Source organism: Electrona antarctica (genome assembly GCF_951216825.1).
Source record: "Electrona antarctica genome assembly, chromosome: 8".
Lineage (NCBI taxonomy): Eukaryota > Metazoa > Chordata > Actinopteri > Myctophiformes > Myctophidae > Electrona > Electrona antarctica.
Genome location: NC_136789.1, coordinates 38,924,569 through 39,068,747, shown reverse-complemented (window position 1 = coordinate 39,068,747; position 144,179 = coordinate 38,924,569). Strand labels below are relative to the sequence as shown.

General features: G+C 42.8%; 8 protein-coding genes across 12 annotated transcripts in view; all 8 read left to right on the top strand.

Annotated features, from left to right (window-relative positions):
• Positions 1-10,408, top strand: part of LOC306927857 (homeobox protein cut-like 1) — a 151,565-nt gene extending 141,157 nt beyond the window's left edge. For all 3 annotated transcript variants that reach the window (XM_079507724.1, XM_079507725.1, XM_079507723.1), the window contains 3 exons: positions 2,251-2,439; positions 6,210-6,579; positions 6,977-10,408. In XM_079507724.1, the coding sequence (XP_079363850.1) occupies positions 2,251-2,439; positions 6,210-6,579; positions 6,977-7,646 (1,229 nt within the window). In that variant the 3' untranslated portion in view covers positions 7,647-10,408. The remainder of the gene's footprint in view (positions 1-2,250; positions 2,440-6,209; positions 6,580-6,976) is intronic.
• A 9,444-nt stretch (positions 10,409-19,852) lies between these two features.
• Positions 19,853-28,469, top strand: LOC306927696 (uncharacterized protein). 2 transcript variants are annotated; one of them, XM_079507525.1, is made up of 6 exons: positions 19,853-19,966; positions 21,117-21,237; positions 21,522-21,649; positions 22,063-22,314; positions 23,483-23,629; positions 26,291-28,469. In XM_079507525.1, exons 3-6 carry the CDS (start codon positions 21,598-21,600, stop codon positions 27,139-27,141), a joined length of 1,302 nt encoding a protein of 433 aa, XP_079363651.1. In that variant the 5' UTR covers positions 19,853-19,966; positions 21,117-21,237; positions 21,522-21,597; the 3' UTR covers positions 27,142-28,469. The 2 variants fall into 2 exon arrangements, with proteins under 2 accessions (XP_079363651.1, XP_079363650.1); XM_079507524.1 differs by lacking the exon at positions 21,522-21,649.
• Positions 28,470-31,416: 2,947 nt separating this feature from the next.
• Positions 31,417-38,157, top strand: LOC306927735 (uncharacterized protein). 2 transcript variants are annotated; one of them, XM_079507578.1, is made up of 4 exons: positions 31,417-31,577; positions 33,774-33,848; positions 33,954-34,160; positions 36,933-38,157. In XM_079507578.1, exons 2-4 carry the CDS (start codon positions 33,785-33,787, stop codon positions 37,616-37,618), a joined length of 957 nt encoding a protein of 318 aa, XP_079363704.1. In that variant the 5' UTR covers positions 31,417-31,577; positions 33,774-33,784; the 3' UTR covers positions 37,619-38,157. The 2 variants fall into 2 exon arrangements, with proteins under 2 accessions (XP_079363704.1, XP_079363703.1); XM_079507577.1 differs by having other exon boundaries at positions 31,419-31,577; positions 33,774-34,160.
• A 1,249-nt stretch (positions 38,158-39,406) lies between these two features.
• Positions 39,407-56,885, top strand: LOC306927695 (uncharacterized protein). Its single transcript, XM_079507523.1, has 10 exons — positions 39,407-39,527; positions 42,971-43,374; positions 44,199-44,295; positions 44,463-44,587; positions 44,976-45,142; positions 48,355-48,466; positions 52,201-52,309; positions 52,463-52,590; positions 53,423-53,722; positions 54,634-56,885. The coding sequence occupies exons 2-10, from the start codon at positions 43,182-43,184 to the stop codon at positions 55,539-55,541; spliced, it is 2,139 nt and encodes a 712-aa protein (XP_079363649.1). The 5' UTR covers positions 39,407-39,527; positions 42,971-43,181; the 3' UTR covers positions 55,542-56,885.
• A 13,384-nt stretch (positions 56,886-70,269) lies between these two features.
• LOC306928762 (uncharacterized protein) lies at positions 70,270-79,649 on the top strand (the record flags this gene model as incomplete). The annotated part of the gene is made up of 3 exons (XM_079509034.1): positions 70,270-70,487; positions 73,348-73,461; positions 79,646-79,649. 3 exons carry the CDS (start codon positions 70,270-70,272, stop codon positions 79,647-79,649), a joined length of 336 nt encoding a protein of 111 aa, XP_079365160.1.
• A 52-nt stretch (positions 79,650-79,701) lies between these two features.
• On the top strand, positions 79,702-98,681 carry LOC306928761 (NACHT, LRR and PYD domains-containing protein 1-like; the record flags this gene model as incomplete). The annotated part of the gene is made up of 13 exons (XM_079509033.1): positions 79,702-81,446; positions 81,889-82,065; positions 84,853-84,981; positions 86,039-86,530; positions 87,729-87,768; positions 88,302-88,351; positions 89,928-90,142; positions 90,832-91,076; positions 92,107-92,226; positions 94,342-94,495; positions 95,938-95,970; positions 96,887-97,131; positions 97,978-98,681. 12 exons carry the CDS (start codon positions 79,702-79,704, stop codon positions 97,129-97,131), a joined length of 3,645 nt encoding a protein of 1,214 aa, XP_079365159.1. The 3' UTR covers positions 97,978-98,681.
• A 6,621-nt stretch (positions 98,682-105,302) lies between these two features.
• Positions 105,303-113,317, top strand: LOC306927649 (uncharacterized protein). Its single transcript, XM_079507454.1, has 7 exons — positions 105,303-105,451; positions 108,296-108,419; positions 108,654-108,762; positions 109,175-109,293; positions 109,596-109,877; positions 110,575-110,958; positions 113,044-113,317. Exons 1-7 carry the CDS (start codon positions 105,362-105,364, stop codon positions 113,139-113,141), a joined length of 1,206 nt encoding a protein of 401 aa, XP_079363580.1. The 5' UTR covers positions 105,303-105,361; the 3' UTR covers positions 113,142-113,317.
• Positions 113,318-124,304: 10,987 nt separating this feature from the next.
• Positions 124,305-141,931, top strand: LOC306927907 (uncharacterized protein). Its single transcript, XM_079507793.1, has 7 exons — positions 124,305-124,488; positions 127,063-127,186; positions 135,753-135,861; positions 137,726-137,844; positions 138,254-138,529; positions 139,914-140,273; positions 141,056-141,931. Exons 1-7 carry the CDS (start codon positions 124,366-124,368, stop codon positions 141,496-141,498), a joined length of 1,554 nt encoding a protein of 517 aa, XP_079363919.1. The 5' UTR covers positions 124,305-124,365; the 3' UTR covers positions 141,499-141,931.
• Positions 141,932-144,179: the final 2,248 nt, after the last annotated feature.

The window sequence follows — 144,179 nt, the reverse complement described above, 5'->3', positions numbered from 1 at the left end:
TTCTCTTTGGAGAAGTTATTACCTCTCCCTATCGCCTCCCCTCAACAGCCTCAATACCCATGAAGCGTTTCAGTGTTTTTCACCAGCAGCACTATTCCACTTCCACGGTCCCTAGACTGGGGGGCGACCCTCGCTATAACCCCCCTCCCTCCCCCCCTCCCTTCCCTCCCTTGTCTTTGTAACCTGTCCTCTAAAGCCACACCATGATGGATGGTGTCGTTTAAGCTGCCGTCATTGGAACCGCTCACAATCAGATGAAGCTAAATCGCCTCCCCTGTCCCGTTGGCCTGGCAGCGAGCTATAACCGAGTTCCCCGAGCATCGGGCCCTTTTTCCGGGGGCCGCTCGATCTCCTCACCCCCCCCCCCCCCCCCCCCCTCCTTTCCTCAGACGTATAGCCGGGCGTAACCCGAAAGCCCTTCCCAAATGGGGTCACATTAGCATGTTAGCTGTGTTAGCGCTTCTCTTCTTGGCTGATTTATGGGCTCGCTCCACATCCACTTGATGACGCACGCTGGGGCTAAAATCGGATTGCTCGCTGGAGTGGTGGCGGTGCGTGCCCCAGCGTTTCGTGACAAATGACTCCACATAAAACACGTTACTGTAGCTGTAATATTTAGGACACAAAGGGCGCTCCTTCTGGCAAACACTTCTCTTCCTTTACCTTAGTCGTTCGTTCCCAAATCGAATTCCAAGGCATCTTTCCAGCCGTGTACGTAATGGTCCGCTTGACAATAATACTGTAGGTATAGGCTTGTTGATTTATGGTCGGTGGAGAACAATGAATTTATTGAGACCTGGGTGTTTTCGCTTTAAATTGACGGGGGCTCACTTGGGGAGTCACTTATGCTCCTTTGATTTGATAAACAGGGCATGGCGTGACACTGAATGGGCATTTCTCTCTTCTGCATCTGACCCAATTGTGCAAACACGCGTGCACGCACACAGGGCTGCATCGCTGGTGTAATTGACACCCGCTTTATTTCGCTCGCACAGCGATCGAAACGGACGTGGCAGCCGGGGCGTCTGCCTCTCTTCACCGTCTGTCCCCTTGAAGAGAAGCGACGCCTTCAACTTTATACCGTGTAAATGAGCCCTTAGGCCCATGTGAGCACCTACCTACAGTATACTCCACAACCCAACACCCGTCTATGTGCTGTACCTGCACAGAGGAACAAAAGATACACCGTTCCCTCCCTCCCTCCCTCTCACCAACACTACACTGCCAAAAACAAGTTTGCAGGGGTCCTGTGGGACGTAGCGAAGTGGAAACAGGGCACTTTGAAGCCTTTAAAAAAGACTCTGCTTTGTAGCGGTGATACTGGAAACCCAGCTCGCGCTCACTTTCCGACCATGTTTTTTAAACCGTCCTGGCTCTTCTGAAACCTCTGCCGTGCTCAAGCTATTCAAAGACGATGAACTCTTCTATTTTGCGGCCAAGTCTTTTACAAAGTTCTGGGCTCGGCCCACATGGCGAAATGGCTACTGTTGGAAGCTTTGTGGTGCTGGCAATTGGGGCTAAAATACCTCCTCGATTCAGAAACCGTTTGAACCATATCTCTGCTATTCAAGTATGAAATACTGAAAAAAAACCTTATTGTCAATACAGAGAGATTTACTCTTTCTATAGTGTTGGGTGTGGAACACAGTCAATCACCACCAAGACATCAATACACCATAATTATAGCCTTCAGTACAGTATTCTTTGTAGTTCAAAGTGATGAAAAAGATCACACGGATGCAGTTGCTATTAGAGAATTGGCAGGTTAGGGAATTCAATAATATAATGCCATGTGGCATAAAGATACGCAAACAAATGCTTCCGGGCATTCTAAAGCACTTCCCAGAGGGCCACATTTATGTTCCTGTGATTCCAGTCGCCAAAATCAGTCTTCTACCATCTCTAGAACAGTGGTTCTCAAACTTTTCAGGTCGTGACCCAAAAGAGCGATTAGGCGTTTGCCTGGGACCCTAACTAGTGAAAATAGCAGATGTAGCTCACAACAAGATTGTAGATCGGCTATTTTCACTACTTCTTAATGAATTATATATTTTTATTTTATTTATGGAATTTCTTAGATTTGTTTTAAAATGTGTACAATTATTGTATTTATTTGTTTCCTTTTTAAACAATCTTTTGAAATATATTTTAAATCTAGGTAAAGAAAGTGGGATTTTAATTTTTAACTTTAAAATGTCATTTTGTATCCCGGGTTCATTACGATGGGTGTTCTCCTCTCTCTCCTGGCAGGTCAACGTCTGTTTGGGGAGAGCATCCTGGGCTTGACTCAGGGCTCCGTGTCGGACCTGCTGGCCAGGCCCAAGCCCTGGCACAAGCTCAGCCTGAAGGGCCGAGAGCCCTTCGTCCGCATGCAGCTGTGGCTCCGCGACCCGCACAACGTGGAGAAACTGATGGACATGAAGCGCATGGAGAAGAAAGGTGACACTCACGCATGTTATTGATTTACTGTTTAGAACATTTCTAGAGCATGCTGCTCCCCATTATGGTTTTTTGAGAGCACTGGTTTCTTTTGCCCAATTTCATCCTCACCTGCTTTCCTTTTCTCTCTCTTAATTCTATTTATTTTTTAGTGCATTGACTCAATAGTTCCAGATTGTTTTTGCATGCCAATAAAGGATCATTATAGTCGTCAGTTCCAAAAACACCACCGTTAGATATTTTTGCGAACGAGCACATTGCGCTTTGTTCATTTTCCATCCGGTGTGATTCTGAGGCGGTGCAGGCTTCTTGATGCTGCTGCCGTGCAATATCCCTTCGTGTGAGAGAGAGAGAGCGTGTTGCACGCCTGTTGTTTGCACTTAAATGATCTCTGCAGGATGGGGTGGGGGGCGATGTTTCTAGGCACTGTCAGGATTGATCTAGGGTGCCAGATATCAAGCACCTCATCAGATATGACAGGCCCCAGCCTCTCTGGGGCCTACTTATTCAGAGTCCAGTGCATATTTGCCCCTCGTGCTGCTAGCCTCGTCGCTCCGTCCAGCCTTCCACTAGCTAAGTGAACATTCTTGGAGTGATTAGGCCTATTAACCCATTCAAACCGGGAAAGCATCAGTGCCATTTTAGATTTGAACCACTGTAACCGTTATTGCCTACTTTGGCTATTCAATAATAGCAGATCTACAAGGTCGTAGATCTGCTATTTTTGCAAATCTTTGAACCGTACATTTCTATTTTAGTTTATGTTTGTACAATTTTATTTATACATTTTCAGGTTCAAAGACTTTAGCGAACATTTTTAACTCAAATCTTTGCTTCTGGGGAGGGGGGGGGGGGTGGGAGTCCCTTGAACAACATATTTTGAGATGGAGAGGGGTCCACGGCCAAACACATATAATTGTGGGGGAGATGGAGAGGGGTCCACGGCCAAACACATATAATTGTGGGGGAGATGGAGAGGGGTCCACAGCCAAACACATATAATTGTGGGGGAGATGGAGAGGGGTCCACGGCCAAACACATATAATTGTGGGGGAGATGGAGAGGGGTCCACAGCCAAACACATATAATTGTGGGGGTCCTTGACACGAAAAGGTTTGAGAACCCCTGACTGACATGGAAGCATAATTATATACCTTTTTCGGAAAACCGTTGGGGTTTAAGGAGAGACACATCCGTAGAATGGGCCTCGAGGTCTTAGCGGGTTAAACACTCCTCGCAGTATAAAAGTCACAGTGCTGGTCCTTTGTGTCATGGGCTAAAGGCAGTGCTCAGGCTGTGATTCGGTGTCACCGCCTGGCGCTCGGCGCTGCGCTGTCCATGGCATTATCCCAGCGTAGCGGCTAGCTGACGGCTGCAGTTCGGGGGGGAGGGGGGGGTGGTTGCTCATTAGCAGCAGCTGTGCTAAAGGCTCCAGTGATGAATGCTCTTTGCCGTGCCGCCGTGCTCCGTGCATGGTAAGGGTTGCGGGGGAGCATGGGAGGAGATGGTGAAGAAGAAGAAGAAGAAGCGCTGGCTTTGGAAAATGGCTGTCGTCGCCATAGAAATAGCCCTACGTCTACAGCGGTTCAGTGCAATTCAGAGGAAACGTAACAACTTCAAATAACTGAATACATTATACTATTTTAAAAAAAAAAGAAGAAAAAAAAAGATTTTCTTCATTTTAGCTTTAGATTGTGAGTAGTATAATAATTGCTTTTGTATGATTATATGGATATGATATAAATTCTTAATGTTAACGGCTGGCGAGTAAGGAACTACGGTATATCTTAATTGCAGTGCATTTTAGATTGTGGACAATAAAATATACACATTTACAGCAGAGGAATCAGGGATGGATAATGCGTGTAGATGCTGACAGTAATGCTATTCAAAATAATTCTGCCTTTAATTAATTAATTTGTGTATTTAATTTAAATTTGTATTTGAACCCTTTTAAATGTGTTTGAAATTGTGACAAGCAGAAGTGAATGGAAGGGTCATTGTGGTCCATCCTTCAGCTGTCAGGCATTGAGGATCTTGTCTATGGCAAGCCTGCCCCCTTGTGGTGGTTTAGTGATATTATGTTGTAAGATGACCGGTACAATCCCTGAAAATGAATTATGTAATATGTTTAATAGTTGCTCCAGTTACCGGTGTTACTTTACTTTGTCTCAGATTATTCTTAAGTGATGCTTTATTTATTGATCAGAAAAAAAAGATTTGGGGTATATATGATAAATAAGGCTACTAAAGTATAGCTCAGCCTCAACATTAGCTCAGCATTAGCTGCTCATGATGCAATCACCCTGGCCTACAATCTGCAATATGCAGGTGTTCACCCCGTGGGGCATCCGGGTGGCGCACTGGAGACTTGGGTTCGATTCCTCTACAGGCGTCATGGCCATGCTGGCTCGTGGTGGACATTTTTGTCAAAAGTTAATTAATTCCACGAACATTCAACATGAGTGGACAATAATATGATTCACCAAAACACTCTCACAGTTACAGATCTGTTATGAATGACCAATATAACAGATCTGTAACTGTCCAAATGGAACCAAACGGACGCTTACAGGTCCAATTTGGTTTCATTTGTACACTCTCAGAGTTAACCCATTTAGACCTGAGTTAAAAACATTCACTTTGAAAGAATATATATTCAAAGATTTGCGCCACATTTTTAGGATTTAAAAAAAATAGCAGACCTACAAGCTCGTAGCGCGCCACTCGGTGGCGCGCTATGAGCTTGTAGATCTTCTATTTTTCAATAGCTAAAGTATAACATAATGCTTAAAACACCCAAAGGGGTTCCCGCCCAAAATGGGTTTTAAGGGGTCCTTACACATCAAACATCTGAGATAGACTAGTACTAGTTGAACTCCTAATATGTCATAGTAGTAAATAAGTGTCAGAACTTTATAATGGTGTGGAAAAAAAGAACATTTAAAAGTCTGCCATGGACAAGACCAAGTCTTTGGCACGGACACATTTCATTGTACGGACAATGGGACATGTCAATGACCCCTGTTCCTCCATAACATTGTGCACATTTCTGTCATCTAAGCTTATAGGTCGGCAATTCTTCTGCCCCTCCTATGCCCAGCTTTGTGTGTCTGTGTGTAGCCCATAGCGACGATATGATTGGCTGAGCAATGTGTGTGTACCCCATAGCGATGATTTGATTGGCTGAGCGCGGAATGTGATGTATGATGACGTTGTATGTACTGTATGTGTTAAACCATTTTGGGCGGGAACCCCTTTTGGTGTTTTAAACATTATTATGTTATAATTTAGCTATTGAAAAAAGCAGATCTACAAGCTCATAGCGTGCCACTGAGTGGCACGCTACGAGCTTGTAGGTCTGCTATTTTTGAAAAATCGTGAAAATATTTATTTCAGAAAACTGGAGGATTTAGAAGATTTTCTTTAAATGTTGAGGTCAGGCCTAAATGGGTTACTGTCATGTGTTTTGCATTGTAATGTATTTTTATATGTATTTCATATTGTTGTGTTCAATGACCTCAGCGGACCTCTTTGGACTTTCTTGTGTAATCCTCAAATTGCTGTTTTATAATTGCTTTTCTAAATGAATCAAATCAAATCAAATTTGATAACCAGAGCGGCCCTCACTTTACACAGGTGTGATATTATTCTAATGTTCAGAATATATCCGCCTATAATGAAATGCCCAAAATAGCGAAGCGACCCCCTGTGGAAAGTGATTAAGAGTCTCTCTCTCTCTCTCTCTCTCTCTCTCTCTCGTGTCACAGCCTACATGAAGCGACGCCACAGCTCGCTGAGCGAGGGCCAGGCGGCGGCGGCGGCGGCGGTGGTGGCCGGGTGGGAGCTGGGTGGCACGGCGGCGGCCGTAGACTTCAGCCAGGGCGGCGGCGGGGGGAGCCCTCCTCAGCACCACCACCACCACCAGCAGCAGCAGCAGCAGGCCCACCACCAGCACCAGCACGCGGCGGCCGCGCAGCACCTGAAGAAGCCCCGCGTGGTGCTGGCGCCCGAGGAGAAGGAGGCCCTGAAGAGGGCCTACCAGGAGAAGCCGTACCCCTCGCCCAAGACCATCGAGGAGCTGGCCTCGCAGCTCCGCCTCAAGACCAGCACCGTCATCAACTGGTTCCACAACTACAGGTAATCAGGACGGGCGTGCGCATTTATAGACGGAAATAAAGACCCATGTGAGGGGCCATTTTGGTTTCCATTTATACGTGGAGATGGAGAACTCTAAAGGTGCGTTCCCACCGAGAGATAAAATGTTCGAGCGGCGCGATTTCATACGAAGTCAATGCAAAGACGCGACTTAGCTAGTTCAGCACCCGGATGTCGAGCCTCACACACACATTGTGCTTGAGGTTAGATTATTGGTTATTTTTTTTAAATAAATCTGGTTAAAAAGTGGTTAAACCAATTTTGATGCTACAGTTTAACTTATTTAGCTGAGGACCCCATGGAACTCCCTCAAGGACCCCCGACTTGATGAAACGTGCAGCACTGTAGCAGTCACGCCGCCGTCTCTCCCTCTCTCCAGGTCTCGGATCCGACGCGAGCTGTTCATCGAGGAGATCCGGGAGGCGGCCGGCGAGGGCGGCCGCTCTCCGTCGGGCCGCGTGGCCAAGGCCAGCGAGGGGGACAGCTGCGACGGCACCGAGTCCGAAGGCACGCTGGAGAGCCGCGCGGGCCTGGAGCTCAACGCCGCGGGCGGGTTGTCGTTGGAGTCTGACCAAATGGAGGAAGGCTCCGCGGGAGCCGGCAGCAGCAGCAGCAGCCTCCTGGCCGGCCTGTTCAACACTCCCGACGGCGGTGGCCACACCTCGACGTCCACGGTGGCGGCCCGCAACCCCCGCGACAGTAGCCTGCGCAAGAAGAAGGCCGCCAACCTCAACAACATCATCCACCGCCTGGAGAAAGTCGCCAGCAAGGACGAGCCTCACGAATGGGAGTTTGGATGCGTGTCCCCCTCCCCCCCCTCCTTAACAGCCACAACAGCAGCGGAAATAAGAGATCCCTATTTTTCTAGTGCCCTGACTGCACAGTTGAAGGCCAAGCCTGGTGCAGCGCTTCTGGGTGAGAACCGGCGTCTTCTAAAGACCCTTTCAGAGCACGGCGGGGTGGACGAAATGGTCCGTTCTCGCAGCCCACAGCAACCTGGTTTGGTTCCAGACATAATAAAGGAAGGAAAAAAAGAAAATAGCACTTAGAACGCAGAGCCCTGCTGGCCACAGGGCCTTAACACCGTCGGCCAAAGGTGCGCAAGAGACGTAGAGACACTGCACTACTTGCAAAGAAGTGTCACTCCACAGGAGGAGAAGTTTTAAGCAATTTTGTGAGTGTGTGTGTGTGTGTGTGTGTGTGCGTGCGTGTGTGTGTGTGCGTGTGTGTGTGTGCGTGCGTGTTTCTTTGAAAGATTCATTCGCCACCTCAAACTTTGTTCACTCCGTGTGTTTTCACCGTTTAAACTTCAATATAACAATGTCCTCCCTTTCCTCCCCCCAACTGGTTTTCAAATGTATATTTTCTTTCTTTTTCTTCTTACAGTTGCAGGTGTTTGACTGTTATTAGTGACTACCATCAAGAAATTAAGCATAACAATAGTGACAAGCCAAGAATCAAGACAAGAGGAGTGACATGCGGACATTGAACCACAAGTCTATCCTATAACTCGCCATCTAATGGCTTTGGAATTCTCATCAAACTATTGACTCGGTCGAGACGGAATCCACATTCATATCAAATTCTTTCTCTCCTGCGAGAAAGGAGAAGAGAGAGACTTCTAATGCAATCGGGTTGCCACTGAGAGATTGCACAGTCGTTTGACTCTAAACAATACTAGTTTTGACTCCTGAATCTTTGAGAAAGCAAAAAAAAAAAGAAGAAAAAAAGTGAGAATACTAATCACCTGTTTTTTGAAAGGAACGGTAAAACAAAATATCACTTTAAATTCACCTTTCTTTTAATGCATAACATAGAATGCAATGGTCACGTCAGGAAAGGGCAAAAAAGAAAACCTTTTCTTAAGTGTTCTTTCTTATGAGTAGAAGCTCTTTGTTAAGTAGTGCACATTTCTGTCATAGCTTTAACGGTTGCCTCGGGTGCCATTTTTTTGGGTGCCGTCTGTGGCAGGTTAATTTAATACTCTGCATTTTAGGCCAAATTCAGGTTTGAGGAAAAAAAAATAACAGAAAAAAAAATAACAAAAAAAATAAACCTTAGTTGGCATATTTTAAAATCAAAAGCAATGGACATTGCTTTTTAACCTCTTTTAACTACGGAATAGCAAAACTTCCACACACTATTCAGACCTCAGAACCCGCGGGTGTGCGGCGGGGGGCCAGAGGCCCCCGCGAGTCACGGCGTCGGCCCTAAGGAGAAACAGAGGCATTTCATTGGATGAAAAGGCCAGGAGATGCACAGCTCACTTTACGGAGGTTTCCAAGTTTCAGGCTCTATCTGCTCTCAACTGTGTCCATCGCAGTTGTGTGATTGTGAGTGTACTGTCCATTGTTTAGGGGAAAAGAAAAGATGGAAAGAAAGGAAAGTAATTCCCGAGTTCCTCTTAAACCATGTTTATACTTTGTCGTACGATGGTGTATAAATTAAGCGTTACTCATTGGTCCTGATATGCAACATACAAGGAGACGAACAGGCCTGCAGCAGATCTGTCCGCGTAACTGACGTGTCCTCGTTTAAAAACCCTTCCAGATACACTCACCAATTGTGATTTTTTTTTTCTTAACAGAGGTTTCAGAGGTCTTTACCTACCAAAATGATGCCAAGATTGTTCACAACAGCCTGGACTATGAATTTAGAAAAGAAAACCAAAGTATCGTCCAAGGAGACATTGTCATTTGTCATCGAATGAAAGTTCAACTGAACCCCGAACCTCGGAAGAGTGTTTAAGCCTGACCTCAAAAGAACAAGCCCTGCTTTTCAACATGAATGTCGGGCTTCACACAGATTTGGGTTTGGGGTTTAGTTTAAGAATTGAGTCCCATGTCAATTGATGTTGTCACTTCTCAAACATGGCCATGTGGAGTTATTTATTTTTTATTTAATTTTTAAATGCATGCCGGTTGAGTACTTACCGTGTGGCGCGCAGTCGCATCGCAAAGCGATTTTTATCTCAAAGGGTGGAAGACAAATTGACACGAATTGAAGTCACAAATAGACGTTTACCAAGAGCCCCTCTCCTGCCATTTATAGGTCAAGAAGATTGAACCGTTTAAGCCCTCTCTACTTTGTCATAATGACAAATGGCAAAAAAACATTAGTTTTAGTTTTTTGAAAGATGTTAAAAAGTTGCCCAAAACAGGAATGCCAGGGTTAATGTGGTTACATTAAACCCTTCCTCCTTCACTCCTCTCCCTCTCCTTGTCCTTCTAAGCCACAAGCTCACAGTGCCTGCCTGCCCACTGCCTCTCTCCCTCATGGATTTCTATGCGTATACGCAAACGTAAGCACATGCGCGCGTGTGTGTGTGAGATTTCTCTTTTAATATGCACACCGAGTCTATTGCCCTATACCGCATCTGCGTTCCCTTGAGAAAATATGTTTGTGTGAGTTTTCTAAACGTGTCTTTCTTTTTCTACATGCACAACTCTCACCCTGTTTCCTCCTTCGTAGTGGCTTCGCCCCCCCAAGCAGAAACATGGCACAGTAGGTCTCGTTATTTGCCATAATAATACTCACATTAGTTGTCTTCATCAAATTATTTATTCTTTTTTCTTTTCTTTTTAACAGTTTGGCTCTGGTTATTTATAGGTGCTCTATTTTACATTTTAATGTCTCATATTTCATTTCTGTTTTCTCTTTATTATTATTTCAATTATTATTATTATTATTATTATTATTGTATGGAAGGGATTATAAGGGGTGTCGTTACATTTTTGTTGTTGTTAGACTGATAGACTGCCGGCAGTATTTGGGTCATATGTACAAGATGTAGGTGTCATACATGTATATTAAAGAGCTAGACTATGTTTTCATAGTGTCCTTTAGGTCAGTGTTAAACGTTTGGCCATGTATGGATTTAGCAATCAAGGTGTCCTTGCATGGTTTTACTCCCCCCCCCCCCCCCCCCCCCCCCCCCCCCAACACACACACACACACACACAGCACACACAATATAACCCTCAGTGTTAATTTAAGCCTGAGAGTGTCCGTAAGGGTCCATTTGCTTCCATTTGGACACTCTCTGAGTTAAATTAACCCACCATTTTTACTGTGTTCTGTACGCTTAGCATACCAGACCTCCCTCACAGCAAAGAGTCTGGCAAGGAGGTATTTTAAATGCCATTTGCACCTGATCATATTTCACTCAGAGCTTGAGTTTTATGACTAAAGCGGTCAAACATTCAAACATTTAAATGGAGATGACAGCAGCTGTGCAGTGGATTCTTCTGTTAGGCAAAAAAGAAAAGAAAAAGAGCATCCAATCGATGCACTGACTGACTCCCTCATTCTTGGCTGTAGAGAAAGCAGGGACCAGACTCTGAGCTTAGAATACCGTTCTTGTCGTCGGGCAGAAACCTCTTATCTCCACATTCTAACCGGTTATGTTTTTCCGAAAATTAACGCCCTGCTTGACCACACTACAGCGTCACAGAAACGTGTAAAAAATGGCAGATGTTCAAGCTTGAAAACGTGACGCGCTTTGAGCTCGAATTCGCATCCCGAAAATGAGATTTCCACGTGACAATCGACTAATCATTTGACGATTTATAGCCTCCAAGCGGACTAGCCGATGGTGTGGGGCTACATCCAGATGTTTCACTGTAGTTAGATCCAGATGTTCCACTGCAGCTGCTGGACGCTCACTGTGGCCACCTACTCTTAACGCAGTGCTTCTCACTGTGGCCACCTACTCTTAACGCAGTGCTTCTCACTGTGGCCACCTACTCTTAACGCAGTGCTTCTCACACGTGTCAAGGACCCCCAGAAGATGTATGTTAAAAACATTACGATGTCGGTATTATTCAAATATTTTAAGCTCGTAGATCTGCTATTTTCTTTGAATGGCCAACATTTAAATGGACAAAGTGGTTAAAATGATTGTGATGCTGTTACCTATTTTTGCTGGAGACCCCCTCAAACCTTTTAATTTCTAGGACCCTCATTCGATACAAATGCTAATCTCTGGGACCCCAGTTTACCATGTGTAAGAATCATCAGTGTTAATTTAACTGAGGGTGTACAAAATGTTGTACACTCTCAGAGTTATAGACCTACTGTATAAGGGTCCTATGTGGACTCCCTTGGCGGTCCCCAGACCCAACCTTGAGAAGCACTAATCTCTATAAGCAGACATCTGCGTATAGAGAGAAATCGGCTACTTGGGATGTCCCGTCATAAGTTCCGTGTGTCAACTCCAACTCCGTTTGTGGCCACAGCGAGCAGCCAAGCGGTTGAAGCAGAATTTCCAGATCTAGCCCAATTTATATCATTTATTATTCTCCTCAGAGGATAAATCGTCATCCATTAAGAAAAATAATGAAAGAAAGATCTGAATTCAGCCGAAACACAGTCAGAATTTGTTCCTAATAGTTTATTGTGATTTCTTTAGGCATTTTGTACTCTTCTGCAGTAGCTCTGTTTTAAATAAGACATCCAGATCAGAAAATTATTATGGACAGAATGTTGTGATCTAATTATGGCAAGTCATCCTATAAGCGGCTATGTCGATGTTTCGGCGTAGTTTGGGGCACCACCTGTCACCTGTTTAGTTCACGTGATAGAAAGATAGCAGGTATAGGACTGCTTAGTAACTAATGACTGCGTAGTAATTTCACTACTAAACTACCAAACAATGTAAAGTTGTGACGCGATTTGTGCATTACAAAATGTGTCAGGTACTGCCAATCCAACCCAATACATCAAAACTGCAAATGAGACAGTAAGAAGCACACCCCACAGCCACAGCATTTAAAAATATATATAATTGGGTAGAAAAAAATTGAAATGTTCTAACATTATAAAATCAATCAGTTAAAACCTCTAAAGTGATTGGCACCTTGCAAAAGTCAGATATTTGCACATTTGCTGCACATTCACTTTTCTTTCCCACTTGATCCTTGCAGCTGGTGCAACATGCCAACTGATTAGCTATGCTAAGAAATAGCACCGACCCTCTGATGGTGCGTTCACACGGGCAGATGTAAAAGATGCAGTCTACCATTCATTGTCAATGGAAGCCGGCGACATGACGTTGCAAAGACGCAATGATGCATGTAGTTGCTCCAAATCAACTCTCAACGCGCGTTTGCGTCTTTAGGGAAGCTAGTGACAACGTATATACAGTACAATGTAACTGCCAGAATAAAGGAAACACTTGAGTCTATAAACCCATTTAGAAGTGGCAGCGGTGGCCGAACGGATAGCGGCGCGGTCTAGATACCGGAAGGTTCCCAGTTCGAACCAGCCGTCCGACACGTTAAAATTACCACCGCTGAAATGCCCTTGAACAAGGCATCAACCACTACGATGAAATGTGTTCTATGAGCAGGGCCTGGCTGGAAACAAGTTCTTGAGCTTAGCCCAGATACCCTGGGTAAATATAGATTTCATTTCATTTCATTTCACCTGTGGCCGATTCTAAAAACGAATTCTATTTTTGATACAAATTGTGATTCTTCTTTTCTTTTCTTTTTTTATCATGTTGCTTGCTATATTGTCTGGTGGAAACCTTGTATGTCCCAAAACCCTTCCTTTTTTATTTTGTATTAATTATTTTTTTTAAACAGTGAAAATAGCCTAAAATAGTCTACAATCACACGCCTCGTGATGCTTGTAGATGCTGCTATCTTCACTACTTTTGTGCGACACTCTTGTGTGATGAAGTATGGCTTAAATCTTACAAAAGAAAAAAGAAACATACAAATTTGAAACTTGGGCGATATGAGGTTTCTGCCCGATTTAGTAACAACTAAAATGACACGGATGCTTTCTCGCATTGAAAGGTATAACAAGTTAACAACATATAGGCTTTCCAGGTCTAGTGATTCTGCACTGCGGTGGTCTCAAGGCAATGAAGATGCCATCACACCTACAGTGGGCTAAAAGCTCAGCAGACCCATGCTGCGACAACTGAGTCTTAAAGCAGATCAGTGACCTTGAGAGGCTTTTGGGCATGAGCTGTAGCGATGGAGGTCGCTCCTCTGCTGTTCAAGACACTTCTAGAAACCCCCAATGCCCCCCATGCCCTATTATTAAGCCCATTTGAATTGGTGCCTACTTTGCTTTCGGTATACACTGCATAATACGAAGGATTCATTTAACTCCCAAAATGTAAACGTTTTACACGTTCAGAGTTAAATTGGCACTCCCACGTTACTTTGCAGTCACCATTGTGTCCAGTCCGGTTCCAAACCAGGCTTTCTTAAGTGCCATGCCGCAAAGCAGGCCGAGCCACGGCAGTCCCTTCCAACTGGCCTTCAATACCCCCGTTCATTGATTTTAGACTGAAAAACAGAATTGTATTTTGATAAAAGCACAAAGTTCAATCCATTTGACATAAACTGTAATTGATTGTCATCGTAACATTATCTTTCAGACAGCTCTTCCAACTATAAAGGAAAACTACGCTAATATGTGTGTAGGAGTTCTTTCCTCCAGAGGACCTTACACTCCCCAGAGTGCCTTTGTGTGCCATGCTGATAGTGTTAAGACATTGCCAATTATCTAGCGCAGTGAAGATTGCCTGATTATATGCGTCTTTCCTTTTTGGAAATTTAATTCAGTCTCCAGGCTTGCTACTTCCCTTGCTTAATTCTGGCCCCTCCAAAACGTAAATTGTCAGATAGATGTTTTCATCTGTCTGTTAATTTTGTTGTAGCGGTCATGCGGTGTAGCCTGTTGCTCTATATCCGTCTGTCCCTCTGTCTGATGTTGTAGAGCTCAGTGTAGTCCTGCAACCATAGCTGAGTGGGTAAAAACTAAAAAGGCCATCAATTGAAAAGTCGCCGGTTCGACCCTCGTCTCACCAAGCATGTGTCACAGTGTCCACAAAACAATACATTTTACCCATAGACACTTAGCAGCTGTGTGTTCAGCTGCTAATGCAGCCATGCATCTGCTGGGTGAATGCAGAAAAGTAATATTCCCTAAAACTCTCTTTCCTTCCCTTTTAAAGGTCTCAGTAACAAAGGTGTGAGAGAGCAAGTGTAGGAGCTGCCTCCATATTGAAAACCCTAGCGATGCAAATCATCTCTCAGTAGGCCTACTCAGTGTGTTGATCGTGTGCGTGATTACCCTGTTTTTGCCCGTAAGATATACTAGTAGATTAAGGCTTTTGCATAAGCTACATTTTACCATGACTACTCTTGACTCCTTTTAAGATTAGAGTGTTGGTGTGCATGATGCCACGTTTTAGAAGACTGTATCCCTCGCAAGGGATCACATCCAGCCTCAGTAGAAGAGTCTACGAACGATGACTGATGGGGAAAAAAAAGATAAGACGTTACACTCCCGATAGAGCAATAATATTCATAGTGGACCAAAATAAGGCTTGATTTCCTTGTTTGCATTATTATTATTATTTTTTGTCTAGCATCTTCTTGTGTTCATTAATTATGTTGTGAGGCATTAGAGAGCGAAGAGGTTGATCCTCTTTTTCTGTTGCTTGCATCAGTGCGAGTGTCTCATGCCGCGCCGTCGACAGGGAAGGGTTATCGTTTCGTTTTCGTCCGCTTTGTCGACACGCCACCGTCTGCCAGTGCCTGGTATAGCTTCCTGAGCCAACGGGTTACGGCTATGAGTGTCATGAAGGACAGAGGGGACAGGATTTATCCGGGTCAACCCTGGAGCAAGCACCCAAAGCAACACTGGTTTATACAAAGGGCATTTTGCATGTGTTTGTGCAGTCTTTCAAGCTTTTCATTCTGTTTCCTTCTGTGTTATAAGGTTTGTTTGTTTTTGCTGTTGTTGGAAAAACAAAAAAAGACAAAAAGAAGAAAAAAAGGATGTTCCATTCAAGTCTGACGTTCAGTTAAATCGGTTGGAAATTCTATTGTAGAATCTTTGTGATTCTTTGGACAAATTTCAGGAATTTGCCTTTTGCAAATATTTTTCTAAATAACTAAAGCAGATTGCTATCAATATTATATACACTGTCATATAAAATTGTACAGATGAATTATATCCTCATAGCGAGTTGTTAAGCATTATTATGTTTTTTGTTTTGTTTTTGGTATTCATGTTCAAAGTATTGGTAGTATTTCTCTAGTCGATGTGTTCACAGCTTTTTGGTTTTTCTGTCCCATTTCAAAACTAAGGAAACCTCACAAATTTTGAAAGGTCATTTGTAAGAAAACCTGCAGAAGTAGTAGAGTTTTAGCTCTAGTTCTAGCGCTTGTCTCACGATACCGTGTATGTCATGGATTCACGTTTCTTACGATCCACCCTTTCATTTTACACCTTAATATTGTTAAGAAAAAGCTACACATAAAGACCTATGCCTTGATTTACATAGAATCGTTACATGTTGGTGTAGCACGTCATGCCATGTCACGTCATGTCACCTTCCAGTCTTTAAAGACTAGCTGTTTTTGCCACAATGCGTGATGAACATTTTACTTGGTGCCCTGGCTGTTGTTGTTACTGTCTATCACCACAGTAAAATCTGTCGTTTAAACTGTGTGTGTATACAAGTGGACTCTGGTCCATTTTTACACTTTCTGACTTAACTACTTAAGCCCTATTTAAAATCTTACATCTACGAGCTCAAATGGTAGATCTGCTATTTTTTGAACATTTCTGAAATGTTTTCAAAATGTTGAAAGTGGCTAAATAAGTGGTACAGATTTTGCTGTGCAGGACTCTGTCGGGTATGAAAGGCATCTCAAAGATACAAAAGGGGACATTTTGGTTGATATCTTTTTGGAAGTTGAAGTCGGGTGCCAAGACTTGACTTTCATTCCAACATCTACCATAAATGTCTGATAGGCATTCTGCAATGTCTACATTAAGAATGCCTGTTATACCTACCAGACATCATTGAGATGCCAGTCATTGAGGTTTGCTTTGTTTTCTTTGTAAATGAATGAAATATGAGGAAAGATTTTATACCAAATATAGATCATTTTAGATACTCTTTCATTGGTTTATTTTATTTTTTGCGTCCAATAAATAACTTTATTCATAACGTCATTTTCTTTTTTTTGGCAAGGGCCATTACGTTTGACCATATTTGTACAGCTATAAAGTAGCTTCCATGAGAATTTCAATTTGTGCAATGATATTTCTTGTAAACGCTAAGAAATGATTTCTTTTAAACTAAACTTCACATTGAAGTTCCCCTAAATGTTACAAAGGAAAACCACCTTTGACCAAGAACAAGTGTCCCTGATGATGAAAAGTTTGCTAAGTTTTAATTCACCTTTTGACTTTTTATTTTATTTTTTTTAACTTTTGATTGGTACCATTGGTGAAGGCGCCCAGTGCGGTTTTATGGAATTTCACGATGGCATTGTGTGTTTTTGTTTTGTGTGTTACAGAGCATTGTACAGTTCCTTGGTAGTTTCGGAGGACTCTGTCCTTTCTAATTTTTTTGTGTGTTCTTTTCATTTGTACTTACTGACCCGGGTGACCCCCCTTTTTTTTAAAGTGAGGACTCATCCACCACGTCCGCTATGGTTCTTAAAGTCGTATCTCTCAAAGCTCAGGTGGAAATCGCTTTTTGGAAGATATTCCTTGCGTCACTAACGATAAGGCTGCCACCTCGCCTCCCCTCTAGAACCGAGCAAGGTGTCAGCTGGTCTATTTTTTATATTCAGATATTGTAGACCATATCGTGGTCATCAGCAATGAGAAGTTGATTCCTCCTTCACGGACCTAAAAAAAAGTTCTCTTGTAATCCTTACGACGAGTGTCTTTTTTTAACGTCTCTGGTCATTTTAAAGTCATTTTCACAAGCTCTGTTCTCAGCACTGTACAACAGACCCTTATACAATATGGAGAAGCAATATCACTGTATGAAACTCACTATGTATTATTGTTATTATTATTATTATTATTGTTATTATTATTCACTAGCACCCTAGGTGTGATAATTGAAGTAAATATCTTTTTTACAAACAGTGTTGGCGTGTGGTGTTTTTTTCTTTTGTTTTGCCTTTTTCCACGTGAACTGACTCAAAGCACTTAGCCTACTGTAGGTCTCTCTCTCTTAGATGATGTCAACACAAAAAAGCTGTAAATAGAACGGGGACTAATAAAGTTTGGTTTACATAGAAGTCAGTCAATTGGGTTTGTGTGTGTGGGAGGGGGGGGGGGGGGGGATTAGGGGTGGGGCTAGGTGTCCCCCAGAGGGGGGCTAAAGCTCCCCCTAGACGGCTAGCCCCCCCTTAGCCGTAGGGCCAAAACTTTAATTAGCCATCTCATATACAGTGTGGGGGGCTATTACTATTACTATATACTATTACTACTATTTGATTGGCTAGCTCTATCCAGGTGTGGCATGTGAAAACAAAGAACCATGCTGCATTATCTGTGGTATGTGTTATTGTCCCCACCAGGCCCGAAGGCATGGTGAGAGAGTATGTTTTGCACTGTGTGTGTGTGTGTGTGTGTGTGTGTGTGTGTGTGTGTGTGTGTGTGTGTGTGTGTGTGTGTGTGTGTGTGTGTGTGTGTGTGTGTGTGTGTGTGTGTGTGTGTGTGTGTGTGTGTGTGTGTGTGTGTGTGTGTGTGTATGCGCGCGTGTGTGCGTCTGTCTGTTACCAGCTAATCTCCGGCACCGTTAACCCAGTTGCACACACACTCCCTGGATGCCAACGATGAACCTCTGCCCCAAAAAAAAGCAGAACGGCCTGTTATAGCGCCACCAGGAGGCCGACCGAAACACTTTTTTTTTAATATCGCTCCTCCAGATTCTGTCCAAAAATCCCGCGAATCGTTACACACTATCTCTATAGTCATGTGTTCAAGACAGGATTGGCCCGTTTTGAACAAAAAGCCTCAAATTATGAATGCAGCATGCAATTTACGTGAAATCTTTCACAGGTTTTCCTACTAGGCTGAGGAATATATCCCACCCTTTTCACATTGGCCTGTTATAGCGCCACCAACAGGTGGATTTTTGCAAAACACATTTTTGGAACAAAATGCCTCAAATCATCCAATTGCCATCCAAGGCGTAAGAAGAAATTGCACCCTTTTCACATTGGCCTATTATAGCGCCACCAAGAGGCCACAACCTGACCTGCCCTGGTGGAGACCTGTGCCCCGAGGGGCACTTTTTCTAGTTTTCTTTTTGACTGTTTAACTGTTGACATAAGACAAACCAGATATTAAACCTAGTTTACAGTTTGTACCAAGTGGGCAACATTAGTTTACTGCAGTGTGAGGGTTTTAAGCTGCTCTCTTTTCTCTTCACAACCTGAACCACTCAACATGCAGTGGTGGACAAAGTACTCAAGCTCAGTACTTGAATCAAACAGAAAATAACAGATCTACAATCTCAACGACACATTGCGAGTTTGTGTAGATCTGCTTGTTGATGATGGGGCACAGCACTCCCTTAATTGGGTCCATGACTCCTCTGTGATACACACACAGAGTTTGAAGTTGATTTGTCAAACGTTTCGGAGAATACGTGATGGATTAGATACACACATGAAGAGATGACATGCATTTGATTTATAGAGAGATTTTAAAACGTGTTACACCGGAAGTAGTCTCACGTTACCAGACTGTTGCCTCTCGCAATTTCCAAATGCTTTCATCATACATAGAGATCATCATACATCTATATAGCATTCGGAGATTATGGAATTGTTGTCTGGCTACGCGAGACTACAGTAGGCTACACCGGAAGTGAACGGAGAGGGAAATGTGGAACCCAAATATGGAAATGGCGGATGTCATTGTAGTGAGTGATGTCATAGACTGGCACGATGCATAAGTACACAAACCTACAGCAAGACATCATGGTTTATTTATTTCCTCTGGTGAGACGAGGTAATAAACCAACCATGTGAAAGGGACATTTGTTGTGTGCTGGCATCTCTTTCTTTCAATTTCGTATTTTTGAGCCTTGCACCTACAAGAATATACTCTTTCTTCTAATTTGGAGTGTTGCGGGTTGTCTTTTTTCCTCTCAGTATAGTAGTAGTAGTTACAGTAGACCTATTATTTAATGTTAGTATTAAAGACTATTTATAGCCTTCCATACACTACAAGAGTTCTGACAATATTTTGGAAAGATTTTTAAAATACTAAATTATACTAGAATGTAGTCTTTTAAAAAATATTTCCAAAATCTTGTGTTCTTGTCAGAAATCTTAAACCAGCAAGCTCAGTCATACTACATACTCCCGTACAGTAGGTGGCGGCATGCAGCTAAAAGCAATGGCTACAACCCTCCATAAAAGTAAAGGAAGAAGAAGCCATTTCCTGGCCTCTATGGTAACAACAATAACAACAACACAACCACCACACAATGCAGCTCTCACTAAACAACATATTAGAGCAGAAGCCTATTAAATTCCAGTTGGAACAAGATGGAGACTTTTTCATGGTGGGATCAGAGGTATGTAACAAATAATTAACTCGTCTCTAATGTTTGTCTCCCCAGTGTAAAGATGTAGCATTTTACAGCTAGTTGATGAATTAAAGTCCTCAGTCGCCACGACTGATTTCAGTCATTTGGATTCTGGAGATATGCCAGCATTTATTCTAAGCCAAAGTACGGTAGTCTATTCTACAAGCTCTCAATTGAGAGCTTGTAGAATAGACTACTTTGGCTTATTTAATTAGATCCTACGTTTGAAGTGGTCAGACTAGCATTATGTGCAGATTGCAGAAACATCTTCCATAAAACCCTAATCGTCAGTGGGTCCTAATTGGTTCCCAGCTAAATCATTTTGCTGCTGTGCTGTCTCTCCTTATTAATCCACATTATGTCCTTATTTACTGCTGTAGCGGTCATTGACGATTGAATTGACCCTTTTTGTTAATTTTTTTAATACATCAAGGAATCAACACGAAAAAATAAATACAAATAATACATTTATTTGATTATATAAATAATCAAATAAATGAATTAGTCTGATAACTCTGATTAAGTACTTTAGCCCTGTGTTCTTTGTACAGGTGTCCAAAGCTTGCTGCTGCCTTTGAGTAGCCCGTCTCCGGACCCCCCGGGTTGAGCTCCTTTGGACCGCTACCACGAAGGGTCCGGTCTCACCGGCGTCAAGCGACATGGGATGCAATCTGACTTTCCCTGTTTTACCTCTGTGCTGCGGTGTCGGTGTCACGCTGACATATTCCAAAATAAGCATATGAACGCTATAGGAGACAACGAACCTTCTGACCCCCCCCCCGCGAACGGCTCAGAAGCCGTTAAGTATTTTTAATGGTAGCGGTCCAAAGGAGCTCAACCCGGGGGGTCCGGAGACGGGCTAGCCTTTGAGTTACTTTTCTTTTTCTTTATCTTTTGCATTGTAATTGTATTTGTTATTTTTTACTTTATTAATTGTATGCATAATGTCATTCATTGTATGATTGCATGTGTTCCTTTAAATTGGCTTGTTGAAAGTTTTACTGTAAATAAAATCGCCTTGCCTGGGCTGGCTGTAGCGCCGACAGTGCATATTTATCTCTAGAGAGTTGTGAGAATGGAAACAAAACATGGACATTAATAAACATAAAACCTACAATGATGATTTTTTTTCTTATAGCCAATCTACAGCCCCTAGAGTTATGCTACTGAAGGCATCAGAAATGTGAAGAGATCTTTGAGGGAAATGATGAGAAATACAAAGCTGTTTCCATCAGCACAGAACCTCCAGCACACCTCAGGTAAGTTCTACCTCCTCTGTAGTTTCTCCAAAGCCTGCAGTAGGGTGGCTATTAGGACTTAGGACCTTATATCGCAGTATGTTGGACCAAATGCATCTATCGATATTGTGACGTTACTTTCTTTATTTTGTAGATGGGATAGCTACTTTTTGAACAAATAGTGTAGAACCCTGGGGGACCCCAGTCAACTAAGTACAGTATATAGCTTTTAAGTGTCTGAATTAAAGGTGTATATTGAAAATTAAAGTTTAAATTAAAGTGTGACTGTTCCATTTTTTCCTTAGCTTTGACGATGATGACCCTCCAGTGAACCATGAGAATCTCTCCCAAACAGAAGTGCTGCTGCCCATTCATCTAGACATGGACATAGATGGACATAAACATCCAGATGCCTTCACGTGGAATATGAACGGTATAATTAAACACTCAATATCAAGTTTCACAACAGCCTCTACTTTTCGTTCTGTGCCAAATCAGACTTCAAAAGACTGATTTATTCTTAGTTGCGCATCAGTTTCGTGCACTGAAAACAGCTCTCGGTCTCTCAGAGAGAGAATTCATTTGTTGGATAAAGTAACAAAATATATGAATTGTACTATTCCAATCTGTATTTTGAGCTGAGAGGTTTTCTTGCTAAAACTTTGAAGCCTGATGTCTTAGAACGTCAGTTCTCAGAAACACCTGTAGTACTAGTAACGTGCAGTTAACGGTTTGGCCAGTCTAAGCAAGCGATTCCTCATTGTGTAGTGTACATGGGACATGGAAATAATGTATTTACATTTTAAGAATCCAGTGTTCACTATCATGTTATTTCTCTGCTTCTAGACACCCAGCACATGGTTGTGTGTAAAGAGGAGGTTTCAACTGAACAGGAGAGGAGCCCCAGTCTGGTCAAGGAGGAACCAGAGTCTCCACACATTAAAGAGGAACCTGATGGGTCAATGTTACTAGCAGTGAAAAGTGAAGATGATGATGATGAAATCTCTTCACACTGTTCTGAAGTTGAAATTGAAGTTGAACTTGACTCTGACACTGAAGTCACTGAAGACAGTGATGAGTGGGAGGAGACCAGTGGAGGTCAGTCAGTAAATGTGGAAGGATGCATATATACTGTCATTGAGCAACAAGCTGTCCCACGACCCAACAACAAACAAACTATATATAGTTGTCCAGAGTGTGGCTAAACAAAATCTCATTCACATGCTGATACATACAGTATAGAGCATACTTATTTACACGCACCTCGACAGTGGGTGCTTGTATCAGGTATACTGACCTGACGAAGATCTATCAAGATCGAAACGTAGTCGTGTAATTCAATAAAGTAATTCTTTTTTTTTTTAAAGATATTTTCTTTGCGGCTTACGCCTTTTATTGGTTTTTTGAAGGGACAGACAGTAGGCTGACAGGAAAACGGGAGAGAGATGGGGGAAGACATGCAGTAAAGGCCGTGTCGGGCTCGGGAGTCGAACCCGCGGCACACTGCGACTGGATTACCAGTCGGGTGCCCAGACGGTTACGCCACCGCCTGGGCCAATAAAGTAATTCTTTACCAAAATAATTGTGTGCGGGCCATACCTCCTTACATACAGTATAGAGGACTAATATTTTAGTTGTAAAGTTTGCATCAAAAGCTCAAATTAAAATAGCGTAATATCAATTAGAGTTGATACATTAACTGATAATTGACTTAAAGGGGAATACTACTCATTATCAACATTTTACTATGTCATTAATATATATAAAAATCACACCTGTGTGAACTGAGTGGTGCAACTCCCCTCTCCCCCTGCCTCTATCTCTCTCTCTGTAATTAGAACTAGGCAACAGTGCAACTCTCTCTGTTTCTGGCACAACAGTGCCACTTTTGCCCTTACTGGTACTCATAGTCACATAGCCACACACATAGTCACATAGGTTAACACGGACATTGCTGTTCCTTGGAGTGGTTGCACCACTCAAAAAATCAGTAACATTATTACTTCATAATGTTACTGATTTTTTTTCCATACCTCCAGTTAATCAGTTAATTGTGAAGTCTTGCAAAAAGAAAATATTAGAAAATACATATTTTTATGTTACACATGAGGAATGAGGAAAATAAAACAATACAACTATATGAACAAGTAAAAACGTAACTAAAAACAATCTAGTTGACAGACACAACTGATTTCCTTGATATGATCCAAGTGATGTCATGTAATCTATTTATAGTATAATATTTTCAAACGTTGCTCCTTCCTAGGTGATGCATCTTATTCTGCTGTGGCATTAAACAGTCATGCTGCCAAGTCACAACACCCACAGACCAGCAGGGCTCAGGAACACCCACCGCAACGAGATGAACCTTCCATTTTTCTTCTTGTTGGTGTTGTTCCAGCCAGCACCAACGGTAACTACTAACTAACCAAGGGCTGTGGTTCCCCACACTCACTGTATTGAAAATGGTTCAACATCACTGAATCCAGTTGGAAAGAAAGTTTGTCACAAATGTATCACAGACAGAAATGATTGCGAACGCAGTGAGCATTTACTATGAGACCCAGCAGATCATGTCTGTGTGTGTGTCTGTGTGTCTGTCACGCTGTAACACCACTGGCCTGCCACCAGAGACACTGTCAATACTAGCCCAACATAATAGTGTAAACCTTTAGCTGCTTAACGACGACACTGTCAATACTAGCCCAACATAATAGTGTAAACCTTTAGCTGCTTAACGACGACACTGTCGATACTAGCCCAAAATAATAGTGTAAACCTTTAGCTGCTTAACGACGACACTGTCAATACTAGCCCAAAACAATAGTGTGCACCCCTGTACATGACGTTAGCTAAGCAGTCACAGTCTGTTACTGCTGCTTAACAACAACACTGTCGATACTAGCCCAAAATAAAAACAATAGTGTGAACCTTTACTGCTGCTGAACGAATAAACTGTCGATACTAGCCCAAAATAAAAACAATAGTGTGAACCTTTACTGCTGCTGAACGAATAAACTGTCGATACTAGCCCAAAATAAAAACAATAGTGTGAACCTTTACTGCTGCTGAACGAATAAACTGTCGATACTAGCCCAAAATAAAAATAATAGTGTGAAACTTTACTGCTGCTTAACAACAACACTGTATGTAACTAGGTGTACTAGTGTGTGTGTATGGGCTAAACCTTTACTGCTGCTGAACGACACTGTCGATACTAGCCCAAAATATGGAGATAGACTCTACTATATCAAATAAATCTGTATACAACACAATTTCCATGATTTCAGGGAGGTAGGGAAATAATACATGTACTGTTAACTACATTAACACTAAGCAGGGGCGAGTTGGTAAAGGGGTGAATCAGTTCTACTACCCCAGCAAGCATTTCAACATATCTATTGCCACTTCTACTCTACTGCATTTAACATCGACATCGACATGTCACAGCACCAGCCCTCCACCAGCACATCACCATCTAACAGCCAAATACCCTCATGTGCAGATAGGCCAGAGGAGAGTAAAGAAGATCGTTGCCGACGTCTCGCCAGGGAACGGAAGCAGCGTCAACGCAAAACACACACAGACGAAAGGCTCGCCCAGCTGCGGCAACGAGATGCTGAGATGAAGCAGCAGCACCGCCAACGACTGGATGAGGACAGCCGGGCCCAGCTGCGGGAACAAAATGCTGAGATGATGCAGCAGCACCGCCAACAACTGGATGAGGACAGCCGGGCCCAGCTGCGGCAACGAGATGCTGAGATGAAGCAGCAGCACCGCCAACGACTGGATGAGGACAGCCGGGCCCAGCTGCGGAAACAAAATGCTGAGAGGATGCAGCAGCACCGCCAACGACTGGATGAGGACAGCCGGGCCCAGCTGCGGAAACAAAATGCTGAGAGGATGCAGCAGCAACGCCAACGACTGGATGAGGACAGCCGGGCCCAGCTGCGGGAACAAAATGCTGAGAGGATGCAGCAGCAACGCCAACGACTGGATGAGGACAGCAGGGCCCAGCTGCGCCAACGAGATGCTCTGCAGCACCAGCGGTCAAGAGCCGCACCAACTCCTCCCACACCTCAGCAGGAGTTCATAGAAAGTGAACGCAAACTGACACAAACTTAAAAAAAAAAAGAAGATAAGCATCATAAGCATCAACCTGCTCTTATACAACGTTTACCAACTAAATGTAACATGAATGTATTCATATTGTGGGGTAAGTCACGTTATGCTAGTGTCATCTTCATTGCCTTATAAATACATGGGGTCTGAGCCAACCAGCCAACTTGAGCTAATGGAGCTAAATGGAGATTGTGATTTCACAAACAAATAATAATAATAATAATGTGTTTGTGTGTGTGGCACAAGGTTAAAGGGTCTACTGTAGGAGGAGATCAGTTTCAATATTGTACAGTATGCATCACTGCTACTGTATGTATAAATGTGCATTACACCTCGAGCAGACTGTAATGACCAAAGCTTTTAATTAAGTGCTTGGTTCAGACTTTTGTTTCAAAAGTGTCATGTTAATCTTGTGACCCTCACCACAGGATTTGAGAATCCCCGGCTCAAATTATTAGTATTACCACCGCTACCAATAATAATGATAGGAAGAGCCGCAACAGCACTATCTGCAAAAAAATTCCTGTCGTCCTACCCGGACAGTAGTGATGTAATCATCGTGCCTGGTGAAGATCAAACATATTTAATACTTATCGGGGTGGTCCTGATCGACTGTGAGGTTTAAGATCGGATCTTTGACCCGCTCACACGTGACTATAGGATGATGATCTTGCAATATAATCTCTGTCGATCAGCTGCGAACAGGGAAAATGGAGCTGACGAAGATTATCTTGCAGTGTGAGCTTTAGCCAATAGACTATAGAGACGCTCCAGTTAAATGCTTCCCTTCAAATCGCCTGCTCTGATTTGGATGTGGAACACATCATTATAAGAAGTTGTTGTTTATTCCTTTCATGTCATTATAATTAATCTGTTGCACAGATCATGGAGTGTGAAGTACTCCACATGTTTAATCTCTCTCTCTCTCTCTCTGTCTCTCTCTCTCTCTCAGGAGTGGGGTCCCAGTCTGCCCAGACTCAGGTCTTCTCCTGTTCAGAGTGTTCGTACGCCTTCACATCTCAGGTCTTCCTCTATAGACACATGAAGAGGAACCACAATGACCTCTACTGCCAAATGCTGAGGAATGGACAGATCACCTCAGCAGCCTGTCAGCAGATCATCAGCTCTGTAACCACCAGTCAGCAACAAGGAGACACAGATGAACCGAGATCTTACAGTCATCAACAGTTTACCAAGACTTTAAGTCAGCCAGGAGGAGTGAAGACTTACACGGACTCTGTGAATCGTACGGGAAAGAAACCCCACATCTGTAAACATTGTGGCAAGGGTTTCCGTCGGCTCTCTAACCTGAAGACACACAAACACGTTCACACTGGAGAAAAACTTTTCCACTGTAAACAGTGTGACAAGAGTTTCAGTTGGTCGGGGGACCTGAACAGACACCGGCTTGTCCACACAAGAGCAAAACCTTTTCACTGTAAACACTGTGACAAGAGTTTCAACGAGGCAGGCTGTCTGAAGAAGCACCAGCGTGTCCACACTGGAGAAAGGCCTTTCCACTGTACACGCTGTGACAAGCGTTTCAAGTTGTCCGGTCATCTGAAGTCACACCAGCTCATCCACACTGGAGAAAGACCTTTCCACTGTAAACTTTGTGACAAGAGTTTCGGTCACTCGAGTGGCCTGAGCAGGCACCTGCGTATTCACACTGGAGAAAAGCCTTTCCAGTGTAAACACTGTGACAAACGTTTCATTGAGACAGGCGCTCTGAAGACGCATCAGCGCGTCCACGCTGCGAATAAAAACCTTTCCACGGTAAACGCCGTGGCAGACTGTCAGTGACTCGGGTATATGCGTGCTGGGCCCTCACCTCTACTCCACTGTTTCCCCAAACACTGGGTCTGGAGTCTGCACCCATTTGTGGGTTGCGGACACATTTTTTGGGGGGTCCCTAAATTCTTTGTTTCCTACATTTTGTTTTTGATTATTATTTTTTTCATGAATTGAAAACCATTTCAGAGATTTTTTTCAGGAAGAAATAAAAGAAAAAGCTAAGAAATTCCATAAGTTAGAAAACAAATGTTTAAGAAGTAGTGAAAATAGCTGATCTTAAAGCTCAAAGCACAGCTCGAAGTGACCTGTAGTGAGCTTGTAGAGCTGCTATTTTCGCTGTTTGGGTCCCAGGCAAACGACTACTCTACTCCCTGTACACACATGATTTCACAGTCACACATGGCTCCAACATCACCATCAAGTACAACAACAATGAGTCCACGTGAGAGCAACTCATTAGCACTCTGGTGCCAGGAGAAAAGCCATCAACTTCAAGAAGACCAAAGAGCTGACATGTGGATTTCAGAAGGCCGAGAGTATAGAGCACACGTCCATCTTCATAGATGGAGCTGCAGTGAAAAGGGGTCAGTGAGTTGAAGTTCCTCTGAGTACACTTCGAGGAGGAGCTTAACCCATTCTGGGCGGGAACCCATTTTTGGTGTTTTAAGCATTGTTATAATTTAGCTATTTTTGAAAAATCGTGAAAATGTAGCGCAAATCTTTGAATGTATATTCTTCCAGAGCAAACGTTTTTAACTCATATCTTTGCTTCTGGGGGGGTCCCTGGAACAACATATTTTCAGATGGGGGTCCGTGGCCAAATTCAGATAATTCTGGGGGTCCTTGACATGAAAAAGGTTGAGCACCACTGACATAGAAACATGAGGTTTTTCAGAAAACTGTCAGGATTTTGAAGACATTTGTAGAATTGATATAGCTCGGACAAAGGCCACGTATGTGAGGAAAAAGGCTCAGCAGCGAGCAACTACAGCAGTGCTACCCTGTGGGCCGCATGCGGCCCCTGCTTAATGTATCTTCCCGTCACGGTCATACCAATACAAATCTAATTATTTATTTTCATTGTTTTGAACAAAATTGTAGGTATAGCATTGTTTGTTCCAAGAGAAAGTGATATGGCCTGATGAGTATTAACCATTTATTTATTTATTCACCTGGGGTAATCTGTTCATTATACTGTATATGTTCTCTTCACATGATGTGAATGAAGACTCATTTTGTAATGTCATCATTAGTCATAATGTTTTTGTTCATTGAGGTTTGGCCTTATATATATGGAAATGTGGCTTTTTACTTTGTGTTTCCTTAATTTTTTTAGACTAGTCGTGTAGTCTGTTACAAAATAAATTTGTAAAGGTTTCAAAAATGCTTTGCTTAGCTTAGACTTTAAAAATGTTGCTGAGTGGCCCCCGCCCTGAGCCATCTTAAGTTGTGTAGCCCTGAACTACAGTACACATGGTTTTGTCGCCTGAAGAAGTTAGGAGTATGCCGCCGCATCCTCAGGCCTTACTACAACAGCTCCTTATCGATTGATATGATAGAATACTTTATTAGTCAGAAATTGTAAAATGGTACACCTTCCTTGTGTTCTTTTTTACTATGTCAATACTCGGCAATAGTGGAAGTTAACCTTTTTGTGGACTATGTGGTTGAACCTGACAATGCGCTGATATTCTTTTCCCACCTTAATGTCTAATATCATGGTAAATAAATGGTAAATGGTGCATCCAAGGCGCTTTACATACATTGTGCATTACATTCACCCATTCACACACACATTCATACACCGATGGCGGCAGAAACCATGCAAGGCACCAACCAGCACATCAGGAGCAATTAGGGGTTCAGTGTCTTCGACTCTAACTCTAGGAGAGCCCGGGTTCGAACTGGCAACCTTGTGGTTACCATCCAGCCACTCTACCTCTGAGCCACCGCCACGGCGCCACCCCATGCTCAGTATCTTTTCCCTCCTTAATGTCTAATATCATGCTCAGTATTACATGCTAAGTATGTTAGCAGCATCTTATTTCTTGTACAAATATAATTTAAATTATTAAGTCACACTGACTCAATTATCAAGGAAAATAAAAACATGGCACTTCATGTGAAAAAGGTTGACTATCCCTGCTGTACCAGATGCGTAAGCTTAAACTAAGCTATGCAGCCTGTGTGTCTTTTTGTTGATTTCTTTATTTCCCCCTTGCTGCCCCTGTGTCCCCCCTCGTCCATGATGGAACATGTACAAAAACCCCTTTCCACCTGTAGATCTGTGATGTGACAATAAAACTGATTCTGGAGAACAAGTTGACATAACATTTGGCTACTGATCTAAATCCGCTATTTTATCCCCAATATAAAGTGCTTTGCAGTAATCCAAGCAAGTGTTAATAAATGCATCAATAATGTTTTCAACATCAAAATCAGATCCGGACCGCATCAGCAACCTGCAAAGCGAATTGCTCCCAGTCTAAATTGCTTACTTATTTATATGTGTGCAACATGTGTAATCAAGTAACTCAAGCATAACTATATTCTGAGTTAAACACCGGTAATGCATTCATCAATTCTAGCTTGCAACCGGTATAAGGTAGGCAATATGGCTTTGAAAAGAAACCAGTCCTGTTATTATTTATTATCAAATATAATACTTTGTTGTTATTGCTAGTATTATCAAGTAGATTTCTTGACATTAATTGACAAAACACATTCGGGTTACCAGCTCATGCTGTGATTGGATGTGACCAAGTGCATGGACCAATGCACCATGGAATAATAATATGCACGGGTAAAATGTGGAAAACTTCAAGGTGTCACGTTTGCTTGGGGATCTAACAGCAGCCATAGAAGCTGTGTCGTATCACAAGCAACAAAACTAATTTGTGCTTGCTATGGCATTGATGATGGTACCTCAATGACGGGTGAAGGCAAAGATAGGGCCTTACCCCAAGGGGCTCTATTTTCGTCCATGCTAAAACCCCTTATCTCTAAACGCCTTTTTTCCCCTTTTTTCCTATTTTGAAAAACCCCATTTGTAATCATGTTCATTATAATGACAATTTGAAATTACTGTGACCCGAGTAACATGCAGGAGTTTTGTAGGCTACACTTGGTCATTCCAAAATTTCATACACTAGGTAGTCGTTATAAGTAAAACAAAAAACAAAACAAATCTCCCTTTCCCTGTGATGTTTGATGTCTTAAGAAACATGCAATATTCTGGAGCCATTATGTTAATGTGGACAAATATCTTTTCACTGTATAAAGTAACAGCTGCCATGGCATTTTGTGGATGGACCGGTATATATTTTTTAGCTGGTGTCACACCAAATAAAGCCACACGGGGGCATCATTTGCTTTGTTTCAAAAATATTTCAGTTATAATTTCTCCACGGGACCAAACATTATGAAAAAAGTGTTGCAGCAGGTGAATCTTTACAGTGGCCACACATTAAATGTATTAATGTGCACATACAGCTTTGATCATTTGTATTGGTCCAGTAAATGTGTGTCTGTCATGCATATAGAAATAGATGATTGAATTTGTTTGATTCCATTCTGAAAATACCTGGTTCAAATTCCTCTTCCCACTTTGTTATAATTTTGAAACATGAGGAGTTCGTGAGACGGATTAATACCTGAACAAAACAAATGTTTCTGGGTATATTTAATACATTTCTGAACTAGTTGGTCAAAAGGAAACAAAATGATTATGGAAAGATTAATACAAGAAAGAATACTACCATTTAACTGCCATACATCAAAGGCATGCTCCTCACATGAGGGCCAAATCATATAGTTGTTATGTATAGCCATAGAAATTAAAATAGAAATAATTATAATAAACTTTATTTGTATACCAATTTTCAAAAGCAAGTTTACAAAGTGCTTCACAACATAACCTAAATCAAAACAAAACCCAGTGTGGGGAAAAACTATTTAAGCAAAACTCATGGATGCAGATTTAAGCTTAAGTTTTCTATCAATTATTCACGCCATGAAGCCTTGAATTTATGGAGATGTTTTTGTCGCAATTTGATCACCGTTGGAGTCTCCTACCGAAGACATTATTTTCATCTTTCCAGCAAAAAAACTGGCACGTTTCATCTGATAAAGACATAATTGTATATGCCTATATTTGTTTTGGTGTGTTTGTGTGCTATCAGTATCATTTTGCTCTAATGATGTGAAGTAATTCAAGGACTCAAACAGTACAACCAGAGCCTACCCTACCGGTACAGTAGGTGGCGGTATGCAGATAACAGCATTGGTTGCAACCCCACCATGAGTATGGAAGAAGAAGCCACTTCCTGTCTGCCGCACACAGCAACCACAAGACAACAACTCAATGCATTGCAGCCCTCATTAAACAACACATTAGAGGAGAAACCTATTAAATTCCAGGAGACCTTTTCATGGTGGGATCAGAGGTATGTAATTAACTCGTAGCCCAAACTAGCTCTGGTCCATAGCTCTGGCAACGGCATTAGAGCTATGGGTATCAGTAGTTTGGTATTCTATTGAGTTGTGCTTTAAATGTACTGTAATTCTGCAAACTGTTAATAAATACTTCAATCAATCAATCAAAAGTTGCATGGCGACCCTTTGGTGTGGTTTGTTTGGGCTTAAAGCTTCAATGTAGCATCTTACTCCTTAGTTGATGCTAAACGGCTAATGTTAGCAATGCCACAGTAATACCATGTTTGATACACACATAGTACAGCTAACAATAATGTAATAACAGTCAGTAACATAATGAAATGTAACTGTTTCCATCTCTATTTCACGTTACTGCTGAAACTCTGAAAAATATGAAGATACTAAGATAGTGAATGTTTTCCAAAGTTAATTCACCTAAAGGCCTGCAAGTATTGGTGATCTGATAATTTTCCATAATCAACTAAATCTGATTAACTTAAGCTCTATCTCATACTGTTGTGTAAATATAGCAAATATAGGCAGCTATCTGATCTACAAGCTCACAGCATGTCACCTTGACTTGTAGATATTTTGTATATTGTTCCACTTATTTCCATCTCAGAAGTCAGAACTCTTAAAGCTAAAGGACCACTTCACCACTTTTCAACTTCTCTTCCTATAATAGGTCCTCACTAATGATCATGATAAAATACCGCAATTTATTTCTACTCAATCTGTGTCTCATAGGAGGGCTGTGGGCAGTTCAGAAACCCGTCCACCAGTGACATCATCGATGGGGATTCCAAGCCAATGGAAACTACAGGCTTTCTTTAACTGAAAAGTTGCAATGCAAAAATGGAAGCCATCGTTCTCACGATAATAACAATCTAAATATATTTTAAAACAAATATTGTTTTAAAAAAAATCTGCCTAACGATGATGTCACTGGTGGACGGATGTCTGAACTGCCCACAGCCCTCCTATGAGACACATACCGAGCAAAAAGAAATGGTAGTGTTTTATCATGAACATTAGTGAGGACCTATTATATGAAGAGATGTTGAAAAGTGGTGAAGTGGTGAAGCGTTCAGACTTGGATGGTTTGTCAGCGCAGGCACACCTTAGTGTCACGAAGATGCCAAAAGCCGCTCGTGGCCTCTTCCTGGTTTTTAGACAGCTGGTGGATGGAAATGAAGCTCAACCCACGCGGCAGAAAGCCCCGTGCAGCTGGAGTTTAACATTGAGTGCTCGTTTATGAGTAGAAGTAGAGGGTTCTTCCGGGTGCTTCAAAACGCCACTGAACTCAAGTTCGGCCTCTATCCTTTTATTACTCTCTGGCTTACACCCAGAGCGGCGTGATTACATACATTACAAAGTCGATGCAAAGACGAGAAGTTGCGCGAGCGCCGCGAACGGGCGCGGAGCAACCTGGCGCAGGCACAAACGGGACGAACCGAGGCGAATATTTAAATTCAAGTCTGAACGCACCTTTACTTGTGTATCATATCGAGATTCTATATAAAGAGACGACACTCCCATTAAGTCCCATGGTAACAACCAGCCATATTGGAGTGATGACTCAACTTCTGGTTGCTTTAAAAAACATTAAAAAATCATGCTGTACAAACACAAATGTGTTTTTTATCCTATTCTACTCTCATATATTGATTTACTCATTTATCATATTTATGAATGGATCAAAGCACCATGCATGTTTAAGTGCATGTTTGAGGTGTTACATAGACAAAGCGGCATCTTTGAGTGATTGCAGCAGCGCTACCGCTGCGCCATCTAGTGGTGATTCCTATTATGTAAGGACTCATGGTTAGATTGACAGTCAAATGTGCCAATGAAAAAAACAGTAATATAGTGACATCACATTATCAGCCCCTCCCCTAACCCCTCCCCCTTTATCATACAACTACAGCTGTGGGTGCGGTTCAGCTGGACCACCCATCAGGCAAACCAGGCATACCGGTACTTAATGACTGGTGGGGGTGCCCACATAAAAACGACATTTTAACAAATACTGTACACTTTTTTTGAAAAAAATCTTCCTCCTTATATAACAATAAGACCTGATGATCATGTTTTAGGGTGGAAAAAAATCATGGCACTCCATCTTTAATAACTGTTGGCTTTAATAACTAATGGATTTACATTCAAGGAATCCAGTGTTCACTATCATGTTATTTTTCTGCTCCTAGGCACCGTGCACATGGTTGTGTGTAATGAGGAGGTTTCTGAGCAGGCGCGGAGCCACAGTCTGCTCAAGGAGGAACACATTAAAGAGGAACCAGAGACTACACACTTTAAAATGGAACCAGAACCTCCACACATCAAAGAGGAACAGCAGGAGAGGAGCCTCAGTCTGATCAAGGAGGAACCAGAGACTCCATACACTAAATCTGAACAGCAGGAGTTACTTCAAAGGCCGGAGGAGCGCGAAGGATCAATGATGACATTACTAGCAGTGAAATGTGAAGACGATAGTGATGATGAAGACATCTCTTCTGAAGTTGAAATTGAAGTTGAACTTGAATCAGGCTCTGAAGTCACTGAAGAGAGTGATGAGTGGGAGGAGGCCAGTGGAGGTCAGTTACTACATTTGGAATGACACATGTCATTGAGCAACAAGCTGTCGCAGGATATGAAATCAGTATAGTTGTACAGATGTGGCTAAACCTTAAATTGTGAATGTTCTGTTAATACATGCATGGGAAAAAGAGAAATAATCCTTCGGTTGAATATTTCTCTCCTTCACACAGCTAACCGTGTGGCCAAAATGAGCATGGTCCTGCAACTTGGTTGAGTTTGTGTATGCTCCATGCATCAACACTGCCCCCATTATGGAAATATGCCACGTTTGTCCCTTCAGGATAAGGCCGTTGATGCTTGGAGGATACACAAACTCAGCAATGCTCAGGTGCCAGGCTGCCAGTCTTTGTACCTTGTCGTAAAGGTGACTATATCGGGAATCGAACAATATAAATGACGATTACAATTGGTAATATAGCTGCAAGCAGCGATAAAGCGGGACCAAGATAGAAGAAGAACAATGCGCAATAAGAACAATATGCACAAATAAGACTGACGAGCTGAGTTGTCTGTACCCGGGTTTGAAACAACAACCTTGCGGTCCAAGGGCAAGAGCTTGACTGACTGAGCTACACGGAGACAATCAGTTACTCCATTGTTAACAGGAAAATCATTCAGTGTTAGTTCAGCATAAGTACTCAAACTTTTAGAAATTAGCAGATCTACATGCTCATAACATGTCCCGGTACAGTACAGTACAGTACAGTACAGTACAGTACAGTACAGTACAGTACAGTACAGTACAGTACGGTACAGTACGGTACAGTATGGTACAGTATGGTACAGTATGGTACAGTACGGTACAGTATGGTGCAGTACGGTACGGTGCGGTACGGTACAGTACAGTACAGCACAGTATGGTACAGTACAGTACCATATGGTACAGTACGGTGCAGCACAGTATGGTACAGTACAGTACGGTATTACACCTATTACACTATTACACTACTATTACACTATTACACTTATTACACCTATTACACTACTATTACACTATTACACTACTATTACACTATTACACTATTACAAAATGAGACTTATTACACTATTTCAGTTACTAGTATCTCTATTATTGTGATGCCATGTCCTAGTGCCTGATGGGTCAAATGTAATCTACTTCAATATTTCTATAGTTGAGTCATCACAAATCTTGCAGGACACAATGCATACACTGAGTTGTCTTTACCCGGATTTGAACACACAACCTTGTGGTCCAACGGCGAGAGCTCTACCAACTGAGCTATGCAGTTGACTCATTCTAAACAGTAACATCATTCAGTATAAACTTTAGTGTGTGTGTGTGTGTGTGTGTGTGTGTGTGTGTGTGTGTGTGTGTGTGTGTGTGTGTGTGTGTGTGTGTGTGTGTGTGTGTGTGTGTGTGTGTGTGTGTGTGTGTGTGTGTGTGTGTGTGTGTGTGTGCGTGCGCGCGCAATTTTCATTGGCTCATAAAAACTTCATTTTTTCACTTGTGCTACGATTATTTGTCCGTATAGGTCCAAAGTTCACGTGTAGAAGTTTTCGTGCATTTTGAGCAAAGATTCTGGGAGGAGTTACATTTGAACTGTTTTTCATATAATTCAAAATGGCGGGTGATCTAAAGGTCAGAGGTCAAAAGTCAGAACACGAAAGTTGTTCAGCATGAGGAGACACATATGTGTATCAAAGTGTCATTGCCAATGGTCAAACGGTTCATGAGATATGCACGTTCAAAGTTTTGCAAGTTTGCAAGTTTTGCATCAATTGAGTGCTATAGCGCCACCATTTGGCCAATCGTGATGGGCTTCGCATAGTCACCGTTTGGCATGGTCCTCTATCATGTTGACAAGTTTTGCGAAAACCGACTGCACGGTTCAGTCAGAACAGCTATTTTTGGCAGAAGGAGAAGAAGTACTGATCATATAATTCAAAATGGCGGGTGATCTAAAGGTCAGAGGTACACGGTCAGAACACGAAAGTTGTTCAACATGAGGAGACGCATATGGTTATCAAAGTGTCATTGCCAACGGTCAAACGGTTCATGAGCTATGCACGTTCAAAGTTAGCATTTTCAATTGAGCGCTATAGCGCCACCATTTGGCCAATCGTCTTGGGCGTCGCATATTCACCGTTTGGCATGGCCCTCTACCAGATTACCGCGTTTCACGAAAACCGACTGCACCATTCAGTCAGAACAGCTATTTTTGGCGGAAGGAGAAGAAGGAGAAGAAGAAGGAGAAGAAGAAGGAGAAGAAAAATAAACACAAAAACAATAAGTGACCAAAGTCACTACGTGACTTCTTGGTCCCTAATTATTGAAGGGCAGACATATTCAACCAAATTTTCCAACCAAGTTTCCAAACTCCAAGGCTTCCGAGGAGTTTTAGTTTTAAAGTTTGCATCAAAAGCTCTAATGAATACAACCTGAATCATTATTTTGAAGATACAGGAAAGGAAGCCTTTAGTTGTGCCTTTGTAGCAAAACATTTATTAAAATGGGGAGAAATCTTTTAGTTGAAGAAGTGAATGTTTGAAGTTGTTGTTTTCGATATTTTCTTTAACTGACAAGAGGAAACAGAAACTAAGCTGAAAGCAAGTAAATACAAAGACAAATTTACATGAAACAAAATATGAAAACATGACTAATGTAGGGTTTACAAAAACATGTCAATAAAAAAAATAGAGTTGACAAACGGGCATAACTGATTTCACCAACATAATCCATGTGATGTCATGCAATTAATAACCCTAACATGATTTATTTTTTTCCCCCCTCACACTTTTATCCTCAGGTGATGCATCTTTATCTCCTGGGACATCTAACAGTCCTGCTGCCAAGTCACAACACCCACAAAGAGATGAACCTTCCACTTCTCCTCTGGATAACGTGAATCCATCAGTGGTGGTCCTTCACACACACCCTCTGAACATGGTCCAACAGGCTCTCCATCCAGCAGCACCCCTGCAGAAATGCAGCAGCGATGAGGAGGTGAATGTGGAGATAACTGACAGTGGCAATATATCGGACGAGTGTAGCCTGGAGGAGGGCAGGAAGCGCTCCTACCTCCAAAACCAATGTGGCGGTGGTGGCAGCAGTCTGGGCAACATCTCCTCCACGTGCTCCAGCTCGCCCGGGACGCCCGCGCCATCCTCCGGCACCACCTCGGCCAACAGGTCGGCCTCCTCCGAGTCGTCGCACACCAAACGCCACATGTCGTCCGGCAAGAGGAAGCGGCTGGCCAAGGACAGCTACGCTTATAAGGTGAAGCGGGAGCGGAACAACGTGGCGGTGCGCAAATCCCGGGGTAAAGCCAAGGTGAGGAACATGGAAACGCATGACCAGGTTCTGGAGCTGGAAGCGGATAACGTCTGGCTGCAGAATCGCTTTGAGCAGCTGAGCAGCGAGGTCACCACCCTGAGGAACCGATTAATTAACGGTATTAACCGGGCAATGTTAGTCAGAAAACTGATTCCATAACCACACCGTGGTGTCATCCCATGCAAAACATTTTATTGTTTTTTTCACAGAAGCATTATTGAAATACTGGAGTTGAAAAATTATAAATGGTGGCATTAACAGCTTCTCTTAATAAACCCCACAAGTATAACGTACAAGAATAAAGACATTGAATTTTCACCCCAAAGAAAAAGGACAACAGAAAACAAGACAAAAAACCTTAAATACAGGATCAATAAAAGTTGAAAAATAAAAGGCAGACAAAAACAGACAAAACAGTACAAAACATCCTATAAACAATCATAAGTACACGATACATCCATAATCCGCATTACATCACAGCAGTCCAATCACAGTATAGGCTACTTTTAAATCAAAAGTCCAGCAGACCTCACACATCCTCAAGCAGAGACGGATTCAAATTCTGAATGAATTGAAAGAATGGACCCCCATATCCTCCCAAACTTATCGGAAGAACACCATGCAAAACATTTCTACCTGTTTTTTCTTTGTACCTAGTTTTTGGGGGTACAAAATAATAAAACTTTAAAACAATTGTATTGATTTTCCTGGTCTGGTTATCCTATATTAAGATGGGTTTAAGTGGATGGACCACATTGTCATGGTGACAGTTTCATTTTCCGCGAAGACGAAATGAAAGCCTGGGTATCGCGGCTATGGTGACAGAGACTGCTGTTCTCATGATATGCAAGCAGTCTTTTTTTTTTTTTTTTTGATTTTTTCCCTCTCATTTATAATGCACTGGACATCCTTATGCTCAGAAGTAATTTTGTGATTCATCATCAGATGTCCAGCTCATGGCACTGAGCCCTCCATCTCTGGTCCCACATAAACTCCCATACTGCAATGTCTGCCAGGCCCTGGCACATCCTAATGCAATGAGCTGATAAAAATAAAAGAAAATCTGATTGCTTTTACCAGCCTTTGCTTAATGCTGACAATGAAATTCAAGGGTTTTGCTTTAAAGAAATTATACATTTCCTAACACATCTACCATTATTCTGTGTCTGTGTGTGTGTGTGTGTGTGTGTGTGTGTGTGTGTGTGTGTGTGTGTGTGTGTGTGTGTGTGTGTGTGTGTGTGTGGGGGGGGGGGGGGGGGGGGGGGGGGATTTAACACTAAAAAGTAACATCTTAAAATGTTTCCTAAAAACATACAGGGAGCCAGTGATTTAAAATTGATATTAAACATTAAAATAGTGTTTATTACTATTATCAGAATATCAGTAGGCTATCATAATTTTTTTAAGATGTGACGTAATTCAAACCCTGTTATCCAGTCATTTTGGGGCATAAACAAGAAGTTGAAGGATTACATTAAGTCTGATAATGAAGTAGGCCTACTGTGCATGTTCACATCTGTATCGTTTACTTTACATTACAAGACAATATATTTTTAACATTTGGACAACATGGACACAGTCATTTCTATTGAGGTGCCCAGATGACCCTGGACATCCCAGCACCTCAATGTGAAATTGGCTATTTTGTCCAAAATGTAAAAAAAAAGAAAATGTTTGAAAATTGTCTAAGTATTGATACGATCATAAGAACATGCTTAATCAGGCCTATTATTTCTACAATTGCTACATATCCAGTAATTTTGGGGGAGAGAGAGAGAGAGAGATTGCACGTTTGCAACCCACCATAAGTTATAGAATAGAAGAAGAATACACTTCCTGTCTGCCGCCTTGTTCCTGGAACCGGAACGTTTCTCCCTGCGAACCAAAATGACGTAGATGTACCATACCTTATTTGTATGAACCTTGGCTGTCGCACACAGCTGTCAGCAAGCAACCACATGATAACAACAACACCACAATGTTGTCCTCATTAAACAACGCATTAGAGGAGAAACCTATTCAATTTCAGTTGGAACAAGATGGAGACTTTTTCATGGTGGGATCAGAGGTATGTAGCAAATAATTAACTCGTTATTAATGTTTGTTTCCCCAGTCAGTGTAAAGCTTCGATGTAGCATTTTACTCCTAGTTGATGCTAAACGGCTAATGTTAGCAATGGCACCATCATTCCATGCACAAATAGTACTAATATGCACCGTATAGCCTAGTTATTACATTATTGTTATTGTTAGTGTAGCAACAATAACAATACTGTAATAACTACCGGTATGTATGAAGTATAACTATTTACATCTGTATTTCACGTTACTGTGAAGATGGTGAATGATCTAAAGTTAATTCACTACTACTAGTAAACAGTGAATATGATTATTATAAAATGGGCTGCAACTATATGATCTTAGTGATTGTTTACATACTACTCGACTAAATCTGATTAAAGTATCTATAAGCAATAATATCTCAATATTTGAATGACCTTTTCTTTTTTTGGTATTCAGACAGCAATGGGTAAAACGCTCCCAAAACAAATGTAGTCTCTGACACATCTAGGGGCCACAATCTGCATTCAAAGATTTTCCTATAGCCTAATCTTTGTCATTGGTCGAAAAAAAACCCTGCAGAAATGACTACCAATCAGGGAGTAAACAGGCCAATCGACCAATGACAAAGCCTCTAGGAAAATCTTTGAATGCAGATTGTGGCCCCAGATGTGTCACAGAGATAACCCTAGAATGGCTGTGATCATAGGCTACATGCAGGTCCATCTCAATGAATTAGAATATTGTGTAAAAGTTCATATTCTTCCGTAATATAATTTTAAAAAGTGAAACTTTCATATATTCTCAATTCATTGTACATAAAGTGAAGTATATGAAACCCTTTAGGTTTTAATCTTGATGATTATGGCGTACAGCTCATGAAAATCAAAAAATCCTATCTCAACAAATTAGAATATTTTACGAGACCACTAAAAAATATATTTTTTTAAATGAGAAATGTCGACCATCTGAAAAGTATATTAATGTATGCAGTCAATACTTTGTCTGGGCTACTTTTGAACAAATTATTTCATCAACGTGGCGTGGCATGGAGGTGATCAGCCTTTGTCACTGTTGAGGTGTTATGGAAGCCCAGGTTTGCTTTGATAACAGCCGTAAATCTGTATTGTTGAGTCTCATGTCTCACACCTTCCTCTTGACAATACAACCTAGATTCTCTGTGGGTTTCAGGTAAGGCCAGTTCGCTGGTCAGTTAAAAACAGTAATACCATGGTCAGTACACCAGTTACTAGTAGTTTTGGCACTGTGGGCAGGTGCCAGGTCTGCCTGAAAAGGAAGATCAGCATCAGCATCTGACCAGCCAACTGGCCTGACCTTAACCCCACAGAGAATCTAGGTTGTATTGTCAAGAGGAAGGTGTGAGACATGAGACTCCACAATATATTTTATGCATTTATGGCCCAAACCTGGGCTTCCATAACACCTCAGCAGTGCCACAGGCTGATCACCTCCATGCCATGCCCCATTGATGAAATCATTTGTTCAAAAGTAGCCCAAACCAAGTATTGACTGTATACATTAATATACTTTTCAGATGGTCGACATTTCTGGTCTCGTAAAATATTCTAATTTGTTGATTTTCATGAGCTGTACATAATCATACTAATCAGATTAAAACATAAAAAGGTTTTAAATACTTTATTATGGAATTATATTATGGAAGAAAATGAACTTTTACACAATATTCTAATTCAATGAGATGGACCTGTAGTCATATATGCCTGTATACACAGCCATAGATTGGATGCCTCCGCTCCCAGTGAGCAAGGAGACATGGGCATAAATGTGCTCCGCGCTCCGTTTGTACTCGCCCAATAAATAATTCCAAAGACGTGGAGTGAGATATTGTCCTCTAGTTTCACATCCATGTAAAAGTTCTGGCAGAAAACGCTTGTTTATTCAAATATCTCCACTTTTTCACGGGCTGCACACGGACGACATTTTCTCTGGGCGAGGGGCCCGGGGAAAGTCTCATTGCTAACTGGAGCGGAGGCAATCGATCTATGGCTCTGTATTGTGGAATAGAGGGTATGCGTGTGACATCATCATGAAACCCGGAAGTTATGCAGGAATGCCTATTGAGTGGCAAAAAACTACTTTCTGGCCGTGACAGCCCATACATCCAAACAGAAAAGTCCTATCTGATTGTATTAAACGACATTAAACAATGTTAAACTCACTTTGCCTGTCGCTTTGCCACTCTATTTGCCACTTGATTTGCCATTCACTTTATGCATACGCATACCCTCTATAGGCCTACTTGCCATGTATGTAACATCCAAAGCGGGTGCATTCTAGGGCTATCACAGAGACTACATTTGTTTTGGGAGCATTTCATCCATTGCTGGCTGTCTGAAACTCTGAATACTAAAAAATGTCATTACAAATTTGAGATATTGTTGCTTATAGCTACTTTAACTTGAGCCCTATTTTATATTGTTGTGTAACAATTACGAAAATAGCCGATCTAAAGGCTCACAACAAATATTTAATTTTCATCAGAACTCTTACTTTTTATCAGCAAGCCTTTAAACTTCGATAGAGCAATTATTTGTATGCAAACATTGGGGCTGCGAGCGCATCCAGGATGCAACAAGCCAAGTGGAAGTAATTCACTTACAATAGAGTTTCCTGTAGTTCGACTGTTTTGTTCAACATGTATTTAGCCGCAATTTGCAACACTAGATCTTTATATTTTGGGTTGAATCTAGAGTTGCAATACCCTCCATTGACATTCCATTGGATTTCCAATCTGCTTGTATTAAACAACGTTAAACTCACCAACATTGCAGCTGTAGGCCAAGCTTGAATTATCCTCTTTCAATAAAAATAGACATGTAGACATGTTATGAGCTACTTTCTGTCAAGTTTGGAAGCATTCGTCGTGCTGCTGCCTCCTGCATAATGTGCAAATACGAAACAGGTGGTATGCAAGGCCGTTCAGTGACTTCGACGAGTGCATCCAAACACTTTGCAATGTGGATCAATGGGATGTCAATGGAGGGTATTGCAACTCTAGATTCATCCCAGTATAAAAAAATCTAGTGTTGCAAATTGCGGCTAGAATGCAGTATTTATAACGCAGAAAGAGAGGTTATTTATAAGGGGCGACTGTGGCTCAAGAGGTAGAGCAGGTCGTCCAATGATCCATGGGTTGGCGGTTCGAATCCCGGCTCCTCCTGGCTACATGTCGAAGTGTCCTTGGGCAAGACACTGAACCCCAAATTGCTCCCGATGTGCTGGTTGGTACCTTGCATGGCTTCCGCCGCAATCGGTGTATGAATGTGTGTGTGAATGGGTGAATGTAATGCACAATCTATGTAAAGCGCCTTGGATAAAGGCGCTATATAAATGCACCATTTACCATTTATAAGGATGACATAGTTATAGGAGTGGAGGCTTTTTCAGTTTTTTCTTTGTTTGGCCACAGTGAGAACCACCAACTGATTTCAAAGGCAGTACTGCAGTTCCTACATAATACTGGACTATAGGAAGATCTAGGTGATTAAACCACCATACCAGTGGAGGGCAGTAATACTCCTCACGGCGTCTCTACACTCCTGGAAATCAAAAAGAAGAAGGAGAAGAAGAAGAAGACTTTCTTCTGACTCAGTTTGGGAAGAAGATACACGTTGTGAATAATGTCGTGTTCTGCAGTGGGTTGTCGGAACCGACCAAGCAATAATCAAGATCTTCATTTTTACCGGATACCATCAAAGAGGACTCCATTCAGTGCTAACCGCAGGCGCCTTTGGCTGCAAGCTATCCAAAGAACAGAATGGACAGAGGACCTCATTAAAAATGCACGACTTTGCAGTGCGCATTTCATATCAGGTAAATTTACTAAGCGACATCATGCATAACAGAATTCAGGTTTTATTTAAAGACGGAGTGCCATGATTTTGTTTTCATCCTAAAACAAAACATCATTAGGTAGTATTATAAGGAGGAAGATCTTTTCAAGAAAGTGTACAGTATTTGTTATAATTATAATGTCGTTTTTATGTGGACAGACTGGTGGGACACCCCCACCAGTTCATTAAGTATGCCTGGTTTGCCTTGTGGGTGGTGATCCACCTGAACTGAAGCCGCACCCACAGCTGTTGTTGTATGATAAAGGGGGAGGGTTTAGGGGAGGGGGTCCTAGTGTGATGTCACTATATCACTGTTTTTTCATTGGCGCCTGGCGCGTTTGACTGCTAAGGTTTCAGCCTCCAGGAAGAAACCCTAAATACAAAGGGAAAACATCATTGCACATAACCACACCAAGGGGTCTAATGAAGTACTGTATTACTGACTGTCACCTTATAAACGCATACAAAACTGGAAAAAAAAATCATGGCACATCTTTAAATTTATATTTAACTATACTGGGTTTGTGTCGATGTATGTTATGTATCTGCATTCTGCATTGGAGTCGGGACTCGAGTAGCCTTAGCTCTTGTCCATAGCCTTAAGGACTTCTCCATGCTATGGACCAGAGTAGCCCCTTTCGGGACCCTTGGTTACCTTTTCTGTATTTGGGACGTCAGTACCGACATCCCAAACACAGAAAAGGTAACCGAGGGTCCCGAAAGGGGTTATGGACCAGAGCTACAGTACCTCACGTATATTATAAAAGTTTCAGTGACAGTCAGTAAAGCAAACTTATTTTATAGGAGCAGCATCTATGACCTATGGGAGTCCCGACTTTGTGCCTTCGATCTTCCGTCATGCAAGGAAAGACCCCAACAAATCTAAAGCCAAACTTGAGAGGTAAACATTCTAACTTGACCAATAGTTGCGGATGTTTTTTTTGTTGTTGTCACAGCTGTGGGTAATTCAACGAGATTAGTAGCCCAGTCTTCTTGACCTGAGTTTGCAGATTTTCATTGTGTTGTATGTATAAAATAGGACGAATAAGTACTAACTCTTCTCAACAGATTTGAGGGGAAAAGAAAAAGGGATGATGAACCTGTTAATCACAGACCACTGATGGACGGTGGTGACCCACAGCAGTTCATAACCGATGAGGTGGCATTGGATTCCACAGTGGAGCCTTGCACTGGTAAGAACCTCAAACACCTTTGTCCAGGGGTCTTCAATGTTTCCGATTGAATGAATGATTCTGACATGATGCAACTGTCCTGATACTGAACTATAGTAGCTCTATTATCATGGTTACTTGTGACATTTGTTTGCCTGTTTTCACGTGATCTTTTTCTTATTACTGTTGAATTAATGTTACGTAGTTTACTTGTTAAACTTGATATTTAGCTTTGTAGTGTACGTGGTCTGCTCAATTTTTATCAGTCCCCCACCTCAAAATGTATATTTTTAAAAAATATGCTATGCACAGACAGTCAGCTAGTAGCTCGGCCATTTTTTAAGAGCTGAAGTATAAAATTGGTATAGCAGGGGTTAACCACGTACAGTAATCCTCTGTTCTCTTTCAGAAGCCACTGTCCCAAAGGCTGTCTATGATGATCTCCAGCTCCAGTTCAGCCAGATTTCTACAGAGTGTGTCAACCTACGCTCAGACATCAACAAACTGAAAGCTGAAAATGAGCAACTAAAAGAAAAACTGAGAAAGTTTTCCTACAGCTCAATCAAAAGCAAAGTGGCAAGTGTTGTGTTCTTCACAGGTCTAACCAGTGTTATTTTTGAGTGGTTGATCCTAAAAGTTAAACCTAGCGTTGAGGTTGTCCGTGCCTCTATGAGCCTGGAGGATCATCTATTGGTTATATTAATGAAGCTCAGATTGGGTCTCAGGAACAAGGATCTCGCATTTCGATTCAATGTTACTGAATGTGAGATATCGAAAATATTAAGAAGATGGCTCCCTGTTATGAGTCAGGTTTTAAAACCTCTCTGCTTAAAGTTCTCCGTCCTGGGGACGGATTTCCATCTTGAGGATTTCATAGGGACCATTTATGAGATCAGTGTAGATCCACAAAAAAATGTGTACAGTGTAGCGTTGGCCGTGGTGTGAATGACATGACCGAAGCAGTCACAACGCAGCAGGCTTGCTATGCTAGTCAAGTGATCTGAAGGGGCAACAAAATGTGCCAAGCCAATACTCTTACTCATAATAATAATTTTCTCTGCGGATCCGCCGGTTAATAACGGAGCGAATGCCCGTGTGTACGCGTCCACTCCTCTAGCCCATTTTGACCTGAGATCAGATTCTAAAAATGTCTTCTACATCCTGACAGTTTTCTGAAAAAGCTATGTTTCTATGTCAGTCGTTCTTCGATTTTTCAAAAATAGCAGACCTACAAGCTCATAGCACGCCACCGAGTGGCGTGCTATGAGCTTGTAGATCTGCTATTTTTAAATAGCTAAAGCATAACATAATGCTAACACCAAAAGGGGTTCCCGCCCAAAATAGGCTAGTTGCATGCGTGCTGCTCAGCGCTCCAGCAGGCAAGCTTGAGCCTGCCCTGGTCCAACAGTGAGAAGTGTTATTAGGACCAACATTAGGACAAATCGAAGTTATCAAACGGCGAAAGTAGACGATCTGCATGAGGAAACAAGTAAACTTTTGTGGAGATCTTGTACAGCCTCCGTTGCGTTGAGTGGTAATGTTTGATGTGAGTGTGACCGGGCCATGTATCCATACAGCAGCATATAGTTTAGCTACATGTCTTTGTGAATAGCAGTAGCAATAGCACTTGTGGTTACAAGTGAAGTTTTCTAATGAACGATCGCGGCTGGATGTTTTGCACATGTTACATTTGACGTTGTTTTAATGTTTTAATGCTGTTTATAATTCATTGTATTATCATTATTACTATTTATTTTAAATAATTAGAAGAAAAACAACAAAAGTGTTCTACCCTCCCCCCTTTTTCTTTTCTAAATTATTTGTTTATTGTCATGAGTTGTCACCATCCGAGTTGGCTTTGTCAGAGCCTTACAGGTCTTTAAATAAATACTTTCTGAAACATCTATGGAAAAATGAATTGGAAATGTTCTTCTGGGCCGCTCGTTGGGGGCGGGACTGCGACGCTCTATAGACCACATGGTTTCACTTCAAAGTTTTTATGTTTTTTATTTAGAGATGCTCCGATAATCGGCCACCGATCAGAGATCGGCCGATATTCACTCCGATCGGTGATCGGCAATTTACCCTATCTAAAGAAACCAATCCTTTACACTATTTAAGTGGTATAAATGTCAATCAGAGATATATAGTGTAATATAATTTTGCATTGTTGTGACAGGCCTAAACATTCTTTCCTTCCTCCACACACAAGAACAGTTTTGATGTCGGTTTTGACATAATCATTTTGGAAATATTCAAATTTGCCTCTTACGCACAAGATCGGTATCAGCCATATCGGTATCGGCCGATCGTGAGAAAAACAATCGTGATCGTGATCGGCCCCAAAAAACCTGATCGGAGCATCCCTGTTTTTATTAGTGTTTTTGCATCAATTCTATGTATTGTCTTCTGGCTATGTCCTCCTTTTCTCTTCCCCAAAGGACGGCATTGCAGTTCAAATCAACATCATCGTAATGCATTATATCTTTGACCAGTTTAATTTTAGATGAATCAGTTTTCACTGTGCATGTGTGATGAAAGGTGGTGCTAGTTCTTCCAATTCTGTGTGTGTGCCAGGGCTTCTATTGGGCCGGTTCTTTAGTTGTGACCTCAAGGTTTACACACTGCTCATGCGTTAACCTCTTTTTTTTAGTTTGTTAAATGTTAATTCACTCCTCTCCTGTATTTAATTAAGCAATATTACACGAGAGGGTGTGGGTTAACGTGATTATTGCCACGACAGGGATGCGGTGAGGAACGAGACGAAGTCGAGTTCCGCAAGCATCACTGAAGTGGCAATAATCACGTTAACCCACACCCTCGAGTGTAATATTGCAATTATACAACAGTTACCCTTAAAACTAAGAAAATCGCTGAAAGAATATATTTTTTTAATGACGTAGTCATTACGACCACAAATGTCCCAAGAAACTAGCTAGCCTAGCCACCGAGTTTGCTAGCGCTCTGGGAGAACAGAGCAGCTGAATTATTTGTTTTGATTAGGTGGTGAATGGTGCTGGTTTAACCCACGGCTAGAAGGCTGTTTCAACCAATCAGATTGCTTCCTCGAAACGACCTGTGGTATAATTTAGGTTAAGGCCCCTCAGATCTGCATCATACAGACCTACTCTGCCTGAGTGTCACTGTCAGAGTCCTCTGTTTCTGATGCTGAGTCAGTGTCACTGTTGTCCATAGCTGTGAGAAAAACTGCTTTAGGTGCCACTGTTCTAATTTCTAATATATCTTCATCTGTCAACACTGGGGGAAATATGCAGACCATTACCGGGTGGCAGATGGGTATCGGTCCTCTTAGGCTTCTTAAGACTAATTTCACTCAATCTGGCTGGCTTCACCATTCTCTTTGAGTTGTTCCACATGCAAGGGCCAGTGGTACAAGAAGATTCTGTCTTTCCCATTCTGACAACACACCTCCACTTTGAACATCAGTGCAGCTGCATGGCTGCAACCTGGAATTCACCCATTAGTAAAACATTGTCACCATTGCATTTGAACTCTACTATCCAACATTTTTAACCTTAATACTTAATTTTTAAACGCACTGTGATGCGTTGTGAGCTTGTAGATTTTTACTACTGTGTGGGTTTATACATATTGAGTCAATTATGGAAACTCTTAATAAGAGCTTGTGACTAAATAATAAGTGCATGATTGGATCCATTGGAAAACAGGTTACCTTTTCCACCAATTCTGTGGAAAGTAACGTGTACAGAATATGCTCTGCAAGTTTTCCTCCTAGCAGTGACAATAAGTCTGACTGTCTCCTCCAGGTGGGAAACTACCTGCGTATGTTCAGAGGGTCTCTGTACCAACACTACCCGCTCTTATGGAGGAGGAAGGCCTCGGTCCAGGAGAGGAAGAAGATTGTTGCTTCATCACAAAGTGAGTTTATGAGCTTTGGCCGTTGTTTCAATCTAACATATAATTAAAGGAATGTCTGAAACACTGTCGCTGTTCCTCACTCGCTGCACCAGTCGCTCTGAATTTCCACACGGGCACTGACCATTACATAATGAGGTCTTAACGAGGCACATTTTTTCAATTTAACAAATTTAACGCTGTTAATTACATTTATTAGTGAATTCATTTTCTCCTTTCTCCTAATGGGAAGATCGAAGACTCCCATTCAGACCATAAGCGCTATATTTACAGTTACACAACTTGGAGAGGAGGTTCATAATAATTACGAAAATTAATTGAAAAAATATTTACATCAGTCGGCTGCCCAATTTACCCTTTGCCCTAGAACTCTTGAACCATAAGTCGTAAAAAAAAACCCCTCTGGATTCCTTGAGTCATGACGCATCTCCCCATATAGGCTACACCCATTTGCGTCTACAAAGCTTTTCCATCATTTAGATTTTTCTTCTAAACACATTTTTTGCTCTTCCACCTACAAAATCGGTACACATGATCTCTGCAAAATCAGTGGGAGGGGCATCTATTTCCGAAGGTGTCAAGGCATTAAAGGCAACCACACTTTGCAATTTCCCCAGAAATGCACCTTTCCTGTAGCCTGGCTCCAGCCCTGAATCGCTAGCCACGCCCATTAAGAAAATATGTTCTGGCGATTCTGGTCTGGAGTCTCTCCCGACGACGTTGTCAGCTACGTTCGGAAATCCGAACGTAGCCAAGTAGTAAGCTGATTGGCCATCAGCCCCGTCACTCAACAGCGTCCGACAACAAACATGGCTGCCCCCACTGCGGTAACTCACGACCGTATCAATCTGGCTATTAAATCGACGTATGATAAATAGTTTCTTTACAGACACGAGAGGTTTTATATATCATCCGACATATTTTACCGCTTTTGTTTACATACTAGTAGCGCTCGTTGGCTGTGTTTGTTTGGTTAGCAAACGGGTTAGCCATAGCCACATGATTGACAACGTCATCTGCTTTCCTACTATTCTGATTGGTTGGTATGAACCAATCACTGCCGCTTTGACAACACCCATCCCATAAACTGCTGCCGTGGGGAGGGCTTTCAGTCTGAATAATAAAGTGAAACGAAATGAAAATTTCGTGTCACTCGTGTCAGGCTACCTTTCCTGTTCTACTTGCCCAACAGGAAAGTGCCTCTGAGATCAAAGTGATTACACCTCAAAATAAATCAATAATATGATCTATTGAATAGCATTACCCACACTGTACATAATTTGGTGTTCATATATTCTAATAGACTGACACCACGCTAGACAGGAACGCCAAAAACGTCACATCCGGTTTTAGCCTGGGGTAAAAAATGGCTGCCAATGCAACTTGGTCCAATCAAGGGGCCAGTGAGGCTATTCAACGTTGAAGCTCTGGGCCCTAGTGGTAGGAGGAGGGACTACAGGCGGACCCGTGGATTCATGACCGGGAAACCCTGTGCAGCTGGGCTTTAACATGTAGGACCATCACTCCCTACGTCACCCCGGACCTCAAATTTGAGGTCCGGAGGAGGTACTTCCGGCAGTCTTCCGGGTGCTTCAAAACGCCACTGAGCAACTTCCACTGACATGAATAGCTGGGGGGGGGCGGAGCTTCGCGCCAGTTCAGTCTCTATCCTTTTATATACTCTATGGGTCCAATCCTTAATCACATACGGACAAACATCTATGCCGATGCTATCTAACTTGCGGAGGTAGCGTGCCTTGTCCACGGGCAACAGATCTTTCAACGTATGGCATTGCAAATACGATTGATAATCGCTACTCTGCTCAATATTGTTTTGAAAATGCCGCACATTGCATTGCAGTGAACGAGAGCAAATCACAACTTCCCCCGGGGGTGGGCGGAGTTACCGTTTTACGCGCCATGGTGTCAGTGTATGGGTAAGGACTAATATATGACAACAAAACAATATAAAATTGGATTTCACATATATATTTGTCTCCACCAGGCCGAAGGCATGGGGGGAGAGTATGTTTTGCACGTCTGTGTGTCCGTCCGTCCGTGTGTGTCCGTCCGTCCGTCCGTCCATCTGTGTACAGCTAATCTCCGGCACCGTTAACCCGATCGATGCCACATTTTGCACACACACTCCCTGGATGCCAACGATGAACCTCTGCCCCAAATTTTCCAGAACGGCCTGTTATAGCGCCACCAGGAGGCCGACTTTTGAAAAACACATGTTTTGATATTACACTATCTCTATAGTCATGTGTTCAAGCCGGAACTGTCTGATATTTTATATTCCATCCTAATAAGGGCCTTTCTCGGCCCCACCCTTCTGTTTATATTGTGTTTAGTTTCCAAGATGGTCGAAGCACCAGGAGGGGGTGGGGCGGAGGTGAGTGGGCGGAGTCGACATATGCCCTTACTGGGCTGCATTCAAGACACTTGCCTTGTGAATTACACCTGACTTGTGTCTGAACACAGCTTTGATGGATGTGTTCTGCCTCCCCCTCCCCCCATCAAACAAAATGTCAAACCATATGGGCTTCCATTGGAAATGCATTGGAGCGGCCATTAAACACAGACACAAGACAAACGCAAGACAGGTGTCTTGAATTTGTGAATGCAGCCCAGTAAGGGCATATGTCGACCCCACCCGCTCACCTCCGCCCCACCCCCTCCTGGTGCTGTGGCCATCTTGGAAACTAAACCCAATATAAACAATGGGAGAAGGGTGGGGCCGAGAAAGGCCCTTATTGGCTAACATTGGCTTTCAAATTTTGCAAGATTGGCCCGTTTTGAACAAAAAGCCTCAAATCATGAACGCAGCATGCAAAAGTATTTCACAGACTTCCCTACTAGGTTGAGGAATATATCCCACCCTTTTCACATTGGCCTGTTATAGCGCCACCAACAGGTGGATTTTTGCAAAACACATTTTTGGAACAAAATGCCTCAAATCATCCAATTGCCATCCAAGGCGTAAGAAGAAATGGCACCCTTTTCACATTGGCCTATTATAGCGCCACCAGGAGGCCACAACCTGACCTACCCTGGTGGAGACCTGTGCCCTGAGGTGCACTATCTACTTTTTATAATCTTTACCCGTTTTATGCCAATTGATTCCTCCCCACACTCACATTTCTGTGTCCACACACTGATGTATCTTACTGACTCACCTGCCAGTGAGGAGCCCCCACTGGGAGACATAGACCCTTTTTCCTAATCCTTCCGCCCTAATCCTCCCACGGCGGCGGTAGCTCAGGGATAGAGTGACTGGATATGTTAACCGCAAGGTTGCCAGTTCGAACCCGGGCTCCCCAGAGTTAGTGTCGAAGTGTCCTTGAGCAAGACACTGACAAAGGCAAATCTCAGTCTCTAGCAGAGCATTAGAGACCCGTTTCAAATGCTAGGTAATAGCCCCTGAATCTTTAGACTCACTAAATTGAAGAAAGGACACAGTCATAGTCAACCTCCGGGGGTCCTGGGATGCAATACTGTACTCAATACTGTGCTCTATGGTTGTTGAAGTAGGACTCATAAAATGTCCCTGGGACCCATCTAAAAGACCACTGGGTCCCGGGACCCATTACATTGAAAACATCACTGAGCATGGTCAGCTATACATGGTCACTGAGTCACTGTTGAAGTGTTTGTGGCAGGCATTAGAATGGAAACACAAATTGACATTAAACATGAACCTACAATATTTGTTTTTCCTTTCCTAATGCCTACAGCTACAGAAGTTATTCTGCTGAAGGCATCAGAATGTGAAGAGATCTTTGAGGGCAATGATGAGAAATACAAAGCCGTTTCCATCAGCACAGAACCTCCAGCTCACCTCAGGTAAGTTCTACCTCCTCAGTAGTCTCCAAAGGCTATTAGGACTGAGTGATGGGATGGGTTCTCAGCTTTCCAAAGATAAGGTTTAAGTGTCTAAACTCTAAAGTGTGTATATTAAAATGTATTTTAAGTGTGAGGGTTCCATTTCTTCCTTAGCTTTGATGATGATGTCCCTGCAGTGAACCATGAGAATCCCTCCCAAACAGAAGTGCTGCTGCCCATTCATCTAGACATGGACATAGATGGACACAAACGTCCAGATGCCTGCACATGGGAGATGAACGGTATAAGCACTCAATATCGCTGCTTCAACAAGTTTCACTACAACCAGTTCATAGTCTAATGTATATCATAACAATGATGTGCTACTGCTAAATCAGATTGGGAGTTTCTAAAGCCAAAGACACATCAAACGGACTTGTCCTGACTACTACAGATTGCATTGGCATTTTAGATTAAAATAATTAATGAATTAATGGCATGAACTTTGACATATGTACTTGTAATCATACTGTACAAACGGTACCAACAAACCCTGTTCTAGCAAGTCTGGCCTTAAGCAAAATAAATTCCTGAATCAGAGCTTCCATGTAAAGTCAGGGATCTAAATTGCAACCGTTTTAGTCACATACACTCCCCAAATCCTATGTCCCCTGAAAAGTGATAATCAAATCTCATGCCATTAATTCATTAATCAAAACTATTTGTATGACAATTAATTGTCATCTAAAATGTTCATGAAAGTTCTAAAAATCTGATATCTTGATGTGTCACGGCTTTGGAGAGCTGTTTTCGGGGCACGAAACTGACAAGCAACTAAGTATAAATCAGGCTTCAGAAACTACCAATATTTCATGTAGCAGAATTAGCAATATGTTGCGTCGAGTAACAAAGTATATGAATTGCTTTCCCAAATATGCATTTTGAGCTGAGGTTAATTGCTAAACCTTTGAAGCCTAATTTCTCAGAAGTTCAGTTTTCAGAAACACCTCAATAATCTCTAGTAACTGTTTGGACAATGATACTTATTTTTGTACATGGAACATGGAAGACAGAACTAATGCATTTACATTTAAGGAATCCAAGGTCACTGTCATGTTATTTATCTTCTCCTAGACACCCAGCACATGGTTGTGTGTAAAGAGGAGGTTTCTCCTTGGAGAGACTGGAGCCCCAGTTCTCTCCAGGAGGAACCAGAGCCTCCATACATTAAAGAAGAACAGGAGGAACTACTTATAAGACCAGAGGAGCCTGGTGGATCAATGATGACATTCCCAGCAATGGAATGTAAAGATGATGATGATGAAGAAGATGATGACATCTCTTCACACAGTTCTGCAGTTGAAATTGAAGTTGAACTTGAATCGGACACTGAAGTTACTGAAGACAGTGATGAGTGGGAGGAGTCCAGTGGAGGTCAGTCAGCTTTAAACATAATGTAATCAACACCAGATACTAAATGTGGAAGGACAAATATTGTCCTTGAGCAACGCGCTGTCCCAGGACTAAATCCCTTAGTCACCCCTCATCAACCTTAATCCAGTCGGACCAATGCTATGTCTAACCAATGCTATGTCTAACCAATGCTATGTCTAACCAAAGTATGCCTCCCTTTTTGGGGTCCAAGACACAGCTGGGCCTTTTGATCTTTAGCTCCGGTGAACCCCTACATCAAATATCGAACAAAATTGATAAGCGCTCTCGATCCGCCACGAACGGTGAACAGCCCTGACTCAAAATCACCCCGATTTTTCTGCAGTGTGATCCCAGCTTTAACGAATAGATTATAGAGAAGCCAGGGTTAAATGCTTTTCTCCAAATGGATTTCCTGCTCTGCTCTGATTTAGACCGTTCCCGAAATGCCAAAAGGCTGAAGCCTGTAGGCATTCTTGAGGGAAAGTACTTAATGTGTTGTTTCTATATGATTTTGATGTGCTGTATCCATTTATGCCGTATGCCGAGTGATACGAGTCACCATTTTGTCAGAAATGGAGAAATTAGTATAATTAACCACAAAAAACTGGAAATGACTATAATTCTGATAAATAATTGTACATAATGTGTTGTTTCTATATGATATTTATGTGCTGAATCCATCGTGATTAATTATGCTAATTACTCAATTTCTGACGAAACGGTGACCCGTATCACTCGGCATACGGCAGAAATGGATTCAGAACATAGATATCACATAGAAACAACACATTAAGTACTTTTCCTCAATAATGCCTACAGGGTCATTTTCTAAAGGGTTTTTAATCAATTTTTAATTTTTAATCTCTCTCTCTCTCTCTCTCTCTCTCTCTCTCTGTGTGTCTCTCTCTCAGGAATGAGTTCCCAGTCTTCCCCAAGTCAGGTCCTCTCTTGTTCCGATTGTCCAAAGGCCTTCACATCTCAGGTCCTCCTCCATAAACACATCAAGAAAAGCCACAGCGACCTCTACTGCCAGATGTGGAGGAATGGACCGGTCACCTTAACACCCTTTCAGCAAGTCACAAACGCAGTCACCAGCGAGAAGCATGGAGACACAGATGAACTGAGATCTTACAGTTATCAACAGTTTACCAAGATTTCAAGTCAGCTAGAAGACGTAAAGACTTACACAGACTCCATGAATTACACAGGAAAGAAAATGCACATCTGTAAAGAGTGTGACAAGAGTTTCACTCGGTCATTTGACCTGAAGACACACAAGCTTGTCCACACTGGAGAAAAACCTTACCACTGTAAAGACTGTGGCAAAAGGTTCAGTCAGTCAGGCGGCCTGCAAAGACACCAACGTGTCCACACAGGTGAAAAACCTTTCCATTGTAAAGATTGTGACAAGAGTTTTGGTCGGTCATTTGACCTGAAAAGACACCAGCTTGTCCACACCGGAGAAAAATATCTCCAGTGTGAACACTGTGACAAGAGTTTCAATCTTCTAAGCAGCCTCACGAAACACCTTCGTGTCCACACAGGAGAAAAACCCTTCCGTTGCACACAATGTGACAAAAGCTTCAGTCAGTCGTGTAACCTGAAGTCACACCAGCGTATCCACTCTGGAGGGAAACCTATCCATTGTAAACACTGTGACAAGACTTTCAGTCGGACAGGTTATCTTAAGAAACACCAGCATGTCCACACGGGAGAAAAAAACATTTCAATTGTAAACACAGATGACAAGAGTTTTGATCAGTCAAATGACCTTAAGATACACCAGTGTGTCCATACGGTGGAGAAGAATATGAGATAAAATCTCATTACTGCTGCCTACCCATGTAAAGCCTCTGCTTTGTCTGCTTTATGATCTATGAACATTTTAGAATCTGTTAACCCCCCACCCAAAATTGATTATTTTATTATGTTTGAAAACCTTTTTGCACGCACGCACGCACGCACGCACGCACGCACGCACGCACGCACACACACACACACACACACACACACACACACACACACACACACACACACACACAATTTTTGATAATTTTGCATTTGGTTCAGTAGGTTCGGTTACGTATAATAGTCTGAATTGGATCAGTCCATGTCATGAACATAGATGATGACTGAACTCTTCCTCTCACAATGTTTGATCCCATTCTCCACCTGAAAATATATGGTTCTATTCTGCCCAGGTTGTTATTAAGGCCTTGTTATTAAAGGGGAAAACCACCCATTTTCAACATTTTACTATGTCATTAATGTACCTTAGAGCTGTTGTGTGGAAATAATAAAAAAGTCCCCCCATTCTGTGTTTCCTAGAACTGTAATTATGAAAAAAATCATTAACATGGTGAAACACATCTTGATGATGTCATCAAGATGCGTTTCACCATGTTAATGATTTTTTTCAGACCTAGTTCTAGGAAACACAGAATGGGGGAACTTTTGTATTATTTCCACACACCAGCTCTAAGGTACATTAATGACATAGTAAAATGTTGAAAATGAGTGGAATGCCCCTTTAAGGCCATTATGGTCCATATTGATTGTCGACAGACAATGAAAGAAATTAACTAAAGGTCTTACTTTCAAAGCTCTGTAGCTACAGATACAAGTTGTTTATGTGTATACAATGTTGAAATGGACTAGTTGGTCAAAGGAACCAAATGTATTATCGATGGAAAGACACAGACACGGTTACCATTTACAGTAACTACCATATATCACTGTCCTCGCACAAGGGCTAAAACATGTTTTTTATTTATAGAAATGGAAAAGGAAAAAAACAATAAACTGAAGGCAAATCCTCAGTTACTGTTACACAATGGTATTGGAAGTGCTTTTGAACAAGGATGTGGTAATAGAGGCTAGAAGATGAAGACGTGCAGGAGCACTCCTCAAGTAATCGTCATGTCTGACGTTTATGAGAACTGAATCAATAATCAATATCATGTTTCTGATATTGGTGGACAAGTAATAAATCTTATTTGCTTGGTAATGTTAGACAGTAGACACCATTATTGTTCTTTGTAAGAAGATCATTCGTAATCATGGAGTGTTCTTGTTACAAGTTAATCACAACTGTCATTTATGTTATTCACACTTCTAATCTCAATCATCCCTCATTAAAGGTCCCATGAGTTACACAATTTCACTTTTTCTTAGTTTTTGCATATTTCGGGGAGTTCTGTGGTGTGCATTCTATAAAACACATTTGAAATACATTTTGAAAACTCGATTTGATTTTTCTGGTCTGGTTATATGTTAAAACGTGTTCTTGAACATCCATCCATCCATCCATCTTCAACCGCTTATCCGTAGTCGGGTCGCAGGGGCAACAGCTCCCCCAGAGTGTTCCAGACATCCCTCTCCAGAGCAACATTAGTGACTTCTCCTGGGGGATCCCGAGACGTTCCAAGGCCAGTGAGTCGATGTGTTTCCTCCAACTGCGAAACTGTGAAAGCTGTTCTTGAACAGCTGTTTGATTTGCTGGCCCAATTGTTATGTAACGAGGAGAAGCTTGCAATAATCACACACCAGGGAGAGAATATTTTGATGTAGGACACGTTAGTCCAAATCGAATCCACATCAGGTAGGTCTAAAGCCATATTGGGAAGTGAATAACTTTTAGATTTAGTATTTGAGGAATTTGACTATTTAATTCCAAAAACATAATTAAGAATTTGGAAATATTCTAACTATGAATCCATGTCTTACTTAAAACCATTTCCCAAATGTAGTAGCCTATATTATGTTATACATTTTGGGGGTCAACAAATAGCCAAATTAACGAGGTGCCACTCTCTCTTCCTTGGTGCACTGCCCACTCTTCCGGTTACCACCATGCACGCCTGTCTAGACCTGGCTGGGTCTGATTAATATAATTAGAAAGAAGAAAAAAACGGCAGGTTACAACACTTTTGTTGTTGTTTTTCTTCTTTCTAATTATTTGTTTGGTCCAAAATATTGTTTGTGTTGTCATGAGTTGTCACGACTCGAGTTGGCTTTGTCCGCGGCGTAACCGTCTTTAAATAAATACTTTACGAAATGTCTATGAGAATAATGCATTGGATTTCATTTCCTGGTCCCGGGCAAGGAAGCTTCCTTGGTCCCGGGTAGGAGGCGGGACTGCGACGCTCTATACTGGTAGGCAGGAACATGTCAACCAGAATCACCGTCTCCACACCTGAGCGCAAAACTTTCTTAAGCTGCGCACTTCTCAAGCTGCGCGCAGCTTAAATTCTGAGTTTTTAGACAGCTGGTGGATGGAAAAGAAGCTCCACCTCCGCCGAAGACTTGAGCGGAGGAGAGCGTTTCCGGGAATCTGGCCGTCGCGCAAGTCTTCGGCGGAGGTGGAGCTTAATTTCCATCCACCAGCTGTCTAAAAACTCAAGCTTTAAGCTACGCGCAGCCGAGAACGTGGTATCCGGTCGTTGAGATGGACAGACGTGTTTCGTCTCGCTCCTGCGCCAAGTCACAGAATGTTGACAAAAAAGCGCATTTTCTCGCTCATTTTCTTTTCATACTCCTGTGGATTATGGATTTCTACTCCAATTCACCCTGGTTCTACCATCACGTGGATATGAGGAGAATTGATTACGAGAACAACACCAGCGTAAACAACGAAGAACACAGCACGTTCTATCTCCTCGGCAACAACAACAATGGATCGACCGGTAAACATCTCGGACACGGCGCGGCTGGAATCCACGCACTGTTAACCTGCAATCCGGACAAAAGAAACAAACCCCTACTTGGCAAGATCGACAGACGCCTGTTCTGTTGTATATTCTTGTTAATGGCAGGAGACATCCAACCCAATCCTGGTCCTGTAATCACTAGACTTCAGGCGAAGAAACAAACTTGCCTGATGATCACGGACGCAAGGACAACAAAGGAGACGGTCGCGGCCACACAGCCAACTCAAGATACGGGCACGGAGCCGCCTTGGGGATCCATCGCAAGGACAACGCATGAGACGGTCACGGCCACACAGCCAACTCAAGATACGGGCACGGAGCCGCCTTGGGGATCCATCGCAAGGACAACGCATGAGACGGTCACGGCCACACAGCCAACTCAAGGTACGGGCACGGAGCCGTCTTGGGGACCCAACGCAGATCTTACATCGGCGGCAGTCGAGGCAAAAGACACGGACAACACCACCATCTACAGGCGTGAAGAGTCTCCACATCCAACCAAGGGGGACAACGAGGCTGGAGACGGACACCGTGATACTTTACCTGCTATTTCTGCTGTTTCTCCGGTCGACACCATGGCTCAATCGGCCCCACCAGAGCCCTCGGGACCCCCACTCCCGCCACCCCACGACGACCCCCACGCACCCCCCACCCTCCCCCCACGGCAACCCGCGGCTTCTACAGACAACAATGGCCCTCCGCTCCCCTATTTCGCCATGGAGGAGATAAGCACCATAGTCAGAGCCAACGGACTTCATATCTTTCACCTGAATGTCAACAGCCTTGGACCCAAAATGGCTGAAATCAGGCATATGTTTCAATGCGGTAAGGCGAACATCATTAGCTTCTCTGAAACCAAACTTGATGAGTCAACCAAAGACCCAGAAGTTGAAATAGAGAACTATTCTTTGATCAGAAACGACAGAAACAGGCATGGTGGTGGCGTGTGTATGTATATTCACAAAGACACTGAATATGTTACTCGTACTGACTTACAGCATGATGAAATTGAAACTGTGTGGGTTGAATTAATTTTCAAAAAAGCTAAATCAGTATTAGTGGGCACCGTCTACAGACCGCCTGACCAACATGGGTTCTATGATATACTTGAGGGGTGCTTAGCTGAGGAGGAATGTGTAGAGAAAATCCTGATTGGCGACTACAATACAGACATGCAACGAAAGGAAGCACCTGTGTTTAAGTCATTCAGTAAGTTCTGTGATCTACATAGTGTCAGTCAGCTAATTACCCAACCCACTAGAGTGTGTGATTCTACTCAAACTGTCATTGATCTCATTCTGTCCTCGGACAAATCCAGAATCTCCAAGAAAGGGGTTATTGTATGTGGGCTTAGTGATCATTTTATGATATTCTGTACCCGCAAAATACAAAAACTTAAGACCGGCTGCCACAAAACAGTCATATCAAGGGACCTCAAAACCTACTCTAGTGAGGTCTTTAACCAAGTATTGGAGTGTCTGGATTGGTCCGATGAGCTTAAAAGCACACATGTCGAAGAAGCTTGGCTTGGCTTCAAAACCAAATTTACATCAGTACTGAACAACATGGCTCCTTTGAGAACCACCAGGGGCAAAACCCGCTCGGAACCATGGATGAATCCGGACATACTGGCTGCAATGAAAGCCAGAGACAAAAAATGCTCTGAAGTTCTAAAATGCAAGTCAAAGCTAGCCAAGCGCTTCGACAGTGTTCGCCAAGCTCGTTTGAACAACCTAAATACACAACGAATCAAACTACGAAACAGTGTAACTGCCATGACCAAATCAGCTAAAAGTAACTTCATTAATGATAAAGCTGAGGAAAACAAAAACAATCCTCATGAGCTCTGGAAGATACTAAACAATCAACTAAGCTATGGTCAGAAACTAAAAACCAGATCTTCGAACATAAACATCAAATCTGACAACACTCTCATCACTGACAACCTTGATGTGGCCAACTACTTGAATATCTTCTTTACAAACATATCAACAACTCTGGTTAACAAACTGCCCTCCCACTCTGGGCTCTTTGGTGTAGAGCACATTACAACCTTCTACAAAAACCTAGGTGTTTGTAAAGACGATTTTAAACTAGTTATGGTAACAACTGATGAGGTAATTAAGAAACTGAGTGCCCTCCAACCCCACAAGGCCACAGGCCATGACAACATTCCCTCCAAATTTCTCAGAGACTCAGCCATCTCTATAGCTCCAATCATCACCCACATAGTAAACCTCTCCATCAAACAGGGACAGGTCCCCCAAGATTTCAAACTGGCCAAAGTAACCCCCTTGCACAAGAAAGGGAGTAAATTAGACCCCGGCAACTACCGCCCTATTTCTATTCTTAGTTCCATCTCGAAAGTGATGGAAAAAATAGTCTATGAACAGGTTGAAAAGTATCTTGCCACTAATAAATTATTGTACGAGTTCCAATCTGGCTTCAGAACATCCCACTCCACTGACACATGCCTCCTCTATTTGAGCGACCACATCAAACAAGAGGTGGACGCTGGCAAATACTGCGGCATGGTCATGCTGGACCTCCAAAAGGCTTTTGACACCGTGAACCACTCCATACTGGTTAACAAGCTAAAAGCAATTGGTTTCGATAGCACATCAGTGAGCTGGATGCAATCCTACCTGGAGGGGAGAGAACAGATGGTGGAAGTGAACGGAACACTGTCCCCCCCCCTCCCAGTGAGCTGTGGCGTTCCACAAGGAAGCATACTAGGGCCTCTACTGTTCCTAATATATGTAAACGACATGACTTCAGCCTGTGACTGCAACTTGTTCCTGTTCGCAGATGACTCAGCACTGCTGGTCTCGGACAGGGACAAACTGCAGGTTGAAAATGCCCTCAGCTCTGAACTCGGTAGAATCTGCACCTGGCTCGCTGATAACAAACTATCTTTACACCTGGGAAAAACTGAATCCATTCTCTTTGGCTCTATTAGTAATCTCAGCAAGGCAAATGGCTTCTTGGTTAGAGTGGGTGACAATGTTATCACACGTAAAGATGAAATTACCTACCTAGGTTCCATCCTGGAGGCTAATCTTTCCGGTGATAAAATGGCCACCAACGTAATCAAAAAAGTCAACCATAGAACAAGATTCCTCTACAGGATCTCCTCACTGGTCAACAAAAACACCTTGAAGACCTTAACAGGAGCCCTTGTACAGGGTTTCTTTGACTATGCATGCACCTCCTGGTACCACAGCACCTCAAAGGCCCTTAAAACCAGGCTCCAGACTTCCCAAAACAAACTGGTCAGGCTCCTACTTGATCTAGCCCCCCGAACCCACCTCACCCCTGCCCACTTCGACAGGCTGGAATGGCTTAGGGTCGACGACAGAGTACAGCATCTTGCAATGGGTCTGGTCCACAAGATTCGATACACCACCAAGATACCCATGTACCTGTCTAGATACTTCCTTAATGTTAACGAAGTCCACACCCACAACACCAGAGGGAGTGCAACGAACCATGTACAACCCAGATTCGGCACAAACAAGGGACTAAATTCTTTTCGCTCCTATGCCACCAAAATGTGGAACGCCCTACCAACTGTCATTAAGACATGCGAATCCCTTGACTCCTTCAAAACCGCTCTCAAAGGGCACCTACGGATGGCTGCAATTCGAAACTGGCCCCCGTAAAATCTGAATCCCCCCCCCCCGCCCCCCCCTTTTTTCCCCTCACTGTATATATTTCTTTTCCCTTTTTACCTCCTTTTTGATGAATTCTTTTTTGATGAATTCCTGTTCTGTCTATAGAAGTGTCTATTTGTACGTCTCTAAATGTTTTGATGATTTGAACATGGTGGACCCTGTTGGAAACAAGTGTAATGCTTAATTGGGTCGTCCACTCACAGTTAACAGCCTTTGTATTGAGTTTGTGCTTGAAATGTACTGTAATTCTGCAAACTGTTAATAAATTCTTCAATCAATCAATCAAAGCTCTTTTGACTGTGTGGCAGCACCTAATAACCCGTTCTGAGTGAAACTCCTCCCTATATGCACTGGCCCTGGACAAACCTGTTAACTGTGAACAATAACACCATAAAGCATTACACTCTGGACTCCAAAAATATCGGGTAAGTGTTTTTAATCACTTTGGAACTGTGCCGTTTTTACAGTGTTTATACAATGGCAGAAATAATCATCGATTTGTTTTGTTTTTTCACATTCCGTCGAATAATATGGTTACATTTCAGACAAAAGCACAATAAAGACAGTACAAAAACTGCTACTTTATTGTGGCCAAAACCATGAAGCACTATATATTAAACACTATATATTAAACACTTGTTTTGCAACAGTATTTGAAAACCCGCGCACGGGAGTGAGAATTGACCAGAGGGCTGCGGAAGGGACTTCCACAGGGCGTCAGAGAGGGCTCCGTTCTTTTGGCAAATCTAGAACTTCCTGCCAGAGAGCTAGCAAATTTAAGACATCCGGTTGCTTTCAGAATAAAAGCGTGGTTAATTAAATAATTATTACATTACATTATTAGTATTGTTATTACATTACAGTTATTGTGAAGACACACATTATGTTTCTGTGTAAAAATAAGTAATTAAATAACGTAAAAAAGTTATCTAAATGGATAAATGCCCAAGTCCATGCACTGGAGTGCCCAAGTCCATTCACTGGAGTGCATGGACTTTATAAAGTGGACACTGGACAAAAATCCCTGCTATGTATCGACTAGTGTGACATACGCACATGTCCGGGGAGACCTCCTCTACAACACCACACTGTCCGCTAAGCACCAGAGGTGTAAAAATTTAATTGGCACACCATACAGCGAGGTGAAAGGTAAAAAAACATCCCATTTCCAGACTAAAGTCAACTAAAGTGGACACTGGACAAAAATCCCTGCTATGTATCGACTAGTGTGACATACGCACATGTCCGTGGAGACCTCCTCTACAACACCACACTGTCCGCTAAGCAGCAGAGGTGTAAAACAAAAATTGGCACGCCATACAGCGAGGTGAAACATAAAAAGATGTCCCATTTCCAGACTAAAGTCAACTAAAGTGGACACTGGACAAAAATCCCTGCTATGTATCGACTAGTGTGACATACGCACATGTCCGGGGAGACCTCCTCTACAACACCACACTGTCCGCTAAGCAGCAGAGGTGTAAAAAATTAATTGGCACACCATACAGCGAGGTGAAAGGTCAAAAAATATCCCATTTCCAGACTAAAGTCAACTAAAGTGGACACTGGACAAAAATCCCTGCTATGTATCGACTAGTGTGACATACGCACATGTCCGTGGAGACCTCCTCTACAACACCACACTGTCCGCTAAGCAGCAGAGGTGTAAAACAAAAATTGGCACGCCATACAGCGAGGTGAAAGGTCAAAAACTATCCCATTTCCAGACTAAAGTCAACTAAAGTGGACACTGGACAAAAATCCCTGCTATGTATCGACTAGTGTGACATACGCACATGTCCGGGGAGACCTCCTCTACAACACCACACTGTCCGCTAAGCAGCAGAGGTGTAAAACAAAAATTGGCACGCCATACAGCGAGGTGAAACATAAAAAAATGTCCCATTTCCAGACTAAAGTCAACTAAAGTGGACACTGGACAAAAATCCCTGCTATGTATCGACTAGTGTGACATACGCACATGTCTGGGGAGACCTCCTCTACAACACCACACTGTCCGCTAAGCAGCAGAGGTGTAAAACAAAAATTGGCACGCCATACAGCGAGGTGAAACATAAAAAAAATGTCCCATTTCCAGACTAAAGTCAACTAAAGTGGACACTGGACAAAAATCCCTGCTATGTATCGACTAGTGTGACATACGCACATGTCCGTGGAGACCTCCTCTACAACACCACACTGTCCGCTAAGCAGCAGAGGTGTAAAACAAAAATTGGCACGCCATACAGCGAGGTGAAACATAAAAAAATGTCCCATTTCCAGACTAAAGTCAACTAAAGTGGACACTGGACAAAAATCCCTGCTATGTATCGACTAGTGTGACATACGCACATGTCCGTGGAGACCTCCTCTACAACACCACACTGTCCGCTAAGCAGCAGAGGTGTAAAAAATTAATTGGCACACCATACAGCGAGGTGAAAGGTCAAAAAACATCCCATTTCCAGACTAAAGTCAACTAAAGTGGACACTGGACAAAAATCCCTGCTATGTATCGACTAGTGTGACATACGCACATGTCCGTGGAGACCTCCTCTACAACACCACACTGTCCGCTAAGCAGCAGAGGTGTAAAACAAAAATTGGCACGCCATACAGCGAGGTGAAACATAAAAAAATGTCCCATTTCCAGACTAAAGTCAACTAAAGTGGACACTGGACAAAAATCCCTGCTATGTATCGACTAGTGTGACATACGCACATGTCTGGGGAGACCTCCTCTACAACACCACACTGTCCGCTAAGCAGCAGAGGTGTAAAACAAAAATTGGCACGCCATACAGCGAGGTGAAACATAAAAAAAATGTCCCATTTCCAGACTAAAGTCAACTAAAGTGGACACTGGACAAAAATCCCTGCTATGTATCGACTAGTGTGACATACGCACATGTCCGTGGAGACCTCCTCTACAACACCACACTGTCCGCTAAGCAGCAGAGGTGTAAAACAAAAATTGGCACGCCATACAGCGAGGTGAAACATAAAAAAATGTCCCATTTCCAGACTAAAGTCAACTAAAGTGGACACTGGACAAAAATCCCTGCTATGTATCGACTAGTGTGACATACGCACATGTCCGTGGAGACCTCCTCTACAACACCACACTGTCCGCTAAGCAGCAGAGGTGTAAAAAATTAATTGGCACACCATACAGCGAGGTGAAAGGTCAAAAAACATCCCATTTCCAGACTAAAGTCAACTAAAGTGGACACTGGACAAAAATCCCTGCTATGTATCGACTAGTGTGACATACGCACATGTCCGTGGAGACCTCCTCTACAACACCACACTGTCCGCTAAGCAGCAGAGGTGTAAAACAAAAATTGGCACGCCATACAGCGAGGTGAAAGGTCAAAAACTATCCAGTGTCCACTTTAGTTGACTTTAGTCTGGAAATGGGACATTTTTTTATGTTTCACCTCGCTGTATGGCGTGCCAATTTTTGTTTTACACCTCTGCTGCTTAGCGGACAGTGTGGTGTTGTAGAGGAGGTCTTTTTTTGTCCAGTGTCCACTTTATAAAGTCCATGCACTCCAGTGAATAGCATTTATCCATTTAGATAACTTTTTTACGTTATTTAATTACTTATTTTTACACAGAAACATAATGTGTGTCTTATAGCATCATATAGCATCATTTAAATGCTTCATTTGTAGTTTTAATGTGCAAATTAAACTTTTTTTCAATACTCTAGAGGGTACTCTTATTTTGAAGAGATCGTCCACCGGAAGTCTTATATTTGCTCACTAGATTTGCCAAAAGAACAGTGCTGTCAGAGAGAGACACCGTCTCCACACCATAGCGCAAAACATTCTTAAGCTGCGCACTTCTTAAGCTGCGCGCAGCTTAAATTCTGAGTTTTTAGACAGCTGGTGGATGGAAAAGAAGCTCCACCTCCGCGGAAGACTTGAGCGGAGGAGAGCGTTTCCGGGAATCTGGCCGTCGCGCAAGTATTCGGCGGAGGTGGAGCTTAATTTCCATCCACCAGCTGTCTAAAAACTCAAGCTTTAAGCAGCGCGCAGCCGAGAACGTGCGCAGCTCTTTTGACCGTGTGGCAGCACCTATACTCGCTGTAACACCGTCTCCACACCATAGCGCAAAACTTTCTTAAGCTGCGCACTTCTTAAGCTGCGCAGCTTAAAGCTTGAGTTTTTAGACAGCTGGTGGATGGAAATTAAGCTCCACCTCCGCGGAAGACTTGAGCGGAGGAGAGCGTTTCCGGGAATCTGGCCGTCGCGCAAGTATTCGGCGGAGGTGGAGCTTAATTTCCATCCACCAGCTGTCTAAAAACTCAAGCTTTAAGCTACGCGCAGCCGAGAACGTGCGCAGCTCTTTTGATGGTGTGGCAGCACCTTAAGCACTGGACCAGGGCTAGACCCTCTTGTAAACAAGTGTAATGCTTTATTTATTGGGTCGTCCACTCACAGTTAACAGTCTTTGTATTGAGTTTGTGCTTGAAATGTACTGTAATTCTGCAAACTGTAGTTAATACATATTTCAATCAATCAAAAAAATAAATAAACAAAAAACCACTTCCGTGTTCGTCAGAAGCCACTCATTCAACTGTGAACGTTATACGGTCGTGCTTTTGTAGGAATACATTTCAGTTCTTTAAACCACACTATTTCATTTGATAATGTGATGGCGTAGTTTTTCATAGTTTGTATTATTTGTGTTGCGACGTCGACATGACGACATGAGTTAGAAACGTCTTAAATCTCCTGTTAACAAAAACGAGAGTTCTTCATGGAGTTGTTATCGGTGTTGCCATGTCCGTTTGTTATAAGCGACTTTGGTCTTGTTTTTCAGTAAAGTTGTTGGCAGTAGTTGCAGGTTGTGTTTTTTTGGGCTTGTTTCTAAAGTGTAGTTGCTTATTTAGGCTTGTTCCCTAATGTTGTTTAAACCTGTGATTCTGCTCAAACATTGTCATAAAGCCAAGGACCCCCATGTATTTGTGCACACGGACCCCCATCTGAAAAATGTTTTGTGCCAGTTTTTTATTTTTTATTTGTATAAAACAAAAACTATTTTGGAAAACATCTGATCTACAAGCTCACAGCGACACATTGTGAGCTTGTAGATCTGCTATTCTCAAGTAGCTGCCGATGTATAGTCTTAGTATATAAATATTAAGTATTATAGTAGCTCATTTGTGGAGTTGCTTCTTTTCATAGACATGATTGCTTATTTCTCTCACACAATCTGGCAACACCGGTTGTTACACGGCTGTGTATAACAATGGTATAACAGCTGGAGGCGAGAGGTAGGTGTTGCCAGATTGTTTGAGAGAAATAAGCAAAATAGTTTTTGTTTTATACAAATACAAAATAAAATCACACCCGTGTGAACTGAGTGGTGCAACTCATCTCTCTCTCTCTCTCTCTCTCTCTCTCTCTCTCTCTCTCTCTCTCTCTCTCTCTCTCTCTCTCTCTCTCTCTCTCTCTGTAATTAGCAGGCAACAGTGCAACAATATCTCTCTCTCTCTGTTTCTGGCACAACAGCGCCAGCAATGTCCCATAGGGACATTGCTGTTCCTTGGAGTGGTTGCACCACTCAAAAACCTGGCACAGAACATTCTTCAGATGGGGGTCCGTGTGCACAAATACATGGGGGTCCTTCATGACAATGTTTGATCAGAATCACAGGTTTAAACAACATTAGGCAACCTACAACTAGTTAAACTACCAATATTTTCAAGCAACTTTACTGAAAAACAAGCCATCAATTAATCCCCCCCTCTCTCTCTCTCTCCCCCCACACTCTCTACAACACTCTCTCTCTCCCCCCCTCTCTCTCTCTCTCCCACCCGCCTCTCTCTCTCCCACCTGCCTCTCTCTCCCCCCCTCTCTCTCTCCCTCCCCCTCTCTCTTACAACACTCTCCCTCCCCTCTCTCCCTCCCCTCTCTCTCCCTCCACCTCTCTCTCTCCCCCCTCTCTTTCTCCCCCCCCTCTCTCTCTCCCTCTCTCCCCCCCCCCCTCTCTCTCTCTCTCTCTCTCTCTCTCTCTCTCTCTCACACGAACACACACATGACACATTTAACCACCCGAGTGACTGTTTTTTGGTTTTTTGAGGATACAGGTTTAATGTTTGTTTCTAGTTCAATGTTTGTTTTAAAAACGCCATATTGACAATGAAGGGAAACTTCACGTCATCGTGAAATTTAATGTTTGCTTTGACACCGTTTGTTTTACACCACCATTACATCAACATGAGTTTAGACTTTAATATATCAGCAACCCTCACTTCACACAGGTGTGATTTTTCCACTTGGACCTCAGCAACAACTCTGTTTCCCCCGGGTGAATATGGAAGCCTATTGGTCCATTTAACACTGGTTGAATATGGAATCCTATTGGTCCATTTAACACTGGTTGAATATGGAAGCCTGTTGGTCCATTTAACACTGGTTGAATATGGAATCCTATTGGTCCATTTAACACTGGTTGAATATGGAATCCTATTGGTCCATTTAACACTGGTTGAATATGGAAGCCTGTTGGTCCATTTAACACTGGTTGAACGGAGACTGTGTCATTTCCGCCTATAGCCAAATAATGCCTACCTCGGAATTTTGGCCAAATTGGCCGAGAATATAGGCTAAGAATTGAACAAAAACACACCTGTGTGAACTGAGTGGTGCTCCCCCTCTCCCTCCCCCTCCCTCTCATTAGCAGGCAACAGTGCAGCACTATCTCTCTCTCTGTTTCTGGCACAACAGCACCACTTTTGCCCCTACTGGTACTCATAGACTATAGTAACATAGTCTTTTTCGGACGAGTATGGGCATGCTCTGCTGACCCAACGGCTCAGTCGGTAGTTCTCCGTGATTATTTCGCTTGATAATCGCTGATGTCCTGACGGAGGCGCGCCGTGTCTGGTGGCCTTGAGCTACGTGAGGCACCGTGCCGAGCGTTGCGAAGGCCACCAGACCCGAATCAGCGCCGTCCGAGTTACGTCCCGATAGGCAGAGAATAGTTGGAAATGACACGTCCACCAGGGGGAAACCTTGACCAGGCTACTATGGTGAGTAGGCCAGTATGGCCATACTGGGCCCATAAGATGAATGATAAACGGACATACTGGGCAGATAAGATCGTATGATAACGGTCGAATCCGCTATTATAGTTAGGTAAAGTTAGCTTAAGTTGTGGCAAATCTGCAAAAAAAATGCTTACCACTAGCTTTCTTCACAGATGTGTTCATAAAGGTGTGTACTATCACAGAAAAAATTGTTCCAACCCAACTCCCTTGGCAAACTTTGTGACAGCTGCTGAAAGTTGGGGCACCATTATCAACCAATATAAGGCAAAGCATTCCAAATTTCATTATACTTTAAGTAGCATGTGACATGTCAAACTAGGGGGTTTTCATGATGCTGAATCCATTCCAGCATTAGTTTTGCACGAAAAACACTCCTTGGGCTAAATTCATCCATAGCCACTGACCTCAACTGACCTCATCAAATGACCGTCATCACAAACGTCATCACATTTGTGATGACGGCTATGGGCATTTTTAGGCAAAGGAGTGTTTTTACTAATGCTTGCAATGGATTCAGCATCACGAAAAACCCCCAGTTTGACAATAAAATGCTAAATTCCGCACGCGGGCTGTGCCCTCCCCACGCTCACCCTCCCACCTTCACATACCCTGTGACACCCCCCCCCCCCTCAATTCAATTCAAAGGAGCTTTATTGGCATGAGAAAACATACGTTTTACATTGCCAAGGCAAGCGTTCACAAATAATACAATAAAAACTGTTGAAAATGGGAAAGTATAATTATATACAGTTAGTTAGAGGAGGTAGTTTTTTGTAAACAGAGCTATGTCACATTGCATCATCCATATGTTATGGTAGGCCTATAAAATGAAGATCTTTTGAAACAAATAGCATTTTTTGCAGTAACTTTGGCACAAATAGCATTTTTTGTCCATGTGGCGTGCAGGGCCTTCGGCTCGGGCCGACGAGGCTGCGTCGCATTGATGTGGAGCACAAATTCCCCTACATGTTGGAACATGAACGTTTGTGTGTGTGCGCGCCGTGCGGGCGTGTCCGCACATTGTGTATATACAGCAAACATTGACTGTTGTCTGGTGTATTGTGACTTATGTGATCTTGACAGGTTTAATACAGAGCAGAGATGAGTCGCCGTGAGGAGAGAGAGGAGGAGGGAGCTGACAAACATCTCATCCACAGAGCAGAGATGAGTCAGTGTGAGCAGAGAGAGGAGGAGGGAGCTGACAAACATCTCATCCACAGACCTGTGTCTCCAACACCCAGCCTTCTGTCTGTGAAGAGTGACACGTTTATGGGAAAACCTCCTAACTTCAGTGATGAACCTGGACCTCCAGATACACAGTATGTCAATCCATCTTGTGTACACTACAGGTACATACTAAGCGTAAAACTTATTTTGGCTTGGCTTCCTTCAGACAATGCAGCAGCATTATATACACAACACTATAACACAACCATGTGATCTCATGCTAAGTTACATGAATGGCAAAAACAAGTCATAACATCTAATAATGTTGTATCAACCCTGTTCAAAGTTCATCTACAGATTGTAAGTTACTGTGTGAGCAGTTTGTGAATGAAGTGGTACAAATCACAGTGTGGTGTTCAGTAGACAGGCTGGCTGCTTGTGTGCAGTATGTGTACAGTATGAGTACAGTATGTGTACAGTAGTGTACAGTATGCCACATATACATTTTAACTATCACCTGTTAGTGTAGGCCTATTGTATATTTAGTAAGATTTTATATTGCTGTGGTAACTTAAAGACGCCACACAAGGTTACAGTACAATATTATGCTTGTTTATTTCCCAAGTGAGGAACAGACTGGAAGCTCTATCGCCACATAATAAAGTCACTTCCTCCTACTGACAGCCTAGTCCTAGTCTGGTGTACTGGTGCCCCCTCTTGGCCAGGCCCTGTAACTACTACACTTTTTTTTTTACATGCCTAGTACAACCACAACATAACCATTTATATTATGTTTTGTTGCTATTTTATTCAGTTTTCCTTTTGCTGCAATGTTGTGAGAGGAAACTAAAATATGTTACCCTTTTACACTATACAACTAGTGATGAATAACATGTAGTTTTGCTGGTGTGATCATCTGGTTAATTATTGTGACAGCACACTGTCGTATATTGAGTGTCCAGGAAGCACTTTTGACCCTTGTAGCATAAATTATTGGAGAAGACCAGGCATGTCCTTATTTCTGTATCATTTTATTAAGGACAAAGCTTAGTTACCAAATGATCATGATCAGTCCACTCCAGAGCCATCCTAGAGCAGTCCTATCATAGCAGTCCCCGATCTCATCTGGAACCTTGCATGATCTCACTGCCTCTCTGTCAACTCTCAACTGACTGTGGATCTCCGCACATTTGAGACCCTATATAATTCTCCAAATAGTGCATGTGGGGTGTGCACGTGCATGTGCGTCCCCAGTAACACTATTGCAGCCAAATCTATACAATGGTATATCCACGGTCCAATTCAATAGCCTTTACAATCTCATAGCAAACCTTTAGAATTGATCACTATAGGCGCTTCTTGGCTGCGGCAACTTTGGCAGGGGACCCTCCAATATCAACTTTTGGGTTCCCTGTAGCAGCCAGTTGTTTGTCATCACCTATATATGCAGTATAATATACTGCTTAAGCATATATAGGTGAAATATGAAATATCCATATTGCTTATATGTTATATTATAACATATAAGCAATATGGATATTTCATCGTAATGTGGCTCCGTAATATACGACAACACCTTTCCGAATATGAAAACATTACATTGGCCTGCTACACACATTCTGGATAGCATTACAATGTGAATTACATGAATGACAAATACAGAATATCATAACAACAGTAGTCTGACTGTGACTGGAAGAACATTGACCCTGTTGTTTGTGAAAAAGCACTCTCTCTTTCAGGTGACCAGCTTGTGACTTCAGTCATCGATGACATATCGATGACATATCGATGACGTATGACCATTGACATTTGTGTAATGCATGCATGCCATGTGACAGCGCACATTTCCAAATATGAAAACATTACATTACATTCTGAGTAGCATTAAAATGTGAATTACATGAATGACAAATACAGATTATGATAACAAGAGTAGTCTGTGACTGGTAGCCTATAGAGCGTCGCAGTCCCACCCCCTACCATGGACCAGGAAATGATTCTCCGTTCATTTTCCTCATAGACATTTCAGAAAGTATTTATTTAAAGACGTTTACGCCGCGGACAAAGCCAACTCGAGTCGTGACAAATCATGACAACAAACACAATTTTTGGGGCCGAAAAAATAATCGGAAAGAAGAAAAAAACGGCAGGTTACAACACTTTTTTTGTTGTTTTTCTTCTTTGTAATTATTTTTTGGTCCAAAATATTGTTTGTGTTGTCATGAGTTGTCACGACTCGAGTTGGCTTTGTCCGCGGCGTCTTTAAACCGTCTTTAAATAAATACTTTATGAAATGTCTATGGGAAAAATGCATTGGGATTCATTTCCTGGTCCATGGTAGGGGGCGGGACTGCGACGCTCTATAGAACTTCTCCTTTGGTCCACCTATTCCTGGGACTTGTCAGAATGGTCCAGTGAAAAAAAGAAAAAACAAAGAAAATCCCATTGTGCGTGTATGGGATTTTTCTCTATCACTAAACACCTGCCTCACCCACCTCAGACATCAGAAACATTATGAAAATTACACAAATGTAATTGTCTGGGTGAAAACCACCTGTGTTTAGTGTTCTAGGGCTAAATAATATGTTTAAGTTACTATGATGTGTGCAGTTTCTGAATTAAGTTGTACCATTTTACAATGTGGAGTTCAGAGGTGAAGCTGCACTATATAGACTGGCTGCTTCTATGCATAATGTCCTGTCTATGATACACACTGTTAAATCAATATCTATTATTGAATTGCTAATTTTCTGTTTTCATGTTGTATGTTGTGAGATTGATTGATTGATTGGTTGATTGATTGGTTGATTGATTATCTTATTAACAGTTTGTAGAATGGACATTTCAAAGAAAGTACAGGTCAATACATGTATTACAGGTCAATACAAAATCTGCTATAAAACCTAAAGATTTCACTCGTGGGACATAACAATAAATAATTTTGAACACATGGTATTTTGTATTATTCAAGTGATAATTGTAACATTAGGCCTATTTGTGTGATTCCAGAAGTCTGTACCACAGAGCAGAGTCTCCAACACCCAGCCTTCTGTCTATGAAGAGCGACACGTCTAAAGGAGAACCTATTAACTTCAGTAATGAACCTGGACCTCCAGATACACAGTATGTCAATCCTCTGTACAAAATACACAACACTAATAAGATATACTATAAGATATTATTATTGCATGTGAACATATACTTATATCAGACATGAATACATAAATATGTGCGACAAATACAGCTTATGATAACAAGAGTAGTCTGTGACTGGTAGCCTATAGAGCGTCGCAGTCCCACCCCCTACCATGGACCAGGAAATGATTCTCCGTTCATTTTCCTCATAGACATTTCAGAAAGTATTTATTTAAAGACGTTTACGCCGCGGACAAAGCCAACTCGAGTCGTGACAAATCATGACAACAAACACAATTTTTGGGGCCGAAAAAATAATCGGAAAGAAGAAAAAAACGGCAGGTTACAACACTTTTTTTGTTGTTTTTCTTCTTTGTAATTATTTGTTTGGTCCAAAATATTGTTTGTGTTGTCATGAGTTGTCACGACTCGAGTTGGCTTTGTCCGCGGCGTCTTTAAACCGTCTTTAAATAAATACTTTATGAAATGTCTATGGGAAAAATGCATTGGGATTCATTTCCTGGTCCATGGTAGGGGGCGGGACTGCGACGCTCTATAGAACTTCTCCTTTGGTCCACCTATTCCTGGGACTTGTCAGAATGGTCCAGTGAAAAAAAGAAAAAACAAAGAAAATCCCATTGTGCGTGTATGGGATTTTTCTCTATCACTAAACACCTGCCTCACCCACCTCAGACATCAGAAACATTATGAAAATTACACAAATGTAATTGTCTGTGTGAAAACCACCTGTGTTTAGTGTTCTAGGGCTAAATAATATGTTTAAGTTACTATGATGTGTGCAGTTTGTGAATTAAGTTGTACCATTTTACAATGTGGAGTTCAGAGGTGAAGCTGCACTATATAGACTGGCTGCTTCTATGCATAATGTCCTGTCTATGATACACACTGTTAAATCAATATCTATTATTGAATTGCTAATTTTCTGTTTTCATGTTGTATGTTGTGAGATTGATTGATTGATTGATTGATTGGTTGATTGATTGGTTGATTGATTATCTTATTAACAGTTTGTAGAATGGACATTTCAAAGAAAGTACAGGTCAATACAAAATCTGCTATAAAACCTAAAGATTTCACTCGTGGGACATAACAATAAATAATTTTGAACACATGGTATTTTGTATTATTCAAGTGATAATTGTAACATTAGGCCTATTTGTGTGATTCCAGAAGTCTGTACCACAGAGCAGAGTCTCCAACACCCAGCCTTCTGTCTATGAAGAGCGACACGTCTAAAGGAGAACCTATTAACTTCAGTAATGAACCTGGACCTCCAGATATACAGTATGTCAATCCTCTGTACAAAATACACAACACTAATAAGATATACTATAAGATATTATTATTGCATGTGAACATATACTTATATCAGACATGAATACATAAATATGTGTGACAAATACAGCTTATGATAACAAGAGTAGTCTGTGACTGGTAGCCTATAGAGCGTCGCAGTCCCACCCCCTACCATGGACCAGGAAATGATTCTCTGTTCATTTTCCTCATAGACATTTCAGAAAGTATTTATTTAAAGACGTTTACGCCGCGGACAAAGCCAACTCGAGTCGTGACAAATCATGACAACAAACACAATTTTTGGGGCCGAAAAAATAATCGGAAAGAAGAAAAAAACGGCAGGTTACAACACTTTTTTTGTTGTTTTTCTTCTTTGTAATTATTTGTTTGGTCCAAAATATTGTTTGTGTTGTCATGAGTTGTCACGACTCGAGTTGGCTTTGTCCGCGGCGTCTTTAAACCGTCTTTAAATAAATACTTTATGAAATGTCTATGGGAAAAATGCATTGGGATTCATTTCCTGGTCCATGGTAGGGGGCGGGACTGCGACGCTCTATAGAACTTCTCCTTTGGTCCACCTATTCCTGGGACTTGTCAGAATGGTCCAGTGAAAAAAAGAAAAAACAAAGAAAATCCCATTGTGCGTGTATGGGATTTTTCTCTATCACTAAACACCTGCCTCACCCACCTCAGACATCAGAAACATTATGAAAATTACACAAATGTAATTGTCTGGGTGAAAACCACCTGTGTTTAGTGTTCTAGGGCTAAATAATATGTTTAAGTTACTATGATGTGTGCAGTTTGTGAATTAAGTTGTACCATTTTACAATGTGGAGTTCAGAGGTGAAGCTGCACTATATAGACTGGCTGCTTCTATGCATAATGTCCTGTCTATGATACACACTGTTAAATCAATATCTATTATTGAATTGCTAATTTTCTGTTTTCATGTTGTATGTTGTGAGATTGATTGATTGATTGATTGATTGGTTGGTTGATTGGTTGATTGATTATCTTATTAACAGTTTGTAGAATGGACATTTCAAAGAAAGTACAGGTCAATACAAAATCTGCTATAAAACCTAAAGATTTCACTCGTGGGACATAACAATAAATAATTTTGAACATATGGTATTTTGTATTATTCAAGTGATAATTGTAACATTAGGCCTATTTGTGTGATTCCAGAAGTCTGTACCACAGAGCAGAGTCTCCAACACCCAGCCTTCTGTCTATGAAGAGCGACACGTCTAAAGGAGAACCTATTAACTTCAGTAATGAACCTGGACCTCCAGATATACAGTATGTCAATCCTCTGTACAAAATACACAACACTAATAAGATATACTATAAGATATTATTATTGCATGTGAACATATACTTATATCAGACATGAATACATAAATATGTGTGACAAATACAGCTTATGATAACAAGAGTAGTCTGTGACTGGTAGCCTATAGAGCGTCGCAGTCCCACCCCCTACCATGGACCAGGAAATGATTCTCCGTTCATTTTCCTCATAGACATTTCAGAAAGTATTTATTTAAAGACGTTTACGCCGCGGACAAAGCCAACTCGAGTCGTGACAAATCATGACAACAAACACAATTTTTGGGGCCGAAAAAATAATCGGAAAGAAGAAAAAAACGGCAGGTTACAACACTTTTTTTGTTGTTTTTCTTCTTTGTAATTATTTGTTTGGTCCAAAATATTGTTTGTGTTGTCATGAGTTGTCACGACTCGAGTTGGCTTTGTCCGCGGCGTCTTTAAACCGTCTTTAAATAAATACTTTATGAAATGTCTATGGGAAAAATGCATTGGGATTCATTTCCTGGTCCATGGTAGGGGGCGGGACTGCGACGCTCTATAGAACTTCTCCTTTGGTCCACCCATTCCTGGGACTTGTCAGAATGGTCCAGTGAAAAAAAGAAAAAACAAAGAAAATCCCATTGTGCGTGTATGGGATTTTTCTCTATCACTAAACACCTGCCTCACCCACCTCAGACATCAGAAACATTATGAAAATTACACAAATGTAATTGTCTGGGTGAAAACCACCTGTGTTTAGTGTTCTAGGGCTAAATAATATGTTTAAGTTACTATGATGTGTGCAGTTTGTGAATTAAGTTGTACCATTTTACAATGTGGAGTTCAGAGGTGAAGCTGCACTATATAGACTGGCTGCTTCTATGCATAATGTCCTGTCTATGATACACACTGTTAAATCAATATCTATTATTGAATTGCTAATTTTCTGTTTTCATGTTGTATGTTGTGAGATTGATTGATTGATTGATTGATTGGTTGATTGATTGGTTGATTGATTATCTTATTAACAGTTTGTAGAATGGACATTTCAAAGAAAGTACAGGTCAATACAAAATCTGCTATAAAACCTAAAGATTTCACTCGTGGGACATAACAATAAATAATTTTGAACACATGGTATTTTGTATTATTCAAGTGATAATTGTAACATTAGGCCTATTTGTGTGATTCCAGAAGTCTGTACCACAGAGCAGAGTCTCCAACACCCAGCCTTCTGTCTATGAAGAGCGACACGTCTAAAGGAGAACCTATTAACTTCAGTAATGAACCTGGACCTCCAGATACACAGTATGTCAATCCTCTGTACAAAATACACAACACTAATAAGATATACTATAAGATATTATTATTGCATGTGAACATATACTTATATCAGACATGAATACATAAATATGTGCGACAAATACAGCTTATGATAACAAGAGTAGTCTGTGACTGGTAGCCTATAGAGCGTCGCAGTCCCACCCCCTACCATGGACCAGGAAATGATTCTCCGTTCATTTTCCTCATAGACATTTCAGAAAGTATTTATTTAAAGACGTTTACGCCGCGGACAAAGCCAACTCGAGTCGTGACAAATCATGACAACAAACACAATTTTTGGGGCCGAAAAAATAATCGGAAAGAAGAAAAAAACGGCAGGTTACAACACTTTTTTTGTTGTTTTTCTTCTTTGTAATTATTTGTTTGGTCCAAAATATTGTTTGTGTTGTCATGAGTTGTCACGACTCGAGTTGGCTTTGTCCGCGGCGTCTTTAAACCGTCTTTAAATAAATACTTTATGAAATGTCTATGGGAAAAATGCATTGGGATTCATTTCCTGGTCCATGGTAGGGGGCGGGACTGCGACGCTCTATAGAACTTCTCCTTTGGTCCACCCATTCCTGGGACTTGTCAGAATGGTCCAGTGAAAAAAAGAAAAAACAAAGAAAATCCCATTGTGCGTGTATGGGATTTTTCTCTATCACTAAACACCTGCCTCACCCACCTCAGACATCAGAAACATTATGAAAATTACACAAATGTAATTGTCTGGGTGAAAACCACCTGTGTTTAGTGTTCTAGGGCTAAATAATATGTTTAAGTTACTATGATGTGTGCAGTTTGTGAATTAAGTTGTACCATTTTACAATGTGGAGTTCAGAGGTGAAGCTGCACTATATAGACTGGCTGCTTCTATGCATAATGTCCTGTCTATGATACACACTGTTAAATCAATATCTATTATTGAATTGCTAATTTTCTGTTTTCATGTTGTATGTTGTGAGATTGATTGATTGATTGATTGGTTGATTGATTGGTTGATTGATTATCTTATTAACAGTTTGTAGAATGGACATTTCAAAGAAAGTACAGGTCAATACAAAATCTGCTATAAAACCTAAAGATTTCACTCGTGGGACATAACAATAAATAATTTTGAACACATGGTATTTTGTATTATTCAAGTGATAATTGTAACATTAGGCCTATTTGTGTGATTCCAGAAGTCTGTACCACAGAGCAGAGTCTCCAACACCCAGCCTTCTGTCTATGAAGAGCGACACGTCTAAAGGAGAACCTATTAACTTCAGTAATGAACCTGGACCTCCAGATACACAGTATGTCAATCCTCTGTACAAAATACACAACACTAATAAGATATACTATAAGATATTATTATTGCATGTGAACATATACTTATATCAGACATGAATACATAAATATGTGCGCACGCACGCACGCACGCACGCACGCACGCACGCACGCACGCACGCACGCACGCACGCACGCACGCACGCACACACACACACACACACCGTATGTACATACGAATTATTAGAATAACTATTATATGTATTCGTGTCCACAGAGAGACGGGCGTTGTGACTGAGGCTGATCAGACACCTGGACTGAAGACACCCAGTCAAACCACACCTGGACTGAAGACACCCAGTCAAACCACACCTGGACTGAAGACACCCAGTCAAACCACACCTGGACTGAAGACACCCAGTCAAACCACACCTGGACTGAAGACACCCAGTCAAACCACACCTGGACTGAAGACACCCAGTCAAACCACACCTGGACTGAAGACACCCAGTCAAACCACACCTGGACTGAAGACACCCAGTCAAACCACACCTGGACTGAAGACACCCAGTCAAACCACACCTGGACTGAAGACACCCAGTCAAACCACACCTGGACTGAAGACACCCAGTCAAACCACACCTGGACTGAAGACACCCAGTCAAACCACAAGTGGACAAAGTAAGAATGTGCACTGATTGAAAATTCATAGTCAGACTAAATGTTCAAATGACTGTATGTATCAATTATATCTAAGTGCAAATAATGAAGCTAAACAATTATGAACTCTGGACAAAAACTGCTGATCTTGTGTTGTTACCTTTGCCAATGTTTCTTATCAAAAAGCATATTCTCTGGGGGTAATTAATTAGTAATGTGTGCTGTAAACATGTAACGTTATAAATTAACCTGAATGTTTAAAACATACATTTTCTCCTCATTTCAGATGATTTGAACGATTATAAGGTCAGTTTGGACAGTCTTGATAAAGTGAAAGACAACATGACGGAAGAGTCTGGAACCTCCCACACCAGCACCTACTCAGAGCTCTACATCTCAGCGGGACAGAGTGAAGGGGTTAATAGCCAACATGAGGTGATACAGCTTGAGAGAACTTCCAACATGAAGACCTTCCATGACGATCCAATCAACTGCTGTAAAATCCTTAAGATCCTGTTCCCTGGCAGAACAGTTCTGACCAATGGCATCGCTGGCATCGGAAAAACATTCTCTGCGCGCAAGTTTGCTCTGGACTGGGCAAGAGGTTTGGAGAATCAAGATATAGATCTCCTGGTTCTCTTTTCATTCCAGGAGCTGAACTTGGTCAGAGATAAGCAGTACAGTCTTCTCAACCTGATCCATGAGTTCCACCCAACGTTAAAGAAGGTCACAGCAGAGCAGCTCGCTGCCTGGAAAGTTTGCTTCATCTTTGATGGCCTCGATGAAAGCAGGTCTCCGTTGCACTTCGACAAAAATGAAATCATCTCTGATGTAACAGTGACATCATCGGTGGATGCTCTTTTGACAAACCTCATCAAGGGGAATCTGCTCCCCTCCGCCCTCCTCTGGATAACCACCAGACCTGCAGCAGCCAATCGGATCCCTCCTGCATGTGTTGACATGGTGACAGAAGTGCGGGGGTTCACAGACCCCCAGAAGGAGAAGTACTTCAGGAAGAGATTCAGTGAAGAGAAGCTGGCCGACAGAGTCCTCTCACACTTGAAGACATCGAGGAGCCTCCACATCATGTGTTACATCCCACTCTTCTGTTGGATCATTGCTACCGTTCTGCTGGACATGTTGAGGACACTCACCACGATAGGACAGCTGCCCAAAACCCTGACTGAGATGTGCTGCCACTTCCTGTTGGTTCAGACAAACACGAAGAAGCAGAAGTATGATGAGACTCATGAGGGGGAAAAGAGAAAAAAGAAAATAAACAAAAAAAAGAAAGATAATCGACAGCAGCTCATGAAGTCTGACAGGGATGTTCTTCTGAATCTGGGCAAGCTGGCGTTTAAACACCTGAAGAAAAGTAGCATCATGTTCTACCAAGGAGACCTGGAAGAGTGTGGTCTTGATGTGAAAGACGCTGCGCTGTACTCAGGAGTGTGCACACAGATCTTCAAAACAGAGAGTGTGCTGTTCCAGAAAACGGTCTACAGCTTTGTCCATCTGAGCATCCAGGAGTTTCTTGCTGCAGTCTACCTGTTCCACTGTTTCACACAGAAGAACATGGAGGTACTGAAGACATTCATTGGAGGTTATTATTACAGTAACATCTCCCTCTCAGGCTTTCTGAAAGCTGCTATGAATAAATCCCTGAAGAGTAAAAATGGCCACCTGGACCTCTTAGTCCGCTTCCTTCATGGCCTCTCACTGGAGTCCAACCAGAGTCTGTTAGGAGGCCTGCTGGGTCAGACAGAGAACAGTCCAGAGGAGATCCAGAAAGCCATCCAGAACCTGAAGTGGATGTTAACTCGTGGTGATGTCTCTCCTGACAGATGTATCAACATCTTCCACTGTCTGATGGAGATCAACGACCACTCAATACATCAGGAGATCCAACAGTTCCTGAAGTCAGAGAACAGAACAGAGAAACTGTCTAAGACCCAGTGTTCAGCTCTGGCCGTCATGCTGCAGATGTCAGAGGAGGTTCTGGAAGAGTTGGACCTGGACAAATACAACACATCAAAGGAGGGGCGAAGGAGACTGGTCCCAGCTGTGAGGAACTGCAAAAAGGCTCGGTTAGTAGTTAACACATTGAAATGACATCTGGCCCCACAGGATCTAGTTGGTCACCCCCTTCACATTCAGTAGATCCGCATCTTTTACTAAAGTTGTCCTTTAATAATAGAGAACATACATCATAAATAAATACTGAAACCCAGATATAATCATAATAATTAAGGAAAGTGTATGCATGCACTGTGTATGTAAACTCAAAATTTCCATTCACCAGCTATTCAGTTACAAAAGAAAAACAAATAGGTTTGTTTTTTAATAACCCCCTGAGGGCTCGCGACCCCCAGGTTGAGAACCCCTGGTCTATCCCACACTCTGCTCCTCTAAATACTATTTACATCTAGATTGGTATTTCGTTTTTATATAACTACATCGATTTGTTTTCAGTTAACTTCCATGACAGTGAACTAGGTATAATTTGTATTTATAATCTCTTATTTACAGACTTGCTGGCTGTAAACTCAGTAAAACAGGTGTTGAAGTTGTGTCTTCAGCTCTCAGCTCTGATCCTTCCCATTTGAGAGAATTGGACCTCAGTGAAAACGACCTGCAGGACTCAGGACTAGTGGAGCTGCTCTGTGCTTCACTGAAGAGCCCACACTGTAGACTGGAAGTTCTAAAGTAAGATACATTTACCACATTTATTTTCATCACTTCTGTTTTATTATGTACTGTATTATGTGAATAGAATATGAATGCTGTAGTGAGAATGTATTAATAAGCTTGCTATTTAAAGTGTAATATACCTTTAAGGCAAATGTATAGGCTACTTCGACATACAACATGGTTGTGCACTGCAAATAGTTGATCTACAAGCTCACTGTCTCCAAATGTCTTAATGCCCAGGGTGGGATCTATGTTGCTTCTCTGCTCTACATGTAAAGTGTCTTGAGACAACTTGTTGTGAGTTGACACTTTAATAACATTGAACTGAATTGCGTCGAGGACGCAACACTTGTGAGCTTGTAGATCGGCTATTTTCAACCTTGAATCCCTTGTAGCTACTCCACAGTTATCGAGCTTTACCGTGGTATGCATGAATACATAATCCATATTCTGCATCTATCTACTGTACCAATCAATTATCATTCTATTAGTCTAGGTCTGTGGTTCCCAAACTGAGGACTAGCTTAATGTGCAGCATTGTTTTCTCACTGAACAGTAGACAACAGTATAAGTTACAGTATACAGTATACAGTATACAGTGTACAGTGTACAGTATACAGACTATCTGCACATTTCTAAAGCCCAACCCACACCAAAGGGTTGGGTCAGGACAAGATGTTTTTTTAAGCTAAACCACACCAATGAAACTCATCGAGTTGATCTGAAAAAAATAAAAAAATAAACCTTGTCCCGACCCTTTGGTGTGGTTTGGGCTATAAGGTACAATTAAATTACTTTAATTTAATTACCCAAATTGTCAAATATTACGGAAGAAAGAGGCAAACATTGTGAAAATAGCCGATCTACAAGCTCACTGCAAGGCTTTGTGAGTTTGTAGTTTGGCAATTTTCCACAATATGTATCTGTGGAGCCGAGTCAAACTAAATGTAATGTAATGCCTACAATTCCAAGTCCTTGTCAGGTAGGTGGTCCTCTGTTCAGATATGATTATTTAGGTATCATTTGTTTTATAATCTCTTATTTAATCTGCATTTACAGACTTGTTGGCTGTGAGCTCAGTAAGACAGGTGTTGAAGCTGTGTCTTCAGCTCTCGGCTCTAATCCTTCCCATTTGAGAGAATTGGACCTCAGTGAAAACGACCTGCAGGACTCAGGACTAGTGGAGCTGCTCTGTGCTTCACTGAAGAGCCCACACTGTAGACTGGAAGTTCTAAAGTAAGATACATTTACCACATTTATTTTCATCACTTCTGTTTTATTATGTACTGTATTATGTGAATATAATATGAATGCTGTGGTGAGAATGTATTAATCCATTCTTGGCGGGAACCCCTTTTGGTGTTTTAACCCATTCTGGGCGGGAACCCCTATTGAAAAATAGCAGATCTACAAGCTCATAGCGCGCCACCGAGTGACGCGCTCGGTGGCGCGCTATGAGCTTGTAGATCTGCTATCTGTTTTCAGATGGGGGTCGGCGGCCTATTACATCAGAAATTTTCAGATTTAGAAGACATTTTGGAGAATCGGCCTCAGGGTTAATAAGCTTGATATTGAACGTGTAATATCCCTTTAAGGCAAATGTACAGGCTACTTTGACATAGATGGTTGCGCACCGAAAATAGCTGATCTACAAGCTCACTGTCTCCAAATGTCTTAATGCTCAGGGTGGGATCTATGTTGCTTCTCTGCTCTACATGTAAAGTGTCTTGAGACAACTTGTTGTGAGTTGACACTTTAGTAACATTGAACTGAATTGAATCGCAGCGTGTCGAGGACGCAACACTTGTGAGCTTGTAGATCGGCTATTTTCGACGTTCAACCCCTTGTAGCTGCGCCACAGTTATCGTTCTTTACTGTGGTACGCATGAATACATAATCAATAGTCTGCATCTACCTACTGTACCAATCAATTACCATTATATTAGTCTAGGTCTGTGGTTCTCAAACTGAGGGTCTGGACCCCCAAGGGGGTCCCCAGAGGATTAGCTTAATGTGCAGCATTGTTTTCTCACTGAACAGTAGACAAACCAACAGTATAAGTTACAGTATACAGTGTACAGTATACAGACTATCTGCACATTTCTAAAGCCCAACCCACACCAAAGGGTTGTGTCAGGACTAAGTGTTTTTTTAAGCTAAACCACACTTGGCTACTTCATCATATAACAGAGTTTCTGACTTTTTTCGACTTGCGACCCGTTGTAGCTACACCACAGTTATCACGCTTCTTAATAATATTATAATATTTCATATTAATATTACAGAAGAAATAGGCAAACATTGTGAAAATAGCAGATCTGCAAGCTCACCGTGAGGCGTTGTGAGCTTGTAGTTTGGTAATATTTTCACATTAATGTAATGGCTACAACTCCAAGTGCTTCCAAGGTTGGGGGGGTCCCCAGTTCAAATATTATTATTTTGGGGGGTCCCCGGTACAAATATAATTATGTTGGGGGGTCCCCAGTTCAAATATGATTATTTTGGGGGGTCCCGTTCAAATATAATTATTTTGGGGGGTCCCCGGTTCAAATATGATTATGTTGGGGGTCCCCAGTTCAAATGTGATTATGTTGGGGGGTCCCCAGTTCAAATATGATTATTTTGGGGGGTCAGGGTTTGTTTTAATTTAACTAAAGCATCCAGGTGTGAAGGCACCCTAAGTGGGACAAGAGAGTCCTTTAATAGATGCTGGAAGCAGGTTCTAAATCCAGGAATAATGCATATTTAAATGTGTTATTTATTAATTAATTTATTTATGTATGTTTCCATCTTGTGTTTCAGACTGGCTCACTGCTTCTTGTCAGAGAGATGCTGTGAAGCTCTGGCCTCAGCTGTAAGCTCTAATCCCTCCCTAAGAGAGTTGGACCTGAGCCTCAACGTGGTGAATGATTCAGTCCTGAAGAACTGCAAGTGAGTAGACTTGGGCTGTGTCCATGTTGGACAGTGCAGTGTTTCATTCACTCTGACACGACGTCACAAAGCATGCAGAGAGAACAATGCAGTGCCTCAAAGAAACTAGAAATATTAACCTAGCATTTGTACTCAAAACTAAACAACAACAAAAAACTAAATCTAATAACAAGACATATCCAATATGTGATAGTTTCTGGTTATGGTCCTCTGACCGAGGTTAATTACATTTTTCAGTTATTTCATGTTATATGAAAGCAGGGAATCATATCTTCAAATGTATATATTGGTTGTTCAGTTTGACCCACCAGTTTTGGAGATATGGCTTATAGAGTAATGTCTTGCAGAAAACGAGTTGAGAAAACAGGCTTGAAATGTTCACTTCTGTGGACTCTAACATTACACCTATAGCTACATGTTTAAGCACTTATTTCAGCTCTGACATTTATTTCAGACATGCTCTAGTATGTGAATAGTGACAGTCTGCCTCTTTTAACTCATTTTGGATTAAAAAAAGAACATTGATGCATTGTTGTTCTACTTCCTACAGAGTGAAACACTGTAGTGTCAGCTAGTGGAGACATTGTGTTAGACAGTCAGACATTGATGCATTGTTGTTCTACTTCCTACAGAGTGAAACATGGAGGAGAAGATTGGCTTAATTCTACACTCATTTCAAAACGTGAGTTTTCTGTCTGTGTCAACTTCACACATTAACATTTTACACACTGTTGTATACTTGGTTGATGTTGTCCTGAAAACTCTTGTGCTCTCTACTCTTGGCCTGGTCCTTAACACCATCAAGATGAGGTCATGTGGTTTGACAGAAACAATGGGCCTCATTCACTAACCTGGTCGTAAACAACATGTATTTCGTCTATATTGGTATAAGTTCAGTTCTGACGTGCGATGCATGTGTGTGTGTGTGTGTGTCTATGCTAGTGTCAGTCAGTGAATGATTGAATGTTTACTGTGTTGTTTTCTCATCAGATTTCCAGCGTCTCACACTGGACACAAACACAGCACACTGTGACCTCTCTCTGTCTGAGGACAACAGGAAGGTCACACTGACACTGAGGTCACAGAGGCCAGGGGGTCAGGATCCTCCTGATCATCCAGACAGGTTTGATGACTGTCGTCAGGTTCTGAGTTCACAGAGTGTGACTGGACGCTGTTCCTGGGAGGTAGAGTGCAGTGGAAGGGTTGGTATAGCAGTGGCTGACGGAACAATCAGCAGGAAAGGAGCTGGTGATGACTGTTGGTTTGGATACAGATACAAGTCTTGGAGTCTGGTCTGTGATGGTGATAATGGTTACAGTTACTCTGTCAGACACAACAGACAGAGGACTGTCCTCCCTGTCAGACCCTCTAGAGGCTCCAACAGAGTAGCAGTGTATGTGGACCGTCCCGCTGGGACTCTGTCCTTCTACACAGTGTGCTCTGACTCACTGAGACACCTGTACACCTTCCAGACCACTGGACCTCTCTATGCTGGGTTCAGGTTATACCCCTCCTCCTCCTCCTCCTCCTCAGTGTGTCTGTGTGAGCAGTAAGTATAATGGACACACACACACACACACACACACACACACACACACACACACACACACACACACACACACACACACACACACACACACACACACACACACACACACACACACACACACACACACACACACACAGATCTACAAACTAATGCAGTGTTAATTTTGACAACACATTCTGATTTAGTCTTTTGAATAACACACCATTTAATTGTAGTCCTATTTTAATTTGTACATTATTTAGTCTTAGTCGACTAAATTAAGACTCAATACAATTCAAATGTAATAAAGAAGTTCGTCACTGTCGGGCGAAGTGTTAGAGTCCAACCACCAGGGGGCAGAATGTCTTAAAGTCTCCACCAGGGGACAGAATGTCTTAAAGTCTCCACAGTGTGATTTTATTTGAACTGGGGACCCCCAAAATAATCATATTTGAACTGAGGACCCCCAAAATAATCATATTTGAACTGAGGACCCCCAAACTAATCAAATTTGAACTGAGGACCCCCAAAATAATAAAATAATCATATTTGAACTGAGGACCCCCCCAAAATAATCATTTGAACTGAGGACACACACACACACACACACACACACACACACACACACACACACACACACACACACACACACACACACACACACACACACACACACACACACACACACACACACACACACACACACACACACACACACACACAAGTCTCCACCAGGGGACAGAATGTCTTAAAGTCTCCACACAGTGTGATTTTATTTGAACTGGGGACCCCCAAAATAATCATATTTGAACTGAGGACCCCCAAAATAATCATATTTGAACTGAGGACCCCCAAAATAATCAAATTTGAACTGGGGACCCCCCAAAATAATCAAATTTGAACTGAGGACCCCCAAAATAATCAAATACTCATATTTGAACTGAGGACCCCCCAAAATAATCATATTTGAACTGAGGATACACACACACACACACACACACACACACACACACACACACACACACACACACACACACACACACACACACACACACACACCTGTTTAGCATCATGTCACTCAAAGTTAACATTGGAATATATTATTGATTGTGTGTGTGTGTGTGTGTGTGTGTGTGTGTGTGTGTGTGTGTGTGTGTGTGTGTGTGTGTGTGTGTGTGTGTGTGTGTGTGTGTGTGTGTGTGTGTGTGTGTGTCTCTAGACTCCACTCTGATGAGCTCCATCATTCCAACATGGACATAGTGAGTACAGAACCCTCTAGTGGACATAGTGAGTACAGAACCCTCTAGTGGACATAGTGAGTACAGAACCCTCTAGTGGACATAGTGAGTACAGAACCCTCTAGTGGACATAGTGAATACAGTACCCTCTAGTGGACATAGTGAGTACAGAACCCTCTAGTGGACATAGTGAGTACAGAACCCTCTAGTGGACATAGTGAGTACAGAACCCTCTAGTGGACATAGTGAGTACAGAACCCTCTAGTGGACATAGTGAGTACAGAACCCTCTAGTGGACATAGTGAGTACAGAACCCTCTAGTGGACATAGTGAGTACAGCACCCTCTAGTGGACATAGTGAGTACAGAACCCTCTAGACTCCATCATTCCAACATGGACATAGTGAGTACAGAACCCTCTAGTGGACATAGTGAGTACAGAACCCTCTAGTGGACATAGTGAGTACAGAACCCTCTGCTCTGCACAATAATCACACTGACTGAACACCAGGAAAGACACTGATCGTTTCCTGTCTGCTTTGTTGTGTCTTTCAGAGCCCTTTTGAACCCAGTGTGCACACAGAGCAGTCGACCAATCACTACAGGTGAGTTATCCTAGTCAACCAATCAGTACAGGTCAGTTATCCTAGTCAACCAATCCATACAGGTGAGTTATCCTAGTCAACCAATCCGTACAGGTGAGTTATCCTAGTCAACCAATCACTACAGGTGAGTTATCCTAGTCGACCAATCAGTACAGGTGAGTTATCCTAGTCAACCAATCACTACAGGTGAGTTATCCTAGTCGACCAATCAGTACAGGTGAGTTATCCTAGTCAACCAATCACTACAGGTGAGTTATCCTAGTCAACCAATCACTACAGGTGAGTTATCCTAGTCAACCAATCACTACAGGCGAGTTATCCTAGTCAACCAATCAGTACAGGTGAGTTATCCTAGTCAACCAATCACTACAGGTGAGTTATCCTAGTCAACCAATCACTACAGGTGAGTTATCCTAGTCAACCAATCACTACAGGTGAGTTATCCTAGTCAACCAATCACTACAGGTGAGTTATCCTAGTCGACCAATCACTACAGGTGAGTTATCCTAGTCGACCAATCAGTACAGGTGAGTTATCCTAGTCGACCAATCAGTACAGGTGAGTTATCCTAGTCGACCAATCAGTACAGGTGAGTTATCCTAGTCAACCAATCAGTACAGGTGAGTTATCCTAGTCGACCAATCACTACAGGTGAGTTATCCTAGTCGACCAATCAGTACAGGTCAGTTATCCTAGTCGACCAATCAGTACAGGTGAGTTATCCTAGTCGACCAATCAGTACAGGTGAGTTATTCTAGTCAACCAATCAGTACAGGTGAGTTATCCTAGTCAACCAATCACTACAGGTGAGTTATCCTAGTCGACCAATCACTACAGGTGAGTTATCCTAGTCGACCAATCAGTACAGGTGAGTTATCCTAGTCGACCAATCAGTACAGGTGAGTTATCCTAGTCGACCAATCAGTACAGGTGAGTTATCCTAGTCGACCAATCAGTACAGGTGAGTTATCCTAGTCGACCAATCACTACAGGTGAGTTATCCTAGTCAACCAATCAGTACAGGTGAGTTATCCTAGTCAACCAATCACTACAGGTGAGTTATTCTAGTCAACCAATCAGTACAGGTGAGTTATCCTAAACACAGGACAGTCAACCAGTGTTTTTGGCAGGAAATTTCTATTTTAGTCACATTTTAGTCACCTGGAATGTCTTAGTGTTAGTCTAGTTTTAGTCGACTAAATGTCATAAGATTTCAGTCGACTAAAGTGTATTTTGGCGGGCCTTCATGCTGTCGTAATGACAGTTTTTACACTTTCTGAAAATAGCCGGTCTACAAGCTCACAATGCGTCGCGATGCGACGCATTGTGAGCTTGTAGATCGGCTATTTTCACAAGATTTTGTACACATTTTGAACTTGTGAAATGGGACATTCTGCCATACGAGTACTTTTACTTTTAGTACTTTAAGTACATTTTTATGCCAATACTTTTGTACTTTCACTCGAGTACATTTTGAATACAGGACTTTACTTCTAACGGAGTATGTCTACGTTGCAGTATTGATACTTTTACTTAGGTAAAACATTTGAGTACTTTTTTCCACCACTGGTCACAGGTTCAAGTTCGCCAGGTCCGGACTGTTCCAGTGCAGCGAGACAGCGTTGGTGTTTAAAACGACAGGCGAAGGAGAGGTCCTCTACAGGACTGTTCAGTGGGAGGAGAGATGGTTCCAGCCAACAGGAAGGACTCCTGCAGGTCCTCTGTTTGACATCCAGTGTCCTCAGAAGTCTGTCTGCCAGCTACACCTGCCACACTGTGACGTCACACCAGGTGAGTCAGCTACACCTGCCACACTGTGACGTCACACCTGGTGAGTCAGCTACACCTGCCACACTGTGACGTCACACCTGGTGAGTCACTGTTGAGACTTGGATGGTTAGAGCGGCGTGATTATATACAAAGTCAATGCAAAGACGAGAAGTTGTGTGGACGGGCATGGCTAACAGCCACATGGTGTCTATATCTATATCTATATATAGATTTAAATGTTCCAGTTCATAGCCTACTGCAGGCCTGGTTGACTATTGAAGAATTAAATGTTCCAGTTCATAGCCTACTGCAGGCCTTGTTGACTATAGATTTAAATGTTCCAGTTCATAGCCTACTGCAGGCCTGGTTGACTATTGAAGAATTAAATGTTCCAGTTCATAGCCTACTGCAGGCCTGGTTGACTATAGATTTAAATGTTCCAGTTCATAGCCTACTGCAGGCCTTGTCGACTAGATTTAGAAGACATTTTGAAGCTCTTAATTGCTACTAAAATGATATATAGTTAATTTGGAGAAATCCATCATATAACAAGTAAGTCAATGAGTGAGAAGCACAGAGAGGAGTGGGTGGGGCTTAGCGAAGGGTGAAGTGGTTTAGACATTGTGTTAAGATACTGTAACATCTCTTGTGTTTCTTTTAAGATTTTGTTTACATGGAATGGAATCTATGTTATTTTATTTTCCCCACAGGTGATCTGTCCGTGGCCCACATCACAGAGGAGGGTCTGGAACTCTTACAACCACAGAGAGTGACCCAGACTCATGTGGTTGTAAATGTGAACCATCTGTCTCTCTTTGGGATCCTGGAAAGAATCTTGAGCTACTTTCAACAACCCAAACCAAAACGTGCTCAGGTGTTGCTGTTCCGTCAAGAGTCACGGATACGGAGGACGCTGAGTGTGTTACTGCTGCCCAGTAATGTGACTTACAGAGAGGTAAATATATCTGTTAAGTAATGTGCCTTACAGAGAGGTACATATATCTGTTAAGTAATGTGTCTTACAGAGAGGTAAATATATCTGTTAAGTAATGTGTCTTACAGAGAGGTAAATATATCTGTTAAGTAATGTGCCTTACAGAGAGGTACATATATCTGTTAAGTAATGTGTCTTACAGAGAGGTAAATATATCTGTTAAGTAATGTGTCTTACAGAGAGGTAAATATATCTGTTAAGTAATGTGTCTTACAGAGAGGTAAATATATCTGTTAAGTAATGTGACTTACAGAGAGGTAAATATATCTGTTAAGTAATGTGTCTTACAGAGAGGTAAATATATCTGTTAAGTAATGTGGCTTACAGAGAGGTAAATATATCTGTTAAGTAATGTGACTTACAGAGAGGTAAATATATCTGTTAAGTAATGTGTCTTACAGAGAGGTAAATATATCTGTTAAGTAATGTGACTTACAGAGAGGTAAATATATCTGTTAAGTAATGTGCCTTACAGAGAGGTAAATATATCTGTTAAGTAATGTGCCTTACAGAGAGGTAAATATATCTGTTAAGTCATGTGTCTTACGGAGAGGTAAATATATCTGTTAGGTAATGGAATGGTAATGGAACCAAATGGACCCGTTAGGGTCCATTTGGTTCCATTTGTGCACTCTCAGAGTTACAGAGCCATGAGGGTCCATTTGGTTCCTAACTATCATATAGCTGGGGGGCCCCTGGAACTCCCTCAAGGACCCCTTGGGGTCCCCGGACCCCACTTTGGGAACCACTGGCCTAGGGGGGTCATTTCATTTGGCTCCTGAGAAATGTCAGCTCTGCCTACATACCAGATCTGCCTACATACCAGCTCTGCCTACATACCAGCTCTGCCTACATACCAGATCTGCCTACATACCAGCTCTGCCTACATACCAGCCACTATGAATGAACCATCTGATCAAACTGTGTTGGTGTGATTATAGGTGAAGGTATGAATGAACCATCTGATCAAACTGTGTTGGTGTCATTATAGGTGAAGGAAGCTCATGAAGACAATCAAAGCATCAAGGTCACCTCCGACTGTGTTCTCATCCCAGACCAACGCTACAGTCTGTCAGTGCTGCAGTGTCCTTCACAGGACGTACAACCTGAGGTACGTTTTAAACCTACAATATCTGTTTATTGTATGGTAAAGCAGTGTGAGTCAAGGAAACTGTTATTTTCACTCCTCCGCCACTACTACTGCTACTACTGCTGCTGCTACTGCTGCTACTGCTACTGCTGCTACTACTGCTACTACTGCTGCTACTACTACTGCTACTGCTGCTGCTACTACTGCTACTGCTGCTGCTACTTAGAGATGGGATTTATGGCTCTTTGAAGGGAGCTGGATCTCTGGGATCCGTTCCTTTCAAAGAGTCGTTCAAAAGACTGGCTCTTTTGAACGACGTTCCCGATGGGTGGGGGGGGGGGGCAAAAAAGAAAAAAAACTCTGTCTGCCCAGTGTCCCCCCAGTGCCTCCCCAGTACCTCCCCAATATCTGCCCTAGTGACTCCCCAGTGCCTCCCCAGTGTCTCCCCAGTGCCCAGTGTCCCCCCCAGTGTATCCTGCTTAGGGCGCCAGCTTGCTCATGACCGGCCCTGGTTGAAACCCCCCTGCCCCCCTCCTCCTCTAAAAAGGAACGGCTCCCTACTGTGAACCGGATCCCATCGTTCCTTTCAAAGAGCCGTTCAAATGATCCGACTCGTTCACGAACGTCACATCTCTACTGCTACTACTACTGCTACTGCAGTAGTAGTAGCAGCAGCAGTAGCATGCTACTGCTGCTGCTGCTGCTGCTGCTGCTGCTGCTGCTGCTACTGCTACTGCTACTGCTACTGCTACTGCTACTGCTGCTGCTACTGCTACTACTACTGCTGCTGCTACTTACTACTGCTGCTTGCTGCTGCTGCTGCTGCTACTACTGCTGCTACTACTGCTACTACTAATGCTACTACTGCTACTACTACTACTACTAATGCTACTACTACTGCTGCTGCTGCTGCTGCTGCTGCTACTGCTGCTACTACTACTACTACTACTACAGGTGGCTGCGTTACTACTTGCCTATCGGGCCATGGCTCTTTAGCCGAATGGTAACATACGCGGCTGACTGATACGAGGTTCCGGGTTCGCCTCCCTGCCGGCGCTACACTACTACTAACTAACTAACATTATTACTAGTATAACCACTACACCTCTACTACCAATACTAATGTTATTACTGCTGCTACAATCACTACTGTAGCACTACTACCATTAGTATACAACTATAATCACTACTGTATCACTACTACCATTAGTATACAACTATAATCACTACTGTAGCACTACTACCATCTATTATACAATTGAAAAGGTGTACCCAACCCAGGAAAAGGGACCCAAAGTCACACACTGCATACGACACTCACACGTCACTGACACACTGCAACACGCTACACTCACACGACAGTGACGTCACAGACTTACCCTCCGCGTCGATCCACGGCTATCTCCTCATGTCGCGCAGCACACTGACACTCAACACCACCCCCGGAACAATTCTCATTGCACTGCCACTAAAGCCGGCTGCCTTCCACACTCACAAATAATATCAATATCAATAATAAACACAAAAACGCCACAAGCACCGACACCCCCGCACGCACACACTCACACACGGGCCACGGAACACTGTTGCCAGGTCTATGCAAACAAGCCCAGAAAAAATGCCATACAACACGCTACTCACACACACTACAACACGCTTAAAACTCGCGGACCTGGCAACACTGCATCCTTTTTTCCCATTGGCTACTGTTGCTAATTTGTTGCCACGTCTATGAAAACAAGCACAGCAAAAATCGACACCTGGCGTGGAACAAACGGGACGAACCGAGGCGCATATATGGATAAGAACAACAACACCAACACTACACGCACACGCGCTGCAACACAAAACAGCTGCATACAACGCGTGTCACTGTCGACTTCTGTATCTGTGGACTTCTGTATCGCAACGCGGGGCAACGCAACTCTGGGATGAGCGGGCCAAAGGCCCGCGAAGTTCTAGTTAGTATACAACTATAATCACTACTGTATCACTACTACCATTAGTATACAACTATAATCACTACTGTATCACTACTACCATTAGTATACAACTATAATCACTACTGTATCACTACTACCATTAGTATACAACTATAATCACTACTGTAGCACTAAAAAAGTCTCTGTTTTTCAGGCTGCAGTCCCTTATTTTGAAGACTATGGACCAAATTACCATGCAAAGTTCCTGGTGACTATGGATGTCAATGCAGGACGCTTCTCAATGGAATTGAGAAGGGAACTGAGCCCCGACTCTGGACCGGTCTGGCAGCAAGGCATTACCCTGGAAGGTAAAGTTATGGACTTTCATTCAACCTTGGGATGTAGCAAGGCATTACCCTGGAAGGTAAAGTTATGGGCTTTCATTCAACCTTGGGATGTAGCAAGGCATTACCCTGGAAGGTAAAGTTATGGGCTTTCATTCAACCTTGGGATGTAGCAAGACATTACCCTGGAAGGTAAAGTTATGGGCTTTCATTCAACCTTGGGATGTAGCAAGGCATTACCCTGGAAGGTAAAGTTATGGGCTTCCATTCAACCTTGGGATGTAGCAAGACATTACCCTGGAAGGTAAAGTTATGGGCTTTCATTCAACCTTGGGATGTAGCAAGACATTACCCTGGAAGGTAAAGTTATGGGCTTTCATTCAACCTTGGGATGTAGCAAGGCATTACCCTGGAAGGTAAAGTTATGGGCTTTCATTCAACCTTGGGATGTAGCAAGGCATTACACTGGAAGGTAAAGTTATGGGCTTTCATTCAACCTTGGGATGTAGCAAGGCATTACCCTGGAAGGTAAAGTTATGGGCTTTCATTCAACCTTGGGATGTAGCAAGGCATTACCCTGGAAGGTAAAGTTATGGGCTTTCATTCAACCTTGGGATGTAGCAAGGCATTACCCTGGAAGGTAAAGTTATGGGCTTTCATTCAACCTTGGGATGTAGCAAGGCATTACCCTGGAAGGTAAAGTTATGGACTTTCATTCAACCTTGGGATGTAGCAAGGCATTACCCTGGAAGGTAAAGTTATGGGCTTTCATTCAACCTTGGGATGTAGCAAGGCATTACCCTGGAAGGTAAAGTTATGGGCTTTCATTCAACCTTGGGATGTAGCAAGGCATTACCCTGGAAGGTAAAGTTATAGACTTTCATTCAACCTTGGGATATAGCAAGCCGGTCTCACCCAAATACGGTGAAATAGCACAGATTGGCAATTCAAATACACACCTAGAAAACCCCAAAATCCGTACATATTACACTGAAACTGAAATGCTCCACATAGGGGCCCCTATCTCCACATAGGGGCCCCTATCCCCGGAACGTCACGTCCACTTCCATGGAACGTGCTGCAGTTCCACTTTTCGCCAGTAGGTAGTGGCAGCGTCAACGTTGGATTAGCCTTACTGGGGGCTTGGGGACACCACCGAGCACGCTGAAGCGCGCCAGTTGTAGCGTCGAACCTTGTGAAGTTCGGTAGAGCCGACTCTGCCCCGGTCGAGTTGCAACCGAATCGTAAATCATGTCAAACCCGATCTCACTCCCCTCACACGGTGAAATAGCAATACGTTCACGGTCAAAACAGTAGTAGTGTAATATGTAGGGATTGTGGGGGTTTACAGTATGTAGGGACTTGCCAGTCCGTGCTATTTCACCATGCTTGGGTGAGATGGGCCTCGATGTAGAGACTCTCTGGTTAGTTTCTGTTCATAATTTGAACACTTTTATTTCTTGCAGCACAATCTACAGGAGCAGCTGCTTCTGCACCAGGTGAGTTTCTAGCTTGTAGATCTGTTAAAATACATAATTTAAATAAAAACAAACTATTTTTGTCATCTCCCACTTGAATTAAAGTGACTTCACTTGATTAATTTGATTAATAGACGGAAAGGGAAGCTCAAACCCAAAATGCAATAGCCTACTTTGTTTTCAAGAGAGTGTCGCACAAACGTCAGTATTACAAAGTTATTTACACACAAAAAAATCAATGCTCTTTGGCCACTCAGAATAGCCAAATGGCATTGATCACGCCTCCAGGTCTTAAGTTAAGTAATAAGACCTGGTACTTAAGACACGCAAAATACAGCCCCAAGTGTTTTAGTGTTTAGACACTGTAGTGAGATCAAGTGTTTTAGTGTTTAGACACTGTAGTGAGATCAGGTGTTTTAGTGTTTAGACACTGTAGTGAGACTAAGGGCAGTATTATGCGTGTCTTAAGTACCAGGTCTTATTACTTAACTTAAGACCTGGAGGCGTGATCAATGCCATTTGGCTATTCTGAGTGGCCAAACAGCATTGACTACGCCTCCAGGTCTTAAGTTAAGTAATAAGACCTGGTACTTAAGACACGCATAATACTGCCCCAAGTGTTTTAGTGTTTAGACACTGTAGTGAGATCAAGTGTTTTAGTGTTTAGACACTGTAGTGAGATCAAGTGTTTTAGTGTTTAGACACTGTAGTGAGATCAAGTGTTTTAGTGTTTAGACACTGTAGTGAGATCAAGTGTTTTAGTGTTTAGACACTGTAGTGAGATCAAGTGTTTTAGTGTTTAGACACACTTTTAATAAGAATTGTTTTCTCCTATAGACCTATGGCTTTCCATTTTAAAACAATGTCAAATGAAAGTTTAAACATGTTTCACTCACACATAGTTTCACCAACAATGTTCAATCCTCCTTAACTTCAGAGAAACACTTTGTGGACCAACATCGGCGTTTCCTGATTCGCAACGTGAGGAATGTGGGTCCCATCCTAGATGTACTCCTTGAGGAGGATATCATCGACGGTGAGAGCTACAGAGATGTGAGGTCCAAACCCACCCCTCAGGAGATGATGAGGGCACTCTATGAACTCCTGACCTCCAGAACAGCCAGAGACACTTTCCACAAAGCTCTCCAGGAACACGAGAATTCTCTCCTTAATGATCTTTAAGTAATTTGCATTTATTTATTTTTTACAAGTTACAAGAGAATGGAGCTTTTCAGGCAGTGCTATATGAATCATTATAATTCATCCTCTTGATTCCCAAGAGCCCCACACTTTCATTCCAATGTTAATCTACAGATTAAGATTGCCCTAGCCTACTTTTTCTTTGTGAACCTGTAAATATTTAGTAATGTAATGTAGCCACTTGATGCTAACTGGTTAGAAAACCTACCACGTTGTTTGACCAAAACGTTGTCCTGGTCCCACGACCACGACAACATAATCATGGCAACCTGAAGTCTTGACGCCTGATCTGTAGTGAGTCTTTCCATGGTGTTATCCTGATCTGTAGTGAGTCTTTCCATGGTGTTATCCTGATCTGTAGTGAGTCTTTCCATGGTGTTATCCTGATCTGTAGTGAGTCTTTCCATGGTGTTATCGACTCCAAATGTAGATTAAAATGCCAGCAGTTTGGCTCAGCTGATGAACAGTTAGTAGATGGCTTTGCTTTGTATCTCTCTCAATAGATCCTCATCACCAATATTGTTCATGTGAATATTTTTTTCCCCTGCACAGATATTGTTATTCACAGCAGCGTTGTTGTTTCTGCACAGATATTGTTATTCACAGCAGCGTTGTTGTTTCTGCACAGATATTGTTATTCACAGCAGCGTTGTTGTTTCTGCACAGATATTGTTATTCACAGCAGCGTTGTTGTTTCTGCACAGATATTGTTATTCACAGCAGCGTTGTTGTTGCTGCACAGATATTGTTATTCACAGCAGCGTTGTTGTTGCTGCACAGATATTGTTATTCACAGCAGCGTTGTTGTTGTTGTTCTTTTCCTGTTAGGAAGTAAGTGATGCTGTTGATGGACCAGGAGTGTTGTTGTCCCGGCTGTGCTTCCCTGCTTGTCCACCAGATGTCCCCCTTCGTCGTCGTGTCCATTTGCGTGTCTCAGTCTTTGTCCCGTGCTTGTTCATGGGATTTTATTTTATTATTATTATTATTATTATTATTTTTATGTTCGTCATGACGCATATTGTGATTGGCCGGAATGAGACGGTGTACAGTATGGCGACGAGAGCGCCCCTCACTTCACACAGGTGTGATTTGTATTGCTCTGTAAAGCTCTTTGAGCTGAGATGTCATGAAAGGTGCTACAAATAAAAGGTATGTAAATGTAATGTAGATTATTATTAAATGTCAGTGTCAGATGTATTCATGTATGTTTGATTTGTGACATTTCACACAAACTGGGAACACTGTATATTTATTTACCTTTGTACATAAACCTTTATATTTGATGCATTTTTATATAAACCCTTATATCTGATCTTATATCTGATCTTGAATATAGACTTTTATACTTGATTCACATTTTATATACATCTTTATATTTGATGATATATTTTTAGATAAACCTGTATATCTAATGCATTTGATTCACATTTTCATATAAACCTTTATATTTGATGATTTGCATTAAACCATGAATTAAACTGTAAAAGTCCTTTTATATATGATTGTATTCAACTTTATCACTGTCAATACTTTGTTTCTTTAAAAAAAAAACAGTTGTTCACGTTATGATCAACTTTATGTCAATAAACGTTCTGTGCAAACATTTATTTAATGAGTTGTTGGAGTTTGGAAGCATTCTTAAATCACTCAATGTCCTGTTTACACCAACACCACCCATTTACAGATGGTCCAGTCATTTAACACATGATGTGAGCTTGTAGATCTGCTATATATACGACGCAGAGATTTAATTAAAATAAATAAACATGGACAGATCATTATAATAATAAATAGGTGATGTCACAATTTCCCATTGACGCCCATGAAAAAAAAAAAAAAGTATATATATATTTCCCATGAATACGGTACTTTTACTTTGTAACAGAGTATGGCTACATTACAGTATTGATACTTTTACTTATAGGTAAACATATGAGTAATTCTTCCATCACTGGTAAACAGGACCCGAGTTGTCTCTGTACTTGGGACTGCTTTTTTCTGTCTACACCAATGTTGCCAAAATATACTCCTACAGCTTGTAGATCTGCTATTTTGTCTAATATTCCCCCCAGAATATGGGTGCTGGGGTTCAAGTGGTTAGAGTCCACTGTCAAAGAAATTAGAGAAACGGCTGGATGGCACTTTTACACCGACTTGTAATGCAGTGGTTCCCAAAGTGGGGTCCGGGGACCCCTAGGGGTACTTGAGGGAGTTCCAGGGGGTCCCTAGCTCAATTAGAGATAGTTGGGAACCAAATGGACCCTTATGGGTCTGTAACTCAGAGAGTGTACACTTTGACAGCCCATACAGCCACACAGAAAAGTCCTATATCTGATTGACAGCCCATACATCCAATCAGAAAAGTCCTATCTGATTGACAGCCCATAGATCCACACAGAAAAGTCCTATATCTGATTGACAGCCCATACATCCAATCAGAAAAGTCCTATCTGATTGACAGCCCATAGATCCAAACAGAAAAGTCTTATCTGATTGACAGCCCATACATCCAAACAGAAAAGTCCTGATTGACAGCCCATACATCCAATCAGAAAAGTCCTGTCTGATTGACAGCCCATAGAGCCACACGGGGACTACACATTTCACGCCCCCAAATGAGACAGCGTCCCCACTTCTGGTCCATTAGAACGGTGTACTGCAGGCCAGCCCGTAGAAGTCCATTGAAATTCAACAGTAGTTAGCCTAGTGTCTTTGTCAACATATATTGTTGTTTTCTCAATAGAGGATGTATTTCACATTTAATTTACCACTTGAATGAGTTAACCATAATGTTAACGGAGCAGAGGGGAGACGGCAGACAGAGAACCTGTCGCTTTTAAGGGACGTCACTGCCTTTACGAGGCTACGAGCGCCGACTTTGAAGAGTGGAATTCTCAATTCTCATTTATAAAGCCATTCTTGGTAATCTACCACGTTACATTGGTTCTAAATTTGAACTTGTCCAAAACTCTCTCAACCTCAGATCAAATGCTTGGTTACGCTATGTCGTGCCCCCAACAAAATCTGAGGCTGGAAAAAAAAAAGCTTATTTCGGACCCTGGTCTTGGAATGACCTACAGACCAGACTCAAACTGGACCCTGGTCTTAATGACCTACAGACCAGACTCAAACTGGACCCTGGTCTTGGAATGACCTACAGACCAGACTCAAACTGGACCCTGGTCTTAATGACCTACAGACCAGACTCAAACTGGACCCTGGTCTTGGAATGACCTACAGACCAGACTCTAACTGGACCCTGGTCTTAATGACCTACAGACCAGACTCAAACTGGACCCTGGTCTTGGAATGACCTACAGACCAGACTCAAACTGGACCCTGGTCTTAATGACCTACAGACCAGACTCAAACTGGACCCTGGTCTTAATGACCTACAGACCAGACTCAAACTGGACCCTGGTCTTGGAATGACCTACAGTCCAGACTCAAACTGGACCCTGGTCTTAATGACCTACAGTCCAGACTCAAACTGGACCCTGGTCTTGGAATGACCTACAGACCAGACTCAAACTGGACCCTGGTCTTAATGTCCTACAGACCAGACTCAAACTGGACCCTGGTCTTGGAATGACCTACAGTCCAGACTCAAACTGGACCCTGGTCTTAATGACCTGTAGACCAGACTCAAACTGGACCCTGGTCTTAATGACCTACAGTCCAGACTCAAACTGGACCCTGGTCTTAATGACCTACAGTCCAGACTCAAACTGGACCATGGTCTTGGAATGACCTACAGACCAGACTCAAACTGGACCCTGGTCTTAATGACCTACAGACCAGACTCAAACTGGACCCTGGTCTTAATGACCTACAGACCAGACTCAAACTGGACCCTGGTCTTAATGACCTACAGTCCAGACTCAAACTGGACCCTGGTCTTAATGACCTACAGACCAGACTCAAACTGGACCCTGGTCTTGGAATGACCTACAGACCAGACTCAAACTGGACCCTTGTCTTAATGACCTACAGACCAGACTCAAACTGGACCCTGGTCTTAATGACCTACAGACCAGACTCAAACTGGACCCTGGTCTTAATGACCTACAGACCAGACTCAAACTGGACCCTGGTCTTAATGACCTACAGACCAGACTCAAACTGGACCCTGGTCTTGGAATGACATACAGACCAGACTCAAACTGGACCCTGGTCTTGGAATGACCTGTAGACCAGACTCAAACTGGACCCTGGTCTTGGAATGACCTACAGACCAGACTCAAACTGGACCCTGGTCTTAATGACCTACAGACCAGACTCAAACTGGACCCTGGTCTTAATGACCTACAGACCAGACTCAAACTGGACCCTGGTCTTAATGACCTACAGACCAGACTCAAACTGGACCCTGGTCTTGGAATGACCTACAGACCAGACTCAAACTGGACCCTGGTCTTAATGACCTACAGACCAGACTCAAACTGGACCCTGGTCTTGGAATGACCTACAGACCAGACTCTAACTGGACCCTGGTCTTAATGACCTACAGACCAGACTCAAACTGGACCCTGGTCTTGGAATGACCTACAGACCAGACTCAAACTGGACCCTGGTCTTAATGACCTACAGACCAGACTCAAACTGGACCCTGGTCTTAATGACCTACAGACCAGACTCAAACTGGACCCTGGTCTTGGAATGACCTACAGTCCAGACTCAAACTGGACCCTGGTCTTAATGACCTACAGTCCAGACTCAAACTGGACCCTGGTCTTGGAATGACCTACAGACCAGACTCAAACTGGACCCTGGTCTTAATGTCCTACAGACCAGACTCAAACTGGACCCTGGTCTTGGAATGACCTACAGTCCAGACTCAAACTGGACCCTGGTCTTAATGACCTGTAGACCAGACTCAAACTGGACCCTGGTCTTAATGACCTACAGTCCAGACTCAAACTGGACCCTGGTCTTAATGACCTACAGTCCAGACTCAAACTGGACCATGGTCTTGGAATGACCTACAGACCAGACTCAAACTGGACCCTGGTCTTAATGACCTACAGACCAGACTCAAACTGGACCCTGGTCTTAATGACCTACAGACCAGACTCAAACTGGACCCTGGTCTTAATGACCTACAGTCCAGACTCAAACTGGACCCTGGTCTTAATGACCTACAGACCAGACTCAAACTGGACCCTGGTCTTGGAATGACCTACAGACCAGACTCAAACTGGACCCTTGTCTTAATGACCTACAGACCAGACTCAAACTGGACCCTGGTCTTAATGACCTACAGACCAGACTCAAACTGGACCCTGGTCTTAATGACCTACAGACCAGACTCAAACTGGACCCTGGTCTTAATGACCTACAGACCAGACTCAAACTGGACCCTGGTCTTGGAATGACATACAGACCAGACTCAAACTGGACCCTGGTCTTGGAATGACCTGTAGACCAGACTCAAACTGGACCCTGGTCTTGGAATGACCTACAGACCAGACTCAAACTGGACCCTGGTCTTAATGACCTACAGACCAGACTCAAACTGGACCCTGGTCTTAATGACCTACAGACCAGACTCAAACTGGACCCTGGTCTTAATGACCTACAGACCAGACTCAAACTGGCTGCTGTGATTCCCCTAGTGAGCTTTAAAAGGATTGCCATGGGCACACTTCCCATGCACTGCTCCTGCTTTGACGTATAGCAAATGTCTGCTTGCTTTTTAGTCTACTAGCAATTTTCCGTTGCTTAGTTTTTATTTTATTAGTCCTCATTGGTCGCGTTAATAGGCGTTCCTGTTCTCCCTTTGAGCTTCCGTAGTGGGTTCTGTATTTATGAGCATTGTATGTCTGTCCTGTTTTTTGTTGTGTATTTTGTTTGTTATTGGCAGAGCTGTGTCACTTATTTTGCCTCTTGTCTTGGCCAGTTCACACTTGTAAAAGAGACTTCAGTCTCAATGTGGTTTTTACTGGTTAAATAAAGGTTAAAAAAACACCCCACTTTGGGAACCACTGGTGTAGGGTACTGCGCCTGCCTTGGGCAAATACTTTTATTTTATTTATAATATCAAGATGGCTAGATCTATCATCACATGGTATAGGCCAGTGGTTCCCAAAGTGGGGTCCGGGGACCCCCAGGGGTACCTGAGGGAGTTCCAGGGGGTCCCCAGCTAAATGATAGTTTGGAACCAAATGGACCCTTATGGGGTCTGTAACTCTGACCCCACTCTCAGAGTTAAATTAACATTGATTTTACTAAATAAATTGGGAGTCCCAGAGATAGAAATGCCATTAAATGGGGGTCCGTAGACTAATGCATGTCAAACTGGGGGTCCTTGAAATTAAAATGGTTGAGAATCACTGCTAGAGCCGTACAAATCTTCTCTTATGGGGGTCCCTGGCATATCTTTTCAAATGGGGGTCCGCGGGGCTAATGAGTGTCTATTTGGGGGTCCTGTGAAAAAGATTGGGGAACCACCGGTAGGCCTATAGGATAGCCCCTTTTCATCTCAGCCCTATATTATCCTTTATATTATTTTATCATATTTATATTATGGGTTTCCTGACGCCAAGTTCAGATTTACTGTCTATTAGACTTTCCCCAGTCAAGTTAACTCGCATACTGAGAGGTCTATTTTGATATGAGACTACATGTATTTGACCTTGATGCCTAGTGAGAAAGTAGATAGCCGTGCTTTTCTCTGTTAGAGTTCACAGATGACAGGGAAAGAATGTTATCTTCAGGTTGCCATAGCAACGCCAGCCTCTGTGCTTTCCCGGTCTATGGCCCTCAAAGACTGAACCAAGGAAGATGAATTCTACGTCACGATACCATCCATGTGCTGGTCGAATGAGTGCTCGACAACCAGCACCACCATGGGATATTGCGGATATGAACTATCTCAAGCCAATGAACTTTAGATCAACAAATCTGACGTCAGATTGCAGTATTTAGCCTGGAACAATACTGTGAAGAAGGAGATTCAGCACTCGGACAATTGGACTATTTATTCTAAATTATGATGTAATTACTAGCTGAATTCCATTAAATTTCTCTGTAAATTGACTTTATATCTACTAAAATTATGGTTAAAACCTGAATCTTTCCTCTCAGAACTTTATTCATCTGCGTCCAAATTCTTTTTTAAGGTCTTTCTGTTTTTTATGGTACCGTGACTGTCATTCAAGATTGTCATTTTTAAGGTAAAGACAGCACGGCATTTGGGTCTCCCTGCTGGGTTATTGAAGGTATTTATTTACAGTCTTCTAAAACTATTACAATATTCATATAAGTATGGATTTTATTTCCATCAATTGGTCTTCGATCCTTGATTATTTTTATCCATTAACATTCATATAAACTAATGCATAATTTGTTATTAGGCTATTAGTATTACTAGTAATATCAAGTATATTATTATCAGTATTAAGTATCAATCATTTATTGATTTTCTGCTAAGATGTTAACAACCCTGGAGACACCGTCTCCACACCATAGCGCAAAACATTCTTAAGCTGCGCACTTCTTAAGCTGCGCGCAGCTTAAATTCTGAGTTTTTAGACAGCTGGTGGATGGAAAAGAAGCTCCACCTCCGCGGAAGACTTGAGCGGAGGAGAGCGTTTCCGGGAATCTGGCCGTCGCGCAAGAATTCAGCGGAGGTGGAGCTTAATTTCCATCCACCAGCTGTCTAAAAACTCAAGCTTTAAGCAGCGCGCAGCCGAGAACGTGCGCAGCTCTTTTGACCGTGTGGCAGCACCTACACCGTCTCCACACCATAGCGCAAAACTTTCTTAAGCTGCGCACTTCTTAAGCTGCGCGCAGCTTAAATTCGGAGTTTTTAGACAGCTGGTGGATGGAAAAGAAGCTCCACCTCCGCCGAAGACTTGAGCGGAGGAGAGCGTTTCCGGGAATCTGGCCGTCGCGCAAGAATTCCGCGGAGGTGGAGCTTAATTTCCATCCACCAGCTGTCTAAAAACTCAAGCTTTAAGCTACGCGCAGCCGAGAACGTGCGCAGCTCTTTTGACCGTGTGGCAGCACCTCTAGACAGGGTTGATGTTAAGTTAATTCAGGCACAGACACTACATACTACAGTAGGTGGCGGTATGCAGCTAACAGCAATGGTTGCAACCCACTATAAGTAATAGAAGAAGCCACTTCCGGTCTGCCGCAAACGGCGGCAACTTCGGCAAGCAAGCAAGCACGACAACAACAACAACAACAACAACAACACACCACCACAATGCAGTCCTCATTAAACAACACATTAGAGCAGAAGCCTATTAAATTCCAGTTGGAACAAGATGGAGACTTTTTCATGGTGGGATCAGAGGTATGTAGCAAATAATGCATTTGTTTCTAATGTTTTGTCTCCCCTTCAAGTTGATGATACTGCTGTAGCAATGCCACAGTCATGTCAAAACTCACTTTTTACTGGCAAGCATTTTAAGCCTTTTTGATTGATTGATCTATATATTTCACTGTAGAGTGAGACAGTGAGTAGACAGTATGTGGAATCGCTACATTTCAAAAGAAAGCACAATACAAAAACTGCTACTTTGAGGACTTGAGGTTTTTCTATGAAAAAAAGGAAATCATAAAGAAAAAAGGAAAAAAAAAAAACACTGTCCTGTGTAAAAAAGGGGGGCCAGTTTCGAATTGCTGCCCTCCGTAGGTAACCTGACTCCGCCAGATGGGGCAGCAGAGAGTACACTGGGTTCCCCCCTCCTGCTCCCATCTGGGAACTCTCAGGCAGACTTGATGCCCGGCCACAAAACGGCCTGGCCAATCAGCAGCAGCTATCCCGCCTCTAGCTGCTGCTGATTGGCCAGGCCGTTTTGTCTCCTTGAGAGGTTTTGAAGGAGTCTGGGTATCCGGTTACCTTTTCTGAATTTTGGACGGAGGTACCCTAGGGTCCCTCAAGCTTTATTACTTGCGCAAGCAGAGCGTGCAAGTAATGTTATCAGTCAGGTGCTACGAGATGCGTATGTCCCTTAGCAGCATATGATATGACGTCATATGCTGGCACGGGACATACGGAAGCAGACCGTGCAGGTGTGTTTTCCGTCATGCTACGAAGCGTAGCCTATGTCCCATGACGTGATGAAGATATGTACCAATGCCAGGGTATAATTGGTTTACGATGGTGACGTAATGATGATATGTTTCAGTGTCGGGTGGATTAAAGGGACATACGCATCAAACCACCCGAGTTACCACAGTATACCACTAATCAACTCAGAAATTACATATACATATATACATAGACATATGAGCATATGACGTGATGAAGATATGTACCAATGCCAGGGTATAATTGGATTATCGATTGTGACGTACGATGACATGTTTCAGTGTCGGGTAATGCCCCTATGTATACATATGTGACCGGGTCTGGCAAATAGGGCCTCATCTCGACCAGAGTAATTTTTCAGTTTTTTACAGATTATTATTAAAGTACAGAATGTAAACTTTCATATGATGTATCATTCAATGAAATTGGAAAATATTTGAAGGAGATATGACCATTTTAAAATGATTGTGCCGTTTTACCCAAAGCTGAGAAAATCCCCTTTGAATGTTCACAACATTTCAACACCTAGAGCTGGCTAGCCTACTTTGACTTATACGTATGTATACATTTAATTTGACCAAATCAATAATCTGTTGGAATGAAAACTTTCTTCAACATTCAAGCTGTGTTAATATGGAAAAAAAAAACGAAAATCACAAAAAAAAAATCAAGTTTATTTTAGATTTTCTGCCTTTTCATTATAGGCGAGATGAGGACCATTTTGCTAGACCTGGTCACATATATATAATTCGACGCCACTGCCATAACAGGCATAAGTAATCATTACGTCATATGCTGGCACGGGACATACGGAAGCAGACCGTGCAGGTATGTTTTCCGTCATGCTACGAAGCGTATGTCCCATGACGTGATGAAGATATGTACCAATGCCAGGGTATAATTGGTTTACGATGGTGACGTAATAAGGATTTGTTTCAGTGTCGGGTGGATTAAAGGAAAGGCCTCTATGTCGAGGTATACATGTCTATGTATATATGTAATTTGTGAGTTGATTAGTGGTATACTGTGGTTACTCGGGTGGTTTGATGCGTATGTCCCTTTAATCCACCCGACACTGAAACATATCATCAAGATGGAAGTATAAACACCTTCATGTCCGGATTAGGCTTTAAACAACAATTAATCACATCATTAAGTTGACAGAGAGGGAGGGGGGGGTGGGGGGCATACATCACATCACATTACAAACGAACTCACATTACAAACGAACTTTATTCATTTTCTCCTCTCAGTTGCGCTCGCAGTAAGGTTCCTTGCAGTGAGGTCAAACGTTCCAGGGTGATGTCCATTTTCCGGTCTTGGGCAAAGAATCTTTCAGAAAGTCTTCCAAGAATGGTGTCCAGCTTCTGATTAAGCTCCAGTAGTGCCGCAGACTGAGATGTTATTGAGAGTTTAAAATAAATAATATTATACTGTATACGTGACAACATATTTTCTTTCGAATAATAATAATTTCTTTTCATCTGATATCCATGACTTATTTTTTTTTGAGAAACTACAAGTGGATCCTGGACACTTCTAAAACGATGGGACTGTATTTCCTTTATAGATTTTACCATACTTCAAAATACTACTTTTTTTCCTCCAAAAGCAAGGTACATAGCAAATAGCTAAACCTAATAATTCAATATGTTCTTTCACAGAGAGGATGAGATTTGATATACAGACTATGAATGAGCCTTTACAAGTTTATCCACTCTCCAAGAGACGCAGCTGTACCACTGTCTGTTCACGGAGACCTGCGTGGTCACTTGAGTGTTGATGAGATGTTTCAAAAGATGCATAAAGTTGCAGTAGGAGACCACGAGTGGTCAGCTGCACGTCCTAGTTATTGCCTCTGATTGGCCGACCTCGCACATGCTTTAGAATGGAGTGTGGTGGATGTTTTGAATGCTGTCGTGTTTCTAAAATGTCTGAGCCAATCGCGATGCGGGACATGGGAAGTCAAGGAAGAGAGAATTTGACAGAAGCTAAATTTCAAAAATAGATTAAAAATACTTTACGGCGACGCCGATTAGCGCCGATTCACGCAAGTTTCCGCGGCAGCCCATTGCAGCGTTATGCTTTTTTTTCCTCCTCCAGGTTGGAAACTACCTGCATATGTTCAAAGCGTCTCTGTACCAACACTACCCGCTATTATGGAGGAGGATGGCCTCAGTCCAGCAGAGGAAGAGGTTGAAGAAGACCATTGTTGGTTCAGCAATTGGTGAGTTATGCAGTTTTGTTTTGATTAGATACAATAGGTATCGCTGGTGCGACCATGCAAATAATACCGTATCTCGCTCAACATTTCATAGAAAAATGTAATTACACAAAGTAAGCAAAGCATACTACCTTGTTTTATGAATAAAAGCACATGTTCTTCTTTCACCCTTGCAGCCACAAAAGGTACAAAACATCAAAGCATTATATTTTTGTTTTTCCTATTGCCAATCTACAGCCCCTAGAGTTATGCTACTGAAGGCATCAGAATGTGAAGAGATCTTTGAGGGAAATGATGAGAAATACAAAGCAGTTTCCATCAGCACAGAACCTCCAGCGCACCTCAGGTAAGTTCTACCTCCTCTGTAGATTCACCAAAGCCTGCTGTGTGTGTGTGTGTGTGTGTGTGTGTGTGTGTGTGTGTGTGTGTGTGTGTGTGTGTGCGCGCGCGTGTGTGCGCAACGAAAATGGCACATCTTCGTTGGGGAGAGAGAGGGGGAGGGGGGAGAGAGAGAGAAAAGATTTAAGTAAAAAGAAACACCTGAGCAGCATCATTGGCAAATGGCATCCCCTGGGGGTCTATGAGGCCGTATCTGTTTTGACTCTGTTTGACCAGAATAGAACAGAGCCTTCATTAGTACCAGTGGTAACAAACACCTAGGGGACACCGGTTAACTAAGTACAGTATATTGGTTTTAATTGTCTTAAGTGTGTACGTTAAAATTAATTTCAAGTGTGACTGCTCCATTTTTTCCTTAGCTTTGATGATGATGACCCTCCAGTGAACCATGAGAATCTCTCCCAAACAGAAGTGCTGCTGCCCATTCATCTAGACATGGAGATAGATGGATACAAACACTTCACATGGGAGATGAACGGTGAACACGCAATATCACTGCTTCAACAAGTTTCACAACATTCAATTAAAGCCTGATTCATACTGTAGTTTTGTGTGCCGGAAACATGTCTCAGAACTTCAGTTTTCAGAAATGCCTCTAATAACAAGTAGTCATTAATGTAATAACCTGTAATTATTAACAACTGTAATACCATGGAGTTATTAACTGTTTGTTTTGTCTAAGCAAGAGATAACATATTTTGTACAACAAGAAAGATAGAAGAAATGTATTTACCTTTTAGGGACCCAGTGTTCACCATCATGTTATTCTTCTGCTCCTAGACGTCTTGCACGTGGTTGTGTATAAAGACGGCGTTTCTCCTGACCAGGAGAAGAACCCCAGTCTGTCCCAGGAGGAACCAGAGCCTCTACACATTAAAGGGAACCAGGAGGTGTTACTTCAAAGACCAGAGGAGCCTGGTGGATCAGTGTTACTAGCAGGGAAAAGTATAGATGATGGTGATGCCGTCTCTTCATACTGTTCTGAAATTGAAGTCGGAGTTGAAATGGGATCTGACACGGAAGTCACTGATGACAGTGATGAGTGGGAGGAGACCAGCGCAGGTGAGTCAGCTTTAAACACACTGAAATCACACAAGACACAAAAGGCCTATTCATACTCAGTTTTAGGTGATAAGGTGACCACCGAAAAGGTGGTTAGTAAAAACGGAGAGATGTGTTTGTGTGAGCGGTGAGTCGCTTACCACCGGTGGCGAGGTGACGTCATGTTGTAGTAGTCGGTGGTCACCTTATCACCTAAAACTGGACTATAAATAGGCCTAAAGGGTCCTATCATGTGCCTGGCATAATGTGACACAGTGCCCACCGACGCAGTTGTTAAATTCACTTCTTAGCCAATTTGATGCGTGGGGGTGATTTTGTCAAATGAGGTGTGGTTTGACGCGATCACGGCACAATGCTATTTTCCCCACAGACTTTGTGCTCCGAGCTGGTCTTATCAGTCACTTCCACGTTCTTTCCTATCATGAACAAGGACATTGGGTTTTGTCAGGGACACATTACTACCTGCATATAGTAAAATTGGTGTGGACACACCCCTAAGTCGCCATGGCGCAAAGTTCAGCCATTAAAATCGGGCCCTTATTGTGGACTGTTTTACAAAAAAATGAAAATGTAAAAAAAAAAAAATTTCACAAACGCGTACAGTACACGCAACTGATTTCACAACACACTGCAACTGATGACATGCAATTATTAACGTAAGGATTTCTTATATTTTCCAAACTTTTCTCCTTCCCAGGCAATACTGTATCTTATTTATCTCCATATGTGAGCCCTGTGACATCTAACAGTCCTGCTGCCAAGTCACAACACCCACAAAGAGATGAACCTTCCACTTCTCTTCTGGCTAACATGAATCCAGCAGTGGTGGTTCTCCACAAACTCCCTCTGAACATGGTTCACCCACCAGCACCACTGCAGCAATGCAGCAATGATGAGGAGGAGAATGTTAATCATTCTGACAAGTTGCGGGAACCAACACACGACAGGGGCAACGACTCTGACTCTGATTGGTCGTATTCAAAGTCTCAGTCAAACAATAAGAGAAAAAAGCAGAAGAAAGGCAGAAAACTCAACATTGATGTGACTTCAACGACACAGACGACACAAGCCAACACCAACGGTAACTAACCAAGGGCTGTAGTAATTTAAAAATCACACCTGTGTGAAGTGAGTGGTGCAACTCCGTGTGGGGGTCCCCGGGGGGTGGGGGGGAGGGATTTTCAGACTCACAGGAACGCACTCAGGGTGCCGGCCCGGTTCCGGCGAGCCGCCCGCGTCCAAAACAGTAGAGAAATGACAGAGTTACCATGTGGGGGTCCCCGGGGGTCGGAGAGAGGGGGGGTGGGGTACGTTCCAGACCCACAGGAACGCACCCCTGACATGCTAACGTTTCTGCTGAAAGTTGGAGGAAAAACGGAAATGAAAGTACCCAAATATGAGGAAATAGCCTTGGCAAGGCTTACCGACCCTGGCAGACAGAATTAATAGTAATAATTATCAGGCCAACTGTCTGTGAAAAAACTGGCAGGTTCAAGATTGGATCTTTGAACCGCTCACAATTGATCTTTAGCCTATAGAGAAGCCTAGATTAAATGCTTCCCGTCAAATGGCCTACTCTACTCTGATTTCGACTATAATAATGTTTTGTCCATTATTGTCACATCATTATAATTAATCTGTTGCACAAATAGTGTTTTGTTCTCTCTCTCTATCTCTGTCTCGCTCTCTCTCTCTGTCTCTCTCAGGAGGGAGGTCCCAGTCTTTAATTCATCTGAAGACACATCAGCATATCCACCCCAGTGAAAAACGTTTTGCTTGTAAACTTTGTGACAAGAGTTTCCTTTGGCCAGCTTCCCTGAAGATACACCACCGTGTCCACACTGGAGAAAAAACATTCCATATCCACCCCAGAGAAAAACGTTTTCCTTGTAAACTTTGTGACAAGAGTTTCCTTTGGCCAGCTGCCCTGAAGATACACCACCGTGTCCACACTGGAGAAAAAGAGTTTTAGTAATTCAGGTTCTCTAAAGAGACATGAACGGTTTCACACAGGAGAAAAGCCATTCCACTGTAAACATTGTGACAATAGTTTTAGTGATTCAAGCTCTCAGAGGAAACACCAGAGTATCCACACCAGAGAAACAACATTCCATTGTAAACGTGACAAGAGTTTCAGTTGCTCGGGTGACCTGAAAGCACACCAGCATATCTATACTGGAGTAAAACGTCTTCCTTGTAAATTTTGTGACAAGAGTTTCCCTTCGCCATTCTTACTGAAGAGACACCATCTTGTCCAGACTCCATACTGGAGAAAAAACATTCCACTGTAAACACTGACAAGAGTTTCCCTTATCCATGTTCCCTGAAGAGACATCAGCGTGTTCACACTGGAGAAAAACCATTCCAATGTAAACACTGTGACCAGAGTTTAAGTGATGCAGGTAATCGGAAGAAACATGAACGGTGTCACACAGGAGTAATGCCATTCCACAGTAAACACTGTTTCAATGATCCTAGTACTCTTAGGAAATACCATAGAAACAACATTCCATTGTAAGTTTTGTGTTGCAGTTGCCCTGAAAGCACACCGGAATATCCATACTGGAGTAAAACGTATTCCTTGTAAACTTTGTGACAATAGTTTCAGTCGGTCAGGTGACCTGGAGAGACATGAATGTGTCCATACTGGAGTAAAACCTTTCCCCATGTACACTTTGTGACAAGAGTTTTCCCTAAGTTTGCTATCTGAATTGAAGAGACACCATCGCGTCTACACTGGAGAAAAACCTTTTCACTGTAAACATTGTGACAAGAGTTTTACTGATTCAAGTAATGAAAATGAGTAAAGTAATGAAAACATGAAAGTGTACACACAGGAGAAAGAGTTTCATTCGGTCAGCTGACCTGAAGTCACACCAGCGTGTTCATGCACAGTATACAAAGTGACAGTTTGACCTGAATAGACACCAATCTGTCCACATTGTGGAGAAGAATATGAGATAAAATCTCATTGCAGCTGCCTACCCATGTAAATCCTCTGCTTTGTCTACTTTCTGAACCTTTAGATATTGCTTACCCCCCCCCCCCCCCCCCCCCCCCCACACACACACACACACACACAAACTTAATGTTCAAGTTATGCACATATAGCACCCATTCTTAAACGTTTCATGACATTGTCATTTATTTTTCGTTTTTCTTTTAGGTTATATGACCTCCATTACACCCATCAACCTGAACTTTGAATATTCAGTGGATTTTCTGTGGTCTGGGGTGTTTTCCTGCAGAAAGACTTCCCTGTAATTTGGTTTTGTTCCACTGTTTACGTTGATTCCACTGTTTATGATGATATTCATCCCTTGCAGGGACGTTTGTGTCAGTGGGGGAGGGGGGGCTTGGCAGGAGCTTGGACAAAACTTTTTTCCTTTCTTTAAAAAATAACTCTTATATTATGCTGGGAGGATCAACGTGTTGACTATTACCCACAGTTTATTTTATTAGATGTCAACTCCATAAGATGGCATGTCTGAAGTTAAAATAAAAATAATATTTAATACAATTTGAACACTGGATTTAATTTCATTTTTTGGTCTGGTTATATGTTAAAATATGTCCTTTAACAAGCTTGGATTGTCATGCCCCTGTTAAATAACTAGGCACTCCTTGTAATAATCACAGAACATATCCTCAGGGAGAGAATATAGGTTCTTGTATAATAAGTTAGGGTTGACCCAGCCCAGCCTGTGTGTTTGACATGCAGGAGACTGCATGCCGGATGGCACCTTTTGTTTAAGTCCTGTTGTGTATCATCATCACTGACATCGCTGGACATATTATGTCCAGCTCATGCAGCCACACCCTGTTCTCAGGAACTGTCCCCAGTTCAAATATGACCCACAGCTGTTATCAACACCTCAACAGTGCCACAGTCTGATCACCTCCATGCCACTTTTCAGATGGTCAAAATTTCTGCAACTTTTTTTTTTAAGGTTAAAGGTTAAAGGATTAAAGGATAACTGAAAAAATATTATTAAACTTCACAGAAAATAAACTTTGAACATTCATGAAAAACAACAAATGGGGGTCACTTTAAGTTGTTGACTTGAAAAGTCCCAGTTCAGTTCCTATTCAGTTCTAAAGGGAAATCAGTCTCTTTCTCCAATTTGGAGAACCAGATTACCACACCTGAATGAAACCATTGCTAACTGTTCACAACAGCTAGCGGAATGTTCAAACCAACTCAAAGAGGTGGTTGGCGAGGTGACTTGTCTGAAACAACAAAGCGCTTCTTCCACTCTTTCCAGGTCCAAGGTCCAAACTTCACCACTTGGTGACGTTTTTGCACCTGAGACATTACAGGCCAGAAGCCAACCGCATCCACTGTGTTCCACAATGCGGAAAGAGGTCAGTTCGGAAGTTTTAACATCTTCAGCTCCGGTCGACGCTCCAGTTGACTCAGCTACTGAGGGGAGAGTTCGGTTCCTTGTACACAGCCCGGTGAAACTGGAGTTTCCATCATTCGGGAGAAGGGAGGATTGTAACGACCCCCTTCGTTACCTGGAGAAGTGTAACGATTTTCTTGCCTTAAACCCACTTAACAATGGGGAGCTACTTGCCACTCTGCGCAACGTGCTGTATGGCACTGCTCGTGACTGGTGGGATGTCGAACGCAAGGACATCCACACTTGGGTCGACTTCGAGCATAAGTTCCTTGCAGCTTTTCTGTCCGAAGATTATGCGGATGAACTTAAGGCTGTACAACGGTTCTTGGGCATGTCAGGGTGGTACCACCGTTTCGTGCCCAACTTTTCCCAGATAGCAGAGCCATTGAACCACCTGAAGAGGAAAGGGGTCAAGTTCAAATGGACAGAGGAGTGTCAAGGAGCATTTGAGATCCTCAAAACCCATCTTGTGTCCTCACCCATTTTAGGACATCCGAACTTTGAGCTGCCCTTCATCGTCTACACCAGGGGTGCCCACACTTTTTTGACTTGAGGTCTACTTTTAAAATTGCCAGCTCAAGGTGATCTACCAACCAAAAGATAATTATCCCTTTGCTTAAAATACTCAAAATATGTACCTATATGGCGAATAAATAAATAACATTAAGGCATTAGGACTTTCAAAATCTAGGTTTCAAAATCAATTCTATTTATTTATATTTTCAGTTTCCCCACATTGCAAAGAAGAGACTTAATTTCTGACTTTTTCGGATTTTCTGACTTGATCTGGCCTGTTAACATTTTCATAGACCTGGTTGCTTGTTTCTCTCTCAGTCACGAAATGTGGCAACCGTCAAAACTAGTCCTAGTTTGTTTTGGTTGTGATGCATGGATGATGGCATCATGATGCTACCGCACAGACCACACAGAGACTACCGTGGAGGCGCGGACCCCCACGCAGACTATCGCGGACCCCCACGCAGACTATCGCGGACCTCCGCGGGGGTCCGCGCCGACCTCCGTGGGGGTCCGCGTCGACCTCCGCGGGGGTCCGTGCCGACCTCCGCGGGGGTCCGCGCCTCCGCGGTAGTCTGTGTGGGGGTCCGCGCCTCCGCGGTAGTCTGTGTGGGGGTCCGCGGATAATGGGGGTCCCCGCGGAGGAGTCTAGTCCATTTATTTTTTTAGAAAAGGGTCCTTTGGTTCCATTTGAAGCAGGCTAAGGCTAAAGAAATTGTTTTTATTTTTTTATTTTTTCATGGCAAGGCCAAGCGGTCTACCTGCGCAGCGCTTGCGATCGACTGGTCGACCGCGATCGACGTAATGGGCACCCCTGGTCTACACAGACGCCAGTGATGTCGGGGGGGGAGCAGTTCTTGTGCAGCAGACCGGGTTGGGATCGGAGGAAGTTCTTGCCTATGCCAGCCGGAGCCTCAACAAGGCAGAGAGAAACTACTCTACAACTGAGCAAGAGTGTTTGGCCATAGTTTGGGCCTTGGAGAAATGGAGATACTACCTGGAGGGAAGGTTTTTCACCGTCGTGACGGATCATTCCTCGCTGGTGTGGGTCTTTAAATCTCAACGGACCAACTCACGCCTCATGCGGTGGGCTCTGAAGCTCCAAGAGTTCATCTTTGCTGTAGAGTACCCGTACCGGAAGGGCAAGTACAATGTGGTTCCGGATGCCCTGTCCCGGTCTCCAGGGGAGATACCCTACACCTTCTCCCCAACCTGTGCAATCATGCAGCCATCCCAAAAGGAGTCCGCCAGAGAGATCCCCATCTCTGATGAGGAAATCTGGAAGGCGCAGCAGGAGGATGGGGAAATACAAGAACTTTACCAGAGAGTAATGGACGAAGGGGAGGTCAAGGTCAATGAGACCACTGCGTTCACAATCTTGGAAGACAAGGTGTACAGAGTGGTTACGCTCCCTTATAAGAGCTCGTACCAAGTATATATCCCTGCCTCACTACGACAGGATCTGCTTCGCCGTGTCCACGAGGACACCTTAGCCGGACACCTGGGGAGATTTAAAACCTACAAGAGGTTGCAGTCTCTCGCTTTCTGGCCGACGATGAACCGAGACGTCCGGGAGTTTGTTCAGAATTGTCAAACTTGCCAGAGGTACAAGCCAGAATGTCGCAAAGTGGCTGGAATGTTGCAGCAGACAGTTGTCCACAGGCCATGGGAAATGCTGGGCGTAGATCTTATGGGGCCCTTTCCCCGAAGTACGGCAGGTAATCTCTACTTGTTGGTCTTCGTGGACTACTATTCTCGTTGGGTAAAGTTGTTCCCCTTGAAGAAAGCCACAGCCGAGATAGTGTCCAAATTCTTCACTCAGGTAATATTGACCCGTTGGGGGGTTCCGGACTATCTTCTTTCGGATCAGGAATCACAGTTTGTCTCTGCGGTATTCAGCGCAACCTGCAAGAGCTGGAATGTGGGTCACAAGATGACTACAGCTTACCACCCGCAGACAAACCTCACGGAGAGGATAAATCGACCTGAATCTGGGCAGGAGTTTGCGAGGACCACTGGAAGTACTGTTATTGCCCAGGAACATGGACCCTGATTCTCCGGCTTACCCCAAAACGGCAGAACTGTCCAACATGAAGGAGTTTGTGGAAGACAACCTTATCAAGGGACGACGACGACGGAAAAGGAACTATGATCGCAAACACCGTGACGTAGTATTCGAGGACAATGCCAGGGTCTGGTTGCGTACCCATCCTTATTCCAAGAAGGAAACCGCCTTTGCGGCAAAGTTAGCCGCTAGGTGGCATGGTCCTTACAGGGTCATTCGTAAAATGGGCCCTGTCAATGTGGAAATTGCGAGAGAGGACAATGGAGAGGGCAGGAAAACCGTTCACGTCTCGCGGCTGAAACCCTGTTACCCCACCGCAGAAGAGGTGGAGGCTCAAGAACGTCAGCGAGTCCTCGAAATCTTTGCAGAGGAGAGCGACTCTGAAGATTTCCTGGGTTTTCCTGATTCCCAAGAGGCTGGTCACCTACTGTAACTCATCTCAAAAAAGAGGAGGAGGAGAAGGCTCAACGCCAATGCGTTCTCGACATTTTCAATGAGGAAAGTGACTCCGAAGATTTCCTGGGGTTTCCTTATTCCCAGGATGCTGTTGAAGACACTATTCTCAAAAAGAAGAGGGAGGAGGAGAAGGCTCAATGCCGCCGTATCCTTGATATCTTCGAGGAGGACAGTGATTCCGAGGAGTTTCTGGGATTCCCAAAGGAAAGTTCAGAGTTGACGTCTCCCCGTAGCCGTCTTTTTCCAAGGGGGGAGGAATGTGGCGATTAGCTGTGCGTCGCCACGCACACCCATTGGTGCCGCACGTTCAGTTCACTGACATACGTTCCTTTTATGAATGTCATGACGTCACGCACCTGTCTGGCTGCAGGAGGAAGTGCTGTGACAGCGGCGGAGGCTGGAGGTGTTTGTTTGGACTCGTTACGTTTTGTTTACCCTTTATGTTTATCATTCGTTGTTCGCACGGAGCGTTATCGTTTGGAGAGGACAAGTCATTGTGGAGAGGATCACACTTAGGAGGACTCCCCGGGGATCGTTTGGATCGTAGGAGGACCCCTTGGAACAGTGGGGATTTAATCAACACTTGTACGTCCCGTCCGTGAGTGAGTAACGACAGAACAGCTGAGGGGTTTGGTTTACAAACTAACGCGTACCGTGCAGGGTACAATAAACATCACTGTCAGGTTGTGCGTTTGTGCAAGGGCTGGATATAAAACTGGAACTGTATGTGAACTGAACTGAACTGAACCTATGTGCTTTGATTTCAATATACAACCTATTAACTGCCATCTACGGTGTCTGTGCTTATTTGTGTTACAAGTGACTTTACAGGGTGTGTAGTGTGGTGCGGACCACATTAGCTGCACAGCCTTATGAAACGGTTACCCTCTTAATTGAACCTTTTGTCAGGATACAACTGCCTGGCTGGCACCCCAGAACTATGCTCTATAACAAACCTCGCCAGGTCTGGGTACCATCCAGTACCAGAACCATCCATGGAAGGGAATCCTTTCAGGACACAAAAAAACCTGACCTGAAAGGCCAGGTGTCCAAATCAGTCTTTGTTTCAAAATCACTGTTGTACAACATCAAATAAACTATCAATTCATGAGTAAAGATCCAACAGTAGTGATCCCCTCCTTTTAGCTTCTAATATATAAAAATCCACTTTTGGTGTCGCATACACCCATGGTGCTACTTCAGGGATCACTACTGTTGGACTGTACTTGTCTACATTCACACCCATTGTTTGGGCTAGCTCATTCACCAGTCGCCACCCACCCAAAGCTACTATTCTGGGCCCTTTAATATTCCCAGCATGGCTGCAGAACTCCCTTCACTGGGTGAATACTCTCGTGCCCCTTAATGTGTGTCCAATAATTTGCCATAAGGTGTCTTCTCCTTTCTCTAATGGCATTTCCCTTGTCTCCACCTGCAACGCACATGTGGGAGATGTCCTGACAGCCCCACTTCGAAGTGCTTGCGCTTGAACTCCATTAAGCTTTTCAAAGTGTGTTTTGGCTGCTGACCCATAAGCAATGCATCCATAGTTTAACACTGAATCAACCCAACATAGAGTTTTACCTGACAGCCTATCAGCTCCCCACTTAGTCCCAGTGATACATCACATTTATTATTTTTTTTACACTTCCCAGTGACCTTCTTAGTATGCCCAGCCCATGTCAATCTGGCATCAAAATGTACCCCCAAAAACTCTTCCACTCTTTCTAGATTGTCACCGTACATCTTCAACTTCACTCCTTCCTCAATCTTCTTCCTAGTAAAAAATACTGTTTTTGTTTTCTCTATAGAGAATTTAAACCCCCACTTATGTCCCCACTGCTCTACTTCATTTATTGTCTCCACCAGGCCGAAGGCATGGGGAGAGAGTATGTTTTGCACTCCGTCCGTCCGTCCGTCCGTCCGTCCGTCCGTGAACAGCTAATCTCTGGCACCGTTGGCTTGATCGTAGCCATACTCTGCACACACACTCCCTGGATGCCAGAGCTGAACCTCTGCTCCAAAGTTTTCACATTGGCCTGTTATAGCGCCACCAGGAGGCCGCTTTGTGCAAAACAAATGTTTTGACAGTACACCTACAGATTTTGTCCAAACATCACGCAAATCGGTACACAGTCTCTCTAGAGCCATTCAACAAAACGGGTCTTTCATATTTTTCAGACTCCATCCTGATTGGCTAAGATTGGCTTCCAGAGTTCGCAGGAGTGCTCCGTTTCAAACAAAATGCTGCAAATCATGAACACATCGTGTGATTTCCGTGAGATTTTGCACGCACATTCCCACTAGGCCGAGGAAGAAATGCCACTTGAATATTTTCAACTCAACCTCATGGTGGTGCTATAACTGACCGATTTGTGTTTTTGCCTATAACTGCACCGATCTGTGTAAAACCTTGTATGCACACTCCCTAGAGGTCAAGAAAAAACCTTTGACTGGAATTTTTCACATCTGCTCTTTATAGCGCCACCAGGAGGCCATTATATGTAAAACACATTTTCTAATATTACTCCTTCAGATTTTACCCAAATTTCACGCAAATCGGTACACATGCTCCATAGTCATGTGATCATGTGATTTGTTTGATTTCTCATAATTATCCATCCTGATTGGCTACTATTGGCTTCCAAAGTTTTCAGGAGTAGCCCGTTTTGTACCCGTTTTGTACAAATCGCCACAACTCCTCAACGCAGCGTCCGATTGCGGTGAAACTGCATGCCTATTCCCACTAGGCTGAGAAAGAAATGCCACTTGACAGTTTTCAAATCAGCCTCATGGTGGCGCTACAACAGGCCAAGTCACCACACACACACACACACACACACACACACACACACACACACCCACACACACACACACACACACACACACACACACACACACACACACAAAACCCCAAACAAACATGTTTATATTACTCCTAAACATTTTGCCAAACATCACACACACTCCTATCCTCCTGGTGGAGACCTGTGCCCAGAAGGGCACTTTTTCTAGTTTCATCTTGAACCTTTCTGACTAGATACGGTACATCCCTCTCTTTTCCACAGAGCCCCATCATCTTCCCTATACCAGGTCCTATTCTAGCAAATACCTCATTGTTTTGCACAAAGCGGCCTCCTGGTGGCGCTATAACAGGCCAATGTGAAAACTTTGGAGCAGAGGTTCAGCTCTGGCATCCAGGGAGTGTGTGTGCAGAGTATGGCTACGATCAAGCCAACGGTGCCAGAGATTAGCTGTTCACAGACGGACGGACGGACGGACGGAGTGCAAAACATACTCTCTCCCCATGCCTTCGGCCTGGTGGAGACAATAAATGAAGTAGAGCAGTGGGGACATAAGTGGGGGGTTAAATTCTCTATAGAGAAAACAAAAACACTTTTTATATTACTCCTAAACATTTTGCCAAACATCACACACACTCCTATCCTCCTGGTGGAGACCTGTGCCCAGAAGGGCACTTTTTCTAGTTTCATCTTGAACCTTTCTGACTAGATACGGTACATCCCTCTCTTTTCCACAGAGCCCCATCATCTTCCCTATACCAGGTCCTATTCTAGCAAATACCTCATTTATCATAATTATGAAAAGCAGTGGACTTATTACACTCCCTTGTGGAGTTCCGTTCTCTACTACATGCCGACTAGACATTTCTGATCCTACCCTAACCTGAATGGCCCTCCCAAACAGAAAATCTTTAACCCAGTTAAACACTCTCCCTCCCACCCCAGCCTTATGTAACCTTATTAGAAGGCCTTCTTTCCACATCATATCGTATGCCTTCTCGACGTCAAAAAACACAGCCACAACAGATTCCCTATTTCCCAACGCCTTCCTCACATCTGCCTCCAGGCACACAACAGGGTCCATAGTACCTCGCCCTTTTCTGAAACCACTTTGGTATTTTGCAATTAGGCCCTTGCTCTCAAGGTAATATGTTAGTCTCTCCGTTATCATTCATTCCATGATTTTGCACATATGCGACGTACAGTTGGGTGCCACCGATATTGTCCCTTATCATTTGACCCATTTAGGCCTGACCTCAAAATTTTTAAAAATCCATCTAAATCCTTCAGTTTGCTGAAATAAATATTTTCACGATTTTTCAAAAATAGCAGACCTACAAGCTCGTAGCGCGCCACTCGGTGGCGCGCTATGAGCTTGTAGATCTGCTATTTTTCAATAGCTAAATTATAACATAATGTTTAAAACACCAAAAGGGCCTCCAACTGTAAGTACTATAGGACGGTAACTCGTAGGCTTTGTTGGGTCTTTACCTGGTTTTCCTATCGGTATGATCACTGCCTCTTTCCACCTTGCTGGCAACTTCCCCTCCTGCCATACTGCGTTATACAATTTCAGGAGTTTATTTGACCCAATATCCCCCAGTTGTTTCATCATACTGTAACATATTTGATCTTTCCCTGGTGATGTGTTTCCAGACTTTCCAATAGCTCTCTTCATCTCCTGCAACGTAAATGGGGCATCTAATATATCTCCAGTGCTCTCCTTCCTTCCTAGTACCCCACTATACTCTCTCAGGGTCTGTTCCCTTCCTCTCTTTCCTTCCTCTGACAAGTTGTCCGAGCTGTGAACTTTCACAAACGCCTTCACCATAATTTCTGCCTTGTCTTTGTCAGCTACTGACATCACCTCATTTTCTTTTAAAACAGGGTAACCCCATTCTCTCCTATTCCCACGCATCTTCTTAACCATCCCCCATACCTCTCCCACCGGTGTTGTTCTGCCAATGGTTTCACAAAATGCTGGCCAACTTGTCCTTTTTGCCTGCCTTATTGTCCTTCTTACCATTGCCTGCGCTCTCTTATACTGTATTCAATTCTGAAAATTGTGTGTCCTCTTGAAGGGGCATTCCACTCATTTTCAACATTTTACTATGTCATTAATATACCTTAGAGCTGTTGTGTGGAAATAATAAAAAAGTCCCCCCATTCTGTGTTTCCTAGAACTGGAGGTCTGAAAAAAATCATTAACATGGTGAAACACCATGGTGTTTCACCATGTTAATGATTTTTTTCATACTTTTCATACTAGGAAACACAGAATGGGAGAACATTTTTATTATTTCCACACAACAGCTCTAAGGTATATTAATGACATAGTAAAATGTTGAAAATGAGTGGAATGCCCCTTTAAGTGCTCTAAATGCTTTATTTCTACTTTTAGCTACCTTGCCGCACTGTTCTGTCCACCATGGGACTGCCACCATGATGACTCCCTTTACTTCTGGGAACTGATCCTGTGGCTGCATCAAACATTGCTGAACTTACTTCATCATTAAAGCTGTCCACATCTTCATCCCCCTCAACTCCCATCATATTCTGTTCAGATCCCAGATCCCATTTTGCTTTTTCAAAAACCCATTTCCCCACACTTTCCCCATACTGTCTCTACTCTCATTTCTAATTTGCACACTATTGGATAATGATCACTCCCTATCGTTGTTTCACAGACCACTCACTATTCCCTGCCACCACATCTGAGACCAGGGTGAGATCAAGAGACAATGAGCTGCTGGCCACATCTCCTATTATATAGCCTGCCACTAATCATGAACAGCTGACACAGGGTGTGGCAGCCAGAATCCTCAGGTGATTGACAGGCGAGGCACTTTAGACCAGCAGAGTTCAGCAAAGCCACAGGCACTACAACAGAACAGACAGACAGAAAGTAAAGAAGAATTTTCACAAAACAGCAATTTTCATTGGCTCATAAAACCTTCATTTTTGTTTCACTTACAAAAACATACTATACTTTTCCATGTCCATATAGGTCCAAAGTTCATGTGTAGAACTTTTTGTGCATTTTGATCAAAGATCCTGGGAGGAGATGCATTTTAATTGATTTTCATATAATTCAAAATGGCGGGTGATCTAGAGGTCAGAGGTCAAAAGTAAGAGCACGAAACTTGTTCGGCATGAGGAGACGCATATGTTTATCGAAGTTTCATTGCCGACGGTCAAACGGTTCATGAGCTATGCGTGGTCAAAGTTAGCATTTTCAATTGAGTGCTATAGCGCTACCCATTGGCCAATGGTTGTGGGCTTCGTATCCTCACCGTTTGGCATGGCCCTCTACCATATTTCCAAATGTCACGAAAACCGACTGCACGGTTCAGCCAGAACTGCTATTTTTGGCGGAAGGAGAAGGAGAAGAAGAAAAAAAACTAACAATAACAATAAAGGACCAAGTCCTTTCAGGACTGCTTGCTTGGTCCTTTAAATAGGGCAACATAAAGACAAGCAGTGGAAGCAGCAACTCTTAATCAGCATGTTCGAATGCCAGCAGGGAGTACTCACTTGTAGAATCACTACCAGGGACAGGTGAGGATTATGTGGTCGACAGTCTGCTCAAGCTCCCCGCACTCGCATACTGTGATAGATCCTTATGCAATGATCTGATTAAGGGATGATACTCAAATGTAATGTAGCCTATGTGATTGCTTTTACCAACCTTTGTTAATGTTGACAATGAACAAAATGTTTCCCATCATAATTATGTGCCCATTATTCATCTGATAATGGCATTATTGTCTCCGATAGATTATAGCTTCCAAAGTTTGCATGATTGGTCCGTTAACAACAAAATGCCTCAAATTATGAACGCAATGTGCGATTTGTGAAATTCCCACTAGGCCCAGAAATAAATCCCACATTGGCCTGTTGGCCTGCCTCAAATTGTTTTAAGGTAAATAAACCACACCAATGGTGTGGTTAGTTTACCTTAAAAACCGTCTCGTCCCGACCTTTGGTTTTGGTTTGGGCTTTAGACTGCTATTCGTCTCAACTGCTCAATTAATTATAAGTATTTGTATCATGTATTAATTTATGCTAAGATGTGAAGTAGGCCCGCCTAGGCTAATTCAGGCACACTCTGGACTGGTACAGTAGGTGGCGGTATGTAGCTAACAGCAATGGTTGCAACTCACCATAAGTAAGAGAAGAAGACACTTCCTAAACTCCCTTGCAAATTCAACAGCAACTACATAGACACTTTCTTATACATATCTATGAGCAACTATGGCAACAACAACACCACCACAATGCAGTCCTCATTAAACAACACATTAGAGCAGAAGCCTATTAAATTCCAGTTGGAACAAGATGGAGACTTTTTCATGGTGGGATCAGAGGTATGTAGCAAATAGTGAACTTGTTTCTAATGTTTGGTGTTTCAATGTAACATTTTACACCTAATTGATGTTAAAACTGCTAATGTTAGCAATGCCACCGTCATCTCAAAACTCACTTTTTACTGGTAAGCATTTTAAGCATTTCTATCATGGCCTTTTGATTGCTTAGGCTACTGCTTTTGATCATTTTAAATGACATTTGTGTTTATTTATAGTTTGCCATTGTGAAGTACTTTGTTCAGTTCAGAAGCGTTATAAATATCAATATCAATAAAGTATAATAAAATGTATGAGAGAGAGAGAGAGAGAGAGAGAGAGAGAGAGAGAAGGGCAGTGACAAGCAGAAAATGGTCCTGCTGGGCATGCTGGCTGGGAATTGAACCAAGGACTCGGATGCCAGAGCCCATATGTGGTACATGCTCTAACCACTCTGCTATCAGTCAAGTCAAGTCAATTTTATTTATAAAGCACATTTAAAAACAGCCAATGGCCGACCAAAGTGCTGTATACCAAGAGTGAAAACTAAATATCTACACATTGCACAATATAAACTCATTGCGCAACAATATCACATAGCCTACACAATACATCAGTGTTCAAAAACATCAAAAAGCACAAAAAGAAAAGGCAACAAATAAAGGCATCAAATACAATAAAATATAGGTATCATGTACAAGTTACAACATTAAACAGTGTGTCCACCCAATTCACCGGGTAGGGTTTAAAATGCCAGGGAGAATGTGTGTTTTTAGTCTGCTTTTAAAAGTGTCCAATGAGGGTGCAGACCTAATAATTAAGGGTAGGTTGTTCCATAGATTTGGAGCTAAAAGTCACCTTTTGACTTTTAGCTTGGTACGTGGAACCTTGAGGAGCCCCTCATCTGTTGACCTAAGTGGCCTAAGGTCCGTGTTGTCAAAGTTACTCTTAAACAGTAATTTACTATTACTTATTACTTTAAAAAAAAAACGTAATATAGTTACATATACTTATTACTCCCTGCCAAAAGTAACTAGTTACTTATTACTTTACTTATTACTTTTCTTTTCCTCTTTCTTAGTTTGTTTACTGCTCTTGCAGTTGGGGTGCATACTTAGTTTAGACTATAGTCATTGGTTAGACATGGGTTAAGGTTAGGTTTAGGTGTGCTGCCCCGTGGGAGGTTAGAACTAAAAAACATTGCATGGATGCACCTGGGATGTATCCTCAGTGATGTATCCTGAGGTCAACGGGGTTTCGGGTCTCTCAACATCATACCCCTCACTCAGGCGACCCAGCCGGGAGTGATCAAGTCCTGACTTACGTCCCAGTAGCTACCCTCAATCAGTCCCACTAGGGAAAAACCAGGGGCACACAATCCGTTGGAACTACTCCAGAACTACTCTGCCAGGGCTGGGAGGTACACTTCTGGCGCATGGAGGGACTAGGCTCTGTGGGTTGTCTCCTGTCCGGGCCCCTCCTACGTCTCACCAGGTCCACTCCTGCTCTCACCAGGAGTAGAGCGAGGACCTGTGCGTTGCACCAGAGTCCCAGCACCAGACAGTTCATTCAGGAGTGGTGGGCAATGGTTCCGCAGGGTCATGGTGCTGCGGTTCCGCTTGCTGCTTGCATGGCCCTCCCAAAGGCCTCACCGAGGGCTGTTGGGCTTCCTCCTCACGGAGGACACAGGCTGGGGCGCTAACCCATACTGCTCACCCGGGTGCCGTCTACATTCCGGCTGTCGCCCGTCTCTCCGGTGGTCACCAGACTATACCTGGTTGTCACATAGTCTATTCTTATGAGTCACTATAAATAGAAGAACTATAACTAAAAAACATCGCATGGATGCACCTGGGACGTATCCTCAGTGATGTATCCTGAGGTCAACGGGGTTTCGGGTCTCTCAACATCATACCCCTCACTCAGGCGACCCAGCCGGGAGTGATCAAGTCCCGACTTACGTCCCAGTAGCTACCCTCAATCAGTCCCACTAGGGAAAAACCAGGGGCACACACGTCTCACCAGGTTAGGTTTAGGGTGAGGGTTTGAGATAGGCCCCTTGCATTTTGGTTGAAAGAAGGCTCCTTTGACAACAGCATTGATTGATTTGCTTGTCAAATTTGAGGGCTAGAGTCCAGGATTAAGCCTAAGTTTTACACGTGGGGTCATCCTGCATTGTCCTTATCAGGTGTGCTGTGAACATCACAATAAGCCAGATTCCAATACCCCAAATCTCGGCCACTCGCTCACTCACACCCGGGTCACTCCAGCATGGTGGTGTTACGGTGAAATTGGTGACCTGCTGAAATATGTGACAATCGTGTAGACAATTACATAACGTCAGTGTCCGAATGTAAATCATTGCAGTTTGTTTATTAGCAGAGTTCAACTTTGTGGTATTTAGGCCACGTATAAAGACTTCCATGCAAGTTGGGTTAAGTCCACAAGATTGTCACATATTTCTGTGCAGGTTACCATTTTCACCATAACACCACCATGTTGGAGTGATCGAGTGCGAGTGAGCGAGTGGCCGAGATTTGGGTATTGGAATTTGGCTAATGCAGCGAAGCCATATAAGGTTGACTGTGTCTCCTCCAGGTGGGAAAGTACCTGCGTATGTTCAGAGGGTCTCTGTACCAGCACTACCCGCTATTATGGAGGAGGATGGCCTCAGTCCAGGAGAGGAAGAGGTTGAAGAAGACCACTGTTGGTTCATCAATTGGTGAGTTATGGAGCTTTGTTTTGATTAATAGATACAATTCATATATTTGACAATGCAGATAATAAAATATAGCCTATTGGTCAACATTTAATAACAGAAAAATATAATTCATTACATAAATCTATATACATCAGTTATGTTAGGTTGTTTTATGTATCCGTTATGTTTATAATATCACCAGTCAAACAAATTGCCTTAAAAGGATATTTCACTTTCAAAAACATTTGGTCATTTCATCATCTACTCAGGCTTATGTGAACACCCCAGACAGTCGCGTGCGTGCGTGTGTGCGTGCGTGCGTGCGTGCGTGCGTGCGTGCGTGCGTGTGCGTGCACGCCTTGCGTCGGCCGGACCCACATAGACTCCATATTTGCGCATGCCTGACAAATAACTCCATACATGGGCATAACAGGGACACAGACATAACTGGGTGGGTCATACATTTCCAACTTGTTAGGGACCAAGAAGTCACGCAGTGACTTTGGTCACTTATTGTTTGTGTGTTTATTTTTCTTCTCCTTCTCCTTCTGCCAAAAATAGCTGTTCTGACTGAATGGTGCAGTCGGTTTTCGCGAAACGCGGTAATCTGGTAGAGGGCCATGCCAAACGGTGAATATGCGATGGCGCTATAGCGCTCAATTGAAAATGCTAACTTTGAACGTGCATAGCTCATGAACCGTTTGACCACTGACCTTTAGATCACCCGCCATTTTGAATTATATGATCAGTACTTCTTCTCCTTCTCCTTCCGCCAAAAATAGCTGTTCTGACTGAACCGTGCAGTCGGTTTTCGCAAAACTTGTCAACATGATAGAGGACCATGCCAAACGGTGACTATGCGAAGCCCATCATGATTGGCCAAATGGTGGCGCTATAGCACTCAATTGATGCGAAACTTGCAAACTTGCAAACATTGAACGTGCATATCTCATGAACCGTTTGACCGTTGGCAATGACACTTTGATACACATATGTGTCTCCTCGTGCCGAACAACTTCCGTGTTCTGACTTTTGACCTCTGACCTTTAGATCACCAGCCATTTTGAATTATATGAAAAACAGTTAAAGTGTATCTGCTCCCAGGATCTTTGATCAAAATGCACGAAAACTTGTAGACGTGAACTTTGGACCTATACGGACAAATAATAGTAGCACATTTTTGTTAAGTGAAAAAATGAAGTTTTTATGAGCCAATGAAAATTGCGGTTTTGTGAAACGGTTTAGTGAAACTATATGAATACTGAATGATGTTACTGTTTAGAATGAGTCAACTGACTGTGTCTGCATAGCTCAGTTGGTAGAGCTCTCGCCGTTGGACCACAAGGTTGTGTGTTCAAATCCGGGTAAAGACAACTCAGTGTATGCATTGTGTGCTGCAAGAGTTGTGATGACTCAACTATAGAAATATTGAAGTAGATTACATTTGACATATTGTTGAACACCCTGTGGGCTATATCAGTGAGATCAATAACTTTAAAGACTGGTGTGATAATAGCCACCTTATGTTAAACCCCACAAAAACTAAAGCGATGATCTTCAATCCAAATCCATGGTTATGAACGATTGTCTAGGCAGGCAGGCAGGCAGGCAGGCAGGCAGGCAGGCAGGCTCACTTTAACTGTGCATGAAAACACACTGTAGTAATGGATAAAGACATGCCCAAAATGAGGACACACCTTCTTGTTACCAAATCACTGAATAGTTTTACTGTTTACAATATAGTCACTGATTGTCTCTGTGTAGGTCAGTCAGTAGAGCTCCCTTCTTCGGTCCACAAGGTTGCGAGTTCAAATCCCGGTACCGACAACTCAGCTCGTCAGTCTCATTTGTGCATGTTGTTCTTATTGCGCATTGTTCTTCTTCTATCTTGGCCCGCTTTATCGCTGCTTGCAGCTATATTTAGGGACCAAGAAGTCACGCAGTGACTTTGGTCACTTATTGTTTTTGTGTTTATTTTTCTTCTCCTTCTTCTTCTTCTTCTTCTTCTTCTTCCGCCAAAAATAGCTGTTCTGACTGAATGGTGCAGTCGGTTTTCGCGAAACGCGGTAATCTGGTAGAGGGCCATGCCAAACGGTGAATATGCGAAGCCCAAGACGATTGGCCAAATGGTGGCGCTATAGCGCTCAATTGAAAATGCTAACTTTGAACGTGCATAGCTCATGAACCGTTTGACCGTTGGCAATGACACTTTGATACACATATGTGTCTCCTCATGCCGAACAACTTTCGTGTTCTGACTTTTGACCTGTGACCTTTAGATCACCCGCCATTTTGAATTATATGAAAAACAGTTCAAATGTAACTCCTCCCAGAATCTTTGCTCAAAATGCACGAAAACTTCTACACGTGAACTTTGGACCTATACGGACAAATAATCGTAGCACATTTTTTCTAAGTGAAAAAATGAAGTTTTTATGAACCAATGAAAATTGCTGTTTTGTGAAAAGTATTCTTCTGCCTCTAATACACACATATGCTTATGTCACTTTACTATGCGAAGCCCATCACGATTGGCCAAATGGTGGCGCTATAGCACTCAATTGATGCAAAACTTGCAAACTTGCAAACTTTGAACGTGCATATCTCATGAACCGTTTGACCGTTGGCAATGACACTTTGATACACATATGTGTCTCCTCGTGCCGAACAACTTTCGTGTTCTGACTTTTGACCTCTGACCTTTAGATCACCCGCCATTTTGAATTATATGAAAAACAGTTCAAATGTAACTCCTCCCAGAATCTTTGCTCAAAATGCACGAAAACTTCTACACGTGAACTTTGGACCTATAGGGACAAATAATCGTAGCACATTTTTGTTAAGTGAAAAAATGAAGTTTTTATGAGCCAATGAAAATTGCGCACGCACACACACACACACACACACACACACACACACACACACTAAAGTTTGAGTACTTATGCTGAACTAACACTGAATGATTTTCCTGTTAACAATGGAGTAACTGATTGTCTCCGTGTAGCTCAGTCAGTCGAGCTCTTGCCCTTGGACCGCAAGGTTGTGTGTTCAAATCCAGCTACTGGCAACTCAGCTTGTCAGTCTTATTTGTACATATTGTTGAACGCCCTGTGGGCTATATCAGTGAGATCAATAACTTTAAAGACTGGTGTGATAATAGCCACCTTATGTTAAACACCACAAAAACTAAAGAGATGATCTTCAATCCAAATCCATGGTTATGAACGATTGTCTGCCTAACACACACGCATGCAGCCACGCACGCACGCACGCACGCACGCACGCACGCACGCACGCGCAGCCACGCATGCCGCGCACGCGCACACACACACGCATGCAGCCACGCATGCCACACACACACACACACACACACACACACACACACACACACACACACACACACACACACACACACACACACACACACACACACACTTTAACTGTGCGTGAAAACACACTGTAGTAATGGAAAGACATGCCCAAAATGAGGACACACCTTCTTGTTACCAAATCACTGAATGGTTTTACAGTTTACAATGTAGTCATTGATTGTCTCTGTGTAGCTCAGTCAGTATAGCTCCCGCCTTCGGTCCACAAGGTTGTGAGTTCAAATCCCGGCACCGACAACTCAGCTCGTCAGTCTCATTTGTGCATGTTGTTCTAATTGCGCATTGTTCTTCTTCTATCTTGGTGCTGCTTGCAGCTATATTTTATTATTATTATTTCCACACAACATCTCTAAGGTAGATTGACGATGTAGCTCATTGTTGTAAATTAGTGGTATTCCCTTCAATGGGAACTTAAGATATTCAGAAAGTGGGCTTCAAATCCAGCTGATATTCCTTGCCACTTGTGTAAATACACCATATTTGGGCATAGCTACGGTGGAAACTCCTTATATGGACATGCCAGGGCATAGTGACATCAGAGGGATGACATAATCATCTTACCAGACGGCAGTCACACGTAGGCCAGCTAACCTATATAAGTGCTGACCCACACAGTAGGACTGCATTCCTTCCAAGTCATTCATTCAAGGAATTCAGGACAGGATTATTTTACAGGGAGAAACCAATAAACTACTGTGTGAAATGCTTCGTTGGACGGTGCACCTAAAAGGGCTTCCAGAGACACCGTATGATGCTGCTGTAGCAGTGGACCACAAAGTGTACTGCTTTAGAGGAGACTTTATCGAGTCAGAGCGTCGGACTGAAGTGCATGTCTTCAACACAGTGTCTTTATGCTGGATCAAGTTGCCCCCAGAGAGACCTGGAAGAGGACAACGCCCCCTTGAGGTTCACCCCATGAAAACCAGCCGCACAGCTGTGCTGATCGACCCTTCCATCTACATCTGGGGGGGAGTTACTTACATAACTAAGTACAGCAAGGTGCTTCATGCATTTGATGTCGACGACCACACAATGCTCACACCCAAGGTTTCTGGGACTGTTCCTGAGGGGAGGTGTGGCCACTCAGCCTGTGGCTTTGGGAAGGTCATGTTTATCTATGGAGGATGGCCTGATAGAGACACTAATGACATCTACAAGTTGGACACCACCACAATGGTCTGGACTTTAATTAATACCAGAGGAACTCCTCAACCCGTTTCAACATGTCACTCTGCCACCATCATCGGGACAACAGTGTTTGTATTTGGGGACTGGGGGAACGGGGTCAACTACAACACCATCAGAGTGTTTGACACAGAGACCAACCTTTGGCTGAACAGTCCTTCTGCACAGCCTCTTCCAGAAGGACGCTACGTTCATTCAGCCTTTTCCTACAATGGAGAGCTGTACATATTTTGTGGCAGGTATGATAACCAGGACTCCGATGATATGTGGAAATTCAGTCCAGTGTTTTTCACCTGGAAGAAGGTTGAGTCCAAAGGGAATTTTCCATGTTTAAGAACTTATTACAAAATATGGAATCACATGGTATGCTGTTGCATGGTGGGAGATCGTATCATCCTCTTTGGAGGACAAAGATCATACAACACAGTCAATGATGACCTGTATGTCCTAGACTTGAGTCCTAGTCTGAAGACCTTATGCAAGCTGGCAGTTATTCAGTACGGTCTGGATCAGTCTGAACTCCCACACAACATCAGGTGGGAACTGGCAGCCATGACAACCAACAGCCAATAAACAAGAGGATACAAATAAAAGTAAAAAAAGAGGCTACTAAAAAAGTAAAAAAAGCAGCAATCAACAAGTTGTGTCCACAGATTGTGAGACACATGGACGAAGAGAGCCCTGTGGTTTCTACAGACACATTTTGAAGACACTTAATTTTTTTGCCAAATTCAAATTCCTCTTTGAGGGGCCGCCCTAGTAGCGGTTAGAGCATACGCCTTTCATGCGGAAGGTTGTGGGTTCGAACCCCGCCTGGGGTCGACGTCAGCAAGGGCATGCGGTCGCAACAGGTTCCGAGGCACCCGTTACAGCAGGGGTCGGCAACCTTAGGCATTAGGTGGTATCGGCTGGCCAGATTCTGGGAGAATCTTTTTTTTTCTTCTCAGTATTAAATTAATTGCAAGTCCCCTTGCATGTGCATGTTGTAAAATAAATTATACCTTCTGCAGTATTCATGCTGAGTTTTATACCTAGGTGCTGTTCACCTATATGCGACGCATTGTGAGCTTGTAGATCGGCTGTTTTCAACATCATATTCGCAGGACAACGGTGTGTGACTGCATGTGCGACTGCACACATGTTGTTGTGGCTCCGTGTGAGAGAACATTGCAAAAATGGCTAAAGAGGCCAAATTAGATTCCCAAGCATTCCAGCCCACATGGAGAGATGAATATGGATTCGTTCTGCAGCAAGATTGCGCTGTCTGCGTTTTATGTCTTGAGAATGTTGTGTGTGTTTGAAACGAGACACGAAAAATCTTTCAAAGACACGGCAGACATGACAGAGGCAATAAAAAGGGCTTTGTCCGCTTACGACAAGCAAACCAACACACTGAAAGCTTTCACCACTGCTAAACACCATGGCACTGAAGCAAGTTATCAAACTGCCCATTGCATCGCAAAACGTGGTAAGCCATTCACCGACGGCGAATACATCAAATAGGCGTTCCAGTTAAGTGCAGATGCTTTGTTTGATGGCTTGCCAAATAAAGAGACAATCAAGTCCAGAATAAAATAAATTCCCACGTCAGCCAGAACTGTCCAGTGACACATAGAAGAAATGGCAGAAAATGTTAATTCACAGCAAATTGCTGTGTTGAAAGATGCCACTGTATTTAGTGTTGCACTTGAACACACACTTGCACTTGAACACACACACACACACACTAAAGTTTGAGTACTTATGCTGAACTAACACTGAATGATTTTCCTGTTAACAATGGAGTAACTGATTGTCTCCGTGTAGCTCAGTCAGTCGAGCTCTTGCCCTTGGACTGCAATGTTGTGTGTTCAAATCCAGCTACTGACAACTCAGCTTGTCAGTCTTATTTGTACATATTGTTGAACGCCCTGTGGGCTATATCAGTGAGATCAATAACTTTAAAGACTGGTGTGATAATAGCCACCTTATGTTAAACACCACAAAAACTAAAGAGATGGCCCAGGCGGTGGCGTAACCGTCTGGGCACCCGACTGGTAATCCAGTCGCAGTGTGCCGCGGGTTCGACTCCCGAGCCCGACACGGCCTTTACTGCATGTCTTCCCCCATCTCTCTCCCGTTTCCTGTCAGCCTACTGTCTGTCCCTTCAAAAACCAATAAAAGGCGTAAGCCGCAAAAAAAATATCTTAAAAAAAAAAAAACTAAAGAGATGATCTTCAATCCAAATCCATGGTTATGAACGATTGTCTGCCTAACACACACACACGCATGCAGCCACGCACGCACGCACGCACGCACGCACGCACACACACACACACACACATGCAGCCACGCATGCCACGCACGCGCACACACACACACACACACACACTTCAACTGTGCGTGAAAACACACTGTAGTAATGGAAAGACATTCCCAAAATGAGGACACACCTTCTTGTTACCAAATCACTGAATGGTTTTACAGTTTACAATGTAGTCATTGATTGTCTCTGTGTAGCTCAGTCAGTATAGCTCCCGCCTTCGGTCCACAAGGTTGTGAGTTCAAATCCCGGCACCGACAACTCAGCTCGTCAGTCTCATTTGTGCATGTTGTTCTAATTGCGCATTGTTCTTCTTCTATCTTGGTCCCGCTTTATCGCTGCTTGCAGCTATATTTCAAATTGAGTTTGAAGTTAAAACGGGTTTGTATAGGAAGGTGGCAGGGCAGCTAAAATGAATATCAAATATCTAAATACTGAATCAGGCAACTTAGAAACTGTCTGGGGTGTTCACATAACCCTGAGTAGACGACAAAATGACCAAAACTTTTTTTTTATGTGAACTAGCCCTTTTAGCAAATCATACTACCACCATGTAAATATGTAGATATAGTGTTTTTAGTATTTTGTTTTTCTTGTTTCATGTCCGTTCCCCCCTTGCACCAACCCCCCTTCTTCTTCCATGTCTTTATTCTATGGAAAATAACGATACGATGGGAACAATGCACAAAAAAAGAATTTCACCCACTTCTTTACTCCTGTAAACCTGTGATGTGACAATTAAGCTGATTCTGAGCTACATGGCCGCACTGTTCTGTAAATGAAAAGGGTTAAATAGCACAGCGAACAGTTTGAGGGCTGTTCTTCCATTCTCGTAAGGAAGCAGGAATGGTGTGGAAAGAGACGAGAGGTAAACATTTTGAAGGATGAAACAATTTGAAGCCGGCTTTATTTTGAGCTGTGAAAGGCTTCCATTTAAAATTTAAAATGATTTGTAGCCTGTTGCTGCTGTCCATGTGAACACACCGGGGTGCATACTTAGTTTAGACCAGGGGTTCTCAACCCGTGGGTCGCGACCCCTCTGGGGGTCGCAAAATTATTTTGGGGGGTCCTCAAATTATTAAAAAAAAAAAAATATATATATATATATATATATATATATTGCAACTGAATGGCTGGAAAATGGAAATGAAGAGTTTACATATAATACACATAGTACATACATAAACTTTCCATAATGATTATATCTGGTTTCAGTATTTATTTATGGTGTATTGTCTCTATTATTAAGGTTATTGTAGCGGTCAATTTATATTGGGGGTCGGGAGGGGGCGGGGCGGGGGTCCCGAGACAGTGCCAAAGTATCTCTGGGGGTCCCCGGCCAAAAACGTTGAGATCCCCTGGTTTAGACTAGTCATTGGTTAGACATAAGGTTGGTGAGGGGAGTGTTAAGACGACCGGATTACGGTTGGTTGAGGGGTGCGTTAAAACGACCGGATTGAGGTTGGTGAGGGGTGCGTTAACTTCCGTTAAGGGTTGGGAGAGCGTTAAGGTTAGGTTTAGGTGTGCTGCCCCGTGGGAGGTTAGGGTTAGGACTAATGACTGGGTCTAACCAATGACTAGTCTAAACTAAGTACTGGCATATACAGATCCATGGTCACCATAACAACAAATCTGAACTTGTATTGTTGTGAACAGAAATGTTACATTAACCCACAATGATTTTTTTTTCTGTCCTATTGCCAATCTACAGCTTCTAGAATTATGCTACTGAAGGCATCAGAATGTGAAGAGATCTTTGAGGGCAATGATAAGAAATACAAAGCCGTTTCCATCAGCACAGAACCTCCAGGGCACCTCAGGTAAGTTCTACCTCCTCTGTAGCTTCTCAAAGCCTGCAGTAGGGTTGGCTATTAGGCCCTACGTCCCCGGCCGGACGTAGGGCGTGGAAGGAACACGTTATTCCGACCAGTTCCTTTCCTTCTAGCTGTGAGGCGACAGCATTATACCGACTGTGCCACCGTGTCCCCATTTAATCCAGCTTTAAAAATAATTGTTTTACCGTATTTTCGCTTCCGACGCTGGACCCCATAGGACTCCCACGGCACACGAAAAGAGGAAATTTCCTACCTAGGTTCCATCCTGGAGGCAAATCTTTCCGGTGATAAAATGGCCACCAACGTAATCAAAAAAGTCAACCAAAGAACAAGATTCCTATACAGGATCTCCTCACTGGTCAACAAACACCTTGAAGACCCTAATAGGAGCCCTCATACAAGGTTTCTTCGACTATGCATGCACCTCTTAGTATCACAGCACCTCAAAGGCCCTTAAAACAAGGCTCCCAAAACAAACTGGTCAGGCTACTACTTGGCCTCACTCCCCGAACCCACCTCACCCCTGCTCACTTTGACAGGCTGGAATGGCTTAGGGTTGCCGACAGAGCACAGCATCTTGGAATGGGTCTGGTCCACAAGATTCGCTACACCACCAAGATACCCATGTATCTTGGTGGGCGTTCCAAAAATGTGGACCGCCCTACCAACAGTCATTAAGACATGCAAATCCCTTGACTCCTTCAAAACCGCTCTCAAAGGGCACCTATGGACGGCTGCAATTCGAAACTGGCCCCGTAAAATTTGAATCCCCACCCCCAACCTTTTTCCCCCCTTTTTACGTCCTCTTATGATGATTTCCTGTTTTTTGCTATATAGAAGTGTTAACAGTTTTTTATGGAGTTGTGCTAAAATGTACTGTAATTCTGCAAACTGTTAATAAATACTTAAATCAATCATAGAAACAGCCTATATCCCAATCCTCAGTGCATGCACGCGCATGACCCTGTCACCACAATGGAGGACAATCACTTCCGGGTTATTCAGCCGGTGACGCTTCTTCTTTTCTGCTTATGTCGTTCATTCTGTTGGCACTGGCCTCACGTTACCGCCTATGGTAACGGGAGGGAATCGGTTAACCAAAATATTACGTTACCAAAACGTTACGTTAATATCAACAATATATGATATCCCTGTCCTGACTTCTAACTTTTGTTGTTTGTAAGTAGCACCACTACTTCTTACTAGACTGTGACACAAGGCACGCAGGCTCCCACTGACCTGAGGAGAAAGGGGGGATGATTGTCCCAATCCCAATCCCCGGGCCCATTTTATTAGTGATTACCCGAACACCAAGACATGCGGGAGCCGCTCCGAACATACCCGGGAGTCACTTCTTGTGGATGGAACTGGAAACGGTTCCGGGTTGGTTCGGATCCCGGGTATTTTCGGATCTCAGGTTTACCCGAAGACCTCTACTATAAGGCCATGTCTGTTGTGGTAGAACAACACATTTCTAAGCACTGTCTCTGCCTGCGTCTTCTCATCTTACAGTATTTGTCATCTTATAACTTTTAACAAGTGCATCATTGAAAATAACAGAAATAGCGGTTACATTTAACTAAATATACCCTACTGTCCCTATTCTGCACATGTGGACATTTGGATTTTACAATCGTTTGTGTTTGTGTGAATGTGTGCTGGGGTGGGGTGTTCTCAGCTTTTGTCAGATGTCAGAAGGGGGGCTCCAATGATAAAAGGTTGAGAATTGCTTAACTTGAGGTCATGGCATAGAGTCCTGGGTGACCCCAGCTAACTAAGTATAGGTTATAAGAGTCTAAAGTGTGACTAAAAAGTAATTTTAAGTGTGACTGCTCCATTTCTTTCTTAGCTTTGACGATGATGACCCTCCAGTGAACCATGAGAAACTCTCCCAAACAGAAGTGCTGCTGCCCATTCATCTAGACATGGAGATAGATGGACACAAACACTTCTCATGGGAGATGAACGGTGAACACTCAATATCACTGATTCAACACGTTTCACAACAATCAATTCACGAGTGGGTGTTTCCAAAGCCTGATTTATACTGTAGTTGTGTGTTGTCAGTTTTGTGTGGCGAAAACATTTCTCGTTTTCAGTGTTGCTGGTCGCGGTTACAAAATGTACATTTCGGGCTGCTAACTTCTGGTTCTTCGGCCCGGGAGTTTATGGTCTTCAAAATACTATATCCGGCTTGGAAACCTTGGCAGGGACTGAAAACTGAAAACAATTTGTTTTAATGTAATAACCGCTAATTATTAACACCTGTAATAACATGGAGTTATTAACTGTTTGATTTGTCTAAGCAAGAGATAACATGTACAATAAGAAAGATAGAAACCCAGTGTTCACCATCATGTTATTCTTCTGCTCCTAGATGTCCTGCACGTGGTTGTGTATAAAGACGGCGTTTCTCCTGACCAGGAGAAGAACCCCAATCTGTCCCAGGAGGAACCAGAGCCTCCACATATTAAAGGGAACCAGGAGGAGTTACTTCAAAGACCAGAGGAGCCTGGTGGATCAGTGTTACTAGTAGGGAAAAGTATAGATGATAGTGATGCTGTCTCTTCATACTGTTCTGACGTCGAAGTTGAACTGGATTCTGACACTGAAGTCACTGATGACAGTGATGAGTGGGAGGAGACCAGCGCAGGTCAGTCAGCGTTAAACATACTGAAATAACACAAGACACACAGGGCCCTATCATGTGCCGCCGTGATGTGACGCTGGTCACATTATATAAACTTTATAAACTTTATTACAGGCTCATGGCCCACAGGGTAAAAACAATACATCACATATAAAAAGAATAAAGAAAAGAAAAAGGATACAATACATTACATTTACCCAGCCCCAGGTTATAATCTAAGAGAGGCACTCATGCCAGTGTCCTATAATCACAGATGTATACCTGACAGTAATTTGTCCAATGAATCCATTCAACGAGAGATCCAGTCTGCACATGAATTTGTAGGTCAGGTTCCTCAACAGAGCCATGGAGGTGGTGAGATCCAGTGTACAAAAGAGCTCGCTTGGTCTAGTGCTCCTGGGTTTCTTTAACAGAATCCTAAAACATTGAAGGCTACTTGCAGCTTGCGTAAGCTCTCCCTCTTATACTTCCCCCACAATGGAGCAGTATAGAGAGGGGTGCAGTAAGCTCTAAACAGGTTAACCTTTACATCAGTAGTACAGTGGTGAAATTTCCTAACCAACATGTTCCCTGGTACATAGAGCATTCTCCTCTGTCTAGACATATCCTCGTCATCCTCTAGGGTGTCTGTTATAATGTGCCCAAGATATTTTGTAGCCTACTATGATACGGAACACATTCCGTTTCGTCCCACTGACGAAGTTGTTAAATTATTAGCCAATAGGCCTATGGTTCATGGGGTAGATTTTATCAAATGAGGTGTGGTTTTGCGCGATCGCAGCACAATGCTATTTTCCCCACAGACTTGCGCTTCAAGTTTCTTTTTGTTTTTAATATAATTTTTATCCCACGATTTTGTAACCCATTTTTCACCCCTGTGTCAATCATCTAATGTGATCCTGGGCTCTACACACCCTCCGCCAACCTAGTTCCCATATATGGGGGACATGGGGAGAGCAACGGACTTGAACTCATGCTTCCTTCATGCCTGAGTGTCCAAGTTGCTCCTTTACACCTGACAGCGGGAGTTTCCCTGGTTGGACGTAGCACGTGGAAGGAACATGTTATTCCAAACAGTTTCCCCTCCATCAGGCGCCCCGGCTGGCCAGGGGGAGGCAGTTTAGAGACCAGGTTTTAAGCGCTTCAAGTTTTAAGCTTGTGTTTTTTCCTATCATGCATTGGTTTTGTCATTGGTAACACATCACGCCCTGTAGATAGTAAAATTGGCACGGCACAATGTTCAGCCTTTAAAATAGGCTGTAGACCGTTCATGTAAAAAAGTTGACACAAACACACAACTGATTTCACAACATAATCCATGTGATGATGGAATTATTACATTTAACAAAATTATTTCTTATATGTTGTAAACTTTTCTCCTTCCCAGGCAATACATCTTATTTATCTCCATCTGTGAGCCCTGTGACATCTAACAGTCCTGCTGCCAAGTCACAACAACCTTCCACTTCTCTCCTGGCTAACGTGAATCCATCGGCGGTGGTCCTTCACACACACCCTCTGAACATGGTCCAACAGGCTCTCCATCCAGCAGCACCCCTGCAGCAATGCAGCAGTGATGAGGAGAATGTTAACCATTCTGACACGTGGTTGGAACCAAAAGATGTCAGGGCCAACGACTCTGATTGGTCGTATTCAAAGTATCAGTCAAACGATAAGAGAAAGAAGCAGAAGAAAGGCAGAAGACTCAACAAAGATGTAACTTCAACGACACAAGCCAACACCAACGGTAACTAACCGAGGGCTGTAGTAATAAAATAAAATAAACACCCCCCTCACACATTAGAAGGTGTGTGTGTGTGTGTGTGTGTGTGTGTGTGTGTGTGTGTGTGTGTGTGTGTGTGTGTGTGTGTGTGTGTGTGTGTGTGTGTGTGTGTGTGTGTGTGTGTGTGTGTGTGTGTGTGTGTCAGGGTTGTTAAAATTTGCTGGAACATAATCGTGCGTAAATGACCCACATTATGAGATTATTTTAAACATGCAAGATTTAAAATAAATGATGCATCACACAGCGGAGCCATTGCTATGAATGAATGGTATTTCTGGCATGTATTTCTTGCCACATATCAGCAAGTCTCAGCTATCCAGCACACCACAGGTTGTTTTAATTCATTGCTCTGTCAAACATCCCCCCCCCCCCGCGATGTCAATTTGCCCAGTCAATCATTTAATCCACGCTACACGCCTGCTGTTTTGCCAGGTTAAAGATTGGATCTTTGAACCGCTCACATGATAATCTTGCCAGCTATTCGCTCCCGATCAGCCTTGGACGAAGAACAGGCCTGACTCAAAATCACCCTGATTATCCTGCAGTGTGAATCCTGGCTTTAGCCAATAGACTAGAAGCCAGGATTAAATTCTTCCCTTAAAATGACCTACTTTGACCTGGAAACGCATCATTATAATAATATTTTGTCCGTTCTTTTCATGTCATTATAATTAATCTGTTGCACAGATGATGGAGTGTTTACAAGTACTCCTCTCTCTCTCTCTCTCTCTCTCTCTCTCTCTCAGGAGTGAGGTCTCAGTCTTTCACTCACCTGAAGACATACATGTGTCGTCTCCACACTGGACCAAAATCTTTCCACTGTAAATACTGTGACAAGCGTTTCAGTCAGTCTAGTAATCTGAAGAGTCACCAACGCGTCCACACAGGAGAAAAGCCATTCCACTGTAAACTTTGTGATAAGAGATTTAGTGAGTTAACCAATCTGAAGGCACATCAACGTATCCACACTGGAGAAAGACCTTTTCATTGTAAACTTTGTGACAAGAGTTTCAATCAATCAATTAACCTGAAGAGACACCGCTATGTCCACACTGGAGAAAAACCATTTCATTGTAAACACTGTGATAAGCGTTTCATTCGGTCAGGTTCTCTGAAGAGTCACCAGGGTGTCCACACTGGAGAAAAACATTTCTATCATAATGAGAGTGTCACAATTTCCAATGAGTGAACCAATCTGAAGACACACCAACGTGGCCACAGCAGAGAATTTTTGTTTAATTATTGTGAGAAAAGAAAAGAGTTTCAGTTACTCAGGTTCCCTGAAATCACACCAGCGTATTCATACTGTAGAAAAACCTTTTTGTTGTAAACTTTGTGGCAAAAGTTTCAGGCAGTCAAATGGCCTGAGTAGACACCTGCATATCCACACTGGAGAAAAAAACATTCCTCTGTAAACACTGATTTTCAATGATACCAAACAACTCCTAGGAAACTATCAACATTGTGAGTATCGGTCGGTCGGTCAGAGTATCGGTCGGTCAGATAGCTTGAATGTTCATGACTGAAGAAAAACCTTTCCACGGTAAACAAAGTGACAGAGTGACCCGAATAGACACCAGTGTGGACATTGTGGAGAAGAATATGAAATAAAATGTCATTACAGCTGCCTACACATCCTCTGCTTCGTCTACTTTCTGAATATTTTAGAATGTATGCACCTGATCCTGATTGATTGAGAATTGTATTCACAGTTTGTAGAATGGGTACAGTTCAAACAATAGTACAGGTCAATACAAACTGCTACGAGGATAAAACCAGAAAAAGCACTATAAGACTTGTTTCATCAGGGTCCTCCGTTTTCAATTCATCAGAACATTTAAAGACGTACACATATACACTTCTATGAAAAAAAGGAAATCATACAGTTGAAGTAAAACAAAATCTCCCTTCATTGTCAATGGCATTTAATGTTTTTGTTGTGACAAAATAACCGATTTGCTCGTCCACATGACGTAAATTCTCCACTCATTGTCAATGGCATTTAATGTTTGTGTTGGGACAATAGCTGAATATAGGAGGGGCTACAAAAATCACACCCGTGTGAAGTGAGGGGCACTAATATATTAAAGTCTAACTCATGTTGATTAGGTGATGTAATGGTGAACAAACGGTGCCAACACAAACATTAAACGCCATTAACAAAGAGACAATATGACAATGAGGTACATTATGACTTACATTTTCCCTTCATTGTCAATGGCGTTTACAAAACAAACATTAAACCTGTGTATAGGAGGGGCTAGCACCCCTCAAAAATGTCTAGTATGGAAAATCATTACACCCGTGTGAAGTGAGGGGCACTCTTATCATCATACATCATCATACATCATCTCATTCCGGCCAATCACAATTTGCGTAATGTTTGTGGTTTGTGTTTACACAAACACTCAAAAATGGCCATTCATTTTCAATGGCATTTAATGTTTGTGTTGAGACAATGTTTGTGTTTACACACCCTCAAAGCTGGACATAGGACTTTTTACAGGGGCCAGTTTCGAATTGCAGCCGCCCATAAGTGCTCTTTGAAAGCGGTTTTGAAGGAGTCAAAGGATTCACATTTCTTAATGGCTGTTGGAGCATAGGAGCATAGGAGCTAAATTAATTTAACCCCTTGTTTGAGCCGAATCTGGGTTGTACGGGGTTTGTTGAACTCCCTATGGTTTGGTGGTAGACTTTGTTGACATTAAGTATTAAGTATTTTGACAGGTGGTGTAGAGAATCTTGTAGACCAGGGCCATTGCATGTTGCTGTACTCTGTCGTCAAACCTAAGCCATTCCAGCCTATCAAAAGAGTTTCAGTTACTCAGGTTCCCTGAAATCACACCAGCGTAGCAAAATGGGCTGGGGTGAGGCGTGAGGTGGGTTCTGGTAGTAAGGCCAAGTAGTAGCCTGACTAGTTTGTTTTGGGATGTCTGGAGCCTTGTTTTAAGGGCCTTTGAGGTGTTGTGGTACCATGAGGTGCATGCATAGTCGAAACTATAGGTAGGCCTATCACTACAGCTATCACATCCAATCTGTAAAAACTGGTCGAGTAGCACCTCCAGCTTGTGCAGAGCAGTGCACACATCGTGGATTGACACCCCCTGGAGACGGTCCAGGATGTTGACATACCCCTTGTGGAGTGCGCCTTCACCCTTATGGGAGGCTGCATCCTTTAGCTGAGTATGACCGCTCTATGGCTCCCACTATCCATTGTGAGATCCTCACCTTGGATATGGCCTTCCAGAAGGTCTTGGGTCCCCAGGAGACAAAAACTGTGTCGTCATCCTTTGTGCCGTCGTCCTGTCCATGTAAATCGGTAAAGCCTGTTGTCCATACTGGGCACAGTGTATGCCTCCCCTCGTCCTCTGCAAAGTTCCACTAGGTCCACTGGTACACAAGTGGTTGGCTTGTTCTTAGGCACAAAAGCTGGGTTGTTGTTGAGAGGTACAAGGTTAGTTTTACATCGTTATTGTTATTGGTGACATTCTCTGTTTTTCTTTGGGTTTTTTTGCAACCCTTCCCCTTAGGTTGGGCAGAATGACCAAGAGTGGTCACGCTTGCCCAGCCTACCCTCCTGTTCACCCTCCCACCCTCCCATGGGTCCTTGGGACATTGAAAGCCAGGTTGGTTTTAATGACCACTCTCGTTTTGTCTACGGAAACATGTGTGCACTCCTTTATTACTGTAAAAGCTTGAACGTCACTGAACCGCTTTCAGCGACAAGAGCTGCAGCTCCACTGTCTCCAAAGGCTCGAACGGTGGTTGAGATAAGGAATCCAGAACCAAGGCCAGGTCCCACGACAGAACCATAATTTTGGCACCTGGAGCAATGCACCACTCATGTACCTATACGTACCTGAGGGTGCA

Excerpts from the sequence above, each read along its gene's own strand:
- LOC306927696 (XM_079507524.1), top strand. The coding sequence starts at position 21,183 with ATGATGAGAAATACAAAGCTGTTTCCATCAGCACAGAACCTCCAGCAC. Across the intron at positions 22,315-23,482 it reads GTGGGAGGAGACCAGTGGAG|GTGATGCATCTTATTCTGCT; the intron begins GTCAGTCAGTAA and ends GCTCCTTCCTAG. Across the intron at positions 23,630-26,290 it reads TGTTCCAGCCAGCACCAACG|GAGTGGGGTCCCAGTCTGCC; the intron begins GTAACTACTAAC and ends TCTCTCTCTCAG.
- LOC306927907 (XM_079507793.1), top strand. The coding sequence starts at position 124,366 with ATGAGCAACTATGGCAACAACAACACCACCACAATGCAGTCCTCATTA. Across the intron at positions 124,489-127,062 it reads TTTTCATGGTGGGATCAGAG|GTGGGAAAGTACCTGCGTAT; the intron begins GTATGTAGCAAA and ends TGTCTCCTCCAG. Across the intron at positions 140,274-141,055 it reads GACACAAGCCAACACCAACG|GAGTGAGGTCTCAGTCTTTC; the intron begins GTAACTAACCGA and ends TCTCTCTCTCAG.
- LOC306927735 (XM_079507577.1), top strand. The coding sequence starts at position 33,785 with ATGGTTGTGTGTAATGAGGAGGTTTCTGAGCAGGCGCGGAGCCACAGT. Across the intron at positions 34,161-36,932 it reads GTGGGAGGAGGCCAGTGGAG|GTGATGCATCTTTATCTCCT; the intron begins GTCAGTTACTAC and ends TTTTATCCTCAG.
- LOC306927695 (XM_079507523.1), top strand. The coding sequence starts at position 43,182 with ATGTCGTGTTCTGCAGTGGGTTGTCGGAACCGACCAAGCAATAATCAA. Across the intron at positions 45,143-48,354 it reads GCTCAATCAAAAGCAAAGTG|GTGGGAAACTACCTGCGTAT; the intron begins GCAAGTGTTGTG and ends TGTCTCCTCCAG. Across the intron at positions 52,591-53,422 it reads CTGCACATGGGAGATGAACG|ACACCCAGCACATGGTTGTG; the intron begins GTATAAGCACTC and ends ATCTTCTCCTAG.
- LOC306927649 (XM_079507454.1), top strand. The coding sequence starts at position 105,362 with ATGCAGTCCTCATTAAACAACACATTAGAGCAGAAGCCTATTAAATTC. Across the intron at positions 105,452-108,295 it reads TTTTCATGGTGGGATCAGAG|GTTGGAAACTACCTGCATAT; the intron begins GTATGTAGCAAA and ends TTCCTCCTCCAG. Across the intron at positions 109,294-109,595 it reads CTTCACATGGGAGATGAACG|ACGTCTTGCACGTGGTTGTG; the intron begins GTGAACACGCAA and ends TTCTGCTCCTAG.